Source organism: Anolis sagrei, chromosome 1 (assembly GCF_037176765.1).
Source record: "Anolis sagrei isolate rAnoSag1 chromosome 1, rAnoSag1.mat, whole genome shotgun sequence".
Taxonomy (NCBI): Eukaryota; Metazoa; Chordata; class Lepidosauria; order Squamata; family Dactyloidae; genus Anolis; species Anolis sagrei.
Genome location: NC_090021.1, coordinates 143,352,866 through 143,497,044, shown reverse-complemented (window position 1 = coordinate 143,497,044; position 144,179 = coordinate 143,352,866). Strand labels below are relative to the sequence as shown.

Sequence of the window (144,179 nt, the reverse complement as noted above, 5' to 3'; positions counted from 1 at the left end):
CCGAAACTGGATTATATGGCAGTGTAGATCCAGCCTGCCTGAACTAGAAACCCCAGAATTCCACAGGATGCAGCCATGGCAGTTAAAGTGGAGTCATAGTACTATAATTGTGTAGTTTGAAAGGGCCCCTGATCTGTTCCTGGACATTTTCCACTTTATATAATGAACAGACTGGGCCTAAGACAACTCAAGAAAAACGAAGACATTAAAAAAGGCTAAATGGAGGAAAATTATTGGCTACTGTCCCAGAACTACTGGAACTCTCTTGGGCAGTCAACAAAAGAAAAATCTTAATTATACATTTTTCCAGTTTAAGCAGATTGTCCTATGAAGTTAAGGTAAAGGTAAAGGTAAGGTAAAGGTTTCCCCTTCACATTAACTCTAATCATGTTTGACTCTGTGGGGAGAAGCTTATCTCCATTTCTAAGCTGAAGAACCGGCGTTGTTCGTAGACACCTCCAAGGTCATAACTGCATGGAGCACCATTAAGATAAGTTAAAATTATAAGCATGTGGACAATTTCAACAGAAAGGAGGAAACCATGAAAATGAACAAAATCTGGCTACCAGTATTAAAAAACTCTAAAATTAAAACAGCAAAACAGCAGAGGGAAAACAATCAGGGACATCTAATCACCTCTCAACAAAAGATTGCTCCAGGCACTAACAAGCCACACCAAACAACAGCCAGGCCATCAAATGCTAATTAATGTGGTCAGTTGAAACATTCACACCTAGCTCCAGCAGACAAGAGTCCTTTGTCCCACCCTGGTCATTCCACAGACATATAAACCCTTTTTCCTAGTTCCAACAGACCTCACTACCTCTGAGGATGCTTGCCATAGATGCAGGCAAAATGTCAGGAGAGAATGCCTCTAGAACATGGCCATATAACCCGAAAAAAACCTACAACAACCAAGTGATTCTGGCCATGAAAGCCTTCGACAATACATTACGTTAAAATTATTGTTGTTGTTGTTGTTGTTGTTGTTGTTGTTAGACCACCCTATCTCCCCCTTTGTACACATACAAAGGCAAATATTCAATGCCCGGCATATACCAAAATATTACAGCAATAAACATAATACGGAATAATAACAGCATTGTACTAACCAAATGAAATTAAATATCAAAATAAAATCACTAAACAAATACATTTAAAAGCATGGTCAACAATAAATATCTAACATAGCGTAATTAAACATTGGGCAAGCATTTGGCTGTTAGTTGTTTTTAACTGTACCATACTGGCCACAAAGTACAGATAGGACAGTTCCTTTTCAGTGGCATTACTAAAGTGCTCTAGTCCTCCTCCCCGTATGCGAAAGTGCAAAGGTGCATTTTTAGTTGCTTTTTGAAAGGGAGATTGGTGGGGGCCATTTTTTTTTTCGGAAGGGAGTTCCAGAGGTGGGGAGAGATCACGGAGAAGGCCCCCTCTCTCGTCCCCACCGGCTGCGCTTGTGATGGGGGTAGGACCAAGAGGAATAATACACAGTGATTCTTATGCTGCTGGTTGTTTTTTGAATTCTCACAAGATTCTGCCCCACTACCCTGCACATCTGGGGTGCCGGCTCAGAACACCAATAGAAAACAATGTAATAGCATGGTTTTTAAATCTTTGTGTGTTATTGTCTATATGTGAGTTATATTATTTGTATTCTTTTATTTGCTTATTGCTTTGTTGTTTTTACTGATGTGTTGTTGGGCTTGGCCTCATGTAAGCCGCCCCAAGTCCCTTTGGGAGATGGTGGCGGGGTATAAATAAATATTATTATTATTAAAGTAAGGAACTTATCCTAGACACATTCACCCTCCAAATCACTAGTGTGCTTCATATTTTCTTGCTGCCTTTTTCTCCAGCTTTGTCTCTGTTTTTCAAAAAGGATTCTGGAAAGTTCAATGTGTCAGAAGAATGGCAGAAAAGTTGTGATGCATGATGACATTTGGGAGCAAATTTCCATGACGCTTTGCCAAAATGGCTCATTAATCTTACACAAGTCAGAGGAGATTTTCTCCTTCATTTAGAAGATGCTTTTTATGAGTTCAAGGACATGATTTGTAATGGGCTTTTACTCACGGTGGGAAGCTAGTCTCATGACTGAAACACCTACAAGCTCCATTCCTGATGTAATTCAAAGTGTCCCTCTCTGCACTGCACTGTTGTGCTGAGTTCACTACCTGGGACCTTTTGATTCCTGCCTCACCATAGAACTCCACTTTTCCTTTCTCTCAAATTACAACTTCGATTTCCCTTGTCTCACAAATATTGGTTTCTTTCCATCTGCCTGATGATCTCCCCTCCTTCTCCTTAATTTTGTCATCTATCATCTTCTCGGTCCACACAGCTGTCTCTTAGAGCAATGATAGGCTTGCGTGTTACACTTCCATTGTTCTGCTTCATTACGTCGCAACATCTTTGCCTCCGACTTCTCCGAGTTCTTCTGCCCTTTCCGCATTCTGCATGGTTACCAAATACTTCTACAGTGATGAAAACATGTGCACATCCATACATTAATGCACCTCTTTGTGGTGCTATCTGATAAAAAACCCCTTTTTTTCTTTTCTTTCATTATTTTTTGATCTTACTCTGTTATGAGTGCTCTCTCAACCTCTTTGGTGTTCACAGTTTCACGCATGATTATACACTGCCCATAAAGAGTCTCTATGGGGCAATTAGATCACAATAAATAAATTGTGAAAAGTTGCAGACAGTTTTATTTCGAGTCCATTCTTGCAGAAGCACAAAACTTTTACATCCGTGAAGAAAATCTTGGTCAGAGGAGCAGAAATCAGATTGCTAGAACTGCAGAGCTATACACAGAAGCTGGCCATAACTGTTTCGCTGACAATATTTGCATAAAGGTGTCATTTTACATGGAATATATCAAAGGCAAGGAACCTTTGGTCCTTCACGTGTTCAATTCCAATTCTAATAATCCTCAGTTTTGTGCATACTTTGCTGTTAACTGTCATAAGTCAATCTCGATTTATGGTGAGGTTATGAATGAGTGATCTCAAAGAATCATAGAATCCTAGAGTTGGAAGAGACCTCGTGGGCCACCCAGTCCAACCCTCTGCCAAGAAGCAGGAAAATTGCATTCCAAGCACCCCCAACAGATGGCCATCCAACCTCTGGTTAAAAGCCTCCAAAGAAGGAGCCTCCACCACACTCCAGGGCAGAGAGTTCCACTGCTGAACAGCTCTCACAGTCAGGAGGGATTCCATCTAATGTTTAGATGGAATCTCCTTTCTTGTAGTTTGAAGCCATTGTTCCGCATCCTAGTTTCCAGGGAAGCAGAAAACAAGCTTGCTCCCTTCTCCCTATGTCTTCCTCTCACCTATTTATGCATGGCTATCATGTCTCCTCTCAGCCTTCTCTTTTTCAGGCTAAACATGCCCAGCTCTTTAAGCCACTCCTCATAGGGCTTGTTCTCCAGACCCTTGATCATTTTAGTTGCCCTCCTCTGGACACATTCCAGCTAGTCAATATCTCTCTTCAATTGTGGTGCCCAGAATTGGACACAATATTCCAGGTGTGGTCTAACCAAGGCAGAATAGAGGCATAGCATGACTTCCCTAGATCTAGACACTATATTTATTCTGCTGTCAACAGCTTTGCTCAGGTCTCAGACACCCAGGGCTTTGGCTTCCTTGACTGACACTATCCATCTGAAACAAACTTTTCTACTTTTCCTATTCCATTCCACATTGCCAAGCAATACTGTCTTTTGTAGTGAGTCGTGTCTTCTCATAATATGTCCAAAGTATTGCACATTCAAGGAGCGCTATTCTTCAGTGTCACATTTAGAATGAGTTGATTTTCTTGCTTATTATTATTATTATTATTATTATTATTATTATTATGCATATTTATTTTTCCTTCTCACCCCCAGAGGGGGACTCAGGGCAGCTTCACAACGGGAATTCATTCAATGCCAACAACAGTATTAAATGATAAAAGCTATTAAAACAATTCTTTAATGCTTTAAAATTACTAAAACATTGTTTAAATTACTTAGGGTTGAAATCATTGTCCAGGTCAGTCCATTGTCATTCATACAAACTGGGTCTCATTCTAAATAGCTGCCTCTACTGTTCGAACTCTTGGTTCCATAGCCAGGTTTTGAGTTCCATTCTAAAGGACAAGAGGGAGGGGGGCAATCTAATGTCACTAGGTAAAGAGTTCCTCAGATGAGGGGCCACCACTGAGAAGGCCCTGTCCCTCGTCCCCACCAGTCACATTTGTGAGTATTGTGGGACTGAGAGCAGGGCCTCTCCCGTTAATCTTAGACTTTAATAATAATAATAATAATAATAATAATAATAACTTTAATAAAACTTTATTTATATCCTACCACCATCTCCCATTTTATATATAGCATATGTAAATTTATATATAGTATATGTTTTTAATTTTATTGTATGCAGATTTTATAAAATTTAAAAGCTATCTGTGGCTGGGACAGAACAGTGGTTCATCTACTACATACTTCTGACTGTAGCAGTAACCAATATCAGATGCTATAACATAGTATTGAAGAAAAAAACTCAATAAAAGAAATAGTCTAGTGTTTTGTACATGTAAATGAAAGAATCTGTGGGAATGAAATTGTGTTGCTGATTATCTTGGTTAATAGGTATTGATAGACCTATACCTCTTTTAATGAGGTTATTACCGCATACAGCATCTCAGAGCAATAAGTGTTAAAGGGCATCTGTGCACAGTGGGAAAATGCTTTCTAAATTAGTTGCTATCCTGTGATTTTAACTAGATCCTTCTTGGCTGCTGTGTAAATTAAAGCAATAGTTCTTTATAATTATTTTTTTTCTTTCAGGAATAAACTATTACAGGTAGTCTGTTTTGCATTGCTAAAAATGTTATTGGACATTATTGAAGGTTTTCAAATATTACTGCTCCTTGCTTATTCATTAATAGAGATTCATAGCCTCAAAACAATACTTTTGTTTATAAGGCAAATATACCTCAGTCGGCTTTGAGGTTAACGTCTGCCGATCCTTATCCAGGGTTACTATTCTTTACCATTGTCACTATCAAGATTGTCTCAGGCCCCTTCTACACTGTCATATAATTCAGATTACCAAAGTGGATAATCCACATTATCTGCTTTGAACTGGATTATATGAGTCTACACTGCCATATAATCCAGTTCAAATCAGATAATTTGGATTTTACATAGACCTCTGATCAGGTCCAAGTTGCATGAGGGCCCTTCCAGACCAGCCCAAAATGTTGGGCCTGTCTCGCTTTTTACCTGAAGCACCCAAACAATGCCTCAGGTAAAAGCAAATTAATTCAGAGTCAACTGGGTTTTCCCGGTTTACTTCACATTATTTAAATACCTCTAAATACCCAGACCTTAAGCTAAGGTCCAGGTCTTCAGAGATAAGGGGCTCCATGCGGACTGACTTCCAGGACTGCTTCTGCAGTCCTGGCAGTCAGTCCTCTTGGCTATCCCACTTCCTCGGGCTCCAAAAAGCCCAAAGGAGTTGGATAGCATCCACCCCTCTTCCGAGCCCCCCATTCCCTCCATTGGACAATTTCATCAGAAAGGAGGAAACTATGAAAATGAACAAAATCTGACCACCAGTATTAAAAAAATCTCTAAAATAAGGACAGTAAATAAAGAATAACACTCAGGAAACAGGGGAATTCCAGACAGGAAACAATCAGGGGCAGTTAACATTTCCCAACAAAGGAGTCCCCCAGGCAGGAAGCAGCCAGGTTTTGAAGCTGCAAGGCCATTCAGTGCTAATCAAGGTGACCAATTGCAACATTCTCACTTGCCTCCAACAGACAAGAGTTCTTCTGCCACCCTGGACATTCCACAGATATATAAACCCCACTTGCCTAGTTTCCAACAGACCTCACAATCTCTGAGGGTGCCTGCCGTATATGTAGGAAAAATGTCAGTAGAGAATGTTTCTGGAACATGGCCATACAGCCTGGAAAACTGACAGCAACCCAATGATTCCAGCTATGAAAGCCTTTGACAACAACAACAACAACAACAACAACAACAACAACATAGAGGTGCTTTTAGGAAAGTCTGTCTTGCCTGCTAAATATTGTTCTGGCTTTTGATCCTATGGACCTTGACATGAGTTGTGGGAAGGGAAACCCCTTTTACTTCTCTGGCTCTCACATTAAAATGTTAACCTTGTGTTAAATGTACTGCACAAACACATATGTGAGAATTAGCCTTCTCCAAGTCTTAGAAATAGAAATCTATAGTCTGATGCCCATGCCCAGCTCAAGCAACCCTCGCTGTAGGCAATGTAACATATTCAAGTGCATACATTGCTGATAGGCATTATAACATTTTTGTTTGCCCTATTTACAAAAGCTATTACCCTTAAATTGCTTTTCAAACAGTGTGCCTTTATGACCTTTATTTGCAGGAAATCTTCTCATCTTCTCAGAAGTACTTCTGTTTTGAACAGAAGTATTTCTGTTCACAACAAAGCATTTTATGACAAAATCACTTGCTGTGTTTTCAAAGTTTTGGGAGCTACCTCGTGAATATGTTAAAAAGGCATGCAGACATAGCAGCATACATGACACTGTTTTACAATAGGCCACAAATGGTTGTCACTTTTTTTTAATTCCTTAACAAATTATTTCATAAGTAAACAAATAAAATATGAACCTTGTAAAATGGCTACACGTTCTATAGTTGCCAAAGTTTATAGAATCAGGTGTATTTTGCCAGAACGATTATAATATTATATATCATCCAACTGTCTGTATTTGGCAGGAGCCATCTCACTTAATCCTCTATTGTCATATTTTTATGTCCTTGTTTTTCTCTCCCACTAACCTACCTAGCATATTTTACAATTGCCATGGATCATTTTGACACCTCCTCAAAATATTTAAGTAATCATCACAAAATGAAACAATAATGGCTAGAAAAAAATATGGAGCGTGAAAAATCTCTTCTATTGGTCTTTTTAATCATGTCAGTCAATATTAAATAAGTATAAATATTACAGTAATTAAGAAATAATAATGCATTAATAAGTTTTAATAAAAAATATTGTAGTTTTGAAAAATAGCAAAAAAATTACCCAATGTCTGTTTGCAATATCATCCCTAGTGCCTCTTCCTCTTCTGAATCAAGTCTGCATGTCTGTTGTTGTTTTTTTAACTCCATATATGTGGAAAATTCTGAACATCACTTTGCCTGCATGAAACATTCATCCAACAGTCCAGTGGTAATTGTGATTCTTGGTATCCTGATTCCTGGGGATTCAAATATATCTTGAAATTTTCTTGCCGATCATAGAGCATCCCTACTTTTGGTGTAAATTTCCCTTTGATTTCTTGGATCTTACTAATGAAATCTTCTGTTCTACATTTCTGTCATTTTCTAGTTTTCTGCATTGATTATTATAGCAGTTCTCTGTTGCTGAAAAGTTGAGCTCAGGATTCTGACCCTATTTCTGTCATCTTTTGGAGAGTGACCTTACATCTTCTTTTGCTTGCTCCCCCAAAATGTCTGTCCCCATACTGTACTTCCTTGAAAACTTGTCTCCACTACTCCGTTTTCCAATGAGTTTCTCCCTCACAAATATCTCTGTTTCATTTCTATCTCATCCTGAGTTTTTATCCTTTTATCTTGTTCATGTGGCCCGCTCATTGTGATTGTGATTTATTTATCACTGTATTTTTGCACTGTTTTATTGTATTTTTATGTTTTATTTATTTTATTGCGATGTTTTTTCTGTGTTTTGGTTTTATTCTGTTGTAATGCACTACTGGGCTAGGCCTCATGTAAGCTGCCCCGAGTTCCCTTTGGGGAGATGGTGGTGGGGTATAAGTAAAGATTATTATTATTATTATTATTATTATTATTATTATCTCTTGTGTTCAGAGACTTTCATTAGTTGTTCATTGGGGCCTCTTTTTGGAGAGCCTCCAAAATATTATTTTGTTATTAATGTTATTTTGTTTTCATCTCTAGCTTCAGCCAATAGTTCTTCTGGATCCTGGTCAATTAGATTATACAGTACAAATCTATTTTATATAGTCATTATATTCTATAGTGGTATTCTTTAGATTGCATTTTGGTACAGTATCCAATGGAGACTGCAATTTTCACTGACATTATATATGTCAGCCCTATCTATCAGTAGGTACAATTGAATAAAAGCTTGAAATCAAGGCTGCTGAAATACATCGGGCTTGCTGTTCTGTCCTTTATGCTAGTAGTAGTACTAGCAGTAGCCATATGGCAGCCACAGGTATTTTAAAGGGTTTCCTTGAGCAATGAATGCTTAGCAGTCTTCCACACAGCCCTATATCCCAGAATATCAAGGCAGAAACTCCCACAATATCTGCTTTGAACTGAATTATATGAGTTATATGAGTCCACACAGCCATACATACATTGTGGGATTTTCTACCCTGATATTCTGGGATAGAGGGCTATGTGGAAGGCTCCTTAGAGTGGATTGCACTGCCTTCCTCTGATTAGAGACTACAGTTTTGTTCTGCTACCTCGAGCAAATCAATGAAAATATGAGAGAAGCATTCAATAAATGAGTATGGAAACTCAATTTTCTTGCCATTCAAGCATACCCTTGCCACAGAGCGAAAAGTAAAGATCAGATATATAGATCTCCTAGCTGTGTAGCCCCCTTAGTAGACAGACTTTGACAATTTGCTTTCTAAATATGTTGAACAGTAGTCCCACCACAGTTCTTTTTGCAATCATGCTGAGATGTGGCAATGACAATCAGATGCTTGCTCAATATCTTTCTTGTTCAACAAAGATAGATACTCTAACTTCAGCATAAGGTAACCAATTTCATCTTCTGTCTCTGACTGTGTGTCTCCATAGTGGGGAAGGATTAGAGGTTACATAAATCAACAGCCTTGAAAACCTACGGGCCAAATCTTGGCAGGGTATTGCTGGCGAAAACCCCCTAGACATCCAAAATCCAGCCTTAGTTGGTACCAATGATCTGACAGGAAGGCCAAATATCTCATGGATTGCCAGTAATCCCAGAAGCAACTTGACATCTTGGTAACAACAGACAAGACCATAAGTCCTTGTGATGTTAGGAAGCAGCTTAAGAAATGCCATGTTTTTATTTATTTTTCATGTTTTACTGTTTGTAGGTTATGCTCTCAGTCTATTTCGCAATTTAGCAGAAATGTAGAAGAAAAGAAGGGGAAAGAAGAGTGGATTGAGCACTCTCCTCTTTTTCTTAACTGCAGTGGTGGCGAGATGAGGCATTCCATCATCGTCAGAAAGTTAGTGCTTTCCTTTTAGCCTCAACTCTGAAGGATATTTAATGAGAAAGAGCTCTAAATAAGATTTATTGAACCAACAACTTGCCTTCATTGTAAAGTCAGGTCAACTTTTGCTAGATTGGCTGATTAATAGGTACTGGTTCCTTTCAGAATGAGTACTCTTGAGTACTTATGTCAAGGCTTTACCTTGTATAAATATTTTTAATTAATGGTGCCTTCATCAAACACAGGAAAAATTAAGCATTAATGCTCACTTGAGAGCTTTACAATTAGATTGATTATCTATGATCTAATTTGATTTTCAGTCGCCATTAATTCGTTTTTAATAGATATCTAATTTAGTTTTTTCTTCTCCCTCTCCTCCCCCATTTTTCCATCCACTTTCCCTTTCTCTGTCTTACTCTTTCTCTCTCAAACTCTCTCTTGGCAAAAACATTAACAAGCTGGAATTCCCCCAAAGCAAACGAAGCTCTTTCCACAACCTTCAGACTTTCCATGCTATACATTCACATTTAATTTAGTCAAGCAAGGTCAAGCAAGGAAACAGATTAATCCTCAGAAGTGGCTCTTGTAAGATTGAAGCTAAAATTGCGGTTTGGGAATCACAGAGTTATAAAGGACTGCATGGGTCATTTACACCAATGTCTACTGTACTGGAAGTACGCTATGCATCAACACTGTTCCTGGAAGATACTCTTTCCTAAGAAGATCATACAACCTCTTTGGATAATTAATGCCATTGTACCATTGTTCTGAAACTTTTTGTGCCATCCAGGTTAAGTTCTGCAAGCGATTCAATTTGTTTTTCCTTCTACCTCGACTTTGTGTCAAACTTTTTCACGCTTCTTTACTTTTATGATATCTCTTTGTGACCTTTAAATTAAACCTCATAGAGGGACTATTTGTGAATGAGTGTGTCAAACCAGAACCTGAAAAGGCTGGATGGATAACTTCAAGCCAAAGCTACTCATTATTCCTGAAATCATTCAAGATTTATTTAGAAAATAATGATCCCTGCATACTATACTTAATAACATATGAGTTAATCTTCTGTATGAATTGAGGACAGTTTTGGGGACCCAAATTATGGATTTTGATATGACCTGTGGATATGTTGAGAGTCATTCTGTTGAGAGGGGAAAATATCTCCCCCTGGTCACTACTGTTGCCATTTCCCTACCCAGAGAAGGGGATAGTTCCTTTTTAGAGAAAAGTTAAGGGACAGTAGTAGTAGTAGTAGTAATAGTAGTAATAATAATAATAATAATAATAATAATAATAATAATGCTTAATTTATACCCCGCCACCATCTCCCCAAGGAGACTCGGGGCAGCTTACAAAAGGCCAAACCCAACAGTACAGCAAAGCCAAAATGCAAAATAAATACAAATAGTAAAATGTAATGAAAATAAAAAATAAATACAAAACAATATAAATGAACACACCGAACAATATAAAATCACAGTAGTCACAGAGGGCATTAATACTTATCACAAAAAAGAAGCCATCACCCTCTCTGAGTAAAGTGGCAAAAGGCAAAAGCTTGGTACATCCCAATAAAACTATGAGAGTGGGATTGCATGCTTTTGGTACATCCCAGGAGAACCTATGAGAGGTAGTGCAATCACATGCTCTTGTGAAGCAGGAAACTATGGTGAAAGTAGAACTGCTGTTTAGACCTTCAAGGCTGGATCTACACTGCCCTATATCCAGGATCTGATCCCAGATTATCTACTTTGAACTGGATTATATGAGTCTACACTGCCAGATAATCTGGATAAACAAATAATATGGGATCAGATCCTATAGGGCAGTGTAGATCCAGCCTATGTCAAATGAGCTTTTGTTGAAGAGCAGACTATGGCTGGATCTACACTGCCCTATAACTCAGGATCTGATCCCAGGTTATCTGCTTCGAACTGGAACATATGAGTCCTCACTGCAAGATAATCTGGGATAAAAAGATAATCTGGGATCAGATTCTGGAATATAGGGCAGTGTAGATCGAGCCTATGTTGGAGGAAAATTCTGAGAGGACCTTGGACTGCAGGAAGATCCAACCAGTTCATACTTCAGGAAATAAAGCCCGACTGCTCATTGGAGGGAAGGATATTAGAGGCCAGGATGAAGTACTTTTGCCACATCATGAGAAGACAGGAAAGCTTAGAGAAGACAATAATGCTAGGAAAAATGGAAGGAAAAAGGAAGAGTGGCCGACCAAAGGCAAGATGGATGGATGGCATCCTTGAAGTGACTGGCTTGACCTTGAAGGAACTGGGGGTAGTGACAGCCGACAGGGAGCTCTGGCGTGGACTGGTCCATGAGGTCACGAAGAGTTGGAAGCGACTGAACGAATAAACAACAAATATCCAGCCTAATTGTGCCAAACAGAACAAAGCAGCATCAATTTCAGGGGGGGATCTCTAAGAAGCAACTGCAGGAGCACTTTATTGAATTCTTATTAGTACTGGGCAAATAGGGTCAACATATTGAATGTAATTGTTCAATTATTTGTGCAGGGACTGCTATAATAATCAATGCAGAGAAATAGGAGAATACTTTGTTTTCTAAGATCATAATAGGATCTCATCACATTGATGAGGGGCAGTGGGGCAATGCACCAACCTTTGTGGCGAATCAGTGGAGCAGCAGGGCAATCCTCACACACCACCCCTGTCTTGTCTGCCTTGCCACTCACAACCTTTCACAAGGGGAAGCATTGCCACTTCCACCTGTTGTTTTCTATGCAACACAGGAAGCCTCCCGTGTTGTCAGCACTACCTCCAGTGAGTACCTCTCTTCAAGCACAGAACCCCACTGGAAGGAGATCGACATCATGTGATGGAATCCCACGGGCTCTTGTCTGATGAAGTCCACTAAGTAAACTTTCTCCCACTTATCCATCTTTATATTATGACCAATATTCTGAGTACACTAACCTCTCCATCCTCCATTTCCAACTGTGGTGCAGCTGGCTGGGAGTCAGCTGCATTAAGATCACTATTGACCAAAAGGTCATGAGTTCGAAGCCAGCCCGGGTCAGAGTGAGTGTCCGACCAATTTGTGTAGCTTGCTGTCGACCTTTGCAGCCTGAAAGACAGTTGCATCTGTCAAGTAGGAAATTTAGGTACCGCCTATGGGGGGAGGCTAATTTAACTAATTTACGATGCCATAAAAATATCCAGCAAGCCTGCAAAGAATGAGGAAGTACTTCATCAGTCACAACTGGATGGCAAAGCAACAGCTCCCCTGGTGGCCAGAATACCTTCATTAAAAGTTGAAATGTTAAATTGCCTCTGTGTCTCTCTATATATGTTGTGTGTCTATGGCATTGAATGTTTGCCATGTATATGTACATTGTTATCCGCCCTGAGTCCCCTGTGGGGGGAGAAGGGTGCAATATAAATACTGTAAATAAATAAATAATGTATACATCTTAACAATGAAATGCCCTTCACCAGTGCACAGTTCTACTTCAAATTATGAAACACTGAAATGGGCATTAATAACATCATGGGCCTCAATCATGTTGTGGATGCCCACATGTCCATTAACCCAAGCAGCCACACTGCAACAGCTCCTTCACCAATCACTGCAAGCCTTAATCAACATCTATTCAAATGTTGTCTTAGGCTGTCTTCACAACCCGTCGGTTCCACTTGGGGAGTGGGGAAGACTCCAGTTTAGCTTTTGGTAGAAGATGAAGGAGATCAAGGCTGTATTGATGCATTAAAATATGGCGGTATGGGGATTTGCACACTTGCAGTTACTGCATTACTCCACTGGGAACTATGCTTGGCATGAGGAGGCCTAGGCTGATGCTGATGGAACACAATTCACAAGTGTGCCGCTATGCCTGCTCTACACCTTGTATCCATGAACAAACTTCCAGATGCATGAAATGAGTTCTTGGGATGTGGCTGTCCAGTTGACCTTGATCATACACAGAGAGAGAGGAACAGAGGGAAAGATGTTCTCTGACTTGTGCATGGTGCACTCACCCATAAGTAGCATTTAGCTAAGAGGCAAATTTTCAAGGACAGGGAAAAGGAGAGACTCAGACTAGAAGCATTGTTAACTGCTCTAAGCCCTCTGCTTTGACAAGCCAGCCATATGTGGGATAAAGCTGCCCTTGAAATGTCTATCTTATTGAATCAATGGCAATAGAGAGTATTGTTGCCTGGCAAATAAACTTCTTTTGTCAGCATGTCTTAAGTGCCAGAGAAATTGGCACTTGCATAAAGAGAGAGGCAGAGATAAGCAGCAACCTCTTTTCAGAGGTGACTTCTAGCACTGCAAATCTTTTATATGTCTCAGTTGCTATTACTGAGCATTACTATTAATTATTGATTGTGTTATTATTATCTGGGCTACTGCAGGACAGGAAGACATATTTTTATTCAGGCATCTGTTTTGTGCACTTTAATCACAATCTGTTATTGGGTACTCTCATGCTTATTATTTATGTGCTGTTTGATATATATTGGTATTGTAGTTGCAGAGGATATCTTGCATCCTATGACTGTAGTCAGTAACTGATTCCCTGGTACAAAATATCCACATATAGGTTCATTTATGAAGGGCATTCGAGTATTTAAGTTGCAATCTTTTTCATTCAAAATGACAGTTTGTTGTTGTTGTTCATTCGTTCATTCGTTTCCGACTCTTCATGACTTCATGGACCAGTCCACGCCAGAGCTCCCTGTAGGCTGTCACCACCCCCAGCTCCTTCAAGGTCAATCCAGTTACTTCAAGGATCCCATCCATCCATCTTGCCCTTGGTCCGTCCCTCTTCCTTTTTCCTTCCATTTCCCCCAGCATCATTGTCTGCTCTAAGCTTTCCTTCCTTCTCATAATGTGGCCAAAGTATTCATCTTTGCCTCTACTATTCTTCCCTCCAATGAGCAGTCAGGCTTTATTTTTTGAAGTATGGACTGGTTGGATCTTCTCGCTGTCCAAGGTACTCTCAGAACTTTCCTCCAGCACCACAGTTCCCCCTATGGTCCAGCTCTCACATCCGCAGGTGACTACGGGGAATACCATTGCTTTAACTATCCGGATCTTTGTTGCCAGGGTGATGTCTCTACTCTTCACTATTTTATCAAGATTGGTCATTGCTCTCCTCCCAAGAAGTAAGCATCTCCTGATTTCCTGGTTGCAATCTGCATCTGCAGTAATCTTTGCACTTAGAAATACAGTCTGTCACAGCCAAAAATGACAGTATGAAGGCTTATTAATCATCACTCACATTCATTTTGCATGGGAAAGGAAGACATTTATTTATACATCAATGTATCATATGTAAACAACGGGTGCTATTGGCATGTATTTTATGCTTAGAAATATTTTTCAATGGTCTAGAAACTTACATGGATTCTACTCTCCGATATCAACACACATGTACTACATTCTACACACCTGACCATTCTTTACAAATAATGGAATCCATAGTAATCATAAAGGTAACTATGGTGGCCCCTTGATATCTGCTGAGAATTGGTTTCAGGGTATCCTGTGGATACCAAAATCTGTGACTGTGCAGGTCCTATGGTAAAATTATGTTGGTTATATAAAGTGGTAAAACCAAGGTTTGGTTTTAGGATTTTTTGTGGGGAGGGGGAGGATATTTTCAAGCTGCAGATAATAGTCCATAGATACAGAATCTGTGAATATAGAAGACCGACTGTTCCATCACATTAGCTAGGTCATGGAGGTACCCTTCTATATAGATTTTAATTTCCGCTAAACTCACTCAACCTGATTTCAGAGCAAACATGGGTAGCATTCCACTGTACACCATAAACCAGTAATTTTCCACCATTACCTTCATTTTATCCACAAATTCAGACAGACATAGGACTTTATCCCATATAGCAAAACAGAGAGATGATGTCCCATGAGCAGGAGGGAAGTAAGGGAAAGTGTTTGGAAGAGTGGGGACTCGTCTTACCCTAGCAACGCTGTCTTTGGGGATAGCCAGCCATCCCACGTCCTTTCTCTGTCTTCTTCCCACTTTCCCCTGCTTCCCCGTTTTTTTCTTCAATCAGGTAACACCCAACTTCTCTCTGTTTTCTCATACTGGCAATACAGATGTCCGATTCTGGGGTGTGGTGCTCATCTCCATTTCTAAGCCGAAGAGCCAGCGTTTTCCGAAGATGCCTCCAAGGTCATGTGGCTGGTGTGACTGCGAAGAAGAAGAAGAAGAAGAAGAAGAAGAAGAAGAAGAAGAACTTTATTTTTCTACCCCGCCTCTATCTCCTTGAAGGGAATCGGGCCGGCTTACATGAGGCCATGCCGAGACAACATACAGCTAAAAACAGAACAACAAAATATAAAACAGCATAAAAACAACATCAGTCACGCATCATGGAATAGTCTCTGTGACACTCTGTTTAGCCAGGGTGGAAAAATGAGAGAAAACGGGGGGGAAACTTATGTGGGATAAAGTCCTGAGCTTTCATTTCCAATGTGGTAATAATGGCGAAGATCAAAGTTATGCTGTTGTTGCACAAGACTGTGTACACAAAAAACTCTGAACATTAAAACTGTTGCATACATGCTAATTTTACACCAGACCTGGAAGCAATTAACCTCAGTCCTAGACAAAAAGAGACTACATTTCAAATGCTATCCACTATGTCCAGCATTTATAAGGAAACTGTGTCTGAGGCCAAAGGGCAGGCAATATTTTTCTTTCTTAATGAAATCCATGAGAAATGTGAAATATTCATGCTCCCTTGAGCTTGGCTTTAATTTTCATTTGCAGTGTCTCCTCACAGAGATATAATTGTGATTCAGTATTGATCTATAAATTTGGAATGTTAGACATTATATGAGGGAACATTGGCAGCTTTTCCCCTTGTGAATGTGGCCACCTGATTCCTATAAATGGATTTAATACTATTTTGACTAAATGGTCACTTGATGGAAACAATGGATTTTTCTAAGCAAAGGCTGAATTCCTGTTAATGCATTTTTCCTTCCAGATGTTTCAGCCACTCCCAGTAGGCTCTTTCAGCAAAGTCAAAAAGAGTAGATGGTATGGAAGTTGGAGTCATAAAATCATAGAGTATAAACCATTTGTAGAGTTTCCTCACTCCTGCTGTAATGGCTCCGGTAATTTCCCTGTAGCCATACATTTGCTGGGCAGTAATCAGAAGACGGTCCTAAATAAATACCCTAAAGCAGGGATGGGCAAACTTTGGCCCTCCAGTTGTTTTGGACTTCAGTTCTCAGAAATCCCAGCCACCTTACCAGATGCTAGGAATTGTTAGAAAACACCTGGAGGGCTAAAGTTTTCCCATCCCTGCTCTGAAATTCTCCAGGCTATATTTCAGAGGAATGAAATGGAAAACTACCTTTGAATATTCCTTTTCTAAGAAAAATGTTTGAAATTCATGGGATCACTATAAATCACCAGGTAACTGTTGAAAGAAACAATAGAAGACATGGCTGAAATTAGGAATGCAGGTGGAGAGAAAGGAGACAGAAATCACTCTGCTATTGGGGTGCCTGCTCAGCTCCACTGTGATCTGCAAGTAGATGTTATGGGATCTGAGTATTTTCTCATTCAAAGAAAACAAATTTAATATTTTTCCTCTAAAATCTGCCATCCCTGTGAGAACTGGAGAACATATACCTCTGTAAGGTGAAAAAATTAAAAATGGACTTGACTTACAATGTACATTATCATTATTGTTATACCTGTTGTTGGTGTTGTTGTTGTTGTTGTTGGTTATTCATTCAGTCACCTCCAACTCTTTGTGACCTCCTGAACCAGCCCACACAAGAGCTCCGTCAGCCATGGTCACCCCCAGCTCCTTCAAGGTCAAGACAGTCACTTCAAAGATGCCATCCATCCATCTTGCTCTTATGGGTTGTTGTAGGTTTTTCTGGGCTATATGGCCATGTTCTGGAGGCAATTTTTCTCCTGACGTTTCGCCTGCATCTATGGCAAGCATCCTCAGAGGTAATGAGGTCATTACCTCATTACCTCTGAGGATGCTTGCCATAGATGCAGGCGAAACGTCAGGAGAAAAATTGCCTCCAGAACATGATCATATAGCCCGGAAAAACCTACAACAACCCATGGATTCCGGCCATGAAAGCCTTCGACAATACATCTTGCTCTTAGTCGGCTTCTCTTCCTTTTTCATTCCATTTTCCTCAGTGTCATTTTCTTCTCCAAGCTTTCCTATCTTCTCATGATGTGGCCAAAATACTTCTTCTTTGCCTCTAATATCCTTTCCTCCAGTGAGCAGTTGGACTTTATTTCCTAGAATATGAGCTGGTTGGTTCTTTCTATGGTCCGAGGCACTCTCCAAATTTTCCTCTAGCACCACAGTTCAAAAGAGTCTATCTTCCTTTACTCAGCCCTTCTTATGGTCCAGCTCTCGCATCCATAGGTTACTACAGGGAATATCATTCCTTTAACTATGTGGATCTTTGTTGCCAGTGTGATGTCTCTACTCTTCACTATTTTATCGAGATTGGTCATTGCTCTCCTCCCAAAAAGTAAACATCTTCTAATTTCCTGGCTGCAGTCTGGGTTCTGCAGTAATCTTCGCACCTAGAAATACAAAGTCTCTCACTGCCTCCACGTTTTCTCCCTCTATTTGCCATTTATTATTAGTAGTAGTACTATACACTTTTAAGTGAATGCTAAGCTTCTCCCCCTGCAGTATCTGTAATATGGTGCCACAATATAAAATATTATTTTCTTAATCTGAACCCAGTTTTTAGCATCAGTGATTTCCTTTCCTCACTCATGAACCATCAGCCATTGTCCAGATATGTTTGAAGACAATGGACAGGACAGCGATGTGGCAGTCGGGTACCGTAGTTATTTCTAGAGGTGTTATAATAGCCACTTTCATGGAGAGAGTGTATAGGTGATTCTGAACAAAAGCTGAGTCCTTGAAATAGGATAAAACAATCACACATTACCTAGAGATCTAGAGCTACCACTATTGTATCTGCTGATTACCAGAAAAAAGACTCAGGCATAAACCTGTGAAAGGACTACAGCCTGGATAAAGAGAAAAAGAAAGCAGGGGAGCATTCGTATTTGAGAAATTGATTTAAAGAATTGCAAATATAAGTAAGGAACAGGGGGAAATAGGCTGGCTTAAGCTGAAGGTATGTCAGTGCTTCAGTTCCAAATCATATTATTCTGCAATTCAAACTTTACATATAGATATCATTCACTCTTGGCTACACAATGGAATACTAAGACCTGTCCCATTAGCGGCTTTCTTAAACAATTTCCTATACCTGCTTCAATTGTACAAATGTAAGAAAAATGTACTCCAGGATAAATATATTTTACTTTCACCGGTTTTGCAAGAAAATGTACATATAGCACGGTTTGCAGTATTTTAGCTGAATTAGAGAAAATGACATACAGCCACAGAATAATTTTGGAGCTACTGACTATGATGGTGAAAATTTTCTTCTGTAACATATCCATTACCTCTGAAGTGAAGCTGCTATCCAATTTGTTTGCACCTACTATTAAAGTCCCATTTTCAAGCTTCCTTTGCAACACATAGAAATGGATACTCAAAATTGTTTGGAAGAGTATGCGTGACAAGCACATAATCTTACAAAATGAAGCTGGCTGCATAAAGACACATAAAACTACAGTATGGCTGCCACACCGACTAGGGATATGTTGTTGAATTTACCATGGAGACAGAAAACCCTATTGAAATAATAGTGGATCCTATTGAAATGACCAATTCCCACCAAAATTACTACAGAGAGTCATCGGAGGATGCAAAAATGTCGGTGGGCCCTTCCACACAGCCATGTAACCCAGTATATCAAGGCAGAAAAACCCGCAATATCTGCTTTGAACTGGGATATCTGAGTCCATACTGCCATATATTCCAATTCAAAGCAGATAATGTGGGATTTTATTCAGCTGTGTGGAAGGGGCCCTAGAAATTGCCTTGGTCCTCCAGGATGACTCAGTTGTAACTTTCAGCAGAAGCATATCATAGAATCACCTGGAGGATCTGGAAAATTCATACAGATGGCATATGTATGGCAGGGGGTACTATATTTAAATAATTCAACCATGATGCTTATGGTGGGGCCCAACAAATGTATTAATTCCTTGGCAATGAGTGGCAGCTGTATTTCTTCAATTTTTCCCTGTTGGGTGTGAAAATGTAACAATGCCTCCAAATTTAGCTGTACAAAAGGGAAGGCCTTTAAATATATCATTAAATAATGTATAGTATCAGGAGCTGAAGGCCATCCTTGACTGGGGTGTAGTAGAATGAGGCTCAGTCTAAGGCTCCGAGCATCATTGTGTTATAGATGGCGTCAGGATGATCTTGATCTTAACTTTCAAAACCGTTTGCAATAACAAGGGATAGAGGTAAAGGCAAAGGAAAAGGTTTCCCCTTGACATTAAGTCTAGTCCTGTCCCACTCTGGGGGGTGGTGCTCATCTCTATTTCTAAGCCAAAGAGCTGGAAGAGATCACATGAGCCATCTAGTCCAACCCTCTGCCATGCAAAAAAAAAAAAAAAGCACAATCAAAGTACCCCTAACAGATGGCCATCCAGTCTCAGATTAAAAGTCTTCAAGGAAGTGTTCATGCAAGTGTTAAGTATAGACACATTTTACCACTGAAATCAATAGGTTGTGTAAGTATTTTTCTGTGGCTGGATTTCAGAGATATTATATATATATATATACAGTTCTGAACTATCTTCAGTGGCAACTAAGTCAACAGCAATAACAATAGTAACATACATCAACATACAAAATGAGATGTAGGCCAGCCATTGGTATCCAATGAAAAAGTCACGCTATGGTTAATAATAAAAAGATAATGTCTTAATTTAACAAATGACATTCTGTCACTAACGGCTGTTATGAAAACTCTGTGCTCTGCTTTCATGACTATATTTAGAAATGGACTGCAAATCATAGGAACAGCTGTATCTCAGTGTGGCAAAAACATGACATTTTCATAGAAAGAAATGCAACAGAGCCATCTAATGGAATAGGAGCAATCTGCTAAATGTTCCATATTAATACCAAAGGCTGCCTTTGAGCGGTACTTGAAGTGAAACGTAGCTGTAATACAACTGGCTTTGTACTTGAAAATATGCCAACACCATACCAGTACCGAGCCCTAAGAAGTTGGGTGACTGCCTGTCTCCTCATTGAAGAAACCGGGATAGATCACAGAAACGTAATGGGATGGCAACCCACGACCCGCAATGGTAACGGGGCAAAGCTGGCCACTGCCTCATGATTTCCCATGTTGTTCCCCGCTTTCCCCCAGGCTTCTGAACCTCCATGTGATAAGATCCAAAGAAAGCTAAAGACAACATAAAACTACAACTCCCAAGCGCCCAATAGCATTGATCTAAGGCAGTGGTGACAAATTGCATTAATTCTACAATGTAGATATCCCTTTGAGCAATGCAAAAAACATACTGTAGGATGGTCCTGGAGGCATCAGCCATGGCTCCTATGTGCTTTGGGATAGTACAATTTACTGTTCAACTTCACAAAGCACAATGAGCCAACCTTGCCCATCTGATCCAAGTGATTTTTCGGGTTGGAAGATTCATTAGCTTTATAACCAACTGTTGCTAAAAATAATTACCAGTAATAGAAGATAAGTCATTCTTCCATTTGAGTGATAGAAGTTGCATGTAGGATTTGAGCCACCAAACAGTGTCCATCAGAAACATTTACGCTGCTGCATAAGAGAGATAAGGGGTCTTCTTGTCTTCCTCATAATTCACTGAAAGGAGCAATACAAAGGCAAATTGTCTGGTTGTCTTCTGATCAAGACTGGGGTGGCAGCACTGTGTTGCAAGGTCAATATCGGTGACATGGGAATTGTTCTCCAGCCTCTTTTAGGAATGTCTCCAATACCTTTTGATGTTCAGCTGGCTGGCTGAGCTGATAGCACATTGAGGCTACTGCTGCTGCTGTTTTATTGGGCAAAAGCAGCTCCCTGGCTGAGCCATGCTGGTGATGTTGCTTCTGATGAGGTCACAATAGGGCACCCAGCCATGTGGCAGCAGAAGCTACATCAGCAGCAAGACTCTGTTGGTAAAGCTACTTCTTGCCATCAACACAGCAGTTGATCTCTTGGACATGTGGACACAGAGTGCCCATCCAGACAGCCCCTTAGAAATGCGAACGCCCACTTCTTTATGTAGGGTGTCCAAATGACACCCCACGTAAATACAACTGCATTTGGCACAAAGCAGGAAAATTTAGATTCAAATAAGGTAAAGGTAAAGGTTTCCCCTTGATGTTAAGTCTAGTTGTGTCCAACTCTGGAGGTTGGTGCTAGCTCTATTTCTAAGCTGAAGAGCCAGCGTTATCCGTAGATGCCTCCTAGCTCATGTGGCGAGCATGACTGCATAGAGCGTCATTAACTTCCTGCAGGAGTAATACCTAATGATCTACTCACATTTTCATGTTTTCAAACTGCTATGTTGGCAGAAGCTGAGGCTAACAGCAGGAATTCACCCTGCTCCCTGGATCTGAACCGGTGACCTTTCGGTCAGCAAGTTCAGCAGCTCAGCAGTTTAATCCACTGTGCCACTGGGGGCTCGAAGAGTCCAGTTGAAATCAGATAATCCGGATTATGTGATTTGATAATCTGGATTATATGGTAGGGTATATCCATCCTATGGCCCTATCAACATTGCCATATAATCCAGTTTGAACTGCATTATAATGGTCACTGTAGGCTCATATAATGCAGATTAAACCACATTGAACTGGATTATATGAGTCTACACTGCCATGTAATCCAGTTCATTGCAAATAATCTGGATTTTATTTGGCAGTGTAGGAGGGGCCTTAGGATGTTGAGCTTACAGACTGCATCTAAAAGTTGTATCCCTAATATTGAGGTATTTAATGTTCTTGAATAGAAATGATCTTTCTATTCAAATAAGTAACAAATAAATATGCCGTTATGCTCTGAATTAAAGTACCATAGGTGATGGTTGCTCTATTTACTTTTTTCATTACTTTTGTTTAAGATTTACTTTTTTCATTACTTTTGTTTAAGATTTGTTCCTCTTTAGGGATTTATATGTCAGTACAGGTTGAGCATCCTTTATCTGGAATTCCAGAAACTGAAATACTCCAAAATACAAAATTGCCCCCATGGGTAAGGCTAATTTAGTGATATTTTTGTTTTCAGATGATTCACTGTATGCAAACTTTGGGTCATACCCACGATAATTAAAATATTATATGAAGTTACCTTCCAGCTATGTGCAAAATATGTATACGAAACATATGTGAATTTCATGTTTAGACTTGGGTCCCATCTCCAAGATTATATACATATATACAAATTCGGGTCCTACAAAATAAAAAAATGACACTCTTAGTCCAAAGCATTTTGAATAACAGATACGCAACCTGTAGTTTTTTCATCTACATACTGATCATAAAATCTTGGCTCTTTGCACCCAGTGTTACATCCTTGATATATATTCTATATTATGTGAGTTACTTAATTATAACTACAAAATGTAATAAATATATTTATTGTACTTCCATTTAATTCTGCCACTTATTTCATGGCATCAGAGACAACCTCATTGTTTGCCTATATGACCAAGTCTACTCTGAGTAAATATTTACTCTCTGCTGCAACGAAGCATTAGCTCTTGTGGTTTTTTATGATACAGAGTACAGATTTTAATTGTAAATCTGAAAGAACATTTCACAATAATAGCAGTTGGAGTGTGAAACCATTTGCATAAAGCAGAAGGTCTTTCCATTATGAATGTCCTCTTTCTGAATTGCTGAGAAAGGGCAGTGGGGTAGATGTCTGAACGTATCTCCTTCTACATTCAACCTAGGAGTTTAAGATCTTCTGGAGAGGCCCTATTCTTGGCCCTACCCATGCCACAAACGCACTTGGCGGGGAGGAGGGACAGGGCCTTCTCGGTGGTAGCCCCCTGCCTGTGGAATTCACTCCCCAGGAAAATTAGGTCATCTCCATCCCTCCTCTCCTTTAGAAAGTAGTTAAAATAAAAACATGTATGTGGGACCAGGCCTTTGGGTAATCTATGCAGACTAGGACAATGACAATGAAGACAATTGCTATGGAAATGGACTATGAACAACCCCAGGGGTTTGAGAAGGGCAGGGTACAAATACCCGAAATAAATAAAATAAATAAATATTAGATGGCCTTCCAAACTCTGATCCATCAGCTCTATGATATTCTGCACCCAATAAGTAAAAAAAGAGTGGGATACATTCTGCTCACCACAAGAGGTCAGCATACACTCAGTAATATTGACTCATACTAAAGTCTTTTGGGGTTCTTCTCGGGGCTTGTCTTGGAAGAATCGCCCCATGTTTTGCACTGATGGCAATCTGGAAGGAAACTCATGCACTACTCCTTATTGAAAGGGACCAAGCAGAAAGTCAAAGTCAAGAACTCCTGTCCTCTTTTATTTTTTATTCCATTCCTGGAAGATATTGTGACATTAATCTGCTCACGACAATGTTGTTTTTATTTTATCTGGTATTCCAAATCGAAATCTTGATGTCTTATTTCATTTTTATTTTACAAGTCTTCCAGGAGTTTAGGAAGAAACACATGATTCTCCCCATCCCTCCCACAAATTTCACAACAACTGTTAAATCTAATTTGGAGAAGAAATGGAGACTGCCCTAAGGTGACCAAATGAACTTCATGGCCAAGGCTGCTATTCTCACTTTGATGAGAATCCGGTTTTATACAAGAACATATAAATGAATGTTTTATACATATTTATATAGACATGCAAGTAATTATTATTTTTTTAAGAAACTGCAAGTCGCTTCTGGTGTGAGAGAATTTGCCGTCTGCAAGGACATTGCCCAGGGGATGCCCTGATGTTTTAAGATTCATTGGGAGGCTCCTCTCATGTCACCACATGGGAAGCTGGAGATGACAGATTTGAACCACCGACCTTTTGGTCAGCAGTCCAACTGGCATAAAGGTTTAACCCAGTGGTTCTCAACCTGGGGTCCCCCGATGTTTTTGGCTACAAATCCCAGAAATCCCAGCCAGTTTACCAGCTGTTAGGATTTCTGGAAGTTGAAGGCCAAAAACATCTGGGGACCCCAGGTTGAGAACCATTGGTTTAACCCATTGCGCCACTGCAGCTCCAAGATGATGATGATGATGATGATGATGATGATGTTTATTTATATCCTGCCCCCTCACACCAGGGGACTCGAGGCAGCTTACAACATAATAATACACTAAAGCGCAATACAGAGAATATGTAAAATGGAATAAACAATTAATAACAATTAATCACACAATAATAGTTCCATCTTGGTTTGTTTCATCATCATCAAGATTATGCTTGGAGGAAGGGAAACAAACAATTGAATCACCACATCCTCCAACTCAGGGTTCCGGTTTGTCCAATATTTTGTCTTTTGCATATTCCTTTATGTGCCAGGTGTTGTGAGTGAGATTTGACACATTTGGCAGCACCACTGGTGAGACCTGAGCAGTGAGCTCTGCAAACATAACCCAAGCGCAGTATGCGCCCTCAAGCCATGTTACTCCATGCATTTGCATAAATGCAGCTAAACCCGCAATGCCTGAATAATACGTTTGCACAAACAAGGTTGATTCCATTAAGGCTGAGTCAGAGGGAAAATATAAAGTGCTCCCATTTCAGGCAAGTCCACAATAACTCAATGCAACCATTTTAAGAGTGTCTACCTATTTATGGCAGTGGGTCCATAAGTGACTGTAGAGGCCTATTTGGATCCACAGGATCTTTAGCCATGAGGATATCAGTTTCCAAGTGGAAGATGGTCACAACAAGGGTTTGCTTGATGCACCTTCCTCTTGGCAATTTCTCCCTTCCATCCTCTATTCATGCCTCTTCAAAATCCACAGGAAGAGCTGACCTCCAGTCTGAACACTCCAGGGCCAGGGCTTCCCAGTTCTTGGTGTTTATTCCAAAATTTTGGAGGTTAGCTTTAAACCCATCTTGACATCTCTTTTGCTTTGCACAGACCATCCAGAAGGGCACCTGGACACAAATGGACCCTCTCCCCAGAAAATCCTTACAAAGAAATAATAATTTTCTTGGCTGGCATTTCCCTATTGTGGGCCATCTCCTGGCGCATAGAAATGATGTGCCAGGAGAAGAGGGGTAGGAGCGATTTTCTTCTCCCCGCCCCCTTCCTCCTAGCATGTCATTTCTACGTGCCAGCAGAGGGCCAGCAGCAGGGAGGAAATGCCAAACATGTAAGTTATTTTTTTTCTTTTTGAGGCTTTTTAAAGGGGATAGGGGCTGTATTAGGTTTTTTGAGGCTCCAGGAGCCCAAAAATCCTGAGACAGCTGTGTGGATTGGGACAGAAGTCATACAACGTGATCCCCAGGCCAATCCACACAGCACCCACTCCTCGAAATACACGGGTCTTCTGAAAGACCCAGATCTTTCCAGGTGTCAAATTAATTTGGGACAAAGCAGGGTTAATTTTCCAAGAAGGCACGGAATAAACCCACTATCAAATTAATTCACCACAAACCAGGGTTTTCCTGGTCTGTGGCAGATTAATTTGGGTTTGTCCAGGACGTTATGTGGACAGCCTCCTTTTTATTGTGGGAGTTTCTGCAATAACCAGGCTGTCAGATTGTGTCCAAAGCTGCATTCACTTTTATGAAAACTATAAGCATGCTTCTAGGCACATATAAAACAGTAAAGCCTATATTTCTACTGCTCCCAGTGCAATGTGAAGCTATCTTCCTTGCTGAATCATAGGGTCTACAACTTCTCAAAGGCAGTAAACAGGCTCTTCGGTCATCACCTGTCAGTGCATCTGTCTATCACTGGCAACGGCAATCTTCCAGTATTTTTCAGATAAAAACTAGGACACATATGGTCAAGCAATATTGAAATGTGTTCAAGATGGCAAAGGTTACTAATAAAGAAGAGCACACAAGCTAGGAGGCTTGCTTTTACTTGAACCCCCCAGGAAGGGCAAGGAAAAGCATAATGCCCATCCCCCTGCTGAAATAACTGATACGAACTTGTTTCGTACTTTGTGTTCATCTTCCAGTAATTGAAATAAGTTGTGGGGAAAATGGGGGAAAGAGAAAAAATTACAAGATTTTAAGTAGGATGACAGAAGAATCTGAATCCCTGAAAATATTTTTTTTCCAGGTGCCTCCTCGTATTCCAAATCCCATAATTCCATAGCATTGAGCCATAGCAGTTAAAAGTGGTGTCAAAACACATTAATTCTACAGAACAGATGCACCCTAAGTTTAGTCCCCTAACAAGACTGGAAATGAGAAGTGGTTAATCAATCCTGAAATTCTGTGAATGACAAAAAAAAGGGGGGGGGCAATGGAAACCTTGTGAATTCCTGATTATGGAAAAGCACAGTCCTTAGAACTGTCAACAAATGTGAAACTTGTTTCCAAAAAGTAGTAATCTGTCTGAACAAATTTTACTGGAATGGAAAAAACAAGTTGAGAATATGCATTCTTTTGCTTTAAAGTGCAATTTTCCAAGCCCTGTATCCAAGTGATTAGATACATTTTGATAGTCTTGATCTGCACATGATACTATTTTCTCTTCTAGCCAACAACGTACTGCCAGCTATAACTCATTTTTCATTATTTATTTATTGGATTTGGTACTTTTTGGAAACTTTTTGGAAACAAACTCCACAAATGTACCAGGCGTTTTTCCTAGAAAGCGTTTTATTGGTAGATTCTTAAAAAGCAATTACATTTGTTACAACCTCTACATACATTATTATTTATGCAGAAGTTAACATCCAATAAAGCTTTGGAGCATTTCCTAGCTTGGAGGTATGTAAGGTGAGCTGGCATTACATGCAGTGTGGTAATGGCACAGGCAGATGCCCTCCTCTTGGTAAGAGATCAAGGCCAAACTCAGAGCCGTGTGTGGTAGATTCTGTTTATGATCTACTAACTTTTGAATTACCTTGTGAAGGAAATAATAGAAAGATATAACTATGTTACACTTTTAAGACCTTATCAGACAGGCAGGTGTAAAACAGGGGACTACGGGGGAAATTGTGGGACAGCGGAGGGAACCGTCAGGTTCTGTTCCCTCCCATCAGGGTCTGTGCTCTTTTTTCCCATGACATTTCCCCATCTCTCCCCACTTCTTCATCACGTCCTCTTCCCTTCAGCAATAAGGAGTCAAGTAAATACCTGCCGCAACAGAGCCCCATAGATTCCCACCAGAAGTAGTCCTGTGTCATTTGAAGGGCTCTGTGAGACTCAGTTCCAGCAGCAGGGAGAAGATGGGGTTGCCTTTGAAGACGGCTCAGAAGCTTCAGCTAGTCCAACGCTCGGCAGCTATGATACTAACAGGAGCGGAGCGCAGGGAGCACACAACTCCTCTGCTGCACCAGCTCCACTGGCTGCCGATCTGCTACCGGGCTCAATTCAAAGTGCTGACGTTGGCTTATAAAGCCCTAAACGGTTCTGGCCCAAGTTACCTATCCGAACGTATCTCTGCCTATCAGCCCGCCAGGACCCTAAGATCTTCTGGGGAGGCCCTGCTCTCTATCCCGCCTGCTTCACAGGTGCGGCTGGCGGGGACGAGAGACAGGGCCTTTTCTGTGGTGCCCCCCCCCCCCGGCTGTGGAACGCCCTTCCTATGGAGGTAAGATCAGCCCCCTCGCTAATGGTGTTCCGAAGAAGATTAAAAACTTGGATGTTTGAATGGGCATTCGGTTAAACAGTGCAATGAATGTGATGATTACAGGAATGGAAGTTTGGATGACGGATTGGATCACGATTCCAGTTATGAGATGTATTGTGTTGTTTATGGTTGTTCAATATTGTATATTATGCTTTTATGGTTTTAAATTGTATATCGTTGATTGTTTTTTATCCTTGTTGTAAACCGCGTTGAGTCACCTGTTGGGCTGAGAAACTGCGGTATACAAGTAAAGTAAATAAATAAATAAATAAAATAAGTCCTTTCTGAAATCAACAAGAGAGAAAGTGGGGAAGCCCTTGTTTGCCTCCTCCTATCCTCCTTCGCAAGTCACAAGACATAGGATGAGGATGAAGAAGCTCCCAGTATCAGATACATTGGCCTGTCACTAAGATAGCCAGCACTGACTCAAGGGGTGGGAGGGGACAGCTGAGCCAGGAGGCATGGGTTGGTTGTTGAGGCACCCACAGCTGGTCTCAAAGCATCTGGACAGCCATAACTCAGGGAAGAAGTCAAATCCTAATTTTCCCTGAGTTGTTTTAACACAGGACACAGTTGCATTAAGCAGCTTTCCCTAAGTTAACCATTAAGCCCCAATGAGTTTTGTGGCCACCATGGGGTAATCCATCTCCACACCGACCTAAATTGTCATTGTAGATAGGGCCCATTTAATACAGTTTGAAACCAGTATTAAAGAAAATGGGTTTAAAATGCAGATGATTACAATGGAACCCTGGAACCAATTTAAGGCCCAGATTTAAGACACAAACCACGAGCACTGATGCCCATGTAGGGCTTTCTTTTGCACACTTTTGTGGGAGTTTGTTGTTGAGCCTGTGTGTCATATACTCAAGATTGCATCCTAAGAATATTAGACACGTCTTTGTCCTTAAATAAGCTCATTAGAACAGAGGTCCCTTCCACACTGGCTATATGATATAATTTGAACCTGCCGCAAGGCTGCAGTGGCCACATAACTCACACTGGCAATGTGTGCTGTACCACACATCTAATGCTATATGCCACACTAAAAAAAAAAAAAAGACACAGGAAAGTCTGAGTCAAGCCAAAGAATGTGCTGCAGATATGCCAGTATATCCCACATCCAGGGTGAAATTGGTGTCACAAAATGTAGAGAGCACTGTAAACACCCACTCCTGCTGAAGCGAATGATATCATATAGAACAGGGCCACTTTCCCTTTTTTTTACCCTGTAAGTCTCTGGTGAACTGATGCGCATCTCTCCTGGAAATTGGTTGGGGGAGAAGGAACCCTGCAAAGCAGTTTGAGGCCAGGTAAATGTAATCACTAACCTGGCCTCAAACTGGTTCCAGGCTAAGCAGTCAGATCATTTGCACAGTGATTATAGTGTAGAAGCACCCAGAGTTGCAGTGCCCCAACTCTATTAAAAATACTTGTTCTACAGATAGTAACTGTCACATTCACCACTTATAGCTACCATAGTAATTATCCCATAAATGTTTAGAATGTGCTTACGGGTTGCTTTGGACTAGAAATTCTGTTGTGTTGAATCAAGTGAAGAGAAGCCTATAAACAGGATGATCATATGTTGCCTTTAGAGGTACTGAAAGGTGCTTGCTTAATGTATTTGATTAGCTAGAGATTTATATATTTAACGAGAATTGTATGGATCATTATGACACACCGCAAATATTTTAGAGAGGGCATACCGAAACTTGGAAGGTAGCCAGTAAAGTAAGCAAAAGTTTGCAGCTAATTGGGAAAGGGTGCAAGACAGCTGAATGGGATCCACATTGTCAGGGAGGAAAGAACCAAAGAGGACCAAAAGTTGTTACCAAATACATGTGTGTTTTGAAATTCATTGTAGCATTACCAGGAAATGAGCTAGAGGTGATCTCACCTTCTTGATTTAAATATATTGAGACAGGAATGAAGCAGGAGTGAATGTAAGTATATTTGGAAACTGAACATCAATAAAATACTTGACAGTGAGATAATAATACACGTACACAATGAAAGCTTCGGTTCCTCTTGGATATTCTCACCTGGAACCTCAGCTAACACTATTTCAGTGCCATTTATCTCCAATGGAAAGTATTCCATTTATTTTTGCTTCTCTGGCTGAAATATTTGGGATACAGCGGTAGATTGTGTTCTGTTTCCCTGGCAGAGATAAATGATCTCTTCCTGTCTAGGTGATTTGTAATAAATCACACTACAATTTCATCCGCCATGCAACTAAAACAAAGACAATTTTCCGATTTAAACATAGCCAACAGGGATTATGATTTCCATGTACTTTGTGGTACATTTTATTTTATTTTCTATTCTTCAAATTTTTAATAATAGAATGGAATTCATCAGTAGGGTGCATCTACTAGGCATGTGCAATAAAAAAAATAGTTCAAAAGTAGGGGTGCTGGTGCTTTGTTTCTAAAGTCCTTCCCGAATTTTGGGGGTAAACATTTCAAAACTTTATGTTACTTCCAGATCTTCATAAGTATGTCATTAATGGTGGTCACACCTGCGCATTAAATAAAACATTGCTCTTAGTGGCTAAACTTGAGTTACTTCCCTCTCCCTCATTTTATGAGCTATCCTGATGAAACTCACTAAAGTGGTAGAACATATTTACCACTGTTAGCGCATCAAATTTTTTGACTTATCCATAGATTTTTGGCAAATTTAAAGAGTTTTTATACAAAAACATTTTTAATAAAGAAAATCTGTTCCTGGTTTGAAAGTGTTATTTCCTGTTTCATTGTGTGGTCTTTACTTTGGAAGTAGTTATTCGACTCCAGAAACTTTCTCTTTTTTTGGCAGAAACTGTTAAATTGGTAGAGACTCAACAAAGCAAAATGTGCTGCTTTGTCCCTTGAGCAAAGACAAAGTTTTTCCAGTGTCAGGCCGTGGCCAGGATTTTGATTTTTTTTTTTGGGGGGGGGGGGGCTGAGTCTGAGTGAAAGAGGGTCTACCCTAGCAAACTTTTTTTTATCGTTACCCCAATACGCCCATGCATATGAGACATATTGAGCATGGTGATCAGATCATGATATGAATAAACATAACAGTTTAAATAATGTACCAGTAAGGCCTTTTCGCAGACCACCATGAGAATTTGGGGGGGGGGGCTGAAGCCCCCCAAGCCTCCCACCCCCCACCCCCCCAGCTACATGCCTGTCCAGTGTAATAAACTTTCACCATGTTTCTATGGCAGAACCAATTAGGAAATGGCATTTATAACCCACAAACAGAAATCATAGTACAGAAACCATCAAGGGACATGTAGACCAGGTATGGGCAAACTTCAGCCCTCCAGGTGTTTTGGACTTCCAATTTTTTTCTCAATTCGCTTGGCATCATATTTAGATAGCACCATATATTGTAGAGGTTGTAAATTATGTATCTCTTGTTTTATACTGTACAGTATTGGGTTCCCATCTGTCAGCTCCAGCTTCTCATGAGGGGACATGAAAGAAGCTTCTCACAAAATGGTAAAACATTCAGGCGTCCCCTGGGCAACATCCTTGCAAACAGTCAATCACTAGAAACGACTTGCAGTTTCTCAAGTTGCTCCTGACATGAAAAAAATGTGATGTGTAGGTCATTTGTCTTATAGAGAACAGTCTTGTGAATAATACTTATATTTCTGCTTATAATTCAGTCTTTCCATGGATTCTGCATTTCAACCATTTCTCCTTTTTGACAGTGCTTTGGTCTCTTGCCCATGAAATATGCAGGGAATGTCTTTATTAGAGAGATGCAACAGAAGCTTTCTTGAAGCAGTAGGTGGCAATGTTTTTTTTACTAAGATGAGCTATTGAGACATCTCGCTTTCTCTTTAAATTCTCAGACTTTAAACAGGTCTAAATCTTATCAAGCAAAATTAAGAGCAGAAGAATATGGGAAAAGTGGGGCTGTTTGTGCAACAGTGAATCAGCATGCCCGGTTGTTGTTTGTAATGGATCTCTGATTACAGAATATACAGAACTCATTTCTCATGCATTGTGTGTTATGCTATACTGAATCTGAAGGTACGCATAGAGACCCACGTCCAGGCTATGGAACTCCCTACCAAGAGAAGCTAGACTTGCTTCTTTCTTTCTTGTCCTTCTGCCAAGAGGCAAAGACCTTTGAGATGCAAGGTACATAGCTGTAGAGAAAGCATTCAATCTGGATAAATGCTGTTTTTCCTTCCTCAATGAATTCTTTCTAAGTGCCATTTCAAATTATGCTTTTAAACTGGATTTGTTTTCATTCATTTTACTGTTAGAAGCCTTATTTACTATTAGAAGCCCCAATTCCAATTTTTGTGGGAAAGATGCAGCATTAGAAAAATAAAATACATAAAATTTAGATAAGGGTTTGCAACTGATATCTCTCATGAATTCAATCTATTGACCCATACACTAGAAGTTCTCCCGTTGTTGTTCTCTTGCCTTTGTACTTAAAACTCTTCTGGAAGATTGTTTAAAGGGAGAGGCAGAGATAGAAAAGCCCCAAGTGAAAGTAGAAAATAACTAAAGGAACAAAAGGGCAAGGGCAAAAGCGTGGAATGTAAGGATGAAGGATTTGTCTACTTATTATCATGCTGCAGACTGCTCCTGTATTTACCATGATGGTGACCACATGCACTGGGTCAAACACTCTGCAACAACACATCAGTATCCGGATTGTCCAGATAGGCTGAGATCTCAGTGTTGCTGTTGTTCTTTCTTGTTGGCACAGAGCTCATTGCAAGGGTCTGGCCAGGCCTGTAGCCAGGATTTTGATTTGGGGGGGGGGGGGGGGAGCTGAGTTTGATTTGGGGGGGGTGAGTCTGAGTGAAAGAGTGTCTACCCTAGCAAACCTTTTCTATCGTTACCCCAATACCCCCATGCATAAGGGATATATTGAGCATGGTGATCAGATCATGATATGAATAAACATAACTGTTTAAATAGTGTACCAGTAAGGCCTTCTCGCGGACCACCATGAGAATTTTGGGGGGGGCTCAAGCCCCCCCCCCCCGGCTACATGCCTGGGTCTGGCCATTCAGTTGGAGTCTACTAATGGGGCACAAGGATGGGATAGAGTGATCCTCTCCTTCATTCTGATTGCACTGACATCCTGTTATGACCCCCAGCAGACATGTGGGTCATCTAGAGTGCAGCCAGTGTAGGCCTCCCATGTTGTACAGGAAGCAATGGGGGGGGGGGCATATAGTCAACGCTTCCCCTATGGGATCAGGTTCTTGTTGAGCTGGGTGATGCAGGATGTGGGGTGATGGGTTCCCCACACACCCCGCTGATGGTCACCAGATTCACCATGCCACGTGTGAGAAGGTGGAAACTCTCAAAGTAACCAAAGAAGCAAATATTGGGGGAGAAATCAAATCCATGGCAGGTGCCATGTTCAAGTTAACATTTCAACCACTGTACATGGTAGCCATTCTCCAACTCAAATTGCTAAATGCTAGGTTACAATCTTGTACACTCTCATTCATAAGCAAAACTCAATACAGAGATATTTTCTTCCAATCAAAAACACATTGTATTATGATGCATATATGACTTCAGTCCTGCAGTCCTTCAGTCCTTACCCACAGGTCAGCCAGTTTTTCAATAGGATTTGTTAGTGAACTTGTATAAAGTTTTGTGTTTTAAACCAGTTTTCTTTTGGGGATGTAGGCAATATTGGCCTTGCTAGATTCAAAAGAATGGTCTGGGGATACATGAAAGAACATGAAAACAAAACTTTGTGTTTTTGAAAAAATTGGCCACCTGCAAAGACGTTGCCCAGGGGATGCCCGGATGTTTTTGATGTTTTATCATTCTTGTGGGAGGCTTCTCACATGTCCCAGCTGGAGCTGACATCGGGAGCTCATCTGTGCTTTCCCCAGATTTGAACCTCCAACCTGTCAGCTTAATCCATTGCGCCACCGAGGCTCCTGTACAGAGAATGTAAGCTTGGGGAAATAGATTAATATCTGTGGTGACATTTTTGTCTTTCTTCGTTTATATTGTAATTTAATTTATATTCACTCTTTGTAAAGCTACAAAGTAAAATATTCTCTTTTCTACTTGTTGTGGTGTTTTAAAATTTTAAAAAATCATAGGACTTGGCATTTAAATAGGCTTTTGTTTTAATGCTAATATACTGGGAAAGTGCAGTGAATCTGTATGGAAACTGGAGACTTACATGATGTTCAGCAGGCTAAGAAACAAAACCAAGCAAAACTGCTTTTATTGTGGAATTCATTCATGTTGTATAAAGATCCTTGGTGTTAATAAACTTTTTTCATGAACAGAATAAGACAGCTTTACAGAAAATAACTGTTGTCACGGCTGTGATCTAAATAAACTGGGATGCCCATTCACTTCCCATCCCTGGAGTAAATTAAAATGTTTGACCCAACTAGACTAGATCCATTAAATCATTGGAACTCCCATAAGTGTTGATTTAGCAAGATCTCATGGATTCAATAGGTCCACTGTAGCTAGGACTGGCAACTGAATTTCCCATAATGGTTTTCAAAGAATAATCTAGTTTTCACCCTTAGATAAAGGTTACAGCAGGTTTTGGGCCATGATGAAATAAAGAAAGGGAGTGCATCATTTCCACTGATATGTTAAGTCACCCTTGGAAAGAGTTCACACAAAATTGAACAATCAAATGCAGACAGCAATTGATTAGTTAAAGCAGTGCCACTAAAACTCAGGAAGGAAGTGTAAACATTCAAGCCTGAGCTTGTTTCACATTGTTTCCCAACAAGCTGTCCTCGAGGCATACAATGACAACAAGAACAATAAAAATAATACAGGTAAATTTAGTCATCATGGCATGGCTTTTCCCAGCCTATCTAAGGCTAACATGCTTGTGAAAGGCTACTACCTTTCCTGTGATTGGACAGAAAATGTCTGAACATCTTTTTCTCTGAAGCATCCTTCCCTCCAGCTCGACACTACCATGTTTAGTAAAGCACCATGACACACCTTGCTTGCTGTGACTAAGAACAGGCTCTGAGAGTTTTAGCTCTGTGATAAAATCAGTTTATCTACCTCCTGAGCCCTTGCTGTTGGAATGAGCAGGAAAATCCACCAACCTAGCTGGAATGTCAGGTAATTTATTTGCAGCACGATAGCCTGCTCTACCAGCACTCTCAGAAGACACACATGCGCTTTTTTGTTAGTTTTTCTTCGGGAGGAAAGGGCAGGACTTTTATAGATTCTCTCATAGAAGCAAGTAGGATCAGTCACATTCTAGGATAGGCAAGCGTCTGTGAAGATTGTGTACTAGAGCTCCTGCTTCAACCTGTAGCAATGTGATGCAATGTTATATTAAGGCTGTATCATATTATGTTCCTCCCCAAATCTTTGTGAAGAGAGACCAAAAGCTGTGTACATACCAAGACAAAGCTGATAATGCTGGAGAGAGGATCCCATTGCTCTCTTCCACTGCTCCTCCGGCCAGTTTGCTTTTCCTTTACAACTTCCATTGGTTAACATTCCTTGTCTACTCAACCCTACTTTTTTTACTAGGGAGAAGTGTTCAGAAAGCAAGAATTGTATATTTCTTCCAACCCCAACTAATCTGAAACTTTTTGATTTCTCTGTTCATTTCTAAAGGGAATTCTTTCTTTGCCACTGCGTCATCTTGACATAGCTTCTTATAATCAACTAGCAAATCATTTATCCAGGTAACTAGTTGGATTTCTTTACAACTTTATTGTCTTCCTCTTTCATCCCCATTCTCCTTCCACACCTGAGTTGGTTTTAACATTTGGTAAGCTTGCCAGGCTTCAGGCTTACCTTGAAACAACGGATATATTCCTCTACTGTTCGGTGATGCATTTTTCAAAACTTTTGCCTGAATGCTTGAACAATTTGTTATGAAATGCTAGGAATAAAAGGTGTGCCGAAAACAAGCATGCCTACTATCAGAAAGTTTCGTGAGGTAGAAACATACAGTGCTTCCCCTACAAACTGACTTCAAAAACATCATCTAAAACGGATTATTCTTGTATGAAAATGCCCACACATAGAAACAAGCTCACAGCTGCTGAAAAATTCAGGTCATCATTCCTAAGCCATCAGATATAGCAATTGTCACCTGTAGTAAAATCTTTGTGGCTGTACCAACTCAGCTGGGATTTCTTCACTGAAGAATTAATGTTATATTTTCTTCTTTCAATAGGTGCAAGAAGTTAAATAAGGAAGCTGTTATTTTCACAGGAGTTGAGCAACTGGATGAGCAAGCCTGGTGCTCTAGTGTGAACCCTGCTATTGGTTTCAAATGTAAAATATTAAGCATTCTTTTTTTTAAAAAAAATCACACTACATGTTTAAATGATTTGCTTTGTATGTTTTATGTGAAATGCCAAGAATATATTTGCTAGAAAATTGACCTATATGTTTTTTTTTTAATTTAAAAAACTGGAATAGGCAGTCTGGTGTACACAAATTGTCCTGATCGGTTTTCAAAAACCATTCCTTGTGAACCGCATCACAGAAACTTCCCAAGTATTGTATTTCCTTTAGGGAACACATACAATAGGAGTGTTAGGGCAACAATGAAGCTCAATAAGCCGAGCCAGCATTCTGTCTAATCTGAGAATGCATTGCCTAACCTTCACAACATAATTCTTTTCAAAAGAACATGAATAGCAAGGGGGATTTGTTTTGTGACTTCATCTAGAAAACCCCTATAACAGTTAAATGTCTATAAGCATTGCCACCTCCTGTTGTCCTTCCCATGGAATCATTAAATGCACCTATCCATACAGTATAACAACTGTAGTTGGCTTCATATATGTAGCTCTAGGCCAAAAACAATAAACCAGTAGTCTAAACAATCCTGAATGCGTGAACATTGGCCTTGCGAGCTGAAGCTTCCGGTACTTTCAAGTCCAGACAAGAACTTGGCAATAGGATCCAAGTCTAAACAAGAAATTAATTTATGTTTCATATGTACTTTACACACAAAGCTTAGAGATTTTATACACAATATTTTTAAATAATTTTGTGCATGAAATGAAGTTGGTGCATCATCGGAAAGCACAGGTGTCACTATCTCAGTCACTAATGTTTATATTTCGGGATTTTGTGTTCACATTTGGGCATATTGAGTATTCATGCCAAGTTTAGTCCAGATCTATCATTGTTTGAGTCCACAGTGCTTTCTGGAGATAGGTGAACTACAACTCGCAAACTCAAGGCCAATGCTCACCTAACCCTTTCATTATTTTTTACTGGTCATGGGCGTTCTGTGTGCCAAGTTTGGGTCAATTCCATCTCTGGTGGAGTTCAGAATGTTCTTTGATTGTAGGTGAACTATAAATCCCAGCAACTACAACTCCCAAGGTCCAGAGAATGAAAATCCATCCTGCCTATCAGATATTTACACGAGGATTCATAACAGTAGCAAAATCCCAGTTATGAAGTAGCAACGAAAATAATTTTAGGGTTGGGGGTCACCACAACATGAGGAACTATATAAAGGGGTCGCGGCGTTAGGAAGGTTGAGAACCACTGGTCTAAGGGATATTCAACCTGGACTAACATCAAATGTCATCTTTTCTGTTTGTCTTGAGTGTCACCTTTGTTTGATATATTTCACCTTATGTTCGTTTGTGGTCAGGCATGTTAGAAATATATAATGTTGATCTCTTGGATCATCCTAATGGTTACAATTCCCTGATAATGCACTTAACATTATAGACATGCCAATTTTCCAGAAAAGTCTAGGAATAAGCTCTTGGTGTTAGAAGATGGAGACAAGTAAACTGGGCAATTAATTAAAGGCATATGCTGATGCAGCTTTTTATAAGGACTTGCATAAGAAGAGTCCTATTAATTAGCATCCCAGTTGATCAGGATACTATATCTAGCTAGCATAAGAAATGCAAGCAACAACTAATAAGCAATCAAGTTTTGGGAACAATTAGATGGGAGTGCCTTAGATGTCCAGATGAAATTCTTAGGCATTTAGTCATCGCCGTAGACGTTAAACAACTGTACTACAGGTGATTCTGATTATACAAAGTTAGCTTCTGCTGTCACCTTGAGAATTCCTTATTGCGAATTCCGAAGTACTCCAAAATCCAAACTTGTCCCCATGGATGACTGAGACAGTGACATCTTTGCTTTCTGGTAGTTTAATGTATGCAAATGTATTTCATGCACAAAATTATTTAAAACATTGTGTAAAATCACCTTCGGGCTATCTGTATGAGGTGTATATAAATATAAATGAATTTCATGTTTAGACTTGGGTCCCATCTCCAACATATCTCATTATGTATATATATGGAAGTACAGGTATTCTAAAAGTTAAAACAAAAATTCCTAAATGCAAACTGCTTCCTGCCTCCTAAGCACTCCGGATAAGGGATATTCAACCTGTACCTTGAAATCTGAGGTTCCCTTATTTTCCAAGTGCAATCCTCTTTACTATGATCCTTCATTTTCAACATGATTTTATCTTCACTTTTTCTTTACTCACTACACCTAGTCCTCAGTTAGTAAATCTAAGAAAAAGCACTGGGCATTTCATTTCTGGTGTAAATCCCATTCCTGATCTATGCAAACTTAAAACATTCCTGAAGTGATAACTCTAGGGCTTGTCTACACAGTTTTAATAGTTCAAACTGACTGTGCAGTAACTCCAAGCTTTGGAATATTTCCATGGCTTTGTCACTGTGTGGAGAGCAAGACTAGAACCAATGTGAACTGGTTCACTGCCCACAAAGTCAGCTACCACCAGCCCATTTTCGCTGTGTTCATCAGAGAAAAGAGGATGGATTGTACCTGTGTCATCACAGTAGCCATTCCCAGGCAGCTACAGGGCTCTTTAAGAGCTCCTGTGCCTACATTAGCAGAAGTGCCTGCACAACCAAGGAAAAGGAAAGAAGTGATTGACCTTTCTGGTCATATTGGCGCCTCTGCTGATGTCAGGGCGGACTGCCCACGATGGCTAGGAGCTCTGCAGTCATGTAGCAGTAGTGGAGGCAACAGGGAACATAAGATGATGGTCCAGCTGAACCAAAACTGTCTTAGCCAGCTAGAATTTCTACATTCCACCTCATTGTGGTTTGGAGATAAGAGCGTGTGTGTCTCTCTAGGGCAGTGATGGGCAACCTTTTGAGCTTGGTGTGTCAAAATTTGCCAAAAACCAGAGCATACCTTGGGTGAGGTGTCAACTTTGAGAGAGAAAAAAACCATAATTTTGCAATATTTATAGTTTAAATAAGAAAAATGTATATTCCAGGCTGAGTTATGGAGTGAACAATGCTCAAACGTGCAGATGTAAAATTTGTAGAGCCTTTTACAAATTTAAGGATGGAATTAGATTGGCTCTTATAAGGTGTACTACTCTGTATGCGGCTGCATGTGGCCGCATGTCATCAAAAATAGCCATGCATTTCAGTGCTGACATACGTGTCATAGGTTCACCATCACGGTTCTAGGACCTCTGGAGCTACTCTGAAGTATAGGCAGCCAGTGTAAATGAGCCCCTAGAAACTCCATGCCTAAAAAGTATGATATGCAAATTGCATAGGCTTAGTTTGGTTCCAGAGATCATCCTGGGAAGGAGAATAATTGCTTTGTTTCATTTCATGTATACGTTTTTCTATAATCAAAGTCTCTAGAATGACATAGATATGAATACTTTGCTATAAATTGTATAATAAAGGAAACACCACTTAACATAAACTAAATTAAAATCAGCAGACAGTATTCAAATCAGAAGATAAATATCAATCAAATAAATATCACAATGGTACAACGAAAGAGCTTTTAAAATTAAAGCTTGAATATCTTTGTCTAACACCAAAAAATTAACATGGATGGCACCAGTCAGAATATTTGAACAAATGAAGAGATGCATGATACTAAAAGTGCACAACCCAGTATGTATTTTCTATCAGTGATAGTGCAACTGCAGTGGAATAGCAGATTTGGGCTATAAGATCTGAACATTAGGAGGGATTTCCTGACTGTGAGAGCCGTTCGGCAGTGGAACTCTCTGCCCCGGAGTGTGGTGGAGGCTCCTTCTTTGGAAGCTTTTAAGCAGAGGCTGGATGGCCATCTGTCAGGGGTGATTTGAATGCAATATTCCTGCTTCTTGGCAGGGGGTTGGACTGGATGGCCCATGGGGTCTCTTCCAACTCTTTGATTCTATGATTCTAAGTCAAATTATAGAAAAGCAGAGACGTTGGGTTCGAAAATGTAGCATACTGATTCCATAGCTCTGATAATACAAACAGCCTAGCAATATTTATGATTTATTTATTTACCACATTTATATACTGCCTTTCTCAGCCCGGAGGCAACTCAGGACAGTTCACAATTGGCAACAATTTGATGCCTCAACAATTATAAACAAATAAAACCATAATGAAATACTGTTAAAACATTTAAAACATAATAGATAAAACACTTAATTCAGATAGTAAACAGTTATCCATCTGAGCACCAAATTATATCAAATACTTTGGCCCCAAGGCATAGTTTTACAGTTGAAAACCAATATTTTGAATTAAGTCAAAGACATGTGATGATGATGATACATGACTAACACAATATCGTAAAGACTAGACTCTTGCTGCTATATTCTGTATACTGAAATTTACACACAGCCCTTCCACATTGTTGTATAAGATCCACATTGAACTGAATTATATGCAGACTCAGATAACCCAGTTCAAAGCCAATATTGTGGATTATCTGTCTTGATATTCTGGATTATATGGCTGTGTGGAAGGGCCCTAAATTGTTCCCTCTTACCACTTTAATAAGAGAAGGGTATCATTCCTTTTTTGATAACAGTTAAAGCCCACTACTTAAATGGCCTGTGTAATTTAATCTAGAGTGGTATTTTTAGGGTGGGTTAAGTTAAGTTGTATGTAAGTTTAAACAGGCAATTTTTAAAAGTGTAACTCCAGCCAAATAGATAGCTTGCTTTGGGTAGCATGGGGAATGGTTAACACCCCTACAATGTTTGTTTTACAGTCTGTGCCACTGTTCAGAAGATTCCACCTCACTTTCTGTTCCTGTGACAATTGGATTCTGAAAAAGAAATGGCTTGTTGTGGAAACAAGGATTGGTGAGAAACCTTCAGTGGAGACACCTTTTTGCCATGATAACTCTTTCAGGAGTAAATTTCCTTTCTAGGGATGGATTTCTCTCACTTGCCTATGGGAACACTTTCAGACAGAACTAAAATCCATGAGTTTAAATAACCTTCTTCAGTGCAGGGTTGAGTCCTCACCCCATCCCAAAAAACGCCAGGCATTCCTGGTGTGGGGAGGGGGTGGCTACATGCTATCCCGATTAAAATCTACCCCAAAGCACCCCTATTTCCCCTAAAAGTTAAATAAAAAGTACCTGGCTGCCATAATTTTCCTGCTTGCATCCTCCTGGGGCAAGGAAATGATGCCTGGAGACTAAATTGGTGGCTTGGGGGAAGGGGGTGAACACCTTCCTGCACCTTTGTCCTTCAGGAGCCCAAAAGGTCAGGGTTGCACTGGAGACTCACCCCCAGGTAATCCTGAGACTAGCCAGAAGTGAATTTCCACAGGCCCAATACCCCATTAGAACCGGGCTGTTTGGGAATGCCCTGATATAATAGGGTATCAAATTAATTCTGAACAAACCAAGGAAACCTTGGTTTTCTGGGCTGTAAGGCCATGTTCCAGAAACATTATCTCCTGATGTTTCTGGAACATGGCCATATAATCCGGAAAACTCACAGCAGCCCAGTGATTCCAGCCATGAAAGCCTTTGACAAAACCTTTGTTTCAAATTAATTTGTTTTTACCAGAGGTGTTGTGTGGACACCTCGAATAAAAACTGAGACAGGTCCTAGGTTTTGGGCCTGTCTAGATAGTCCCTGAGTTGTTTGTAAGTCAGATGTCTGTAACCCGAGGACTGCCTGTGTATGTAGTGTGTTTCATATATGTTTTATATGCATAACTGTAGCGGTAAAATTGAGTCACAATCATTCAGTCAGGTTAACCCCAACTCAGCTTGGCTGGATAGTCATCCTTACCATTGTTATTATATGTCGTCCTGACAATGGCCTCAGAGGTCTGGTGAGCTCTTAGCCATTGCCAGGCACCTTTGTTGATGTCAGCAATGGCACTGGCATGACTTGAAGAAAGAAGAGAGAAATGGCGGAAGGCAATCCCCCTCCTCTGTTGATGCTCCTTTGATATCAACCAAGGTGTGTGGTGCCATCCAGAAGCTCTCTGGAGATGTATGGTTGCTGACACAGTGACAGACAACAACAAAGGTGCTATCTCATTTTCTCCACACTGCACAATGGAGGGGAATGGAGATGGTGTTACTGCCATGTGTGAACAGCTGGGCTGGTTTGAATGAGAAGTGTCCCAGCTATTCATACCACCCCTGAAGTTTCAGAAACGCACTGGAACATTCCCAGACTTCTGCTAACATGATGTAAAATTGGTTTAGCCATTTTAAAACCAGGTTAGGGGCTGGAAATCCCTGAATGTCATATAGGGGTCCAAAATCGACTTCTGGCATGATTCAGGATATGTAGCTATTGTAGATATTCAGCAAGATATCTTGGGGATCATCTTGGGGATTATGGGAAGATGAAGGCAATTCTCCTGGCACGGCGATTTGACTGACAAGACTGTTTTATTGTTTTAATGCTTGTTGATGTATTGTTTTAATTGTTATTTATATTTAATTGTGGTTTTACTATTGTAATTGTTTGTATTGGCATTGTATCGGTGCATAACGTAAGGCATTGAATCTTGCATTATGTATGTGTAAACCGCTTTGAGTCCAGCCCGGCCCGTCCCGTTCCCCCCCCCCCCCCGCAAGGGTGAGAAAGGCAGTATATAAATACTGTAAATAATAATAAATAAATAAATCTTATCAGGATGAAAGAGTTGCTATAAATTGGAAAGGACTTGAAGGCAAACAGCAACAATAAACTGGGGGCACGTTTTGCTCGTTTTTAGAAAGCAGAAATGTGAACGCAATTGTGGCCACCTCTCAGGATGTTTCCCCATTCCAGAGGTCAACAAGAGTTTCAACACATTGCTTACCCAAGGCAGCAGAAAGATCCAAAAGTGCTATTCAGTTAAGCAATCCAGATATTTAGCTTCCTGGACAAGCCATCTAAATTACCTGTGTCATTCTTGCAGTGATTCTGAATTATAGTAGTTTAAGCCCCACCAGATAATGATCTTTCCATGACAGCAGTACTACCAGGAATTCCCACATAGCAAGATCAACATCAGCCCTCCCAGCAAAGAAGCAAAGTTCAGGGTTTGCCCCAACTTTAGACAATTTTTTCCTTTACTCTTTTACTTTACAAAAAATTGTTGAATCTGGATTATAGGGTAATGTAGATGGAGCTCACAAGTCTACTGCAGGCATGGGCAAACTTCAACCCTCTATGTGCTTTGGACTTCAACTTCCCAGGAATCCCAGCCAACTAACGGCTGTTAGGAATTGTGGGAGGTGAAGTCCAAAACACCTGGAGGGCCAAAGTTGGCCCATGCCTGATCTACTGGATAACCTTGAATTTAAAGAGCAATGGTACAGGTGTGGGTTCAAAATGGCATGAAGAACATGAGGGAGGGGTTCATAATATCAATGTATTGAGATGCAAGTTCAGGGATTAATCTGAGTTCCTATTTCATGCAATGCCTTGAATCCAGACAAGACAGAGGTACTCCTGGTCAGTCGCAAGGCCGAACAGGGCATAGGGTTACAGCCTGTGTTGGATGGGGCCACACTCCCCCTGAAGATGCAGGTTCGCAGCTTGGGTGTGATCCTGGACTCATCGCTGAGCCTGGAACCACAGGTTTCGGCGGTGACCAGGGGAGCATTTGCACAGCTAAAGCTTGTGCGCCAGCTGCGCCCATACCTTGGGAAGTCTGACTTGGCCACGGTAGTCCACGCTCTGGTTACATCCCGTTTAGACTACTGCAACGCTCTCTACGTGGGGTTGCCTTTGAAGACAGCTCGGAAGCTCCAACTAGTCCAACGCTCGGCAGCCATGATTTTAACAGGAGCGGAGCGCAGGGAGCATACAACCCCCCTGTTGCGCCAACTCCACTGGCTACCGATCTGCTACCGGGCTGAATTCAAAGTGCTGGCGTTGGCCTTTAAAGCCCTAAACGGTTCCGGCCCAAGCTACCTATCTGACTGCATCTCTGCCTATGAACCCACCAGGAGTTTGAGATCTTCCGGGGAGACCCTGCTCTCGATCCCGCCTGCTTCTCAAGCTCGGCTGGCGGGGACGAGAGATAGGGCCTTTTCTGTGGTGGCCCCCCGGCTTTGGAACACCCTCCCCATAGAGGTACGATCAGCCCCTTCGCTGATGGTGTTTCGGAAAAGATTGAAGACATGGATGTTTAAACAAGCATTCGGTTAATCCGTTGTAACGAATTGTGATGACTAAGGATTGGTTATACACGGACGATGAATTTTGGATTACGATTCCAATTATGAGATGCATAGGATTGTTATTGGTGGCCCAATAATTTGTACTGTATATGTGTTTTATGCTTTTAACTGAATATTGTTTTTTAAATGTTGTAAACCGCAATGAGTCGCCGATTTAGGCTGAGATATTAGCGGTATACAAGTGCATTAATAAATAAATATAGGCCGTTCCTAGAACTGGAAGAATGTTAAACGTGGATTGGATTTATGTCCTGATTGTTCCTGATACATCAAGTGATAGGCGAGCAGACATATGTTACCTTTCTCCAACACATTTCCTTCGTTGATTAGGACAAGGAAACACTGCCAGGAATGGAGATGGCCAAGTTTCTCTTTGTTCCAACACTTTCCTCTACTTTGAGATGTATAGCTCCAAAATCAGATGTTTTGTTTGTAGGCCTTACATACATTATCTATAGGTCAAAATACAGTATGTCATGGAAGAATACCTATAAATACAGCTATAGTGAATGTTTCCCCCCAAAAAGTCCACCAAACTTTTATAGTATGTGCCTGTCATCTGAAGAAATCAATTTTGACCAAAGGACATGGCTGTAAGAGAGGCTGAGAAGCCAAATTAGTGACACATGGTCAGAGACGGCCCTAGGTAATTTTCAACAATAAGCAAACAGTATTTTGCCCCCCCCCCCCCCAAACAATCACTGATATATATTTTCCATTCGTCATGGGAGTTCTGTGTGCCATATTTGGTTCAATTCCATCATTGGTGGAGTTCAGAATGCTCTTTGATTGTAGGTGAACTATACATCCCAGTAACTACAACTCGCATATGTCAAGGTCTATTTTCCCCCAAGAGCGCCTCAAGAGCGCCCCTGGGCAAAATCAACTATACTGCAAATGCTTACTTTGTGTAATGGGCTGAGCCGCCCCTGCACATGGTACTGAATTGATGGTGATTAAAACCATCAATTCACTTGACATTACAGACAATATTTCTAAAGATTTATGCCCCTTCTACACTGCCATATAATCCAGTTCAAAGCAGATAAACTCAATTTTATATAGCAGTCTAGAAAGGACCTTAATTTGAGACCATATAGAAGTCTTACATAAGGAAGATTCTCCAGCCCCTTCTACACTGTCATAAAAATCCAGATGATCTGGATTATATGGCAGTGTAGATTCATATAATCCAGTTCAAAGGATATATAATATGGATTATCTGATTTGATAATCTGAATCAGAGTTCCTCAAAGTGTGCTTCTCTGAGTGTTTTGGACTTCTGCTCCCACAGATCCTAACAGCTGTTAAACTAGCTGGGATTTCTAGGAGCCGAAGTCCAAAACGTCTGGAGGAGCCCAGTTTAAGAAACATTGATCTGGATTATAAGGCAATGTACATCCAGCCCTAGAGAGATGTTCTCCTTAGGAATCTGCCTGACCACAGACTCACAGACCCCATCATCTACACTGCCATATAAAATCCAGATTATCTGCTTTGAACTGGATTATATGGCAGTGGAGATCTTGCCACAGTGGATGACCTAGGCTGGATTCACACTGCCCTATATCCAGGATCTGATCCCAGATTATCTATTTTGAACTGAATTATATGTGGTTGAGGCCCCTTCCATACAGCTGAATAAAATCACACATTATCTACTGTGAACTGGAATATATGGCAGTGTGGACTCAGATAACCAATTTCAAAGTAGATATTGTGGAATGTTTTGCCTTGATATTCTGGGTTATATGACTGTGTGGAAGGGCCCTGAATCTAAACTGCCCTATATCCCAGGATTTGATCCCAGATTGAACTGGATTATATGAGTCTACCCTGCAAGATAATCTGGGATAATCAGATAATCTGGGATCAGATCCTGAGAGCTAGAGCAGTGTAGATCCAGCCTCATATAATCAAGTTCAAAGCAGATAATCTGGGATATAGTGCAGTGTATATCCAGTCCTAGAGATTCTTTGGGAAAACAAATCCGCAAATGATATAATCTACACATGTCAACACTACGAATGAGAAGGGGTGACTGTAATGGGTCTTGTGGAGCCATGGATTTCAGTATTCACCTGTGTGTCCTGGGTCCAAACCCCAGCAACTCCTGACAAGGCCTCTGAGGCCTACAGCATGGCTGAGCCCTGCTTCGCTTGGACCAAACCCCAGCAACTCCTGACAAGGCCTCTGAGGCCTACAGGGTGGCCGAGCCCTGCTTCGCTTGAGCCACGTTCTGAGGGCCTCAGAGCTCAGCCTCACCGGCCTATGAACCTCCGCCTTCTGACCAATGGCGTTGCATCAGAATCTACTTCAACCTATTGTTAGCGAGTCCAACAAAGCCCTGAAACTGGACTCATATTCTGAGGCTCCCCCTTCCCCTGTGCAGCATTAAAGTTTGGCCTGAATAAGCCTGGCCTGTTCATTTAACTGCCTTGCTAATAAAAATGATCAAACTGGGTCTTTCCATTCTCAGTTATGGAGAAAATCTCCCATAGGACCCTACCACACAGCTATTAGCACACTGAACTAGATTATATGGTGGTGCGGACTCAGATAATCCAGTTCATAGCAGATATTGTGGATCATCTGCCTTGATATTCTGGATTATATGGCAGTGTAGAAGGGCCCCTAGATTGATGGGATACAAACAGGCTGCAATTTCCTACCTATGAGGGGGAAAAACCCTGTAAAGTTTTTTTTATCACCTGCAAAATGATCCCAGCCCTTTTCTACACTGCATATAAAATCCAGATTATCTGCTTTGAACTGGATTATATGGCAGGGTAAACTCAGGTCCCTTCCACACAGCTGTATAAAATCCACATTGAATTGGATTATATGGCATCTGAGCCCACACTACCATATATTCCAGTTCAAAGCAGATAATGTGGGATTTTATTCAGCTGTGTGGGAAGGGTTACAGTTAGGGTGTGTGTGGACTCAGATAACCCAGTTCAAGACAGATATTGTGGGATTTTCTGCCTTGATATACTGGGATCTAGGGCTGTGTGGAAGGGCCCTTGGTTATCTGGGACTCCTTCCACACAGCTGAGTAAAATCCTCCATGTTCTGCTTTGAACTGGAATATAGGGCAGTGTGGACTCAGATAACCCAGTTCAAAGCAGGTATTGTGGGATTCTCTGCCTTGATCTTTTGGGGGCCCTTCCACACAGCCCTACCATATCCCAGAATATCACTGAGGACCCTTCCACACAGCCCTGTATCCCAGAATATCAAGGCAGGAAATCCCACATTATCTGAGTGTGGACTTTCTGCCTTGATATTCTGGGCTATAGGGCTGTGTGGAAGGGCCTTGAAAGTAGTAGCAAGTGTTTTCATAGGCATTACATAGCAGTATAGATGGGGACATAGACTTTTAGTCGATTTCCTCAGTCTGCATCTGCTTTGAACCGGATTGTATGAGTTTACACTGCCACATAACCCTGTTCATTTAATATGGGAGCCTGAGGCAGCCCCTTTTGAAGCAGTCCTGTGGTAATAATCTCCAGAGAGCAGTAAGTGGCCCTTAAAAGCGGGCTCAACCCGCCCTACTTCTGAGAAGTGTGGCCTTTGACTCTTCCCGCGCTTTTTCCCCCCTTTTACACAGCCCTGTCTCTCATCTTCTGGGCAGGTGCCTGGGGTCCTTTTTCCCTTCTCTGTGTGTGTGAGTGAGTCTCCCGGCTGCTTTGGGTCTGTTCCTTTCCCGCTCCCAGTTGCCAGGAGAGGAGGAGGAGGATTGCACTCCTGTGATGCAATGGTAACCGGTCTTCGCGGTGCGTTTCGCCGCCTCTCGGAGCTGCCCTTGGCCGGGGGCGTCGAGGGCGGCCGGGCCTCTCCTTAGGTCCCCGCCTTGCCTAGCGAGGAGCTTCCCTTCCTTCTCCTCCTCCTCCTCGTCAGGCTCCAGCCCCGCCGCGGCTCCTCCAACGGGGTCCCCAAGAAGCATGGTCTTGCGGGCCCTCCTGGGCTGAAGCCTCCTCTTCCTCCTCCTCCGCTTTTTCCTCTTTTGGGCTCAGATCTGCGCCGCGATAGCCTTCCTCGACGAGCCAGACGGACCAGTTGCATGCTGAAGGGAGGCTGCCTCCATCCATCCATCCCTCGCCGCGCGGTTTCTTCCTGCCTGCCTTCCTGCCTGCCTGTCTTTCCCGGGGAAAGGTGAGGAGGTCCCGGGCCCTCCTCCGCCTCCTCCTCCTCCTCCCGCTGAGGGCCGCCTTCGGAGGAGCCATGGCTGCCAAGACGCCGAATGGCCTCGCCAACGGGCACCACAAAAGAGGGGCCCTCCTCGCCAGGAAGAACGGCTGTGTGGCCAAAGGCCAAAGCAAGGTCAGTCAGACGACGTCCAGCCTGCCTGCCATTCATTCAGGGCATGGCTCTGGAGAATGGGCGCGAGCCTCTCGCCTCTCCCAGGGCCCTGCCACACAGCCCTCTAACCCAGGAGATCAAGGCAGAAAGCCCCACAATATCCGCTTTGAACTGGGTTATATGGCAGTGTGGGCTCAGGTCCCTTCCACACAGCCCTATATCCCAGAATATCAAGGCAGAAAAACCCACAATGTCTGCTTTGAACTGGGTTATATGGCAGTGTGGGCTCAGGGCCCTTCCACACAGACGTCTAATCCAGGAGATCAAAGCGGTGGAACTCTCTGCCCCGGAGTGTGGTGGAGGCTCCTTCTTTGGAAGCTTTTTAACAGGGGCTGGATGGCCATCTGTCAGGGGTGATTTGAATGCAATATTCCTGCTTCTTGGCAGGGGGTTGGACTGGATAGCCCATGAGGTCTATTCCAACTCTAGGATTCTATGATTCTAAGGCAGAAAACGCCACAATGTCTGCCTTGAACTGGGTTATCTGAGTCCACACTCCCATATATTCCAGTTCAGAGCAGAACATGTGGGATTTTATTCAGCTGTGTGGAAGGAGCCCCAAATAACCAAGGGCCCTTCCACATAGCCCTGTATCCCAGAATATCAAGGCAGGAAACCCCACAATATCTGCTTTGAAGTTGGGTTATATGGCAGTGTGGGCTCAGGGCCCTGCCACACAGCCGACTAATCCAGGAGATCAAGGCAGAAATCCCCACAATATCTGCTTTGAACTGGGTTATCTGAGTCCACACTCCCATATATTCCAGTTCAGAGCAGAACATGTGGGATTTTATTCAGCTGTGTGGAAGGGGCCCCAGATAACCAAGGGCCCTTCCACATAGCCCTGTATCTCAGAATATCAAGGCAGGGAATCCCACAATATCTGCTTTGAACTTGTTTATCTGAGTCCACACTGCCCTATATTCCACTTCAAAGCAGAATATGTGGGAATTTTATTCAGCTGCGTGGAAGAGGTCCCAGATAACCAAGGGCCCTTCCACACAGCCCTGTATCCCAGAATATCAAGGCAGAAAATCCCGTACTATCTTCTTTGATCTTGGTTCTCTGAGTCCACACACAGATAATGTGGGATTTCCTGCCTTGATATTCTGGGATACAGGGCTGTGCCGAAGGGCCCTCAGTGATATCCTGAGTTATATGGCTGTGGAAGGGCCCTGAGTCCGCATTGCCATATTGTGGATTTTATACAGCTGTGTGAAAAGGGGCTTTGGTCCCTTCTACGTAGCTGAATACAATCCCACATTACCTGCTTTTAACTGGAGTATATGGCAATGTGGACACGGGGCCTTGCCACACAGACCTATATCCCAGAATATCAAGGCAGAAAATCCCATAGTATCTGCTTTGAACAGGGGCCCCTTCCACACAGCTGGATAAAATCCCACATTTTCAGCTTGGAACCGGAATATATGGCAGTGTGGACTCAGATAACCCAGTTAAAAGCAGATATTGTGGGATTTTCTGCCTTGATATTCTGATTTATATGGCTGTGTGGAAGGGCCCTGGGTTATCTGAGGCCACACTCAGATAATGTGGGAGTATCTGCCTTGATATTCTGGGCTATATGGCTGTGTGGAAGGGTCCTCAGAGTTTTCTTTCATATTAGATGTTATCACCCTCCTTTGCACTATTATTGAGCCTCCTTCTCTTGATCTTCCTCGTTGGCTCTCAAACACTTCCTGACATGCTGTCTGACAGGTGTCATCCAGTAAAACAGGCCTTTGGACAAGCTGGGAGTTGGAGGCCCAAACATCCGGAGGGCCACAAATTTAACACTTCTACTTTAAGCTGATTCAGGTTAAGGGCCTAGGTCACTTTTATATTTACACCTATTGGTCTTCAACTGATGGCATGGGTCACCTCCTTGCCACAAATGAGTCACAACAAACAGTAGTGCAGGTTGAGTATCCCTTATCTCAAATCCCGGAAACACTCCAAAATTGGCCTCGTGGATGGCAGAGAAAGTGATGCCTTTGCATTCTGCTGTTACAATGAACACTTAACTGTTTCATACACAAAATTATTACACATCTTGTGCATAAAATTACCTTCAGGCTATGTGTATATGAAACGTAAGTGAAGTAAATGTTTAAACTTGGCTGCCACCTTCAAGAGGGTCCCATAAATTTTGGATATGAGATACTCAACCTCTACAACTGGATATAAATGGTGGTACAATAATTGAGGAGATCACAGGACCCTTCCACACAGTCATATAACCTAGAATATCAAGGCAGATAATCCACAGTCCCTTCTTTGAACTGGATTATCTGAGTCCACACTGCCATATAATCCAGTTACTGTTCATACAGTTTAGACAAAAGCTCATCCTGACAACAAAGTCTAGGTTCCTCGCCAAACTACAAATTCCAGATCTCCATAGGCTGAAGCCATGATAGTTAAAAGTAGTATTGAGTTGGTACAACTTGTAGAGTGGGATCCAAAACACATAAGAGTGTTACCTTTATTGATCAAATAATCTGCACAAAGTACATCATGCAGGCTTTCACAGCTCCATTGGCTTTTTTTTTTTATCAGACTCTAAATCAGAATTAAAAAGTATTAGAAATGGATCAACCCCAGCATTTTGAACACTACTCTTGACTGAATGAATTAAAAATGTTCATTCATAAATTAGTTCTGCTTTGTCAGATGTTACTTGTGTTTTCTGCTTTCTCAGGGGTTAAGTATTGTGTGGTGCTAAAACAGCTGTTGACTGAGTTGTGCAAACGTGGGAGATGTTTCATAGAAAAATTTCCTATCTTGAGTCTTCCTATCACAACTTGCGCGCATTGCTAAACATTTGTTAAGTAGTTCCATGCAGGACCTGACCCAAGGAGTGTGTGTGGGTGGCACTTGCTTGCATGGTATGAAATGAGAGAATACTTGTGTAACCTACGGAAAGGGGCATGTCTGACTCTCCTTCAAGCTGGGAGGAACACCTCCCAGATTCTGGGGTTTACTTCATCTTCCAAAAGTACTTCCAAGGTGGATGATGGAGGAAAACTTTTGAGAGAAAGACACTGTGTAAAAGGGAGATACCTCATAAAAATAACATTTAATAGATTAGTATTTTTATATGTCTTGTTATAAGTCATTAGAGTGTACTTTTAATAGGAATGCTGTTGTAAATTTTCCTTTACTGAAAACTTGGATACTTTTCAAACAGTGCAATTTTCAAACTAGACTGACTTTCTGGAATGTAAAAGAGATGCTCTCCCATCCCCACTGAAACTGTAAAGCAGGCGTGCATAAGATGGTCTCATTCTCTAGAAATACTTGGTTTGTTTAACTGTATCCAACACATTCTCATAACTTGGCAATTTGCCCCAGATTCAGACAATGGTGCATCATTTCCTTAAACTTACTAAGAGGTAGATATAGATGTAATCACAGTATGGTGACAACGGCAGTGCGATTGGATGAGGTATTCATTAGCTGAAAGAAATAATACTGTCATCATTCTCTGTTTGATAAGAAAGTGATCCTTGTTGAAAGTATGATTGGAATTTCAAGGTGACTTCATTGGCGCTGCCACCCAGCTTCCTGGTCTCCTAACCATATATCTCCATCTGTGGTGGTGAATGAGTTTTGAAAGCATAGCTTAGCTTTGGCTAAGTCCCTTCAAGGAAATGGTGACAGAGTATAAGAATAAAATACACATTTTTGTGTTGTTTTTCTCCCTTCATTTCTCTCCAACCTTATTCATTCAAAAATGGATTTATAGAGTTGTCCAAAGTGATAAATCACCTAAGGTAAATTGTATTGCTTGTAAGATAGATCAATTTAATGCAACAAATCATGGGCATGAAATTTGTCTCATCCGTTTGATTTGTGTTTCTGTTTTGTTCCGTCCATTCAGATGGCACGGAACATAAAGGCCCCTCCTGGAATGAAAATAAACTCAATACGAAAGGCAGGCAAGAGCGGGTACCTGCTCCAACCCAGTTTTTCGGATTGATTGGCGCACACATAGGCCCAAAGCACCAGGGCCTGCAGCCGAGCGCCAAGTGAGGAGCACTCCTTACATGGAACTCGATTGTAGGCACTCTGGTGATTTGGGCCTATAGAAAGAGGCTTTGGGCCTACGCGCCCGGATCAAACAGGGCCTGCAGCCAAGTAAGCGCTCTCTACTAGGAACTCAGCTGCAGGCACCCCGGCGCTTTGGGCCTATGGTTGCGGGCTTTGGCCTTACGCATCTGGGACTGGCAGGGCCTGCAGCCAAGCACTGAGTAAGGAGAGCTCCTTGCTCAGTGCTCGGCTGCAGGCCATGCTTGGCCCAGACACATAGGCCTAAAGCCTACACCTGTAGGCCTGGGCGCTTTGGGCCTAGGGGTGACATCCACCCCGACCCCAAATAATGGCCTGAAAGAAAACAGATCTTTCAATACCAAAAATGTAAAACAAATATCTGCCCTCCTGATTTTGGGAGGCTCAGTCGAAATGGATTGGGACACTGAAAGGCGGGACACAAAATGCATTAAGATTTACCCCCAACGCACATGACTGAGTGCAACTCCCTGTTGGGTCAGTTGGATTAACTGGGGAGAAATTATGAATGGGAAATTTATGAATTTTTTATGTGTTTGGATTTGTTTAGTTCCTATGTATAATGCACCTATGATCCACTTGCTTTTTATGCATTCTGTACATTTTATTTTACAGGCAGTCCCCAACTTACAAACCCCTGACTTAGGCCCCTTCTACACTGCCATACAAAATCCAGATTATCTGCAGATTCATAGTTAAGAAAGGGATTAGACAACAGGAAGTGAGAGAAATCTACCCCTAGGGAGCATAATTCACTGCTGAAAGAGTTATCAGTGGAAAAAGGAGCCTCCACTGAAGCTTTATCATCAAACCTTGTTTCCACAACAAACCAGAGTTTTCAAAATCCAATTATATAGGGTCAGAAAGTGAGGTAAAATCTTCTGCAAAGGGGCGCAGACAGCAAAACAAACACCACAGGGATGTTAACCCTTCCCTATGCTATCCAAACCTTATCTATCTATCTATGGCAAGAGTTACACTGAAAAAATGTACCTCTTCCAACTTGCATACACATTCAACTTAAGAACAAACCTGCAGAACCTTTCTTGTTCATAACTTGGGGATTGCCTGTATATGGAAAATGGAGACTTGTATGGATAAGAACATCCCATGCTATCAGGAGTATCACTGTTGATTATGAAAGTGTCCCCATCTGTGGTTTTGTGTAAAAAATATTTTTCTGCTTTAAAGAGAACCTAAATTTCTGTCTTGGTAGTTCAGTTACAGGGCATTTTTCACACTAAATATAGCTACCAAAATCTTAAGTGATTTGATGTCCCAACATATGAATTAGATTTTTATGAAACCAAGTTATTTAGCTGTCTGTCGAGTACTGTGTATTCCGCTCTGACCGGCACCAATCCTTCAAGGGTCTCACATAGAAAGCTTTCAGGTTAGCAGCTTTCAGGTCCTCTTAACACAGCAAGGAATTCCTTGGGATTCTAGCCTCCCCCAAATATCTCTCTCACAGGATCCAAGATTTATGTTCCAGATTTGCTGGAATGCTAAATAAAGTTTGGGTTATTGGTTATGGGTGATGTCTTGCAACATCTTGTTGAAATCTGTTCTTGTTTTCATTGCATTGAGAATGGCTAGGGCTTAGTTTAGGGGTTTCATCTACATGAAGAATTTCCCAACAAATACAGTGGGTCTGGCATTTCTGCAAGGGTTAGTTTTTACCCCCTACAAATGTGAGAAACACATACTTCACTGTGTCAAATGATGACAATCTGAATGTGTATGCTTCAGCAGGTTCATCTTCACGTCGCTTCCATTTACTGATATCAGACATGACAATCCATGGCTTCTAGAAATTGGAGATCTAGATTCTGCGGGTCTGAATGGCCCAGTGTACAGTAGCCTGCTGTGGATTTTGGAGCTCGCTAAACTGCTTTACTCAATTCTGTTGTGCTAAAAAGCAGAGCAAGTAAGGGCTACTAATGGTTCACTGGTTCCCAACTTTTGGGCCTCCAGGTGTTTTGGACTTCAACTCCCAGAAATCCCAGCCAGCCTACCAGCTGTTAAGAACTGTGGGAGCTGAAGTCAAAAACACCTGGAGGTCCAAAGATTGGAAACCATTGAGAACCACTGGATGCTTGTCTGTAATGCCACAGCCAATGGATTTAAATTGCTCAACTGCTCTTCCTTCATCGTTTTTAAATTTCAGCTGAAAACTTAATTTCCCCAAAATTTTGGAATTTTAGTTTGATGTTCTTTTTAGTCTTGTATATTTTGATCAGTTTGCTTTGTAGTATACTGTAATTTTTTTTGCAAATTATTTGGATTATTTATTTTTGTAATTCTGTTGTACAATTTTCTTGGTGTATGCACATATACACATATGTTTTAGATTATACACTTTTTCCAGAACCTATTGTTTTTTCTGTTAAAATTGCAGCAAAGCCAGATTGAATAATCCAGCATTTCATCTATTTTCACATTGTAATTTATCATCAGAGATGGCAGCATACATGAAACCTGAGAATGAAGCCTCAGCCATGAATTGGTCACAATTTGACCCAAAGTCAACTCTTAGTTCCAGCTGGGTGTTTGTTTTTTGTTTTTTGTTTGTTTGTTTTTTTAGATATTTGATTGCAAAATTTATTCTTTCAAATGAAACGGGCTGTTACCTATCATATGTCAAAAATAAATATTCAAGAAAGCTTCTGGCAGAGATTTTACTGGATAATTCTGACACATCTGGTTCTCTTAGTGTACTTATCCTGGAGGTTGGAGGCCACTGCTTCCTCTCTTTCGTGTTTTTTTTTTTTTTTACCAGCTGCACACAGGGAGCAGCAAGGTAGAGAACTTTGGGAGTATAGGCAGGGTTGTGCCAAGGTAGTCAGTCTGGCTGCTATTTTAAGCTGGGAAAAGCTGTTGTTTAGGGAGGTATCAACTTCTTTATGCTGTGCCTGAGAAAAGAACTAAAGTGTATTTTGAGCCATGGTGGCGCAGTGGGTTAAACCCTTGTGCTGGCTGAACTGCTGACTTGAGGGTTAGCGATTCAAATCCTCAAAATAGGGTGTGCTCCCGTTAGTCAGCTCCAGCTTCCCATGCAGGGACATGAGAATAATTGAAGTAGACTATGTGTAAAGCCACCTTGAGTCTCCTTCGAGGTTGAGAAAAGGCGGGGTATAAATATGATAAATAAATAAATGAGAGAAGCCTCCCACAGGGATAGTAAAACATCCGGGCATCGCCTGGGCAGCGTCCTTGCAGATGGCCAATTCTCTCACACCAGAAGTGACTTGTAGTTTCTCAAATTGCTTCTGACATAAAAAAAATCTGAAAAACTCTGAATAAAGATGCAGTGTAACTGCTTATTTATGCTGTGTAGTCCAGAACTGCAAAAGAATTCCAAGAGAAAATGTGGTCTTCAAATATATTGCAGTGTATATTCATTAAAATTACCAGATTTTTCAGAAAACAATGTTTTTGTTGGTATTACAGACAGTCCTAAAGTTTCAAAAATCCGACTTACATTCAAACAACTCAGAGTTATAAATGGGGGTGAGACAACAAAAAGGGAGAAAAACTTACCCCTCAGAAGGGAAGTTCACTCCTGGAAGAGTTTTCATGGGGAAAGAGTGTCTCCCCTGAAGCTTTATCAGCAATCCTTGTTTCCACAACAAGCCACATTTCAATTCTCACAGGGACAGAATGTGAGGTAAAATCTTCTGAACGGGGGCACAGACATGCTGTGGATATGGGGATATGAAGTAGCTGTATTTTTAAAAGGAATAAGAGAAACAAAATGAAGAAGAGAACTGAAAACAAAATACAGGCAGTCCCCAAGTTATGAACAAGGTAAGTTCAGTAGGTTTGTTCTTAAGCTGAATTTGCTTACAAGCTGGAACAGGTACATTTTTAAAGTGTAACTTCAGCCTCTCTCTCTCTCTCTCTCTCTCTCTCTATATATATATATATATATATATATATAACCAGCTGCACAGTTGTACACAGGGAGCAGCAAGGGGGCACAGACAGCAAAACAAACACCACAGGGATTTTATATATATATATATATATATATATATATATATATATATATATATATATGTGTGTGTGTGTGTGTGTGTGTGTGTGTGTGTATATGTATATGTATATGTATATGTATATGTATATATAAATAAAATGTTTTGGATAGCATAGAGAAGGGTTAACATCCCTGTGGTGTTTGTTTTGCTGTCTGTGCCCCCTTGTTGCCCCCTGTGTACAACTGTGCCGCTGGTAATATATATATATATATATAGAGAGAGAGAGAGAGAGAGAGAGAGAGAGGCTGAAGTTACACTTTAAAAATGTACCTGTTCCAGCTTGTAAGCAAATTCAGCTTAAGAACAAACCTACTGAACTTACCTTGTTCATAACTTGGGGACTGCCTGTATTTTGTTTTCAGTTCTCTTCTTCATTTTGTTTCTCTTATTCCTTTGAAAAATACAGCTACTTCATATCCCCATATCCATTTCTCCTGCTTCATAAATGCATTTGTTGGTTTCTTTTCCCTATTATTTATGAGTAGCATCAACTTCCATTGTGTCCCATTCAAAATGACTGTTCTTGAAAACTTCCTTGAGTCCAATGCTAACTTAATTTATTGCTATGGAATGGTCTTAAATATAAACAACACAGAATAATTCTAAAATTACTCTAGAGGAGGAGTTGCAATGATGCAAGGGGTTAAACCCTTGTACCGGCTGAACTGCTGACCTGAAGGTCAGCGGTTTGAATCTGCGAGATGGGGTTAGCTCCTGCCTGTCAGCTCCAACTTCTCATGCGGGGACATGACAGAAGTCTCCCAAGGATGGTGAAACATCTGGGCGTTCCCTGGGTAACGTCCTTGCAGACGGCCAACTCTCTCATACCAGAAGCAACTTACAGTTTCTCAAGCTGCTTCTGACAAAAAACAAAATTCTAAATATGAAGGTCTGTTATTTTTCCCTTCTTTGACTATCAAAATTAAGTCTAACCCAGCTGTTCACATCATGAAAATATATGCTGGTACTCTCTATGGCAGATTTAATTTATTGGACTGCAGACACCTGAAAAAGTATTCAGTATCTACCAGATATGCATCTTGAGCCAAGCAAAAGGCATTTGCAGAAAGAATGAATAGACAGCTTTTTTCTAACCAGAACACAAAAAGCTGACCTGGTAAACCTGGATTACTCCAGAAAGCCTACTATCTTGGCCAAAAGGAAGTAGTCCTCAGTGTGTGCTATCCAGGAATTGTTATGCAAAAGTCTTCTGTATTCCTTGTTTCTGTTTAACCATCCATCATGCCTGCGATCTGATAATAAACTTATCCATCATAAAGTTGCATAATTCCTCCTTGGTGGGCATTAGTCCTTAGTGAGTTCTGTGATACAATACTAACCTTGAATCTATTGTCAGTCAATTCCTTTGAATTATATTTCTAATCCTTGCACTGGTGTTACAAGGAAAACAAATTATCTCTTCAGTTCTGACGTAATTCTATACATTCTCATAATATATCCATCTTCCTTGGTTATTTTTCCTACTGAAAACACGAGGTGATTCAGCTTAGCATGAGAATTGTGCAGTTTTTCATAAAATTGAACTGCATCCATAGCCTATGTAGCCAATGGTGAAGAATGTTAGAATTTGCAATCCAGCAGCATTTGCCCACCATTGCTACAGCCTCTTGTCATGGGGAGATTCTCCAATCCCTTAATTGGGGAGATTCTCCAATCCCTTAATTGTCTTGATTCTCTCTTTCATTAGAATCATAGAGTTGGAGGAGACCTTGTGGGCCATCCAACCCAACCCCCTGCCAAGAAGCAGGAAAATTACATTCAAAGCACCCCTGACAGATGGCCATCCAGCCTCTGTTTAAAAATCTCCATAGAAGAGCCTCCACCACAAATTGTTTATTTCAGCTCTGTACTTGCATTTTTGAGAAGCTTTATATATTATTCTAAATATGATGACACTGTAGATTTGTACAAGAGGCTGGAGTAAGAAGTCTTCTGCCCTCTAAATGCAGCACTACTGTTCTTATGATACTTCACTATTGGCAAGACTAGCTAGAGCAGTGGTTCCTAACCTGTAGGTCCCCAGATGTTTTGGCCTTCAACTCCCAGAAATCCTAACAGCTGGTAAACTACCTGGGATTTCTGGGAGTTGTAGGCGAAAACACCTGGGGACCCACAGGTTGGGAACCATTGGGCTAGAGGTTGATGAGTATTGGAGTTCAGCAACATCTGAAGGTCCATAAGTTCCCTAGTCCTGATATAAAGCATGAAAACTAGATGTTTAATTTTTGATCCTCACCATGAAACTTGCTTATGCTTCCATACTGAGCTGCTCTTTCACACCTATTATCTTTCTTGCGGATGGTTATGTGTCTTACAACATAGCTTACAGTGGGCATGTTCAAAGCTGGCAAAAATTCTCTTGCGTTATAATTACAGGTGGAGCTTGCTCCCAGGTGATGTAATTTGTGTTTAGGGCTTGGCAAAACTAAAGCAAAGATTAGACATTTATGTAGGTGATGGGACAACTGCAGTAGTTCAGGCAATTCTTCTGATTCTGAAAACTACAGGGGGAAATAATCTTCAGTATCACAATCAGTTTAATCCTCCTCCTCCCTTAAACTACTGTATGTAGAAACTGCTGTACAAACTACAGAAGGATGTTGTCAGCTAGAGACTGACTTCTTGCTTTATATACGAAAAGACAAACCAGTAGTCTTACTTAGTCTTCCAGCTCTCCATATACCAAGCCCTTTCCATATGTCATCTAGGACCTCATCAGATGAACGGGGGGAAAGCGGAGGGAACCGTTTTACTCTGTTCCCCCCCAACTTTGCCAGTCTTCAGAGAGGGCCAATCATCCCACGTGCTTATTATTATTATTTATTATTATTAATTTTATTTGTACCCCGCTAGCATCTCCCGAAGGACTCGATGCGGCTTACAAAGGCCTTGTCCCAGCTTTTCCCCTCATTCTGCTGCTTGGACTCATGATGACAGTCTTTAGACTCTGTTTCCATGTGCTTAGGAAATAGAGCGCTGTGGAGTCCCACTAGAAGTGCCATTAAATCGCCTGATGGCCTCCGTGGGCCTCCCTTGATGCTCTGTTTCCTAAGTGCATGGAAACCGAGCTCAAATACCATCTGATGAGGTCCCCAAATACCCTTAGATCAGTGTTTCACCAAGGCAGATTCAGATGCACACAAATAAATGCATGATAAATAATGATTTGCCTTTCTATCACGACTTGGGAACAGATTTGTCTGGAAACTGAAATGATTTAAGTCCCTTTAGGAAGAGAAGGCAGGGAGATATATATATATATATATATAGAGAGAGAGAGAGAGAGAGAGAGAGAGAGCAAGCTAGATGTAAATACCCTATTCCCTCTCTCCTATCCCATTTGTGCCATTTATGCCCTTCTAATTGTCTTACTTGATTCATTTTTCTTTTATGTGTGTGCGCGCGCACACAAACAAAAACAACCAGCTTTCCAGAAGAGTCAGTGCTCTAGTAACACAGTTGTTGCTAATGACCTTGTTGGCATTGCGCAGGACTACATAAAAATGTCAAACACTATAGCAAGATAACTTTTTCCCTCTGGCAATCATAAGTCATACTACTCATCCACTGAGCTGCGTGTTCCAATCTCTTCTTACCTTGACCCTCCCAGAATTAGTCAGTGCTTAATATGTGCACCATCACCTCTCTACCTATTGCAGCAACGTTTGCTGCTCAGGTGTTTACAGCAGAACCCCTACAGTTCTCCAATGCAATATTCTCAGTTATTTCAGCCAGTGCCTGATTTAGAGCTCACTGGTGGACTGAGATTACAGAGAACGGAAGTTAGGAGAGAAGAGATGTTGCAACCAGAGTTGTCAAAGTATATAAAGGATGCTTGGGGTGTGTCTCATACTCAGATTCAAGTGGGTGGCAGAAGCCTTCATTATGCTGTATGCTTTAGATACAATTAAAAGGATAAACCTCTCTGGAAGATCTCCCCTGTTCAAGTTCATTCTAGGAAGTCTTCAACATACAGGTCATGCAGTATGAATACACACATCAACCTGCAGATCCTGGATGTACCTCTGAAGTACTGTTCAGCATGGGAAAATGTAAGGAAGGAAGAGGAACAAATCAGGTCCATGTGCCCTCTTCAAAGGCTTTTTTGATCGCTGAACTAAGAATGGCACCATCACTGGCTTCACAGAATCTGCTGATAAGGATTAGTGTGATGTGATATGAAGTCTGTTTCCCTATAGGTCATTCATCAGACAACAGTGAACTTTGTTTTAGTTATTAAGACCAACAAAATTTCTGTGTTGAAATCGGAACCTCTTTATCTATCTTCACAGCGATGTAGAAGTGACCAAGATCATATGCACTTTCAAAGTTCTTCTATAATTAATAGCAATTCATGTAAATTGAATAGAGGCCTAGGCCCCTTCCACACAGTCCTGTAACCCAAAATATCAAGGGAGAAAATCCCACAATATCTGCTTTAAAGTGGGTTATCCAAGTCCACACTGCCATATATTCCCGTACAAAGCAGAACATGTGGGATTTTATTCAGCTCTGTGGAAGGGGTCTCAGTCGTGCATCACGGTATGCTGCTACAGAAAATGCCTACAGAGACAAAATTCAATTCAAAATGTAGAAGTGGCTCAACTGCAAGTTTACAAGAGCAGGACACCTTATGGATCTGTGTTAGGGTCCCCTTTAAACAATATTGCATGCTTTCTTGAGCACTTAATTAATGGGCTTGGTGGGCAGTGGTAGTGCATAGGTTTGTCAGTGGCAAATACCATGTGCTGACTGTTACTACAACTATATTGTCTGTTTTTTCATATCTGCCTCTAGTTGATTCTTTATAACTGTTGGACTTAACTTTTTACCCCTTCTTCCCTCTACATTTCCTTTCCCTGAAAGTTATATTTTATTCTTAACAGTTATAAGCATGTGAGCAAAACTGCTGTATTTCTCACCTTATAAGGTAAGAGCTTTTTTTTTTTTTTTTGCTAGATGACAGGTTTAAATACTAAATAGGCAAGATGCCCATTTTCAAAATCAGAAGTGGATTTTCAGCCAATTTGAGATGTTTCGTTGGTTTGTTTTTCCAATTTTTTAGGTGTTTTTGGAAACTAGAGCAGACCCTGTGGCTGAAAATGCCCAGTTTTGAGATTTTCAGGAGATACCCTTCTTTCAGTCCTGTATGTTCACAGGCATGTCTTCAGGCTTAATTGGATATCCTCTCAGGTGCATGAACCTCATGTAGAAGATTGTGTTTTTGAAGACTGGTGAGGAATGCAATTGTTTGGTGTGGAGTGTAATTATTAATTATCTAATCTATACTGCATTGTCATGATTTTACACAAATACACTTAGTTAGTCAAGAGGCTTTTATAGGCTCTCTGCGTTTCTCAAACTGTGCTCCTCCAGGTGTTTTGGACTTCAGCTTCCAGAAATTCCACCCAGCTTACCAGCTGTAAGGAATTGTAGGAGCTGAAGACAAAACATCTGGAGGAACACAGTTTGAGAAACTCTGGGCTAGAGTGATAGGCCTTCTTTTCCTCAGCTTGAGCTTCTTTAAATCCTTAAAGAGACCTCATAGAAAAGTTGTAAAAGGGAGAGATAGCATAACCCCAAAATGTGTGCATCTGGTGTTTGGCCATGGCAGCCTCTTTATTGATAAGATCAATTCTTCTGGGGAACATGAATGCTTTCTCTCTTTCGGACCTAGGGAAGAAACCAGGAGGGGGATTAAAAGAAATCTTCATGGCCTGTAAACCTCATCCTGTCTTCTCTACAGTTTGATAGAGTATAAGTCCCCTACCTTTTAGGAATTCTCTTTATCTTGGTCCAAGGAAAGGGAATGCTGGTGTCTTGTCTAGGAAATCTAGTGACCCCGGGAGCAAATTATGTTCTGTCTATTCAGACCAATTACCAATTAAGCTGTCTTTTCTTTTATTTCTGTTACTGCATCCTTTTCCTATCTATATCCCTTAACTTGTTCTGGGCGGGGCTTGATTAAATAAGGCTCTCTAGAATATTATTATTACTACTACTACAGTAGAGTCTCGCTTATCCAACCTTCGCTCATCCAACGTTCTGTATTATCCAAGGCAGTCTGCCTCCCGCTAGGTTCCACAGCTGTTTCAATATATTGCGATGTTTTGGTGCTAAATTCATAAATACAGTAATTACTACATTATGTTACTGTATATTGAACTGGTTTTTTCTGTCGATTTGTTGTAAAACATGATGTTTTGGTGCTTAATTTGTAAAATGATAACGTAATTTGGCGTTTAATAGGCTTTTCCTTAGTATCGAACATTTTCACTTATCTAACATTCTGCCGGCCCGTTTATGTTGGATAAATGAGACTACAGTATTACTAATACCACCACCACCACCCCTTTATCTCTCTAAAATAAGGCCCAAAGTGACTAACAATAAATGCAATACCATATATCATTTAAATCTAAAAAATATACAAACTTTAAAATTGAATTAAACATAGAAATATTAAAAATGCATAGTTAAAAGCAATAAAACCATTAAACAAATTAAAATCCATAACACTTTATGCATGATTCCTAGATTGAATCCTTCCTTTGCTATCACCCATTGGCATATAGGAATTTATTTTTCCAGCAGGGCTTTGGATATAGGCTTTCAATGGGATATTGAATTGTTTTTATTTCTTGATTTTTCATGAGTGTATTATTCAGTTGGCTTTAGTTCTATTGATATTTGTATTTGAATTGTATTTCTATGATAATATGCTTTTATCTCTACAATGAAACCCTGACTTAGGAACATCTCAACTTAAGAGTGTTTTGAGTTAAGAGCATTACTCAACCTTTGTTTTACTTTGACACACTAGTAATGTTTTGAGTTAAGCGCTAGCACCAGAGAAAGTGCGCGAGTGAGAATAAAGGGCTTCAGTGCTTCAAGGGAGCCGCCTGTGTGCCTCAGCCTCTTGTCCGCTTTGGGAGATTGCTGTCCGCTTCGCTCTTGTCCGCTTTGAGGAATTTGGGGTTAGTTGATTTTGTGTGGTTTTAATTTCTGGTGTGTTTGGCTTCATGAAGAGAGAGAGGAAGAGACAGCAAGAAAAGAAGGGAAGTCAAACAGAATACAGTGTGAAGAAAACAATGCTTCTGCTGCTTCACTTCGTGCTTCCTTGTCATAACTGTGTTTCTACCATTGTGCCACAGCTTTGTGCTTCTATCATTTTAAAGTTAATCTTTCTTTTTTCTTTTTCCACATGAATGTGAATTTATATATTATTTGTTATTTATAAATTTTTCTTATTTAAGACACATAACAAAAACTTGGGTTTGAGGGGCTGGAACGGATAAATAGCATTTCAATGCATTTAAGTTGGAAAATTCACTTTGAGATCAGAATGATTTGAGCTACGAGCTAGGTCACAAAACACATGAAATCTTAACTCAAGATATCCCTGTATCTGTTTGAACAATTGTAAGCCACCTAGAGTCGCAATGCTGGTAAAGCTGAGATAGAAATAAACTAAACATGTAAATATATACTGCCTCCTAGCTCTTCCAAGTTGCATATCCATAGCCTAAGGACTACAGTGGTTCAACAAGACAATAACAGTGATGAGCAATGAGGACTCTAGGGAACTGGACGCAGACTGTGGGCAGCGTTTTGCCTACGCCTAGTCTGGATGAAAGGCACAGTAATCAGATTGGGGACAGGGGATGTTGTAAGTGATATTAGGTTTTCCTCTTGCTAATATGTTGTGAGCCAAGAAATTCAAGTAATAGGTGTTGAGGCCTGTGAAGGATGAGGAGGGGGACTTTTGGGTAGAGTCTGAAGTATTTACTTCTGAGCCTGTTACTTCTGTGGGGGAAAATGAAAGTGGTCCTCCTGATGATGGGAATGTTTCGGTTAGATCTGTTGTTAGGGAAACAGAAAGTGGTTCTCCTGAGAATCTGCCAGGGATTGACTGAAAGGAATGTGAGGAGACAGGAACGCTGCCTATAACTCAACTATTACAGTTGCGAAGAGATAGTGTGAAGCAGAGACAAATTTGTTGTTCCCAGAGGCTAAAATGTAAGCAAAGGGAACCCAGGTGTGAGAAAGAGTGATGCCATGGGTAAGCATTAGAATTCTTGAGATAATGTTCATTGTGAGATCAACGTTGGATTTAATGGGTCAAGTTGCCTGTCTTGGGAGCTCTGAGTTAGGAGTTCTGGTCTTTGGTAATGTATCTTGCTTTTCTGTTTAAGATCGAGGCCTCTTGGTTGGATTACAATTCTTGGTTCAAATTTCCAAGCCTTTGGATTATAGTTATGTACAAGTCTTCAGGCCTTTGGATCTAGTTTTGCTTTAAATGTTGAAACCCCTGGATTACAGTTTCTTGTTTTTACCTTCTGGGATTTTGGATTCATATTCAGAGTTGGTCACTGCTATTGGTTATGCTCAAGACTATCAAGCCTTTGAAAATGCTTTTACTATCTGGTTTTTGATTGTACCTTTGTGATTGCTTAGCCTGCTGATTTTGGAATGACTTTTGGATTATTGTCTACACATTTTTGAAACTGCCTTTTCTATTATATATCCTTTTCTTAACAAACTTATTACTTATTGTTGAACTTTGTGGTGTTTGGGTGAAAAGGAATCATACAGGTGGTTCGCCTGCAACAACAGGCCTAGCTCACACCAAGCCTCCATTGACAAAACCAACCAGAATAAACAAAATTCACTTGGAATGAATACAGGTAGATGCTTTCTAGGGAGACAGAATACTAATTCTAGCCCAGCGGTGTTGACATTAACTGGCAGATGCAACTCCCCAGGGCTATAAATTTGGGGTTTATCCCAGCTTCACCTGGAAGTATTTCTGAAGATTATACCTGAACAAAGCCAGGTGACATGTTCCTGACCTGAAGGATGTCTTCCTCGCAGATGTGAAGAGATGGAGAGAACAGAGATGTTTAACTCTACGAGACTTGTACATTTCTCTTATTCATATAACCTTACATTTATTCTTGCATGAAGAACAAGTCAACATCTCTTTTCTAGAAAACCTCAGAATGTAGAGACTTTACTCAGATTGACTAGGAGTGTGGGCAGACTTAAGGAGGCAGGCTGTTTGTAGAGAGAAGAACCAGAATGTCAAAGTCGATCCAGGAAGACTGGAAACAAATAAATGAATGGTGGAGGACACAGAGGCACACGTACCAAGTACACCCACTTTCAGAATAAGATCAAATACACACACACACACACACACACACATATATATATATATATATATATATATATCTTAATTTGATTGATGGGGAGAGTGACTTTGTTTCTTTTGCTGTTGCTGTTCCACTTGTTACATAAACTAGCTGTTAGAAATCTACCCTGAAATACCACAGCTTCGTTAGGCTCATCCCAGGAAACCACCCTGATTTCCCTTCCACCCACTTGCTGCAGGTGATCAGCACCTGTGCAAAGAGAGGCTACAGGAAGATTGGTGTTGGGTCTGGGAGGAGTGTTGTAAAAGAGCGCTAACCTCTTACCAAGACTGTTGAGGATAAGAGGCAAAGACAGCTTGAGGAAGAATGAAATAGACAAGAGGAAGTTCCTCCTGGCTGATGACAACAAAGGGAAGGATGTGTCCAACTGAGTGTGTGTTTTGGGCAGGCTCACACCTTTTTCAATCCATTGGAAAGTTGCTACACCATCACTTCTCCCAGCACACTCACCACTCTTCTCAGATGTCCAGTTGTTGAAAGATGCTTTTCCATGAGAAGAGCCATAAGGTCTGCTTGCTGGTTTGGCATTCTAGATTTGAAGTTATTCTATCCTTTTGTTGAAGATGATAGGGACCCAACTAGTACCTAGCTCCCTACAAAATGTAATAGTTTCTCATTCCTTCTCCCCCCAGTGACCTGCGGTAACAACACATTTGCTATTTAATTAGATGACTTGTTAGTAATTGTCAGGTGCTAACTAAACAGCCAGAAGCTGCTTATACCAGAAATTTTAGGTGCTATACCTTTATGAACTTGAACCTAACATGCTTCAATTTAAGTTGTGGGTAATGTTCCCGTGAATACCTTTAGATATTAATAAGCTGATGGATAGATATCTTAAGTTATTTAATAGCGTTGAATCCCAAGGGAAATGTTTTTGAGGGATTATGGAGATCCCTCTTGAAATGGGGGCTTATATCCACATGTGTATATGCATTTGGAATAGACATTGTTGACAAAATAGATGATTTCCTATTTCCTACCTGTACCTCCCAGATTTGTTCTGGAAGATTGATCTTCCATGATAGATCTGGAATAGGAAGAGAGGTCTTATTGCATTAAGTTCTTTTTTTAGATGTTGAATATAATCAAAATAGTTTTTAAATATGTGTTGCTGATTTTGTAGCTTTTCTTACAAATGAGTGACACTCCTAAATGATGCTGGTGCCTTCCTACAAAATACCTATTTAAATTATATCAAGAAAATCCTGCTATGTATAGTTCATACCACTGTAGAATATGCAAAAGGAATGATTCACTTGTGTCCTAAAATTCTCAAGGACAAATATTTGGAGAGTGTGCTTGAGAATACTCTCTAATCAAAGAACTTTTGAGAATTGCTCTTTAATGCTTGTTAAATACATTTTAAAGAATTCCACACTTCAGTAATGTGTTTCTTCATTCCTGTTAAATAAAATGAATCAATTATTAAAATGAAAATTAGGAAAAGATAACAAAAGAAACGTCAATTAATATGCAACGGAATGGAATTCTGCTGTGACTGGCAATCAAAAATTGATAGTATAACTGACACTTTTGTTTAAAAAAGTATTTATCCAGAAGTTGGTACTGGAGCAGTCATATATATTATGCCTTGCCATCTTGCCTGTCACTTTTTCAACTCAGAGTAGCTAAAATTCTCAAATGCTTTTAGGTGATTGTTTTGATATATACCACATTATCTAATTTTGTGGTGAATTAACAGAAGGCAAGAGAATTATGTCAGTAATTGGTACTTGTGCTCATTTACAACTTCAGGCGTTGGATTTTCAGTTAATTCGTTTCTTTAGACTGAGGTGGAAGTTGTGTAGCCTGCTAGATGCTATTGAACTGCAACTCCCAGCAACCCAAGACAGCATGGTTAGTGGTGAGAACTGGAAGTTGCAGTTCAACTACTTCTGGAGACACATACATTCCCCACTGTTGCTTTAGAATTTGAAGAATTATTATGATGTTACGGTACTAGTACTAGGTTACATATCTAAGCATAATTTCAAAATTGCATTTATTATTTTAATAACAAGTTGAGTCCATGCATGGATGATCTCAGTATTCTAGATATTTTGGCACCATACAGTTATATAGTAGTCTTAAAATATTTGTTCATCTTGCAACATATTACTACATACTATATTACAACAGTACTACCAAGAGTGTCTTTCCAGCGTTGCTTGATATTATAATAGAGGTGACTAGTCCATGTGCTGTAGTAATTTCAAGGCTGAGCTACTTCAGTGCACACTCTCAGAGTAGTATTATGAAACTGAACAGTCTGGAACACAGGGCGAAGACTGTTGATGTGTACCATTTCAAAAGCAACATGCTTAGTAACCAGTAGACAACCAGTATATTGTACCTCTGGCCAACTGTAAAGTTTGTTCTCACTACAAAACTGCCTGGGACTTGTTAAGAGTACCCACTGATTGGAGCCTTACCAATGGAAGAAAGGATGCCAGGTGGATCTGAAGATAAAGCACACATGAACACATTGATGGAAAATGAACATGCCTTAACTCTTTTAGGCATAGCTGAAGAGTTTTGGTATGGAGTATGTCAATAGATCCAGGCAAACCCACTTGCTGACCAATGTGTCCCATAGCACTTGTGCTAAGGAAACCATGGAATGGCAGAATGTGGAGTTGCACATGGAAGCAGTTGTGTGGTTTCCCTTCTATCTCGGAGAAAGGCAAGTCTCTGGTATCCTTTACCCAAGTAACACATGATGATGTTCTCCCCAAGAACAAACATGTCAGCACCTTCTGGATTATTCATAGTGCTAGGCAGGAAGAGGAAAGTGTGGGGAAGAATTCCAGAAACCATTATGAAAGTTTTTTTTAAACAAAAACAAAAACCTGATTTTTTTTCCATTCCTCAGAATAGTGTTATCTCTAAATAATGTTGCTTAGCATATGTAGTTTACATATCACCACATATTTATTTATTTACAGTATTTATATTCTGCCCTTTTCACATCAGGGGACTCAGGGTGGATCGCAGAACACTTATATGGCAAACATTCAATGCCGTTATACACTGACAAGACAGACAACTGTACATAGATAGAGGTATATATAGGCGTTCCCATTTTCAGTATCTTGGAGGCATGTGCTCGGTTCCAGCCACGGGCGGGGAGGGGGGCATTGCCACTCTATTTTCCCTACCGAAGAGCTTTGTTCATAAACTTCCTCCTTGATCGAATTGCTAGCATTTTTCTGGCATTTCCTTATGGGTGTCTTAAATACTATTTATCTACTCACATTTGCTTTCAAAGTGCTAGGTCGGCAGAAGTTGGGCTAAAGGCCAAGAGCTCACCCCAACCCGGGTTTGAACTTTCAACCTTTCGATTGGCAAGATTTACTGCTGCTGGTGGTTAACCTTCTGTTCTAAAGTCCAGCATATCTAAACACTTTTGAAATTTAATGTGGAAATTATGTTTGAGCATTTGTAATAATAAAGGAATAAAGGAAACAGCACATAGTTCCCTTATGACAAAAATGGCCTCGTCTGAAAGAGCAGTTCTTTTTAAAGGTATTTTTAAAGATTTTAAGGGAGGGAACTCAACTTACTCTCATAGTATCCTTGCCCTAATTTAAAAGTATTCTTGTGCTAGTACAGATTGAGTATTCCATACTCAAAATGTTTGGGACCAGATTCTGGAATACCTTCATTTACATATGTATGCATGATAAGATGTCTTGGAAATGGAACTCAGGTCTAAAATACAAATTTCGTTTATGTTTCATATACACCTCTTAGACATAGTCTGATGGTAATAGTGGTTACAAATTAGTTTCTCAGGCTCAAGTCAAATTACATTTTTATTTCTTTAAAACAAAATAAATAAGAAATATTGGAAGTAAAGTTTAAAATAATCTATGACTACTTATATTTACTGGTATTATTTGAACAAATTATCTATAAAGAGTTAAAATCTCTGTGGTCAAGACTGAGGTGTAGGAAGGTAATTTCCTGCTAATCTGGTTGTCAAAGGAAAGAAGAAAGAATTATAGCAATGGGAAAAGACTGAGTCAGAAAGACTTATCCGAAAGACTCTAAGACTTTTTAGATAACCATTTACAATTTGGAACTTTTTAAAAATAGTTTTTATTAAAGGTTTTTTTTTTTTTAGTAACATAAAAAGAAACGGAAGGGGCACTGGGCAAGAATCAGGCACTAAGGGATTCCAGGGAATGGAAAGGGAAGTAGTCAGGGTGGGGGAGAGATAGTAATATAGATAATAATAATAATAATAATAATAATATATTGACATCTAATTCTCTTCATTGTGTTTGGTTGACTATAATCTCCTTTATTTCTTCGTTCTTCCACTCCTCAAACTTTTTAGTCCTCAGGGTATGTTGGTTCATAATTCCTTCTGTTTTATATTATCATCAATTTTTCTTGTTTCATATATTCCATCAGTAAGGTCCAGTTTGTCAGCTTTGGAACTTTTTGATCAGAAAACATTTTCCGCACGGAATGCTATTCCGAGCAGCAATGTGTTGGTGACTTGTTTCACGCAAACTTCACGCATGAATTTCTTACGTGCAAAAGCCAGAATGTTTGGCACTGAAAATTATATTTCTTTGCAGAAAAATGTTTGTGCATTTTTACACAGAATATATCTTCAAAATCTTATTAGTTCAGGATTCTTCTTGGGTTTTCCACTCTCTAGAAACATATTTTCTAAATATTCTTTCCACACCTTGTGAAAGTGTATACTGAAACATGCTGAGCATATCCTGTTTTTTAACAGAAGTTAACCCCATCTTCGTCTTGTTTTTGAGAATTCACTAGATTTTTAATTGTTTGGTTACCATTCTAGAGCAGAATAGCACAACCTGCAGTCCTCAAGGTGTTTTGGACTTTAGCTCCCAAAATTCCTGGCCATTGGAACAGCTGGCTAGAGAGCTTCTGAGAATTGGGAGCCCAAACACCCAGAGAGCTACAGATTGTGCAGGCCTGCTCTAGATAATAGGAGGTGTCCTCCTTTACCAATCTCAGAATACTTGCTCAAAACCAACTAATGAAAGATCTTTTTTATTTTTCAGTGGATTCTTACAAGCTTATTGTCCTATGTCTGTAAATGCCATTTATATTACTGTAAATTGCCATGCACATTCGCTTTTTTCATGTCAGAAGCAACTTGAGAAACTACAAGTCGCTTCTGGTGTGAGAGAATTGGCCGACTGCAAGGAAGTTGCACAGGGAACACCTGCATGTATTACCATCCTGTGGGAAGCTTCTCTCATGTCCCCACATGGTAAGCTGGAGCTCACAGACAGAAGCTTACCCCAGGAGCCCAAGAAACCTGAGAAAGCTGTGTGGTGGGCACTGGAAGTCACGCAGTGCGATCCCCAGGTCCAATCCCACACCACCCGCAGCTGGAAAGACCTGGGTCTTTCCAGCTGTCAAGTTACTTTGGCACAAAGCAGGGTTTTCCTGCTTTGTACCAAACAAATTCATTTTTATGTGGGCCATCGTTTGGATGCCCCATGTGAAAATGTGGGAGAGCGTGCATTTTGGGTGTTGTCTGGATGCACCCCCAGTTCAAAGCTGATATTGTCGGTTTTTCTGCCTCGATATTCTGGAATATATGACTGTGTGGAAGGGCCCTTATTCAGCTTGTCTACGAAGACTCTTAGATCCCTTTCACATGTACTGTTATCAAACCATGTGTGTTACCCATCCTATATCTGTGCATTTCATTTTTTTAGTTGGTTCCTGTGAAATATAGCCTCCAGAACCTAATATTCATTAGTGATCTCCCACCTGAGTACTAACTGCTTAGCTTCCAAGATCAGATGGGATCTAGTATCAATTAAAACAAGTACAGTTTTCCTTCCACTTTAAATTATCCTTTAATTTCTTAATCTAACTTGGTTTTTATTAATTATCCATAATTATTTATGGATGTTATGAGGCCTGGAAAAGCATGCTGAGATAATTCCTTTTTAACAAGTACTGTATTTGAGAAGTTACCAGTGAATGTGTTACAGTGATTGAGTTACTCTCTCTAGCAAAGCCTATAGCTGACACACCAGTCGAAGCTGGCCTCAAAGACACCAAGCCACAGATTCCACCTGAGTCCCCAATGACAAAGATGAATCTATGTGTACTCCTAATGTATGCGCCTGGTTTTTTGGAGGGAATGAAACTGCATCCAGGACATCATCAATACCCATACTCAAGAGCCTCAGAGTCCATGTCTCATCAGAATTCAGTTTTAGTATATTGACTCATTCAGCACACTACAGGATCCAAGTATTAGCCTAATGTCTGCATAGCTTCACCCAACTGCAACAACAAAGAAAAATAGAGCTGGGTGTCATTGGTATATTGATGTTACTGCATTCCAAACATACATGTGACACAGTGCCCAATCTCATGGCATCTGTCCAATAGGATACCATAATCACTCATATCAAAAGCTGCTGAAAGATACAGGAAGATCAATGGAGTCACACTTCCTCCATTTTTCACCTGGAGAAAAATGGTAGTCAGGGTCACTAAGATTATTTCAATGCAGTGCTATGCTCTGAAACCAGACTAGAATGGGTACAGATTATATGATTCCTCCAAAAACATCTGAAATTGTCACCACGTGCTCAAATGCCTTCACCAAAATGAGAATATTAGCAACAAAGTAGTAGTCTTCACATCTTAAGGACTTAATGATTCTGCACATAGTGTATTGTAACAAAATTGGGTGTGTTTGTTTTCCTTAATGGGAATACACTGTAGTTTCTTTCTATTAATCCTATTTTATTTGTTTGTATTTTTAAATGATGATTAAAGAATATTTGGGGCTTGTTTACATGAACCAAAAACCTGGACCTACTGTGAATACACCACCGACAGTTTTCATGATACACAGAGACCTCTAGTGAATTGCCTGGAGTTTTTTTTTATCAGTTTTAATCCTGACTTTGCCCTGCTTAAGACAAAGTTTGGAGATACTCTGGAGTTTGCTTGGCACTCTGAAGTATAGTGGGGCTTCAGGGCAATCTGGACAACTGAGTCAGACCCAATTCTGACTGAATCCCTTTTCAGACAGATGCTATCGCGCAAGGAAAGGAAAAGACTTGTCTCTGTGCCACTGCCTCTCCCCACTGGCCAATGAGCTCCACACAAATACCTGGGCATTGCCTGTCATAGAGGTTGTGAAGGCTCCTGGTTCTGACACCACAGACACAACAGGCAACAACCAGGCATTTGCACAGACCTCTGTGACCAGCTAGTAGATGCAGTGGGACAGAGGACAAGGTAGCAGCTCAGTGGGATCTATGCTTTCCAACCCTCTTGGACAACAGCCCCAGATTTAGCACATATGTAATTGACTCCAAACTAACCTGCCTGGTGTAAATAAGCCTCCAGTGGTCACAAGAAACAGTCCTCAAACTACTGCCTTGGAGGTGTGTGTTAGCATAATAGACAAAAAAACAAACAATCTAAACACAGCTCTAGAATAGGTAAATAATGGAGACCTGTGGAAAGGGGAAGATTAAAAGGCTCAAGTAAAGAAGTTAGAACATGAAGGTGACAAGTATAATAGATAGTGTAAAACAAGTGGAAAATTAGCCAGCTTGAATTTGAAGGTCTTCAGAAATAGATTACTTCTTCTCTGCAACTCTGTTAAGAGTTTAAGTCCAATGTGGTGCTAATGGAAAAAAAGTTTCAGAATGGTAGAAGGGGATGTAGGAGGAAATGGGATAGCATCCTTCCACTTGCACTTACAGAAACTTGTTCATTTAGCACATTGACAATACTAGACACTGTCCAGGGTATGTTTGCCTGCTTATATGTCATATGATATGGACTTTAACACCATTAGGAGAATAGCATGGTATTAATGTATGACAAAGATCTGATAAGCATGTTATATAATGTTTAATTTGTGATCTCAACCAAGTACAGGTTGATGATTTAAAGAGAATAGCACAAAAAAGGGAAAGGGAGAGAGGAGTCTAGCAGTACCTTTACAATTTCATTATTTCATCATGACCTTTTGTGGATCTCAATCTACCGCTTCAGATGCACTGATGAGATGCAGTATCAAAGTCATAAATATTTAAATGCATAGTTGTGAAAGTGGGATCAGAAGAATGTAACAGGATATAATTGGGTACATAAAGATATAGATTGTTAAATTAGCCATTCGTCTTCGAAAGGGTGTGAAAGATAATACAGGTTTTTCAAGTCATTGATTTGTTTGTACTGTTGTTTATAAGCAAGAAATCTACTTATCAAACGCTAGTTTCCTTGGCATGCCAATCTTGGAATTTGGCAGTATATCCAAAAGGTCAACTGTTTCTCCTTCCAATTTTCACTTGATTTTTTAATTTCAGAATTGCTGCCTATAAGCCAGGGATTGTATCTCCAGGAAGGTTGAAATGTTCTGCAGTTTGTAGATGTTGCTATTTCAGACACTGGAATTGTATCAGTTTAACCTCTCATACAGATGTCTGTCTAGTGTTAGTTGTACAACATTGCATGAATCTTAATGTAGTAATGGGAAAATGCATAAACCTCTTGTTGTCATTGTTGTCTTTGTACCTGTGATGTTACTGTTTTAGACATTTACACTAATCTGTTGTGCAGTGTTTATAGTGGACTGCAAAATAAGCTTCAGATGTACTTCATAAAAAGGAAAGTCATCCTGTTTAGCAAGCCTTGCAAATGCTGATTTGCTCTCGGTAAATGCTTGATATTATACCTATTTTATATACCTATATACCTGGAGTCATGTAAAAATTTATCATGCCAAAAGAGGCCCCAAGTGGAAAACTTTTAATAATCCCTGATTTAAAGCATTGCTACACAAACTACTTCTCCATGAATAGGTTTCAGCCCATCAGCAGTTGGCTGCCTGTCTCTGGTTAGTTTTCAGAAAAGAAAGAAACAGCTGTATCCTACAGGCACAACTATGGTACAGGTTAAGTAATTCTTGTGTGAAATACTTGGATTTTACATTCCTCCCCCCCCCCTTCCCGGTTTTGGAATATTTACACATATATAATGGAGATGAGACCTAAGTCTAAATATGAGATTCAGTTATGGTTCATATACACATAGCCTGAAAGCAAATTTTTAAACAACAATTTCAATATTTTTTTTACACGAAGCCAGACTTGTGTTCACTAAACCATCAAAAAACAAAGGTTTCGCCATTTTTGCTACCTATGTGCATAAATTTGGATTTTTGGAGAATTTCAGCTTTTGGAATTTTGTATAAGGAAGGCTCAACCTGTACCACTCCTTTGCGCATTGGAAAAAATCAATTACAGGTTCACTACATCAGAGAGCTTGAGCTGCTATGAAGAGTCTCTTTGTAACAGCAGCAGTACCAGTACTTGCTGCTATGAATAAATTAACTAATGGAAAATATTTTCTGGCAGATAATTTAGTAGTATCATAATAGGTATCCTGATAACTTGTTGCACAGTAACAATGCACTTCTAATAAACTTAGGCCCCTTCCACACAGCTGAATAAAATTCCACATTGTCTGCTTTGAACTGGGTATATATGTCAGGGTGGACTCAGATATTCCAGTTCAAAGCAGATATTCTGGGTTATATGTCAGTGTGGGCCTTTAGACAACAGCAACAACTCCAAATAACACAGAGCAGATTGGCATCAATCTTCAGACACCCGGAACTCATTTTAGGTAATATTGCCATGCCCTTCTTTCTGTGTTTGCTTTTTTGTTTTATTGTTTACATAGAGACTATCCCATTTATCCTATACAGAATACAATAAGGTGTTACATCATATTTTCAAAAGAGCAGCTTCATAAGCGAATTTGGGTCATCTGTCATAGGCCTCCAAGGCAACTATTTTGTAATGTTTGCATAACTATTAATTATATGGATTAATGATAAGTGATAACATAAAGGAACAATTAATCAAAGGGACTGATGTGTGGTATAATTTTATGACAACAGGGGAGGACAGTGCTGCTCCCTTAAAGATAGAGTTTGACTTCAAGCATAGCATTGTGAATAACTAAGTAGTAATACGTGGTTTTGTGAGATGTAGTATTATTGCATTGACTTGATAAAAGGGTGCTAACTCCTCTATTTTTTACTAGATCAGGCCTATACAATTTATTGGGGGGAGGGGGGAAGGGTAGGATAAGGATTGGATAGGGGAAGAGAAAAAGAATAGAAAAAGGGGAAGGGGGGAGGAAAGGAGAAGGACAATTGTTACTTCCATTCTTATTTTTTGCATTCTATTATTCTTCTTCTACTGTCTCCTCTATCTTACTTTTCTTATCCCCTCTCCCTCTTACAGATTCTAGGACAATTTCTTTTTAAGCTAATTATCTAATGATTTTATTTTTTATTAATTTATTAAAATAGACATGCATTTGTAAGTGTTTGTTGTGTACAGTGCAGTATTTTCCAGCTATTAGTGTTCCATAATCATTTCTCACATAATATTTTTTCTTTAAGAGGTCACAGTCTTCTATTTGAATAGTAGATATAAAGGTATCATACACTCTAAATTAGTATCTGTTTCCTACCTGTCTGCAGTCTTACAGGATCCCCTATGTATCCCCATTCTTCTAAGGGAGGTACCTCTGTGGTTTTCCAATATCTAGCATATACTATTCGGGCTGTCACTGTCATATAAGAGATTTTTTGCCCAAATTTCCTTTCTAGTTCTTCATCTGGAATGTTCAGAAGGTGTGGTTGAAGTGTCATTTTGAATTTTGTGTTTAATACCTATTCGAGATATACATGAATCTGTTTCCAGTAGTTGTTTACTTTGTTGCATGTCCACCACATATGGTTATTTATTTATCGTGTCATTAGCAACCATACCATTGTATTACATTTCTAACAGAACAAAACAAACAACCACATATGGTAAAATCTGCCTTTTTCTTTCCCACATTTCCAACATTTGTCAGTTCTGCTAATCAAGGTGATCAGCTGAAACATTCACAGCTAGCCCCGGCAGACAAAAGTCCTTTGTCTCACCCTGGTCATTCCACAGATATATAAACCCATTTTTCCTACTTCCAACAGACCTCACTACCTCTGAGGATACTTGCCATAGATGCAGGCGAAACGTCAGGAGAAAAATTGCCTCCAGAACATGGCCCTATAGCCCGGAAAAACCTACAACAACCCATTTGTCAGTTCTATTGTATATCTTCACTAGTCTTTTTGGGGGAGATACCAATGTAGATGCATTTTGGGTTCTGGCATGTCGTGTATTTTATTCTTCTCTTCCATGTCTTTTCTCATTGAGCCATTTTTATCTCTTCTCCTATGTTTTGAGGTCATCTAACCATTGAGTCTTTTACTACTTTTGCTGGCGGATCTAAGAGGATTTTAAACAATTGTTTTTAAAGTGGAGATAATTGATTTTAGTGTTTATGTATATTTGTAGGGTTTTTTAATGTTGCGGCATTGAATGTTTGTTGTATATATGCTTTGCTCTGTCCTGAGTCCCTATCGGGTTGAGAAGGGCAGAATATAAATGCTTTAAATAAATAATAAATAATAATCCTTCCTCTTCTGTGTGCCAAGTCTGTAGATTTTTGAATATATATGATATAAGTCCTTTTGGTTTCTGGAACATCACCACGTCAAACCATGTTTTCACAGTCTGAAAGCCCAAGGTTTTTTCTTTGAATATCTCACGCAGCTGTCTATGTTGAAGCCATTTGCATTTAAGGCCCATTTGATTCAATTCTTCTAGGGGTTTCATTTCTGAGTTTTCTAAGTCGATCTGGATCAGCTCCCTGTAGGTTAACCATTTCCCTTGTAGGATGTTCTCCCTTTTGTAGTATGCCTCATGTGGGAATAGCCACTCTGGTATCTTTGTATAAATTCTTTTTTATATCTATTCCAGGTATTTAGAATTGGTCTCTGTATATGATGGCAATTAAATATGCCTTTTGTTTTGGCCTTTTGTATATGTCGAAATATGAATGCCATCCAAATGGGTGATTTATGCCTTCTAGTATTTAAATGTAATGATTTTTGTCTGGTTCGTACATGTGTCTAGTTTTAATTCTTTCCGCTTGTTTTAATTTGTTAGATAGTTTACCATCTAGTTTTTAAGATTATAAAATAGCTTTACTGACTCACATTTCAATTTTTTTTACTTTAGTAATTGTATTTTGCTCTCAAATATATTGACATAGAGAATATACAAATATTTTAATAAAATAAAAAACTTTTAGTTTGTTCATGTGGAAATGGTCTGATGGAAATGGCAAAATGTGCCTGAACTTCAAGTTTTGTTATAGTGTATGGTCACAATTCTCAGGCAATTTAAGATGATATCAGGGAAAAGGAGAGAATGAGATACTCAACCTAATAAGAAACATACCGTAATATAATAACTCAGGTTAGCTGGAAACTTACCATATATACCCATTTATAAGTTGAACTCATGAACAAATCAAGTGTAGTTTTTTGGTCAAAAATTATGGATTCTGACATGACTCGTAGAGAAGTTGAGGATCATTCTTCAGAGAAGGGAAACCTCCAAACCTGCCTTGGGACGAGATACTCCTGGCCACCATCACTCCTTATTCTTTACCCAAGGGGTTAGTTCATTTTTTATAAGATTTCAGGTGCAGGACTTACATTGACCCATAAATATGTCATCTTAGGATTTTGGGTTAGTTTTTTGACTAAGATTTCTAGACTTATACATGAGTATATAGGGTATATGACCAAGGCCATGCACACTATCAGGGGAACCATCCAAACTATGGACAGTAGAAATAAGCATTATCCCAGCTTGTATTGAAAACTCTCATGAGAGAATAAAAACATCCCACACATGTGTCATTTAAAGGCGGGAACAGAATTCAAATGGATCCAGATAAACTAGGAAATAGGGTAGAAAATAATAATAAATAATAATAATTTAATTTTTATACCCCTTCTCAATCTCCCCAAAGGGACTGGGAGTAACTTACAATGGGGATGAGCCCGGACAACATAGATGGAATCACAGTACAATAAAATCAAATCAAAAATAAAATAAACACATCACAATAATGTAACACAACATCATAAAAATTCCTAGCCTGAACAGTAATAAGTACTGAACCCAGAGAGCTAAGAGCTTGTGCAATAGTTTCAGGACAGAGGTTAGTGGAGAAGTGCAAATGCACAGATATCAGATGGGAGTGATTCATGGCTCAGCATTAAAACATAAATGTTATTTTAGCCTGCATTAATAGAAGCATAATTTCCAAGTCAAGAGAAGCAATAATCCCACTATATTCTGACTTGTAAGGCCTTGTCTAGAGTACTGTGTTCAGTTCTGGGTCCATCAGCTACCCATGTTGACACTTTGGGAGTATTTCACCTTGTGTCTTGCTAGTTCTGAGCTGTGGCTTTCTTGACGGAATCAATTCACCTCTAGTGTCATCCGTTTTTCGTACTCCATTTTTTGTCAGCTTTCCTCACTGTCCAATATTCACACAACCATACTTCGAAAACAGATGCAGTAGAACCTCTACTTAAGAGCACCCCAACTTAAGAGTGTTTTGAATTAAGAGCTGTCACTCACCTGTTATTCACTTCGAAATAAGAACAATATTTTGAGTTAAGAACTAGCACCAGAGAGAGGTGCTAGTTCTTAAGTTACAGGGCTTTGGGGCTTTAAGGTGCAGCCGCCGTGCCTCGTGCTCTTGTCCACTTTGGGAGATTGCTGTCTGCTTTGTTATTGTCCGCTTTGAGGAACTTTGGTATTAGTTGATTTGTGTGCTTTTTATTCCTAGTGTGTTTGGCTTCATGAAGAGAGGAAAGGAGAGAGAGTAAGAGAGGAAGGAAGACTGGAATGAATTATGCCGCTTTGTGCTTCCTTGCCATAACTTTGCTTCTAGCATTTTAAAGTTGATTTTTTTTTATTCCTTGTGAATGTGCATTTATACGTCATTCATTATTTATAAAGTACATTGTCTTATATAAAACATGAACAAATGGATTAATAGCATTTAAGTGCATTTCAAGGGCAAAATTCGCTTTGAGATAGTGTATTTTGAGTTAAGAGCTCAGTCATGGAATGAATTAAACACTTAAGTCAAGGTATCATTGTACTTACCTTGGAATTTAGTGATATCTTTATCTAGTTCCTTCAGATCTGGCCTTTCAAGTCTTAAGGTGAATCTGCACTGGCCAGTAAATACCTTATTGGTTCTGCTGGATTGTTACCTCACCTTCTGTGTTGTCACAACTGCCAGCTGGCCACAAAATTCCATGTGAGCTGCTGGCCTTTGTGGGCATCTTGTTCTAACATAAGCATAGGTTTCTGTGCAACCAGAAAGGTGGAGGAGTCTAATCTCTCGTTCTTCCTGGTTACATGCGGAGGGAGACCACTGCAACACAGCTGGCCGGGAGACAGTTAGGTGGCCATCCACCAACACCCCTGGGCAATGGGGATTCCCTCCTACCCGCACAGCAGCTGGGAAATCCCATGTGTGGACCATACCTGGGGCTGATCCAGCATTGGGCACACCAGATCAGCCACAGATTATGAGTCAGTGTAAATCCACCCTTGGTCGGATAGGCAGAGTGGATAAGTGTGAATGGGCAGGAGATACATGCACACTTGAAAAACCGATATAATCAGAGACATGTGTTCCTCTTTATGAAATTACTGTTGTTATATAATTGTCCTTGTTTCTATTTTCAGGAAAACGGTGTAGCAAACGGAGCTGTTTACAAAAGGCCATTTAATGAATCATTTGAACAAGCACCTATGTACGTTGCTGTCTTTACATTTGTGGGTTTTGGCGTAGGAACGTTATTTGGTTATCTGCGAGACTTCTTAAGAGCCTGTGGATTACAAAAATGTGTCGGCACTATAGAACGGGAAGAACAAAAGGTATGTAGGACTGAAACCCACTGAAATGGCCCAATCCCTTCCCAAGAGGCTAGGAAAGAAGGGAACAAACTAGTAAAACAAGGGTTTCCCCCCACCTCGTCATTCTTTCTCACAATGTCTTTCTTAAGTACTGATGGCTGGATTGTACATGCATGTGGAATTGGAACTGATGAGGGATCACCTCCTGATAATGAAAAACTCCTGTAGGAGAAATGTTCCTCTTTCATGTCAGCAAGCTTACTTGATCTGAAGTGTTGATGTAGTCACTATAAGGAGAAATGCTCATGGTAGTCTAGTCCTAAACCCTAGTTTAGCTACAAGATACGTTTGAGTAGGAATAAGCCTCAGTGTGCCATGGACTCGCGTGTCTGTCCTCTCTCTTCTCCATTGTGATGTTACAAAAGGAATAATAATGCGGCAGAAGCAGGAAGCACCTGAAGGAAAAGACCTTTCTTGCCTCATAGTCTGGAGAAGCGCTGCCATTCAAAGTCCTGAGCTAGATAGAGAAATACTTTGATCTAGTTATAAGGTAATGTTGTTCCACATGTCTCTAGTATTTATTTTGCAGGTGGAAATCATCTGCATCTATTAAGATCTATTAAACTGCTAGGCTAAATATTGTAAAACCCTTAGGCGTTTTTCTGATTTGTTTGACTGGTGTCTTATTTTCTTAGATTATAGCTATTAGAATTTAACTCACATTTCATTAAGTTCACAGATCACCTCTTCCATAGAGAATAATAGATAATAAATATATAGATGTGAACTAGTTCTAGTGCACACCTGGTCAAGGTAGGATGATACCTTGCTATGCATATGAACTTGTGCCACAGCCACATCCATCAATGCAAGCACCACCTATAAATCTACCTCATATATAATTGGAGAGTAGGTTTTTAAGCCAAAATTATGATTATTATTGTTACTATTACATTTATTATTTTACTATATTAATATTACATTCATTATTTTACTCTGTTTTACTATTACATTTATTTTACTCTATTTTTGTTATTACTACATTTACATTATCATTATTATTATTACATTTATTATTTTACTCTATTATTATTACAGTTATTATTTTACTCTGATATTATTGGAAGGATACGGAAGCACATTTACATTGAAGAAGGCTAGAATAATGGTTTAATCAGAATTGGACAGTCTTATCTTAAACTACAGTTTTATGTAAATATTCAAAAACATTTAACCTTATGATGCCTCAATTAATACATTTTTAAAAAATGATTTTCATTAGTAAGAATACAGAATACTATTATTTACAATATAAAAAGTAGGGCATGTGGGGAATACTATCGCAGGGAGGGAAAATTAACGTAATTTTATTTGTATCTATTTTTATTTTGAAATTTACCACCCTTGACCTATTCTCAAGTCAATACAGTTTTCCAGTTTTTTGTGGTAAAATTAGGTACTTTGTCTTATATTCAGGTCGGCTTGTACTAGAGTATATACAGTACATAGGAAAAGCTAAAGAGAAAGACAAAAAATACCAAGACATGGTTACAAGTCCTGGCTCTAATAGATAGAAAACTACCTATAATTGACCCAGGACTTGTCTTGTTTTTATATTTGCACTTTGTTAAGAAATATTTACAAATGTCACTCCCTTACAAATGACACAATTTAAGTTAAGGTTTGCAGCCTGCCCAGCCCTTGAAGACTAGGTATCAAATCAAAACCTTAATAAAACAAAAGTTTTATCACTGAATCATTCTAATTCTTACTCCCAAAAAAGGCTATGCCAAATATGAATATTTTAATTTCAAAGAGTGATTGAGGTTCGTCCCTTTTAATCTGTTGCAGCAAAAATAACAGAGTTGTGGCATTTTAAAGTAATTTATGCAGTCCAAATATTTGGATTACAAAACAGGGTTTGGTAGCAGTTAGTCATTCAGGATCCTTCTACACTGCCATATAATCCAGATTATCAAAGCAGATAATCCAGATAATTTGGTTTGAACTTGATTATAAGAGTATACAGTGCCATCTAATCCAGTTCAAATCAGATAATCTGGATTTTATATGGCAGTGTAGAAGGGGCCCCAATAGCATTCACATGCCCTATATACTCATATATAAATCCAGAAATTTTAGTAAAAAAAAAAACAACATCCACAGGCGAATGTGCATACTATACCTTAACTCTTATAATAATAATAATAAAAAGAACCATAGTCTTATCTGAGTCGAATGGCAAAAGACAAGAGTGCAATCTGTCCCAAGAGTACCTAAAAGAAGCACCAATCCCTATACCACTCTGACGCTTCTGGCCTTTTTGAATTGCTGGGTGGAGAAATGGCAATGACAGCCAGGGGCAGCTATCCACAGGTAATATCAAAATCCATAATTTGGGTCCCAAAACCTGTCCTCAACTTAACAAGAGGTTGTCTTATACATGAATTTATATGATTGTTACAGAGATTTGAATTGTTTACTGTTTGTATCTCTTGTCATTCAATAGATAGTATTTTGCTTCTTATATTTGCATGTATTGTTTGCATGTATTTTCAGTTGTCTTGTTCTTGCCATTGTTGGCTTTTGGCTTCCCATTCCAGGATGTTCTGTGGTGGGGTTTTTTGGGGGGCAAGGGGCTTGTCCAGACCCCTCTTTCCGTGGTGTGCTTTACTATAAGTCTATTAGTGAGTAAATGTGGTTCTCAACCTGTGGGTCCCCAGGTGTTTTAGCCTACAACTCCCAGAAATCCCAGCCAGTTTACAAGCTGATAGGATTTCTGGGAGTTGAAAGTCAAAACATCTGGGGACCCATAGGTTGAGGACCACTGCTTTAGGCCCTTTTCTTTAAAGAAATAACTTCAGTTTTCTTAAAGGAAATAACCTTGGTGTGGCCAGTTAATCCTTAAGACAGAGTTTCTAAAAGTGTGCTCCTCCAGGTTTCTTAGACTTCAGCTCCCACAATTCCTAACAGCTGGTAAGATGGCTGGGATTTCTGGGAATGAAGTCCAAAACACCTGGAGGAGCATAGTTTGAGAAACACTACCTTAAGGAAGTCACGTCTGGAGCTAAACTTGCCTAGAATGGATAAAATAATGGCAAAGTTGCCCCTTGCCATTTAAAAAGTAGGGAGAAAGATGAGTAATCAAAACTATTCAAAGAGCTAGTTCATCCCCTAAACCACTGGTTCCCAACCTTTTTATAACCAGGGACCACTTGAACAGGGACCATTCTCCAACATTAGTACCAAAAGGTACTAAAATTGACCAAATTCGGTTTGGTTAGTTGGAGTACTAATTTAGAAAATTGCAGTCAGTCTCGTTGCCACATGGTTTTGAGGTAACGGTGTAGTAATGGTGAGGCCACAGATCATGTTTTCATTCTTGACCATTGGTGGTCCATGGGCCACAGGTTGAGAACCACTGCCCTAAACCCTAGTCAATTGTCTCTGGCATATATTTTAGCTATCACCAAGAGAACCAAAGGTATCAGTAATCATTTATCATAGTTGTTGTTGTTATTATTAATTATTTCTTACCCTCCTTGTACTCTTAAATATCTGATGTCCTGGATATATTAACTAGAGAGACTTTTTTTAAACCTAGGATTTTGTACCACTCTATCAAGATTTTGAAAACTTTTATACAAGAAATCTGTATATGAGAATAAGAGACAATTGGAATCGTCCTATCTGCAGTGTTCCTGGCCCAAAATTTGATCTGATGGAACGTGTTTCAGACGACTACAACTGGACATTTAGGTGGGTCATGGCTGATAAGTATAGATAGTGATCAATGAGGATAAATAGTATATTCCCATCTGTTCTACTCCTCCCTTTCTCTTAATATCAAACAGTGTTATTGCTCATTGTCATTTTGTTTTGTTGTCAAAACCAGAGGAATCTAACCACACAGTGTTAGTTACTGTCCATTTTGAGAAATGTTCTTCCTCTGTACTGTAAACCTGAAATTGAAAATGGTTTCAACAAGTCGCTGCCACCTTCCTTGCCTTACTAAATGCCTGGCTATTATTTCAGGCAACAAAAGGTATTTGCTTACACCAGTTGAAGGTTCAGCTCCTGTTGAAAATATATATCCAGGCTCATGTTACAAGGTTTTTGACATAGATTAATATAAAATATATATAAACAGAAAGTTCAGAAATAATGTCCAGGGCTGGTCTTCAAACCAGAGCTTCCCAGAAGTATGTAGATTTCCAAGGCCTCAGGAAATGGAAAGGCTCATTTTGAAGGCCTCCTACCTGTAATGACAGACTCATCATCGCACCATCACTGTGTCAGTTCCAGTGGGATCACAGAGATGTCGATGCAGAGACCATTTTGGATCTCCCAGATCCAGAGCACCCTCCCAGTCCATGGTATGGGGGTGAGGGGATTCCTTTACTAGCTCTATTCCTCCTCCCATTGAAATTAATGGGAAAGAAATTAAGGAAAAGAAAAGATTGGTGACCGGAAGAAAAATTGGACAAGAATGAGCAGTTTTCCAAGCTTGGGAACTCCACCAGTCCCTCAAGGACTTTGAATATGCGCACACATAGCCAGATTTTGTTCATTTTCATGGTCTCTTCCTTTCTGTTGAAATTGTCCACATGCTTGTGGATTTCAATGATGAACCAGCCTGGACACAGCATATTATTTGAGAACACAGAAATGCCAGACCACACCAACAACCACCATGTCAGACTACACAGAGAAGCCATTGAAGTCCACAAGCATGTGGGCAATTTCAACAGAAAGGAAGAGACCATGAAAATTAACAAAATCTGGCTACCAGTATTAAAAAACTCTAAAATTACAACAGCAAAACAACAGAGAGGAAATAACCAGGCACAGATTAACACCTCCCAGCAAGAGATTTTTCCAGGCTCAGGCAGGCCTTCAAATGCTAATGAAGGTGATCAGTTGAAACATTCACACCTAGCTCCAGCAGGGAAGAGCTCCTTGCCCCACCCCAGCCATTCCACAGATATATAAACCCATTGTCCTAATTCCAACAGACCTCACTACCTCTGAGGATGCTTGCCATAGATGCAGGCGAAACGTCAGGAGAAATGCCTCTAGAACATGGCTCTATAGCCCGAAAAAACCCACAAGAACCTAGTGATTCCAGCCATGAAAGCCTTCGACAATACATTGCCAGTACATCTTTGCAGCTGCATGCATTATAATTGCCAAAGATTGGAAAGGTGAAGAAAAAAAGTTAAGCATCAAAAATTGGAGGAATAAACTGTGGGATTATGCACAAATGGCCAAGATTTCTAGTAATTTGAAACATGAAAGTCATTAAGTTTTTGGAAGAAATTGGAAGCTGGCTTTAGCATATCTGATGGGAGGATTTAAGAGATAAAAACAAGAAATTTATTGACCTAGAAATATAGAGGGGTAAATGAAATGTGCATAAACTCTGCAAGGATTAGTAACGGAAGCCAAGGTGGTGGGTTGCACTGGGGGCAGAATGAAGGGTAATTGTATTGTGGGTGGCGGGATGTCTATGTATGTGTACATGTTTGTAATGTGTATTGTGGGTATATTATAATGTTAAATAATTTAAAAAAGAAAGAAAGAAAGAAATATAGCAGAAAAATCATGCTTTGAGTCCCAAAAGCCCAGCTCTGCTTATGAAGTGGTAGCTTATATTATTGATACATTTATTTCATAGAAGAATTGTGGGGGCAGAGAGAACTATTTCTACCCAATTAATATCCTTGTGTGCAACCCCCTCCTCTCATCCTTAGAATTCTTTCCCAAGGAAATAAGGCATCCAGTTGTCCACAAGAGAATTTGAGAATCTTGAAGCTACTAGCTTATTTCATCTAAGCAAAATCTGATTCTAAGAATATGACATTTTCAATTATATTTACTCACAGACTGTATGAAATACTATATGTTTTACAGTGTAATATTTCAATTCAAATGTTTTTCCTTTTTGGTAGGTTTACTGGAAGGACAATCAAGAATGTTATCAACATGGGTTCATATAACTACCTCGGCTTTGCAGAAATTGAGCCCAGTGCTATAAAAAATGTGAAGAAAGAGTTAGATAAATATGGCACAGGAACGTGCAGCACCAGACAAGAAATGGGTAAATAAAAAAAATCATTCTTTTTTTGATCACTACCTTTATGACACAATGCACTATAAAGTTGGTACAATCTATTTGGGCTGCTTCCTTTATTTATTCCTTTCTTTATTTTCAACCGACTCACCCATCCCCAAACATAAGCCTTTTTAAGTGAAATGGCTTATAAACATGCCTACCAGAATAATCGTCTTGGGAGCTTTTTGTGTGTGTGTGTGTGTCAGGAGCAACTTGATAAACTGTAAGTCGCTTCTGGTGTGAGAGAATTGGCCATCTGCAAGGACTTTGCCCAGGGGACACCCAGATGTTTTACCATCCTGTGGGAGGCTTTTCTCATGTCCCCGCATGGGAAGCTGGAGCTGACATATTTATGCCCCGCCCTTCTGAGTCAAAAGTTAAACACAATAAACATAGAACGTGAATTAAAAGTTATAGTTAAAACTGACTGGGAAGGCCTGCCAGAGGAGATAGGTCTTCAGTTGGGGTTTAAATTCTGGCACCTGATTTAGCTGTCAGAGCTATTCTGGCAGGTCATCCCACAGTCTTGGGGCGGTCGATGAAAAGGTCCTCTGGGTGACAGTCGCCAATCAGGTTCTGGCTGGTTGGAATAAACGCCCTGAGGACCTCAGTGTCTGGAGCTGATTGAACGGGAGAAGGCGATCCTGTAGGCAAACTGAACCCCATACATCAGGGGGAAGGGTGAAAAGATTACACACTGCAGGAATAATGACACCAGCTCATCCCTCTTATTAATCTGACTAGCTGGATTTCTAAATGTGCCCTGTGGCAGCATCTGCGCAAAAAAAGAAAAAGCACTGTCAGGCCACGCCTGCATGGAACAAACTAGGATCTCCAGGTAGACAGGGACACAAGAAAGAGAAGATTTTGTGTGTGTGTGTGCCCTGGGTTTTATTATTACGCTATGATCTGATATGCCTGTATAGGATAATTTTCATGTGAGAATCAACCCTACAGGTTAATCTTATCTCAATGAGATGATGCTAAATTGCATTCTTTGAAATCTTCCGAAGTGTTACATCAAATTCCATCAATGAATTTAATTTTTTATCAGTTCAAGATGTTTTTCCAAAGTTTTCATTTTTAAAAAAATAATGTGTTAGTGAACATGAAATAATGTTTGACTAGAATCTCTGGATTTGTGTACCTGCTTGTAATATTCCTTAGTGTCACAGCTTATGGTACAATGGAAGATTGGTGCAGTAACACATTTCACACCAATCTAAAAGCAGTTATCCCATTTTAAGTGATTTTGAAAAAAACATAATTAGTGGGAGAATTTTTGGTGTGATCAAATTTGCTGTAGCTTAAAGCACTTTTTGTACACTACACGCTCTTCTCCCAACCATCACAAACAGAGAAATAAGTGTGTTTTGAGGTGTGAACAGCTTATTTTGAGCCTCGTGGTATAATGTTGAAAGAAATCTTTACGACGATCATGTTTCAATAGATAATCAAGAAGGGCTTCAGGAAGCTTTTGTGTGTGTGTGTGTGTCAGGAACAACTTAAGAAACTGCAAGTCACTTCTAGTGTGAGAGAATTGGCCACCTGCAAGGACCTAATATATCATTTTGATGGTTATATAGGCTTCATGGCAGATTACAAAATCATGCTGGCATATTCAAATTTCTAAATGAGTCACATCTGTCTCAAATTGACTGTATAACAACTCCATTCATGGGATACACTGTACAAATTGTACAGTAAGCTTTGAAAAATTATGTGCTAATGTTAGAAATTAGGGATTAACTTGTTATTACCCACATAAATATTTGAATTGATTTTATTATAGTTATCATCAATCATTAATTTCATGTATACCCCACCTCAAACACACCCCAGAAAAAATGGGACTCCAAGCAGTTTACATATGAAAACAAATAGAATATATCTCAAAATATAGAAGTGATCAACATTAAAATATAATTCAGGTAATTTAATATTAGCAATATTAAAACGATTTTATATATTACGACATTTTTCAAAAGATACACCATATAGAGCAGTGGTTCCCAGCCTGTGGTCGATGGACCACCAGTGGTCCACAAGAACTAAAATATGGTCTACAGCCTCACTTTTACTACACAGTTGCAACGAGCGTGACTGGTCTCACAAAACCTTATAGTGCTGAGGCTTACTCAAGTATGGTTTTCTGTGGGCGAGCAGATGGTATCTGCGGCATTTGTTCTGTATCAGAAATTAGAGCTGATGTGGTATATCCAATGCAGTTTTCTGAATCAGTACACCAAATAACCAAACCAAATCTAAAGTTGAGCAAAAACTGATTCGTATCCCTGTTGGTACTAATGTTGGAGAGTGGTCCCTGGTCAAGTGGTCCTTGGGCAAAAAAAGATTGGGAACCACTGATATAGAGCATACCACAGTAATACAAACAGGATATAACTGAAGCATGTGTCATTGTGGCTATATCAGGTATCTCCAAGACTTGATGCAATCGTTTTAATTAGACAAAAGCATTCCTAGAGACCACAGAAATCTGGGCTACCAAGTTGGAGACTGAATCTAGGATTATCTTCAATCTGCAAATGTAGCCCCGTGCATTCCAAGCTAAATCACTAATACCTGATTTGTTTTCTGATTGGGATCATACTGTACCATTAAATTTCACCCCAAGGACTACCTGTTGCCCCTGGGGGCATTTTATGGCCTTGAGGTCCCGCAGGGGGATCATAATACCAAAAACAAAAGTCTGAGGGAATAGAGGACATTTGGAGGCCTGTTGGGCTCCCAGAGTTTTAAAAAAGGCCCTATCCCAAGTTTTCTTCATAATGCATAGTCTCACAACCTAACAACAGATAGTGGCACACCTGAGAAGGTATGACACTGCCACTGCTCTAGGTCACTTAGTGGGTATCACTGGATTTAAACCGTCTCCGAAAGTCCTAGTCCAGTAATCCAAACACTGTGACATATTGATTCATGTAGAAGTCTGAATACCCCTTTAAACTGTAAACCTCATATCCATGGATCTTTTGTTGTTAACTAGTAATTAAGGTTCAGCTCTCCCATTAAGAACAAGATTAGGGGAAGTAACGTGAGGTCAACAATGCATCATTTTAGAGCTCACCTCCACCACCCCCTGCCCTTTTTCTGGCAAGAGATCTTTTCCGGAAACATTCAAAACGTTCCTTTTAAGTCCATTCTAGCCCCTCCTTCATCATTTAATGTCAAAATATACCCATTTTAAAAAAAAGATTTTTAGCCACTTTTCCTCTCTTGACTTTTGCCATTTTGGGCAGTCTGTGATGCCCTCGAAGAGTGCCAAGGACCTACTCATATTGTTTGTCCTAATGTAATATCTTTTGTACTTATCACTTTTGAACATGTAGGTTCCTGCTTCGTGACTGTGGGAAAATCATGCATAGTTGTAAACCATAGGTGCATTTTACTCCTAATTGTGTTGCACTGAAAATGGACACAGATATTTGTTGAAACTAAACTGAGTTTTTTGTCCCCACCCAGTGTGCCTTGTCCCAACCCTCCCAGTGATAAGATCTGGTTGGTACCTCACAGGTTTACTTAACACCTCACCTACCACCTACAGAGGTTCCATTCTAATTGTGTGCAGAGCAAAAGGGCTGTTCTTGTCAATCAGGTTTGACTTTTGCAAAACTGATTCAAGAATTGGTTCCCATTGTTGTTTAAGAGACAGTTATTGCTGCATATTTGTTGGGGAATGCTCAGTTTGTTTGTGCTTTCACAACCATATGTTTTCATAACATCATGAAGGTAATATTGCTAACTTCAGGATATAGTTAGCAATATCACCTTCATGATGCCATTTTCCTTGAACTTGAAGTGTCTCAAAACAATGCAGCAGGGTTTGTCATAATTTACACTTTAATGAGCCCTCTCAAAACTAAAATAATAATAATAACTTTATTTATATACTACCCTATCTCCCCAAGAGGACGCAGGGTGGTTTCCAACTGTCAGGAAAAAAAACCCATACAATAAAATTAAACATCATAAAGCATAAACATAAAATCCTACTAAACAATTAACCAAAAATTTAAAATCCAGTTTCAATTTTACTCCAGATGGGTTCAAAATATCAGTGGCCAAAATTGCAGTGGCCAACTATGAAAGGGCTGCACAAGGACTTACTCTAGACTTACTAGAGATTCTTCTAGGGAAGATTTGACCATAGGATACCGTCTCCCCTACCACCCAGGTGACATTATTTTCTGCAGTACAGTTTTAATATGAGAACAGGCTGTATAAGTATAGTTTTGATATGACAACTGTCTTTTGACAGTTGCGTTTTCACATGTAATCATACATTGAAGTGGGCCAAATAATTTTCATTTTGTAATTGTCCCTTAGAGTACTGAATTCATAAACCAGAATAATGTAGGTGGCAGCATATTGGAAAACATTGTGGAAGGAGGGATCCTATACTTCCTTGTTCAATGCTTTTTTGTGCACTGGTGAGTTATATTTGTAATCTCCCAGGTAGTAGCTCTTCCTTCCAGCTCATTGTGGGTCATAGTTATAGAAGGGGACTTAGGAGCTACCCAACTGTCTATATACATTTAGGAACACAAAAAAAAAACATTTCTGCCCTTCTCATAGAATGATGGATGATTTTTCTCACCCTGTGGGCATGCAAGAAGAGCTGAACATCTCTTGTAGCTACCCTCCAACATTACTCAGATGAAGACTCTTGCGGCCGAGTAATATCTAAGGATGGTCAAGATGGCAGAAGCTATTGATGAGGAGGAACACAGAAGATAGGAGAGGCTGAAAAATTTCGTCTTTGCCTGAGATCACAGAGGACACCCCCCCCCCCCCCCCCATCCTCTCTACCCACTGAGTAAATTGAGAACAAAACAATTGCATTTTGAACTGAGTTTGCAGCGACTGGGGTAAACCAAGAATGAAGGGAAGAATTGGGTACAGAAGAAAGAAACTTGAACACTTGGAAAGGTGATATGGTAGAAGATTAGGATTGTCCCTGTCAAACCAGAACAATTAGATGATATGCACTAGTTCTGAACAGAGTTAAGCCTGATAACCTGCTGCAATCCTGTGCTAGAGCCTTGTCATTTTATGGCTTTTTCAGCATTCTTCAAATTCTGTGTCTCCCATTGGGAAAAGATTTCTGAGAAAAATGACTAGTTAAAATGTCTCTTTTGTCTAAAAGAGAGGGCCATAATGCCAGACTCCTTGTGCATGTCATAATCAAGCTTCAAATCATAAAATCCTCCTTTGAGAGGAGGCCCTTAAATCTTCCAACATTGCTATAGTTACTCAAAATCAGCTCTCATTGATCTTACTCAGAGCAAGCAGCTTTGGGTATCTTGGAAATGCTCCCTCATGGAGACTTTCTTGAATCCCAGTAAGCAAAATGTACTGAAAGATCTACTATGAGCCTGCAGCTTGGTCCCATGTGTCACCTACAGTTTCTGTCACAAGCCACCATAATCAATAGTCTTTTTCACCTCAGGGAAGTTTTTTGAAACTGCTTTGTAAGTTGCTTCAGATCATCAACATGAGCCCTAAAGCACCATAAGAAGAATAGGGCAATAACCGAAGGTCTTTCTTTAGATATCCCTTCACTTCCAACTGAACAATGTTTCCTGTAGTATATGCCTTCCCTCCCTTTCTTCTTATCATGAGGGTGATTGCCAAGATATACCAGGACGGAGTCTGGGGCATTCTTATCACGCCACGAAGGCCCAGAAAACCATGGTCTGCATGTCTCCTTCATCTTTCCAAACAGAGGCAACAGAAGTTTCACTCAGCCCAGATCTTCCTACCTTTCATGAAGGGCAAGTGAGACTTCCAGGTTTACAAACACTACTGATGACCTGGTATTTTTATTCATAGCATAATAATCTGTTTCAGTCAGGCACATTATTGAGGCGTCCCACAAACCATATATACATCCATCTTACACCTACAAATTGGTGGAGTTTTCTGTCTTTTTGAACTCTTAAGCATGGCACTGGCAGTTTCACAGGCGTTCCCAAGAGATTTCTGGTCTCAGCCTTCAACGTTAATCTCTCATTACAGATCGGACACTTAAGTCTTTAAAAAACTGCTTTTGGAAAAGCAGTGCTTTTTTTTCCTGTGTGGAATGACACTTGTCAACACTCCTTCTTCGTGTGGTTAGTAGCTTGATAGTCTCCCATTTGTGTGAGTCACAGCAACCAAGAAGAAGGACAGTTTGCATACTTGTAACAGTGGTTCTTCGACTGGTCATCTGGAAAGTCACACAACCTCAACCATTATCCTTTCATCGTTTTCCACATCTCCTTAAGCCCTTGACTGCTGCTTCAGTGACAAGAGAACCATGTATTTTGTTGCGAACCGTGGTAATATGCTGTGTAAAGTAGCCAGGGTTACTACCAAAGTGCTTATTTAAGAGCTCTGGAGCAGTGGTTTTCAACCTGTGGGTCCCCAGGTGTTTTGGCCTACAACTTCCAGAAATCTTAGCCAGTTTACCAGCAGTTAGGATTTCTGGGCGTTGAAGGCCAAAACATCTGGGGACCCACAGGTTGAGAACCACTGCTCTAGATGGTTCGGAATGATGCACTGTGCAAGTGAGTTTTGTGAGTTTACAGATGACCCCTCGAGGAACTACTGTTACAGGTGTGCAACCTCTCCTTCTGAAGCAATACTTTGAATATGTTTTTATTTACACATTATGGGATTTACTAATAAGACATTTAAAAGCATTGTAATTGTTTTAAACAGGTAACCTTGATAAACATGTGGAGTTGGAAAAAATGGTGGCACAGTTTCTTGGTGTTGAAGCATCACTAACATTTGGCATGGGATTTGCTACAAATGCTATGAATATTCCAGCATTAGTTGGAAAGGTGAGTGGCATCGTTAAGAATAATACTGTCTTTATTGTCTCCCAGGAAGCTTTAGAACCATTTTCTGTTACTGTTTATACCTTTGGGTTGATGGAATAATTCCTTAGAAAATATGACCCAGTTCAAGGTGTTGTACATTCATCTTTTCCAGTATTGAGTCCCAGTGCTGTTCAGTTTATTCTTTAAATCATACAAAATGCAAGGGTAGCTAGCTTTCATATTGTGATAGACATTAGACATACATTGGGCCAACAAAACGGGCTGCATAACCTACAAGACTGTTTTCTCTTTGTCAGGTAAAGATGGTTTAAAAAGCTGGTATGGCAGAAATGGTGGGATGAGGAAAAAAATCTTAAGAGTCATTTAGTCTGTACATTATATTGAAGAATGCTGTGGAGAAAGATTCAGCAGACAGATCACCTAAGTTTATCCAGTACACTCTAATAGTCCCTAAAGCAGCTGGGTATAGAAAGGGAAACATAAACAGAAATCCTTTATTCTCTATTTTAAAAATACTCTCCCTCCAACCTGGAAAATTCAATCCTTCCACTATCTCAGTAGTTCCCAACCTATGGTCCATGGACCACCAGTGGCCCCCAAGAACTAAAATATGGTCCGCGGCCTCACTATTACTACGCCATTGCAATAAGAGTGACTGTTCTTGCAAAGCCCTCTTATAGTGCCAAGGCTTATTAAATATGGTTTTCTGTGGGCGAGCAGATGGCGACTGCTGGATGGCACATGTTCTGTATGAGAAACTAGAGCTGATGTGGTCTGTACAATGCCATTTTCTAAATCGGCACCCTAAATAACCAAACCAAATCTAAAGTTGACCAAAACTGATTCGTAACACTTTTGGTAATAATGTTGGAAAGTGATCCCTGGTCAACTGGTCCCTGGTCAAAAGAAGGTTGGGAACCAGTGCTCTATCTGGTACAAGCTCTCAGTTCTAGAAAGCAGCCCATTTTAGGCAGCTGGTTACATTGGACGGTTCTTGATATGAGCATTGAGCTCAGTATATTCCTATTTGCTTGATTCATGGCTTGTGTGTCTTTTTAACACACAAGTAAACTGGCTGCAGAATTGCAAACAAAGACTACTTCCATTTTAGACTCTAACCTAGTTTGATTATAATTTTATGTTTATGTTTTACTATTGGTATACTTTTTGTTTTTGTTTTGTTTTAAACGTTGGCATCTTAGGTTGAAGGATGGGTTAAAATACTCGTAAAATACTCGTATGGGTTAGGTGAATAATGTAAAAGGTAGTTTGCGCGGGGAGGGAGGTTACAAATAATATTTTACTACTAGACTGTGGATTCATGTGTTTATTCTAATCCTTGTTATTCATCATATATTTCTACAGGGATGTCTTATTTTAAGTGACGAACTTAACCATTCTTCACTTATTCTTGGGGCAAGGCTCTCAGGTGCTACAATCAGAGTTTTTAAACACAACAGTAAGTATTAATGCAGAGTATTTGAGTAACAAGTATTTTGGTCAAATTAAAGTAACTTATACTCATTCAAGGGTGTTGTTTGTAAGGCGGTGTGTTAATTTCTGTCACATAATTTAGATGAAAACACATGGTTAGCTTTATTTTAAATCTTACTATGCAGCACTTTTCTTTGTAATGTAACAAAACTGTTGTTCTTATTGCTGTTGCTGTTATTGTGTATCTTCAAGTCATTTTTGACTTAGGTCCACCTTAAGGTTGCCATATCACAGCCATTTCTCAGCATAATTTGTTTAGACAGAGTTTACCATTGCCTTCCTCTGAGCTTGAGAGGTTATGATTTCCCTGAATTTGCCCACAGAGTTTTCATGGTAGAGGGGGAATTCAAACTGTGGTTTCCCATGTCCTAATCTTGGAGCATTTTCAACACAACTGAAAACACGGGATGCCAAAAGATGAATAGGGACTGTCCCTGCCAAATCAGATAGTTGGAGGATATGTTAGCTAACTCTAGCTTTGCAACTGATCCAAAATTTACCTGCTATTGATCCAAAGATGATTAACTACAGCTTGTTGAGAATATTCAACATAGTTCGTAATCATGTTATTGAGTTCATATTGCTCCATATACTTGTACGGAAATGTCATTGAATGGTTTATAGAAAAATAATATATTGTTCTTTTTTTTGTTACCTGGATTTCATATGGCTCTTGGAAATTATTCAACAAGTGCAGTTATTTACAAGCTTATCTTCTGACCACTGGTTTTTCTTCTGTTTTGTTTTGTTTTGGTGTCAGAAGCGACTTGAGAAGCTGCAAGTCACTTCTGGTGCTGTAATGGTGCAATGAGTTAAACCCTTGTGTCGGCTGAACTGCTGACTTGAAGGTCAGTGCTTCGAATCTGCAAGATGGGGTGAGCACTTGTTTGTCAGCTCCAGCTTCCCATGCTGGGACATGAGAGAAGCCTCCCATAGGATGTTAACACATCCAGGCATCCCCTGGGCAACGTCCCTGCAAACAGCCAGTTCTCTCACACAGAAGCCAGCACTGGATTGAAATGTATACATATATATATGGCTGTTTAGTCGGCAAGATGGAATGTGATTATGTAGCCTAGATTTAAATTTAAAAGCCAGCCTTTGGAGGCACTTCTCAAACCTGGTCCGAATAGGAAAGTCTTTTCAGGTTTTTCGGTGAGAATCCCCATACCTAAAGGAAAGAACCCATGTTAGGAATCAGACACTGGGATTTAGAAACAGGATTTAGGTAAGAAGTGGCAGTTAAGAAAGGTTGCAAGAAAGGTGAATAGTTCACAGAGGGGGGAAATGAAAGCAGCTTTGCATCTACCTCCTACGTACAGAGATACAAGTAGTCTCTGTATATAGTGCACACGAAAGGAGCATCTGGTATGTGGATTGTATTCACAAAGGATACATGCTGTCAGTAAGACTGTTGTGCTCTAGCTCACAACAAAGAGTTCTGTGGCATTTTTAAGGCTAGCCAGGTGTATTGTAGCCTGAGGTTTGGAGACTTCCATTCACTTTGTTAATAATATGAGAATAATGGGAGGAGTATCCAAGTGTGTATGTCACATGGCTGAGCATGGGATGCTGACAGTGAGATCATAGCGAATTCAAATGCAGAAAATAGTAGCAATAACAATTAACATTGGCCTCTCACTGCAAACAATGCTGTCTGTTGCTTTATAACATGAAAAAATATCAAAGGTAGATCAGAGGACGAAACTTCCGAGCAGTCATTAATATCTCATAAAAGATATTTATCACACTGCATGTGTTAATGAGTTCTACCTATTACTGGGATGTTTATGTTACCATCAGTGGTTTTGTTAATTATTCATGTTAATAAGGTAATTATTACTGCTAGTACTTTTTTCATCCCTTTTTCCTCTGATCTCACTACCAACATTTCACTTCCAAACATGCACTGTTTATATATTTGAATCCCAAGATTGTACTATATGAGGATGTTACTCCATTTTGTTTGCATTTTATATAATTTTCTTCATTGTTTCTGTGAAATCAAACATTGAAAGAAACATTGATACAAGTAGTTTACCTGTAACTGTGTTTCTTTAAGTGGTCACACAAATGGGTTGTTCTGTACCTGCATAGAGCACATTCAGAATCTTCTAGAGCTCTAGAGATATTTTTTTGACAGTAACACTCTCTCAAATGGTAAAAATAGACAGAAGATGCCAAAACCCCAGTGCCTTTTCTAATAGGAACCTTGCCATTGCTTCAGTATTCTCTTAGAAGTTTTCAGTTCTGACTCAGTTTGTTTTCAACCACTTTCCTGTCTCTTTTCTTCACTGTCATCTACTGTCATGATATTTGATCTCAGCCTTTTCTCGATGCCCACTCCTCTGGCTCCTGACCTCTATATAGTTTAGGCATCTTCTAGCTGCTCTGCTCTATCTGCCTCAAATTACACACTCTCTCTCTCTCTCTTTGATGACTGCATACAGATTGACACTTGAAATGTCTTGGGGAAGGGCATGTTGTTCATCCTGCTTGCACTGCCAGGTCTTTGCGTCCCAAGCCAGGAAAAACCATGAGTCTCGCCTTAAGGCTCTAGTGCACAGCATGCACCAATGGCTACCAACTCTACTGTACCTAAGATAGCCAAGAAGGTGCCTCCTTCTGTTTTAAACCTGAAGACTGGTTCTTCAGATGTTGACATCTCCACTGCCGCTCATTTAGTACAATCATTAATCTCAAGGGGTTCCCCATAGATCTCTAAAGATATGTCAAGTGAGGTACCAAGACCCTTAATGCTGGTGCCACCATCAATGTGGTCGGCTCTGCCTTCCTCCTCCTATTCTTTTCACCCTCCCATGAAATGTTCTTCCAAGCACACTGTAACGTAAGCTTGGAATTGGAATGATCACCCACCCCAGTAGTGCCTCAGACACGGAATCACTGGATCATGATGGTCATAGTAGGATCTACCTGTCTCAACAGCATCACTGAGATGATCATTGTCTTCATCCCCATTACAAGACCTACGACTATGAGATTTATCTTCAACACTGGCAGGCTTGAGCATATCAACCCACCAGTTTCCCACTTCAATTCCAGGCAGTCAGCATCATAAATCACTCTCTATTTGGCAACCCCAGCCTTATGTTAGTGCCACAGAGAAGTTACTCATGGCCTCCTCTATGAGAGCTTCATCCTCTCATACAAAAGGCTCTATGAACCCTCTGCATGACCTTTCTGAGAATTCTGATTCATCTTTGTCAGTTTCTCACTCTTATATATATCTAAAACTTCTTGCCATGAACCAATCTCCAACAGATGACTTTAGGTTGTTTGCTGGCCTTATGCTGAGACTCGTTTAAGCCCTTGAATTACCTTCACCTACCAGAGGAGGAGAATGTCATTGCTGACACTGTCAGCAGACCCTCAAGATCATGCCACAAGTGGCACCTCCACCCCAACAAATTGGTCCCTTTATTTGCTGTCTGGAGTCAGTCTGAATTAGACTGAACTTTTCGTGCTAACACTTTTGCTCAAGGACTCAATGTCAACACATCCCAAGCTGTGTGGGCAACAGGTTTCTTTTCAACTGGACAAGACATCTCCTTTCCACATTCCCACCTGTTCCCCTCATTTCCAGAGTTCTAGCTGACAGATACAACTATATTCTCATCACTCTGAGGTGGCCATAGCAACCCTGGTTCTAGATTGTGACACTGTTCCAGACTACAAAAGGCAAGTTGCAATTGCTGCATCAGTGATCCGATTCCCTCAAGGTCCATCAGAGTCCTCGGATCCTTATCTTTGCTTCCATAAGGACAAGGTGGTTCTTCTTCCTGACATTACATTCTTTCCAAATGTTGTTTCCACATTCTATCTTAGGGCTTTGTTTTACTTGCCTGCTTACAGGACCCCTACATCAAATCTTGAAAGAGGCTACACCGCCTGGGTATTAAAAGAACCCCTGGCCTTTTCTATCCACAGGACTGTTCCTCACAGGAAATCCCCCACATTGTTCCTGAAACACTCCTCCAATGCCTTGGCCTTACTTGTAACATCCCAAAGACTTTGTCATACGTGCTTCCAGCAACTGCAATTCATGGGCACTACCTGTGCTCTATATGCGTCTTCAGCAATGTTTTTCAACTTTCCTAATGCCTAGTTACATTTATTTGTAATTAGAAATAAATATTTCATAATACATAATTACATACTGTTTTTGTGATTAATCACTATATTTTAATTATGTTCAATTTGTAACAATGAAAATACCATCCTGCATATCAGATGCTTACATTACAATTCATACCAGTAGCAAAATTACAATTGTGAAGTAGCAACAAAAATAATTTTATGGTTGGGGTCACCACAACATGAGGAACTATGTTAAGGGGTCTCGGCATTAGGAAGGTTGAGAACCCCTGCTCCAGAAGGTTTTATTTATTTATTTATTTCTCGCATTTCTATCCCATCCTTCTCAACCCCCGAAGGGTTTTGAATGTGCTCTGCAGGCACAAAACAACTCATTTGTATGATTTCACACAGGACCACTCAGAAACGGTTACAGATAAGTAATCTGTTCATAGGCACAGTGGAAGCAGGTGAGCTCTGCTTGAGGAGAGCCTTGACTGTTAGAGTATGTTGGAGGGCTAAATGTATGTTTGTTTCTTGTTTGTCTGTAAGACTGGGTGTTTGTTTGTAAGGTGGTGTGTTTATTTTTAAGGCCATGTGGTTGTTGTGTTTTCTAATGTGCTTGTTCCTTTGCTTGAAGCAGTGTGTTTCAGGTTGTGTGCTTGAGGGGGCAGAATAGTCATAGTCATAGTAAAAGCATAAAGACTTTCCCATAACTCCAAATGAGAGAAATTGAGCTGTTTTTTCTTCATAAACTTGCAGTTGTTTCTCATTCCATTGGGTTAGTCTCTTAGTAATGTTGGCATTGGAAACTATTAGGAAAACTATGTTGTAAGAAGTCATTATTGCAATTATCTCGATGATCTGATTTGGCTAACAAATCATTCACATGTAATGACATTCATTATTATAATATTATTGATACCTAGGGTGCAACTTTGCTCCCAGTAAGTCCAAAGTATGACAGTTCTAGATCTTCCTCACCTGTAATGCACATGCTCTTATGAACTAAGTTTTTTCCTCAGTAAAGGAACAACATGGAGCCTAGTTTTTGGCTTCATTGGGATAGAACTTGTTCCCTGTTGGAAAACAATCAAATCTCCAAACCAAAAAACAGTATGTGCAAGATGTTGAATAGTTCAGACCCACAACAGAATTACCATGGTGGCCTTGGCCCAAGATCACATACATTTTTAGCATAAACCCTCACAGGACCCAAGATGGTGAAGTAGTTTGAGTATTGAACTAGGACATTGAGGGAAAGGGGTCAATTCCCTTCTCCAATATGGAAACCCACCAGATGATCTTGGGCAAGTCACATTCTCTGAACCTCAGAGGAAGGCAAAGACAAGGGCAAGGCTGCCCATGAATTATCGGCTAAACAAGAATATGAACCCAGATTTCTCCAGTCCAAATGTTTATTGGTTTTATCGGTTATAGATGTAATGTATAATTGTTGATTGCTAATTTATGCTATTTTGTTTTATTACTGTTGTATGTTACGGGCATCGAATTGTGCCTTGGATATGTAAGCCGCCCTGAGTCCCCCTCGGGGTGAAAAGGGCGGGGTAAAAGTAAACCAAATAAATAAATAAATAAATAATCTTGTTAATACTACTGAATTAATATTTAATGGATAGATTTTCCCTTAGGTGGTAAGAGAGACCTCTAGAACAGTACTTCTTAAACTCTCTTGATGTGAGAGATAGGAAGCCAGTCAGGGGATTCTGTCTTTTTACCTCTGAATATGTTTTAATCTGTAAGGATTTTAACTGTTTACTTTTTAAACCGTATTTTTAATGTTTGTAGATTTTAGGTTTCAAATTGTATTTCGTTTGGTTTTAGTGTAAGCTACTTTGAGTCTCTTTTGCAGAGAGAGAAAGTGGGATATAAATAAACATCATGATTATACTATAATATGGCAGTTGTTGATTGTTTCTGCTAGAGAACAGTATCATATTTGTGCCAGTTGATTATGATGGTTTCTTTCTTTTATGGAAATAATCCAGGAACAGGTAACAGATAGCTCAGGGACTGGCAATGGTCCACTGGCCACCACTATGAGTAGTATTGTTCGAGATCAGTGGTTCTCAACCCTATGGGTTCCCAGATGTTTTGGTCTTCAACTCCCAGAAATCCAAACAGCTGGTAAACTGGCTGGGATTTCTGGGAGTTGTAGGCTAAAACACCTGGGGACCCACTGGTCGGGAACCACTGTTCTAGATTATATTGTTACTATATTAATAATATACGAAACGACCAAGTAGTAGCCAACCTTTGGTGTCGAATTTAGATGTGGTTGCTTATGACATACTTTTTAATACAACAAATAATAATAATAATAATAATAACAACAACAACAACAACAACAACTTTATTTATATCCTGCCCTATCTCCCCGTAGGGACTCAGAGCAGTTTACAACAAATATCGGCAAACATTTAATGCCATAAGATACTAGATAAAAACAAAATAACCAAAACCACCCTAATCCCACAAAGCAAATTGATATCTTCATCAAGAATAATAAAGACATCACAAAGTTGGACAATGAAAACAAAATTACTATTTCACACCTAACTTTAAAAAACAAACAAAGAAGAAAACATCAAGATGAATGGTATAAAATTAATTAAAATATATGAGTTTAAAAACCGGCAGGAAAATGCCAAGTGACAGGCTGCCTTGGCTGTTTTAGAAAATGATAGGTTTTGAGATAAAAGCTACTATTGACAGGTTTTAATCAAATATTTCATGTACAGTTTTTCTTGTATTTTTATAACTAGATATACAAAGCTTAGAAAAGCTATTGAAGGATGCGGTAATACATGGACAGCCTCGAAGCCGGAGAGCATGGAAAAAAATTCTCATTCTGGTAGAAGGCATTTACAGGTATGGCTAAAAACAAATATGGAAGCTATCCATAGGCATATTCCAATGACTTGTTAAATACATTAATCTCACCTAAAATGTGCATAATTTGGTGAAATTAAATAAGCATACTCCCTCTTTTAGTTGCATGTAAGTCATTGAACATGTCCAGTAGACCTTTTGTTTTTGAAGTGCAAGGTCCCACCCTCTGCTTTATTGCAAACTGGAAATCAAGATGACTCCCACCCATGATTAAAAGTTAATGTTGAAAATGAAAATGTCCCAGCAGAACATTTAAGAGCATCATTATACAAAAGTTTTCTTTTTATTATTTGGGGAGTATCTTTATTAAGATATAATGGTCACACCATATTTGTGCAGAACTCCTTGGAAACCTCTAGAGTTGCGTTTCCTGCCACTCCTCAATACAAGTACCTATCCTTTGTTTCTTTCTGTTGCTCACTGTGGTAACATCAGTAGGAAGCTGACTGCATTTTGGTGAACTATTGCATTGTATTCTGTCTGTTTCTTATTCTACCATGGCATGTTTCCTTCTTTCCATTTCCGGAATTATTTCAACAGATTAGAGGTAGAATTCTGCAAAATATTGACTGATTAACATAATGCTAATTTTATGGAAACTTTTCTTATAAGTTTCCTCAGCCTCCAGTTTAACACTGATTTAGCTGCACAAACCAAACTGTTTTTGACACTCTCTTGTAAAAAATGGAACAGAAATCAGCTTATACTTTACTCTTTTTTGTGAATACTGATAAACCTAGAGTTTTGATGTTTGTCCTGAGCGCTAACTTCTTTTGTTTGTTTGTTTTTAGCATGGAAGGATCCATTGTACGCTTGCCAGAAATTGTTGCCTTGAAGAGAAAATACAAAGCCTACCTCTACTTAGATGAAGCCCACAGTATAGGTGCTATTGGCCCAACTGGCAAGGGAGTTGTTGAGTACTTTGGAATGGACCCCAATGATGTTGATGTATTGATGGGAACGTTCACAAAAAGCTTTGGAGCTGTTGGAGGATACATAGCTGGCAAAAAGGTAACAGCAATGTTTAATACTCCTTGTATGTGTGAAATAATTTAGTTGCTTAGCCATCACTGGCATTTTAAAAAATCAAAAAGAGCCTTGGGTTTCCGAGGAAGTCAGGTCTCTTCTAACCTGGTTTGTAGGATTGCTACACAGGGATATTGCTTTGCATTAAGTCTGATTTGCCAGCTTCTGATACATTACCTGGAAAAACTGATAGTGAAACATCTTGTCAGTTTTTCAGTTCTATCTACGCTATGTTTGCAATGAATTTCTGATGAGGCCGTTCCTGTCAAATGCAAATTTCCTTTCCAGTAGAAGAAAGAGTGATTTGATGTCCACATTGAAATCTTATTTTCTTTGGTTGAAGGAACTTGTGGACTACTTACGGGTTCACTCACACAGTGCTGTGTATGGTGCATCTATGAGTCCACCTGTAGCAGAACAAATAATAAGAGTAATGAAAAGCCTGATGGGTCTAGATGGAACCACACAAGGTAAGATATCTCATTTAAACTTAAATTTTTAGTATAGCTTTATGTTTGGAAAGGAAGCAGATGTGACAAAGAATTGTGCAAATGATATAGGAATCATAATAGTAGCATATCATGTTGAGAAACTTGCTTTCATGAATGCATAGTGCTGCTCCTAATTATGAACAAATTATACATCATTTCCTGACTTACACTCATCTTCAGGCTAAACTTGCTTCAAGGATGTCATTGCACTATTTCAGCTGCAGTAATTCTTAGTTAATTAGTGGTTTATGAAGTCAGGAACACGTTCTGAGCTGTTCCTTGTTCCCTCTCTTCCCCAAATCTTCATTAGTGGCATGATATTAAAGCCCCTTCTACACTCCCATATAATCCAGTTCAAAGCAGATCATCTGGATTTTTATGACAGTTTATGAGCCCTAAATTCACAAAGGATGCGAGGATGATATGGCCGTGACTGTAACAAGAACTATAGCACTACAGCTGATACATGCAGATGGGGATAAGAAACATGGTCCAACCACAATTTCCGGTTTCATAAACCACAGTTTACAAATAAAAGAAGCTTTGTTTCTTCTTCTTTGTAGCTTCTAAACTCTCTCATACAAGCCATTTGGTACCTGCACAGAGCTGGTTTTAAACTTCTAAAGGAAAGCACTGTCAGCATTTTTTCATGTTAGGAGTGACTTGAGAAACTGCAAGTCGTTTCTGCTTTTAGAGAATTGGCCATCTGTAAGCACATTGCCCAGGGAACGCCCAGATGTTTTGCTATTTTATGGGAGGCTTCTCTCATGTACCCGCATGGGAAGCTGGAGCTGACAGAGAGAAGTTCACCCCCGCTCCCTGGATTCAAACTGCCAACCTTTCCGTCATCAGTCCTGCCAGCACAAGGGTTTAACCCATTGCACTACCACTCTCTTCCAGCTTCTGACAAACTGTCAGTTGCTATGTCATAAATCTGTTTGGGGATAGCTGATATCAGTAGCTAATGCACCTACACTCCTCTGATGCTCAGCTAGCTAGTTCAGTATTGCATTTTGGTCATTTGCATGCAGTTTGCTTACATTATTCCCATTTTAATTAATATCCTTGAGTACAAATGCCCAGTAATAAAGAAAGGTCAACAGTTGGATGAGGAAACTCTGCAATCATTTGATCTTCAGGAATACTGCCTTTTTAAAATAATTGCATAACATCATATTCCAGATATTAAATTATGGAATTAATCTAGAGAAGATTATTACCCTGACAACAACTCATAGTTTGCTTTCTAAATCTCCTTAACGTGTAATTGGTTTTATATTTTCATATTTAGTGTGTTTTATCATGGTTTTTGTATTTTATGATGTTTTACATTTTTGCTATTTTGCTTATTATGTTACAGGTAGGTTGTTCTGTATTGTCTAATGTGCCTTGTCCTGCCGTAAACTGTTCATATGGTTTTCTTTTGGCATTGAATGTTTGCCATATTTGTTGGAAACCTTCCTGAATCCATTCAGAGAGATAAGGCAGTCTGTAAATAAAGTATTATTATTATTATTATTATTATTATTATTATTATTAACGTGATATCTCTGGATTGTGTATGAATGTTATATGTTATATCTCACAAATATAACGTTTGTGAGAATAAATAAGAACTTATAACAAACATAAATTAGATTTATGGAACATTAAATAAGACATCTGTATCAGTAGACAAATATATGGATAGATTCTTGCCAGTGGAGGGCAATATTGTACTGTGTTTTCATGTTCATAATATATTTGTCACTGTTTTCAATGGTAGACCCACACATAATATATTACATTAAGTCAGTGTGGATTTTGTTACAATGTGAGGTAGCATGCTAGGGCTGTCCTTATGTAAGAAAGGCAGCATCTGATAAAAGATGCACCAAGCTGCATTCATCACATTGACCTCTAGTAGAATGCTGGATCAAGGAGCACACTTAAAAATGTACAATGTTCCTTCAGGAGAGTGCACTTCCATCCAGAGCAGGTTGAATGTCAACTTCCCAAACCCAGTAACCATCTTCATATCATGATAACTCCTTGTCAAGATATACTGTCCATGTATTGGACCTTATCCATACCATTATTGAGTAGATGAGGCAGATAAATATTGTTGGTTGTTATCAACATATTGATTAAGCCTCGTTCAGTTTCTCAGATAATCTCACTCAGCAGCTTAATATAAATATTAAAGAACATGGAGAAGTCCTCCCAGTGCTACCTTCTGAATGTCCTTTCACATATGAACAGAACCACCTCTTCATCATAGCTTTTAGACCAGTGGTTCCCAACCTGTAGTCCATGGACCACCAGTGGTCCACAAAAACAAAAATATGGTCCGTGTCCTCACCATTACTACACAGTTGTCTCGAAACCATGTGGCAACGAGAGTGCCTGGTCTCGCGAAACCCTCTTATGGTGCCAAGGCAACGGGGATGACGGGGGGAGAGATTGACTACCTATGGAAGATTATTTCTACCACATCAACTCTAGATTATTAAATATGGGCGAGCAGATGGTGACTACTGGATGGCATATGTTCTGTATCAGAAACTAGAGCTGATGTGGCCTATCTAATGCAATTTTTTGAATCGGCACCCCAAATAACCAAACTGAATCTAAAGTTGGCCATAGACTAAAGTTTATTCATAGCCCTTTTGGTACTAATGTTGGAGAAAGTGGTCCTTGGTCTCAAGAAAAGGTTGGGAACCATTGTTTTAGACTAATGAAATAATATGGCTTATAGCATTTGGCATTGCTAAAAAGTGGGGAGCATTTACAAGATTTCATTCCTTCACCCTCTTTACAATAGATGTCATCCATCAATAGAATATTCTTTTTCTTTTGAATTATATAAGTAAATTATAACATTGCCATCATCTTTTTTGTGTATTCTCTTAACATTCTGATTCCTGTTTTCCTATCCTTTACATTTCTATACTTATCTACTACTTATACATATCCAATTTTCCCCTTCCCTCTTCCTCTCTCCCCCTCTCTCCGGAAACAGTTGTGCCTCTGTTCTTTGTATTAAATTATTTGTTCGATCAAGAAGATTGTCTGATTCAATTCCTTAGATTTTCATTTCCTTTTTTCTCTGGCTTTCAGCCTTTCCCATTTCGAATCCCAGTTCTTCTTAGGATGTCCATTCGTATATTGAATTCTCCTTTCAATGATATAATCTTGAAGAATATTATCTGATATTTGTACCATTTTTAAGCTCCCATTTCCTTTGCTCTTTCTGTCCTAAGGCTATTGTCACTTGGATTACTGCTATCATATACTTTACAGTTTTGTCCCATTCTTTATATCCCGCTTTCTCTTCGATTTTCTGAGTTTAAAGAGGCCTGTCCATTTCATCCAAAAGTAATGGAACTAGATTACTACTATCTTTTAAAGTACAAGAAAGGAAATACTTAAAATCAGGCAAGAGCTGTGGCAATCCTCTGGGTTGAGTGAAACTTTCTTTAGAATGACTCATAATGACCTGCTTCGAGTCAGCAGGATTTCATTATTCCTCCTGAAACCCCCAGTGTTGCAGGACTGCTGACTGAAAGGGGAGCGGGGCGAGCTCCCATCTGTCATCTCCAGCTTCTCATGCGGGGACATGAGAGTAGCCTGCTACAGGGTGGTAACACATCTGGGCAATGTCCTTGCAGACGGCCAATTCTCTCACACCAGAAGCGACATGCAATTTATCTCACTCTTGGTACGGAAAAAAACCCTTCCTCCCCTCACATGACAATAAATTTCTTCTCAGTTCTTGTGGGTTTTTTCGGGCTATATGGCCATGTTCTAGAGGTATTTCTCCTGACGTTTCGCCTGTATCTATGGCAAGCATCCTCAGAGTTGAGGTCTGCTGGAACTGGGAAAAAACTTTTCCCAGTTCCAGCAGACCTCACCTCTGAGGATGCTTGCCATAGATGCAGGCGAAACGTCAGGAGAAATGCCTCTAGAACATGGCCATATAGCCCGAAAAAAACCCACAAGAACTGAGTGATTCCAGCCATGAAAGCTTTCGGAAATACAATAAATTTCTTATTAATTTCCTTGGCAAGGGAAAGAATACAGGTAGATGGGGAAACCCCTCCAGATACTTTCTGCAAATCCTTAAACTGAAGAACTAAAATGTATCTCACAAAACTAGACCAGATGGTACTTTGCACACAATCGCTGGAAGTGCATTAATGAAAGTATCCAAAATGAGACAACATACGAGTGATTTCCTAGCAAACATGTCAAAGAGTTCCAGAAGATCCTCTGGAGGTTCAATTGCCTCAGAGCTATTCCACTGATTTTCCTCCAGCTTATATAGAAGGAGGCTTTTAGAAAGGGAGTTGAATGATGACCCATCTTTTCTTCCTTGGCATTACTATGTGTGAAGTTGCACAAACCACCTGCTGTACTCTTTGTTCACATACATATGGTGGCTGAGCTAGAGCCAAGTTTGTTCACATCATTCTCACATCCATAGAGACTGTTACAGAGCTCAAGCAGAAATAATGATTTGTGAAGTTTTAAAGTGGACTGTGTGTGTTTCACTTCTTACAGAAAAGCTGAAGATATGTTTAGTTTTCCTTTCATAGTCAGGCCCAGCTCAATAAAATGTCAGAGTTCATTTTCTCTTAGAGGGAAAACCTATGGATAAATACAGGTTATTTTGAATTGGCCCCAGTCTTTTTATCTTTTGACTTCTGTGATATAACAATAGTTTTCAATGTGGAGATAAATTTATCTCGTGGCTATCCCACTTTGAATTGCAGGGAGCCCCACATGATGGGAATATCTCCTAGTAGATGAAGTCATAGTTGTATTATAATGACCACAAGTATCAGGGAGCATTGTATTTCCCAGCATCTTACCATAGAGGTAACAGGATATACACACAAAAGCACACACAGTGCATCCCAACTTAAGAGTGTTTTGAGTTAAAAGCCACCATTCAGCCCATGTTTTGCTTTGATCTAAGAGCAGCATTTTGAGATAAGAGCTAGCTCCCAAGGGAGCGCTAGCACTAGAGTACAGGGCTTTAGGGCTTCAAGGGAGCAGCCTCAGTGCTTTGTGCCTCTGTGCCTCTTGGTCTTGTCCGCTTTTGGAGATTGCTGTCTTTGCTCTTGTCTACTTTGAGGAATTTTGGGATAGTTGATTTTGTGTGGTTTTTATTCTTGGCATGTTTGGCTTCATGAATTGAGAGAGGAAGAGAGGCTGGAATGAGTACAGTATGAAGAAAATGATGCTAATTCCTCTTTGTGGTTTGTGCTTCTTGTCACAACTTTGTGCTTCTGCTATTTCTTTTTTATTGTTCCATGCAAATGGGCATTTATACATTATTTGTTATTTATAAAGTACATTTTCTTATTTAAAAACACGTAACCAATAAAAATGGGGGGAAAGGTTTCCGAGAGCCAGAATGAATTAATAGCATTTCAATGGGAAAATTCACTTTGAGATAAGAGTGATTTGAGTTAAGAGCTCAGTCACAGAACGAATTCTCACTGTACATACACAGCTGTATGGAGGAGCTTTCTTTCATGTAAACCTTCCTCCCACCCCCTATTTACAATTTCAAGTGACAAATATCTTAAGAAGATTTCTCACTCCTTAATATTTCTACTTGTTTGTTCAGCCTCCTCTCTATTCTTCTTTTCAAAAGCAAGTTATAGAATGCACTCTTGTTACCTATCAAGTGAGTATATAATAACTTAGGTATGTCTCCTATATATGACACTCCTTTCTCTGTTGACCTTAGTACAGATTCTTTCGAACAGTGCGACTTCAGCAATCAGACATCAGGGATATTCTTCACAGTGTTTAAAAAACAATCATTGTAACTGTCCATATTGACCAGAACTATTACTTTCTGATATCCAATGCTTTAGGAAAAAGGCACCAGTCCATGGACTTACATTTGGAGAAGCATTGTTTTGGGAAAGCTAAGATATGAAAAGCATTTCTTTTTTTTCATATATGGTTTCAACAAGTAAAAAGTCCCGCCTTAAAAAGCAGTTTAGACAAAATAGTCTATTTTTTGCTCCTGCATCATTGCAGTTACCTTGATTTAGTATTGAGAGCTGTGAGCCTGTAATTGTGTTCAACTACTGAGGTTTTTCCAAAGTACCGATCACTATAATATCTGTTTTTGTGTGTTAAAATAGCTCAGCAAAACATGCATAAGAGGAGTGGGGGAGTCAGTCAAGTGTGTGGTCTTTGACCACAAAACATATAATGAGACATTGAGAGGAAAGACATGAAGCTCAGCAAGGAATGCACCCTTTCCATCATCCACTTGAAAACAGTTCCTCTTTGCTTCTCTCTTCATTGCTTGCCCACCTCACATACACAATATCCAGGTCATCTTTATGTGTTCACACCCATTCATAATAGTATTCATGTTGATAAAGACCCTTTTTAAAAAGTGGGGCCTTCTGTCTGAGATCTTTAAAAACACCCACATGACATTCCTTTGTTAACAGGATCTCTAACAAGGAGCCATTTTTATTCTGTTTGTGGAATTGGAAAATGCCGAGCTGATTTGATTTATAGGCTTCTCCCAAAACCTTTTGACTCATTGATTTCTGATTACTTGTTCTTTCAGTGCTTTCAAATTGCAGACAAGATCCTTTAATTTGATAAGGGGTCGAGTGTCCCATCAGTTCTTCTTGCCTACAAGGTTCGTTTGGGGCTGCTTGCACAAGGGTCCACTCTTCCTTGTTTCACTTTTGAATCCACACAGAAGCTCTTTTAGCTATACCATGCCTTTCTAAGTGATATATGATGTGTTATTTATGTTTTCTATGGTCAAATATGGCTTTGCAAGCTAAAATACCTAAGGTTCCACTTTTCAACCAAGTCCACTTTCTGACAGCACTTTGGTCCCTACCTGTCAGATAAATACTGTCTTTCTGTTTGCCCCATTTCAGGCTATTTCCCTTGTGACCTCCTGGCCTATCAGCATGTGAAAATATTTGTTCACTTTACAGTTACCAGTAGGCAAAATAGCCTCTACGAATTTTGCCTCTGGATAAGAATCACAGTTTTGATTCCCAAGGATCTTCAGTATTTCTTAATAACGTGCAGTGTTTTCTGAATGGAATGAAGTCCAAATCAAATGCTTTTAGAGACTCCATCTAAGAGGGAAGAAACAAGTTTCAAGTGTTTAATTTGAAAATGGATGGTGAAACAGTGAGGTGAAGGCTAAGGCATCTTTTGAGCAGGGAATCTGATGTTGAGTAGTGAAACTTCTGCCTTGCAGGATTGCTAATTTTCATTCCTCATAGCTTTGTACATTGGTAAACAAAGCAACAACTACAGAGAACAGAATCCAAATTTAGTCATACTCAGAGCAGACCAATTAAACTCAAGGACTACTAGTCCCAACTAAAGTAGATCATTGAATCAAGAGGAATTTTGTAAGTCAACATATTTATAAATTCCATGGATTTAGTGGCTCTGCTTTAGTTAGATTAGCCATTTGATTTAATCCATTGGAACATAAGCCCCCATGACTTTATAATTCATACATCCTAAGGATTTTATGGATGTGATCCTGGTTTGACATCACAATTTAACCGTACATTTTCTCCCACAAAGTAGTGTTGCCTGCAGAATTTTTCAACATTTGGAAGTCTGAAAAAACGCATTTTAAAATATGCCAATAAATGCTGTACTGTGTTTTGAGAACACCTTTCTTGTTTGGGGTGGGGGGGACTCATAGTAATCACAACCTCTAGGTGGTGCACTTGAAGAATAATCATAACCTCTCCTTCCCTAAATGTCACTCTTGACTCATGCCTCCAGAGCAAATCTACCTCCCTCAAGTGTCTACATTTTAGTTCTGGAGAGAAGATGCATGTTCTAAAGAAAAAGCATTTTCCATGAAATTACAGTCTACATTTTCCTTAATACTTCTTTAGAGCATATGGGACAGAAAAGAAAAGGAATTATCCTGGTCTGCTTTGTGAATACGTGGATTCAGAATGTCTTGCAAAGCTATAAATGTTGTTGTTGGTCTCTTTCTGCATGACTTAGATTCAGTAGGACACTTTTGTATACTATATCACAATAAAGATAAAACACAGCTGTAAAACAATGCAGTGTTCGGGCGTAGAAAAATAAAACAACCTATGGGAGAGAATGTTGGGTCCTGGAAATGTTAGGGCAATTTGTCATAGCAGCCAACAACATTGACATATACATGCGGAATACAAGCTTCATTTGTATCTTTGCATACATATCTGGCACCGACATCTATTTTTGAATGTCATTAACCATTATTTTCTTCTGTGGAGCTTTACTTAGCAGAAAATAGAATTTTAAATAATTAATTTTATACTGTTTAAGGAAATGCCTATTTCTATTTCTAATCTGTGGTAAATTTGGTAGTCTCCAACTTATAATATTTAAAAATAATGGAAAAAGCTCTATGTCTCTTAAGTTTCCTGTCAGCCATTCAACGATTCACTGTCTCCCACTCTTTCTTTCTAGTTCTTTTGAAATCTGGTATACCAAAAATATTTTTGGAAATACCCCCAGACTGTTGTTTTTATTAGCAACTGGAAAGCTTTGTAGTAAGAGGCATTTGTTTTGCTTTGTTTTTTGTTACTCTCCCACAGCTGGTTTTGTTTTAGCACAACTGGAGAGACACTTAAGTTATTTGTGGCCCCTTCAACTCACTTACTTTGTCAAATGGAAACTGAACAGCAAGCCCAAAGGATAATAGGCTGCCTGTGTGACCAGGCCTTTGTGGAAAAAATACTTAGAGATGTCCTCTTTCCTTTCATTAAGCCATGCCACAAAATAATTTATAATTATCCATTTCTATTTTTCAAAATACTTGCAAGTGAAAAAAACAGATGATGCAACTGTTCCTTTCTACAAGGAAAATACCAGATTCTGGTTGTTTATGGCCTCCAGATTTTGCTAAACTGCAACTTCTCATAATATATGGTCAAAAATGCCCTTATTTTGTCATATTTTAGCTTGTAAGAGTACTCTACACTACAATTAATGCAGTTTAACACCAGTTTGTCTGCTATAGCTCGATGCTATGGAATCTTGGGTTTCATAGTTTGGTGAGGCACTAGCATTGTTTGGCAGAGAAGGCCACAAACCTTGTAAAACTACAACTACCATCATTCCATAGCATTGAGCTGTGACAGTTAAAGTGTTAGTAAACTACATTCATGCTATAGAGCATATGCACTCTTAGGGATGTCTCGATAATATTCATTCTTTATTGATTAAATAATATGCTGTCAAATTTCTGCCTTATACAAACCTACTATGTGGTTTTCTCAACAAGATTGTTCAAAAGAATTTGCTATTGCCTTTTCCAAAATGAGAGGATGTAATTTCACTTGCCCAAGGGCATCCCTTGGATTTCTGTGACCAAGCAGGGATTTAAACCCTGGTCTCCCAAAGTCCTAATCCAAAACTTAAATCACTTAATCATATTGACTCACTACTTACATGTTGCTTAATTTGTTGTTGTTGTGTACCATCAAGTTGTTTCCAAACTGTGGAGATGCTAAGATGATCTATCATGGAATATTGGTGAACAGTGAAAGAGATTTAAAGATGGGTTTAAAGCTAACCTTTAAAATGTGGTATAAATACCAAGAGAAGCAACTCGAGTGTTGTAACTGGAGCTCAGTTATTACCAACAGTGCCATGGATTTTGAAGAAGCATGAATACAGGACGAAAGGAAGAATCTTGTTGTAACTGTCTTCTATCTGGAAATCTATGTGAAAGACTATGTGGTTCCAGGATAGGTCTTAACAGTAATTTACAGATACACAGCCAAGACTCTACCTCTGGAAGACAATCACACCCAGCCCTGAGTGATCACCCATGATGATGATGATGAGAGGGGAGGTACAGTCAACCTCTTTTGAAAATACTTTACAAAGAAGGACCATATGGTGAGATAACACAAAAATGAAACAAGCAATAGTGCCAGGTGAAAACTCCTGGGTCAGATGGCTCTCAACAGCTACTGGGAAGGAACAGAGGACAATTACAAATAGATCTGTGCTAGTGACACAATTGAATTCAAGCCAAAAGGATGTTCAGGTGTTAATGTGCTTAAAGGCGAAAGAAAGTCTGAATCTGTACCGCACATGTTATAGGAACATGAAATGTGAGAAATATTAATTGGAAAGATAAACGTAGTAAGACAAAAAAATGGAAGGTATAAACATTGCAGTACCTGAGCTGAGGAAACTAAAGTAGACTGATATTTATGCAGGATTTTACTCTGAAATTTAAACAGAAAATTAAAATATAAGAAGAAATGTGGTGGCATTAATAGTCGGGAGTGAGGTAGCAAAAACAGCCAAAACATAATTTCAAAGTTAAACCAAATAATATCAATAAGATTTCACGGAAAACACATCAATATAACATTAAACCACATTTATGCTCCAACTACAGAGGCAGAAGGGGAAGAAATTCAAAAACTCTATGCAGGAATCCAAAGGAAATTGATCATACATCAGAACAGGACTACTTGTTAATTAATCCTAGACAATTAAAGTGCAAATAAAATGCAAAATCAAAGAATTTGGCCTAAGAAACGAAGCAGGAGAGCCACTGATTGAATTTTGTGAGTCAGTCTGTTCATCACAAAAAATGTGCTTCAAGCAAGAAATGAACATGAGCATCACCTATTAAAACCAATATAGAAATAAAATAGACTGCGTATTGGATGCAGGCAGTGGAGAAATTCCATTGTCTCTGCAAGTACAAGACCAGGAGCAAATTCTGATACAGACCATGACGTACTTGTATTAAAATTTGGATAAAGCTAAAGAAGGACGCTATTGTGCCAAAATGCAACGTGAAGATTATTCAAGTAATGTAAAATTAGAACTGAGGACCTAGTCAGGGAGGGATGCAAAAGCCCTAACTGTAGCCAAAAAGAAAGAGAAGTTTTAATTGATCACAGATCAAACTCTTCAAACAGTTAAGGAGAGAGAGGAATCAAAGGTAAAAAGGTGATATAAGTCAGATAGGAACCCTGAATACAACATTTCAGCAACTTGTGTTCTACTGTAGTAATCAATGCAGAGAAATAGAAGATGACAACAGAAGACAAGAAACCCCTTTCACAAGATAGGAGAAATCAAAAGTAGATTTAAACCAAGAATGGAGATGCTTTAACACCAGCTGGGGAACACATTACAAATAGGGAAGATCCTGAAGTTTTAAGATATATAATTAACTATTGGAGTTAGAATTATCCAGGTAATCATGTTTCCAGTTTCTATATATGATAGTGAACAGTGAAGGAAGCTGAAAATCCACTCATTTGAAACATGGTGCTGGAGAAGAGTTCAATAGATACCGTGGGTTCTAGAGCAAATCAAGCCTCAACGCTCCCTAAAAGCCAAGGTGACTTAACGGAGACCATCGTACTTTGGGCATACCATGAGAAGACATGACTGAGTTCAAATTACAATAATGCTGCATAAGGTGGAAGGCAGTAAGAAAAAAGGAAAACCTCATTACAGACAAATACACTAAATCAAGGAAACCATGACTCTGTAAAACCCAAACAGTACTGTTCATTGCAGTAGGGTGATTTGGAGGTGTCTTCTTCATAGATTCGCCATGCATTGACATTGATTTAACAGCAGTTAACAGCAACAAGCCAATCTGTTAAAAGTCATTTCTCAACAGTCACTAAGTTGCTGAAAGACTGGTTCAATGAAAAGGGTTTTTTCTGCCAGTGGAGAGAGAACAGAGGAAGCGGCCAGGTTTTCTTTGGATGCGAGTTCCATCGCCAAGGAACAGTCAGTGTAAAGGACCTGCAGTAGTCCAATACTGCGAATTCTAGAGTTGTGATCCTTCTGGCTTTATGTAGCTAAATGCTACATCTCTGTAATGACTAATTGGTGCTTCTCATCTCTCTAGGTCACATGTGAAACACCATAGCCGCATTCCTATATGAATCCTGCACTCCTAGGATACAGAATCTTTGGTAGCCATGTGCAGGATTGGTCTTAAAAACATGAAATGCACGAGTCAGGAAAATGAATCCTTCAAGAAGATAGCCTCAGATCCCAATCCAGCAAGGACAATCATGTGCAGTAGCAGATTCTGGAGCATCAGTTTTAACTCTTAGTCCTTATGCCCAAAAGTGAGAGACAGTGTTGCATTGTGGTTTCAGTGCTGAACTAGGACATTGTTCCTTAGGGAATGACCAGACCATGAAATAGCATTGTTTTTGGAAAGCTAAGATATGCAAACCATTTTTTTTTCATGTATGGCTGTAATTGGTCTGCAATTGTGTTCAAGTACTGAGGTTTTTCCAAAATACTGATCAGTATAGTATTTTTGTGTGTGTTTGTTAATATTAGGGTTTAAATCCCTGCTCAACCATGGGCACCTCTCAAATGAAAGTAACACACACTCAACGTCAGAGAAAGGCAAGGTCACTCCCTCTACTCCAAACAAATTCTTTGAAGGAAACCCTGTGATAGGGTCGCTGTAAGTCAGAGATGGCTTGAAGGGACACAGTGACAACAATGCCCAACAGTTACTTGCACAGATATCCTCATTAACATCTCTATGTGCATCTGTAGTTGAGGGATGTTGTCATTAAAAAGAATAGAAAAAAGCACTAAGACTTACATCTCTTTACAGCCCATAAATTACAATTCTGTGCTAACATAGAGTCATTTGGAAATAAGAAGAGCAGAAATGCCTCATTTCTCAAACAGCCCTTGCTGTCCCAGCTCCACTGGCTGCCGATTTGCTACCGGGCCCAATTTAAGGTGCTGGTGTTATCCTACAAAGCCCTAAACGGTTCCGGCCCAAAATACCTTGAGAACCGCATCTCGGCCTACGAGCCCACGAGGATCTTGAGATCATCTGGGGAGGCCCTTCTCTCGGTCCCGCCTGCCTCACACGCACGCCTGGCGGGGACGAGAGAGCGGGCCTTCTCGGTGGTGGCCCCCCGGCTATGGAACTCCCTCCTTGCTGAAATCAGACAGGCGCCTTCCCTCATGGCCTTCCGCAAGGGCCTGAAAACCTGGCTCTTCGAAAAGGCCTTCAATTAAGTGCTATGTTTTTGGAATGACCACCGGAATGGACTATGACTATGAGATTGATTATGACCCCAAACAAGACGAAGCGGATTTTTAGTTTAATTAGTTGTGTATTCGTAAGATGTTGTGTTATGGTTTTGATCTATTGTAAACTGTTGTCTTTTCTATGTTCTATGTTTTGTACACCGCCACGAGTCGCCCTCGGGCTGAGAGTGGCGGTTAACAAGTGCAAATAATAAATAAATAAATAAATAAATGTGATGAAGAGAAGAACCTCAGGGTTATGATAATTACTGTATTTTTTAATATAAGGAAATTTGAAATAGTATGGCTTCAAGTGATGCCTAAGAAGAGTGCCAATTAAAAATTACTCCAAAGACACTGTAAAGTAATATTTCTCAGTGGGATGAAGCAGGATGTGCCATGAATAGCTTTTCTGGAAAGAGTAAAATGTCAAGTGTGACAGTGGCCTCCACAAAAGGAAACATGGTGATGCAATCAGGCTGTTAAAAAGATCAGAGATGCCACAAGATCAACTACGTCATGGTGTACAAAGGGAGACTGCAAGTTTTTGCGAACATGTGCTTTGTGTCTTGTTGCTAACCAACCAACATCAGAAGTAATCTAGATAAAACTTCCTTGGCTATTGGAAGATTAAAGAGATAGCAAAGTTATCACATTGTTGACAAAGACAAAAAATGACACTCTTGAGTCAGTAACAGGAAAGGATTAACTGTAGACCTCTTCACATGTACCTGGCCCCTGTTCTGTTTCGCCAACAGTTGCACATGGTGCCTTGTGCACCCCACTTCTCTCCTTCCTTCCTTCCTTTCTTCCCTCCTTCCCCCCCCCCCCCCCATCAGACAGGGACAGTGGGACAAGACGTGTTGGTGCCTTGTCCCCATCAGATGGGGGAAAGGTCCCAAAAATATGCATAGCTCCATTGGAGCTACCCAAAACCCACTTGCTTCTCCATTGTTGCCGAGGAAGCATCTTGCAACACTTCTTCGACACATTGAGGGTAAATGGGGCAGGGCCTGCTGAGCGTCATGTGAGAAGCCATGACTATTGAAAGGAAAAGAGGAAAGTGCACTGTGTGACAAAGTGACTGCTCACCTGTCCATCTTACTGAGATAGAAAGTGAAGGGAGTAAAATTATAAGGAGGAAAGGGACAGTAACCCTCACTGCTCCACACATACTTTCTCTTCCTTGCTATCATTGTTCCAACACTTTGCTTTCTTCCCAACTCCAAAGCAGTAAAAAATTGAGAAAATCATAAAATTGAATAGTGGGAAAATATCCCAAGAATCATTTCATCTGAACCTCTGCCAAAGTGCTTGACTGGTGAGAGATAAGGCTAGAAAGTAGGGAGACTTTAATATGTTCCTTTCACTGAACTAAGAAAGCACCCTTCACTTTATTGGTGAACGTGGTTGACTTACTTTCATTCAGCCATTTGAGTCAGTAGTCACAGTTGTTTTGCCTTCATTATATATTACATGTCTGAAATAATTACATGGAGCTGTGTAGAATGTTTACATAATGTATTAAAAGTTGCATTACATTATGAAGTAGTCAATCAATATTTTACTCAGCCTTCAGCACAAAGAACTAGATCTTGGTTTTTGTCCTGACAGGAGGATCATAATTTTCTCCCATCAATATTTCCATGCTTCTTTGTTTCAGGACTTCAGAGAGTCCGCCAACTATCAGAAAATACGAGGTATTTCAGACGAAGGTTGCATGAACTAGGCTTCATTATTTATGGCAACGAGGATTCCCCTGTTGTGCCTTTGCTGCTTTACATACCTGGTAAAATTGGGTAAGTGACTCCGGTTACTCTGTGAAGCTAATGCTCAGAATTTCACTCATCAGAAGTTTCATTTCACAAAGTTCTTTAAAAATACGTAGGAAAATCTCAAACAGCTCTGACCATTTCTCTGGTTTCTCTGACTGTGTCTTTCTTATCTACAATTTTCTATCCTGACTGACTGCATCTTCTCAGAGTCTTAGCCAAAGCTCTTACTGACCACCAGTGCTGGAATATATCTCTTGAAACAGTTTCTTCTGATAGTAATTACAGTGATTAAAGAGTAAATAGTTTGTTTGCTTTTTGTCGTGTCAGGAGCAAGTCGCTTCTGGTGTGAGAGAATTGGCCATCTGCAAGGACGTTGCCCAGGGGACGCCTGGATGATTTGATGTTTTTATCATCCTTGTAGGAGGCTTCTCTCATGTCCCCGCATGAGGAGCTGGAACTGATAGAGGGAGCTCATCCGCCTCTCCCCGGATTCAAACCTGCGATCTGTTGGTCTTCAGTCCTGCCGGCACAGGGGTTTAACCCACTGCGCCACCGGGGGCTTCCAGTAAATAGTTGCTACTGCTCATTACAGTGGTGAATATAAGTACCCGTATATACTCGAGTATAAATCGGCCTGAAAATAAGCCGAGGCACCTAATTTTGCCACAAAAAACTGAGAAAACGTATTGACTCGAGTAGAAGCCGAGGGTAGGAAATACAGCAGCTACTAGTATATTTCAAAATAAAAATAGATACCAATAAAATTGCATTAATTGAGATATCTGTAGGTTAAAAGTTTTTGAATATTTACATACAACTGTAATTTAAGATAAGACTGTCCAACTCTGATTAAACCATTATTCGAACCTTCTTCAATGTAAATGTGCTTACATATCCTTCCAATAATAATAAAGTAAAATAATAAATGTAATAAAAATAATAATAGAGTAAAATAATGTAAATGTAATAATAATAGTAAATAGAATAAAATAATAAATGTAATAAAATAATAATAGAGTAAAATAATGTAAATGTAATAATAATAATAGTAAATAGAATAAAATAATAAATGTAATAAAAATAATAACCCAGTAAATTAATAAATAACTTTGACTCGAGTATAAACCGATGGAGGCTTTTTCAGACAAAAGAAGGGACTGAAAAAATTGGCTTATATTCGAGTATATATGGTAACATGATCCATTGTACTTTATGACATATCACAGCCCTAAAATAAAAAGAATAAAGGCATCATAGCCCTAAAATGGTCCAAATGACAAAAATTATATCCCAGTGTCCCTTGCAGGCATTTGGAAGCAAAATTTCTCATTTTGTTCAGGTTGTGGCAGCTCTTCAGAATGCTCTTCAGAGCACCGGGATTGTGGCGCAGCTGGCTGAGTGTCAGCTGCATTAAGATCACTCTGACCAAAGGTCATGAGTTCGAAGCCAGCCTGGGTTGGAGTGGGTTTCCAACCATTGTGTAGCCTGTTGTCAACCTTTGCAACCCAAAAGACAGTTGCATCTGTCAAGTAGGAAAATAAGGTACCACCTTAAAGTGTGTGGAGGCTAAATTAACTAATTTATGAGGCCATAAAAAAGACTCCAGCAAGCACTCCAAAAAAAAGCATGCAGGGAATGCGGAAGTACTTCATCAGCGTCGCAGATGGACAATGAAAGCGACAGCTCCCCTGGCGACCAAAAAAAGTTAAATAGCTTCTGTCTATGTCTGTATATGTTGCACGTCAAAATTGGCATTGAATGTTTGCCATATATGTGTACACTGTAATCCGCCCTGAGTCCCCTGCGGGGTGAGAAGGGCAGAATATAAAAGCTGTAACTAACTAAATAAATAAATTTTTCAGGCTGGATGAGTTTGCTGTGTTAAGCCCCGGCAGTTGCCTATCTATCCTTTTAATCTTAATACCTGTATGTACTTGTATGTAGTGTGCCATTATTTGTAATGTACATCCCAATGTTGAAGTGTGCATTATCAAAACAAAATTGCCTGTGAATGTGATATGCAGGTGAAGGGGCTTGGCGTCCACTCGCTGGCTGGCCCTTTCCCTGCCTGCCTAACAGAGGCAAACAGCAGAAGGACAGACAGGCAAGGGGAAGCCAAACCCCTTTGCCCCTTCCTCAGCCTTGCACAAGTATGAGGCAGGCGAAGGAGTTTGTCTTATGCTTGTGTCTTGGCCTTTTCCCTGCCTGCTTCAGAAAGGGGAAGGGTCAAAGATGAGGGAAGATCAGGCCCCTGAGCCCCTTTGCCAGCCTTGCGTAGCTTGGTTCCCCCTTTCTCTCAGCCTTTCCCCTGCTTGCCTCACTCTGGCAGGCAGGGAAATGGCCGACAAGCAAGGGAAAGCCAAGCCCCTTCACTAGCCTTGTGCCCTTCCCAAGTGTTGAGAATGGGAGGAGGCTGGGAGGAGGCTTCAGTCAGCTATTCCACTTACCTGCTAGGGCAAGCCATTTTGCCATCCTCGCCCCATTCCCAACACTGAGGCTGAGGAAGGGGCAAAAGGGCTTGGCTTCCCCTAACTTCTTGGCCCTTCACGTGCTTACCTCGGGCAGGCAAAGAGCCAACGAGGAGGGTAAGCCAATCCCTGAGAGTGGAAAGAATAGCGCAGTAGTTCGTTTTTTTATACTGATTCTGCTTTTGGTATGAAAAATTATTTTGATCAAAAATTTTACTGTCATAATGTTCCCAGTTACAAAAACATTCTTTTAAAATATATGACAATGGGGAAATGTTTCTTTTTGTCTTGCATGCAAGAATGAAATAAATGAAGATATGGATATGTTCTCACTGGGTATACTTTTTTAAAGGTTCGTTGTGAATATGACAAACAGATGCTTGACAATGTGCATACGAGCATGCTAGCATTGGCCACAAAGTGCATTTTTACAAAGCTAACACTTTTTTTCCAAATGGAGCTCTTATCCAGGAGCTGTTTACATCATCTTAATCATTCTATTGGAGCCCCCGGTGGCGCAGTGGGTTAAACCCCTGTGCCGGCAGGACTGAAGACCGACAGGTCACAGGTTCGAATCCGGGGAGAGGCGGATGAGCTCCCTCTATCAGCTCCAGCTCCTCATGCGGGGACATGAGAGAAGCCTCCCACAAGGATGATAAAACATCAAAACATCCGGGTGTCCCCTGGGCAACGTCCTTGCAGACGGCCAATTCTCTCACAACAGGAGCGACTTGCAGTTTCTCAGGTCGTTCCTGACATGACAAAAAAAATCTTTCTATCAGGGTATATGTCCTAATCATTAATTGTGTTAACAGTATAATTATGTTTATTTGATTATTTGTATTCTGTTTTTCATTTTGATGTTAATTTCTCTTTTTTAATAGGTTTATGGTTATTAATTTGTATTATTTTATATTACTTTTTAAGATGTTTGTATTAGTGTAGGGCATTGAATGTTTGCCTTTTTTGTGTGTATATGGCCCTGAGTCTCCACAGGGAGAAAGGGTGGCCTATAACTAAAGTTTTTATTATTATTATTTTATTATTATATTATCTGGAGCCCCTGGTGGTGCAGTGGGTTAAACCCTTGTGCCAGCAGAACTGCTGACTGAAAGGTTGGCGGTTCGAATCCAGGGAGCATGGTGAGTTCCTGTTTGTCAGCTTTAACTTGTTATGCAGAGACATGAGGGAAGCCTCTCACAGGATGGTAAAACATCCAGGCGTCCCCTGGGCAAGGTCCTTGCAGACAGCCAATTCTCTCACAACTGGTGCGACTTGCAATGTCTCAAGTCTCTCTTGATACGAACAAAATTATATTTTAAGAGTGCTTTAGTTGTGTATTTCTGCATGGCAGGAGGTTGGACTAGATGGCCCTTCTTATTGATGGTTTGTACTCAATGCGTGATAAAGGAAATAACATTTTTCATATTTCTTTGCCCAGGGCTTTTGCAAGACGTTTGTTAGCCAAAAATATTGGAGTGGTAGTAGTTGGCTTTCCAGCTACCCCAATCACAGAATCCAGGGCTCGGTTTTGTGTGTCGGCTGCTCATACACGAGAGATATTAGACACGGTAAGCACAGCAAATGGCTTTGCAAAATGGATGGTGCATGTTGGAGGGGTCTGGGGAAGACTTGCCATGCCTCCCAGACTCTGTGCCGCCTTTATTGCGTGCCTTTGCTTAGTCTTTGTCATTGATTATTGTAGAAAGTTTGGCTTTTTTACAGCTTGTATCTATTTGTTTGAAATAGGATATCTCATTGCTGTTAGGGAGAAATATAAAATAGAAATAGGGTTTTCTGCTGAAGCTGATTGCATCCACTTAAAACAGGGTGGGCAACCACAGTGGGTCCAGGGGACAATTTTCTGGGACTCTTTGGAGTAGAGACTGCCAAAAATAGGGGGAATAGAAGGGTGGGAAGACACAAAACCACAGCAACAGCATAGTCACTTCTGCTTTTGAATAACTAGTGTTTTTAAAATGTTAAACAGTACCAGGGGGCCATAAAAATAACTTAGAGTTGCATGTAGGGCTGCCATGTGTCCACCCTTGATTTAAAAGTAAATGTGCATTTTAGTTTTATAGAATTCTTCTATGGGTTAAATGGAAAGGGAACGAATTTCCAATTGTCTAGATACATGTACAGTTCTATTTTCTATATAGATATACCCACATACATGCATAAAGTCATATAAATATAGATTATTTTCATAAGTGTCGAAGTGGACAACAACTCTATTCCTGGGTACTGCATGCCCTCTTCCTTGAACATTCAAAACTGGCACCTCCCAATCCCTAAACATTTTTGTTCTATCTTGTTAATTTCTCAGGATGGCCTCCTATAGTCTAAAGTGTTTGGACATTGGGGAAGAATAAATATCAATTTCAGATTTTCTGCATTATTGCTTGGGCAGTTTATAAGATATGTTTCTTTGGCCTAGTGTCTCAGATATCTTCCTAGTCAAAATCAAGGAATGAGGCAGTAAAAAAATCAATTGAAATAATTTGTGAAAGAGCAGTAGAACTTAGAACTATTATGAGCAGTACATTACCAAGTTAAAAACAGAACATAAAATCTCTGTGTCTAAAAATAATGATAATGCTGGCATGTAGCACTAAATAAGTGCTAAAATAGTGCTCACTGATGATGTTGTACCAAACATCTTGACAGGCTCCACTGAGCAGTACTAACTTTTAAAACTTTGCTTTTTTAAATCACAGGAGCACTAAAGGCATCTCAAAATGTAGAGAGTATGGGCTTATCTATACAGCAATACTCCAGACTGGCCCCAGAGGTGACTACACTGGCCACATTTACCCCACAGCAGCCGAAGCGGGGCAGACTGAAACTGGTTCGGCTCTGCCAGACTGTCACCTTACCTTTCCTTTCTCTATCACCATTGTCTGTGCTGATATCTGCCATTGCCAGGTGCCTTTGGTGACATCAGCAAAAACACCTGCATGACCTGCTGATGTCAACAAAGGTGCCTGGCAACAGTCAAGAACTCTCCTGGATGTTAGCAAAGGGACCCTGATCTGATCTGTCGTGTACAGGGAAAAGATGATGCTGGTGCTGGGACACTGGACAACAGACCAGTTCAGATTAGAGCTGATCCAGCTGTCAACAATAACCTCAAAATGCAGACCTACTCCAGAGTTTCACCAAAGTTCCAGAGCATTGCCAGAATTTGCTTAATATGGGCAAAAACTATATACTATTTATTTTTGTTGTTGTTATTGTTATTATTATTTGCATCCCATTTTATCTCTATAAAAAGAGACTCGAACGACTCACAATAAAACCAATGCAGTATAATTTAAAACCTAAAAATATACAAACATTAATGGTATTAGAAATAAACAGTTAAAACCAATTAACAACCTATCCATATAGATAAAACCACAGCACCCCCTGGCTTAAGCTTTAAAAGCTTTAAAAGACTGCCTGAATAAAAAGGTTTCAGCCTGCCACCAGAAGGACAGCAGGGAGGGGACCATTCTGGCTTCCCTGGGAAAAAAAGGAGTTCCGGGGTCGAGGGGCAGCCAACAAGAAGGAAGGCCCACTTTCTCATTCCCACCAACAGAGCTTGAGATGGAGGTGGGGCTGAGAGAAGGACATCTGAAGATCTCAGGGTCCAGGTAGGTTTATATAAGGCAGTGGTGCTCAACCTGGGGTCCTCAGATGTTTTTGGCCTTCAGCTCCCAGAAATCCTAACAGCTAGTAAACCAGCTGGGATTTCTGGAAGTTGTAGGCCAAAAACATCTGGGGGCCCCAGGTTGAGCACCACTGCTGTAAGGGGGATGCGGTCAGCCATACATCCTGTATCTGAACCATCTAGGCCAGTGGTTCTCAACCTGTGGGTCCCCAGATGTTTTGGCCTAAAAACTCCCAGAAATCCCAGCCAGTTTACCAGTTATTAGGATTTCTGGGAGTTGAAGGCCAAAACATCTGGGGACCCACAGGTTAAGAACCACTGATCTAGGCGTTTAAATGTCATAACCAGCGCTTTAAATTGTGCTCGGAAACAGACCGACAGCCAGTGGAGCTGCTACAACAGCGGGGTTGTCCACTCCCTGTAGCCAGCCCAAGTGAGTAATCTGGCTCCAGCTCTTTGGACCAGCTGAATTTTCTGAGCACTCTTCATAGACAGCCCCACATAGAGTGCATTACAATAATCCATACGGGATATAACTAATGCATATACCACTGTCGCCAGATCTGGCTTCTCAAGGAACGGGCACTATTGGCACTCAAGTTTTGAATGTGCAGACAAACTCCTAGCCACTGCATGTACCTGGGCTTCCAGGTTCAATGCCTAATCCAGGAGGACCACCAAACAGTGGACTTGTGTCTTCAGGGGGAGTGTAACCCCTTCCAGCAAAGGCTGAATCCCTATTCCTTGGTCTGCCTTCCGAAAAACATTTGTTTTGTCTGGCTAAAGTTTCAATTTGTTTGCCCTCATCCAGTCCATTACTGATGACAAGCAATGATTTAGGGTCAGGACTTCCTTGGCTTTTGGAAAGGAGTAATAGAGTTAACCCATGTTAAGGACAGGTGGTCCCTGGACATTGTTTGGACATCCATGAATGACTTCTGGTCCACTTTAGGCTGTAGGCTAGAATAGACAAGCCCTACATTGGACTTCCTTGGGTAAGAGCAATGACAGAAACAGTTGTAGCTATTCTAAGCAACACTAGAGAGGACCCACCCCCTTCCCAGCCATTCATTAAACACAATTGAACATGCCATGGCGCTTCAGCAATAAATGCCCCATCTGGATGCAGCTGTACAGTTGTGTAAATTATTCGTGGTGATGCTGAGTGGAAGCGAGAAGCATTTATGTTTTTCTAATATAGTGTAATTGTATTACAGGTCCTGAACGCTCTAGATGAAATGGGAGATTTTTTACAGCTGAAATATTCCCGGCACTCCAGGTCATCTCGTCCTGAACTATATGACGAAACGAGCTTTGAGCTTGAAGATTAAGTTTCCCTCCCATGGAGAAACCGTTATGAGGAAGAGGGGGACCTAAACAATCGGAATGCATTTCTTCTTTTCTGAGGACAGTTTTTGCTTCACAGTTAACCGAACCAAGAGAAGTACTGTACGTGTTTGTACCAGATCTGATTCTGTGTGCAAGAGACTGAAACATTGCTACAGATTCCCCTTCCCACCTTCCAGAAATACGCGTTTTAGTATTATTATTATTATTTTATGCAAAAGACTTTATTCTATTAAGTTAATTGCAACTGTGCCGAGTTTGTTATGGGCCTTTTTACGACAGGCTCTGGATAGTTCTGAATTATGATTATCATAAACGTTTTCAAAGACTGGCTTGAAATGTAGTATGTTGGGTGAAGGAAAAAGGAATTATTCTTATCTCCATTGGTGCTTCTATACTGTTTTTTGGCAGACAAACTGGGAAGTAGACATCTCTTGGCCAGTTATTAACTTAACAGAAGTCTGAATCAGGGAGACTGGTCACTCAGGATCCTCCTTAGCATTAACTGTTGCTGACAAAAGGATGGGGTTTTTCTAAAATGAAATTGTTAAGAGGGTTTTTTAAAATTAAATTTGGCAAAAAAAAGAGGCTAAAACCACAAAAAATATAAATTTCAATTCTTACACAGTTGATGCATTGAATTATTTTATAATTGAATGTAGAAGTTTGCTTCTGTATGCCTTTAAAAAAATACTAGATCTTAAAGCAATGCTACAGGTTTTCAAGCACATTCTACGTAATGGTTTCAGTTTCCTGTTTGCAACATTCGTAGCTTTATGGTATACAAAATACAGCTGATATTTCCAAGCCCATGAGTTCTTTGACTGTTTTGCAGGCTTTGTATAGTAATATATTTGTGAGTAAAGAGCACTTTGACTGTGAGTTGCACAGAATATGATGCTCAAAGAGTTTACTGTTTGTAGCTCTTGCTTCCTTTTAAATTGAAGGATCTCTGGTTGTTGATGTTTCTCTGTGGCGGAATTAACAGATTCGGAGATACTTGGTCTGTGTTCTTATTTTCTATGCAATTTATGTATCTGTTTCCTAAATGTTTAAAACATTAACTGTTTTAGGGCCGTGACCAATTATCCAAAAAGGGAATGATAGGGACAGGTAAACATATTCCCCCCACTTCCTTTGCATCAGATGAATTAGACCAGGACAAATCTGGTCTTTAGAGTGAATGAAAATGGTTCCCAAACAGCAACATCTTAAGACCCTTGTAGTCTGTGTAGATTTTAAGAATAGTTGAAAGTCACTAGTTGAAAGTCACTTTTGTAGTTTTGGCGGGAGCTGCAAGCCATTCTGGAATATCTGATGGCACTGTAAACACATCCGATCAAGAGATGGTTAGCTTTCTGTTGCACAGATGTACTTTGCTTTCATGTTCTTAAAAGCTGCGGTCTCCACTTAACCCACAGCTGCAAAATTAGATTTAAGAACAGAACAATTAAATTGTGGAATAGCAATTACAGTATATGACTCCCCTGCTTGTTAAAGAGCTTTGAGGATAAAGCAAGCCTGATTAGTTATGAGGTCCCTTTTTGTTGTTCAAGTTAATAAAATTCAATGCTGCTATAATGTTAAGAATGGACCGCAACACATTCCAGAATATCAAATGTCTGTTTCAGAAGTGAATTTTTGGGGGGTGGGTAGGGAATTATACAGTGTTGTGTGATTGTTCACTTTGGCAGATGAACTTGAGAAACACTAAAGGAGCCCATGTTTGTGCATTATGCTAAAACTACTGTATAAAGATTAAAGGATATTTTTGTGTTTTTTATTTTTGACTTTGGCTCATTTCTTCCTTATGTACCTACACATTTGCATGGAATACCTTTCTATTCTAGAAATACCCACAGTTGTGATCCACAATCTACAGGATCCCTAGAGCACGCTGATTTCAGTGGCCGTTTGTGGGTGATTTGGTTTACCTCTTTTGTGTGTGTGACTATCTCTCCCTCTCTTTTTCCTTCTTATTAGGCTGTTCAAGTTGAGAGCAAAAAATAAAGTTTCCCTATAGTTTGCTCCTCCCTTCCCAATCTCATAGCTCTCCAAGATTATTTTAATATTGTTTGTATTGACAAATGTATGCACTTTGATTTTGATTTCTATAACAAGTGAGTGCTTTTCTGGTAAACTTTTAATATTGAACATATTTGGAAATTCTAAAAATTAAACTGCTGTTTCAGCATTTATCTTCACTACATAGACAGCCTCTAGACTAGCATTTCTCAACCTGGAGGTCAGGACCTCGGGTGGGGGGAGGGGGTCGCAATGAGGTGTCAGGTAAAGGTAAAGGTTGTCCCCTGGCATTAAGTCCAGTCATGTCTGACTGGGGTGTGGTGCTCATCTCCATTTCTAAGCCGAAGAGCCAGCATTGTCCGTAGACACCTCCAAGGTCATGTGGCCGGCATGACTGCATGGAGGTGTCATAGGAGTCGCCAAAGACCCATCAGAAAACGGAGCATTTTCTGTTGGTCTTAGGGCTTCTGTGTAGGAAATTTGGCCCAGTTATATCGGTGGGGTTTAGAATGCTCTTTGACTGTAGATGAACTATAAATCCCAGGAACTACAACTCCCAAATGTCAAGGTCTATTTTCCCCAAACTTCTCTAGTGTTCACATTTCGGCATGTTGAGTATTTGTACCAAGTTTGGTCCAGATCCATCATTGTATGAGTCCACAGTGCTCTCTGGATGTAGGTGAACTACAACGCCAAAACTCAAGGTCAGTGCCCACCAAACCCAGTATTTTCTGTGGGTCATTTGAATTCTATGTGCCAAGTTTGGGTCGAGTTCGGAATGCCCTTTGATTGTAGGTTAATTATAAATCCCAGAAACTACAACTCCCAAATGACAAAACCAACCCCACCAGTATTCAAATTTGGGCGTATCGGGTATTTTTGCCAAATTTGGTCCAGTGAATGAAAATACATCCTGCATATCAGATATTTACATTATGATTCATGACAGTAGCAAAATTACGAGTTATGAAGTAGCAACAAGAATAATTTTTGGTTGGGGGTCACCACAACATGAGGAACTGTTTTAAGGAGTCATGGCATTAGGAAGGTTGAGAAACACTGATCTAGACTGGGTTGTTGTAGGTTTTTTCGGGCTATATGGCCATATTCTAGAGGCATTCCTGACATTTCGCCTGCATCTATCCTGAGGATGCTTGCCATAGATGCAGGCGAAATGTCAGGAGAGAATGCCTCTAGAACATGGCTATATAGGCCGAAAAAACGCAACAACCCAGTGATTCCAGCCATGAAAGCCTTCGACAATACACTGATCTCAATTCTTCATCATTCACCATCCAAACTACTGAAAGGACATCCTTTTCAGCCCAGTCCTCTGTCTCTTGTGCTTTCTTCAGTAATCTTGTTTTTTGTCTAATTTCTTCTATTTCTCTTCCCAGGAATAAGGTAGTTAGAGTAGATATTAAGCAAAATTTAAAAGTATAGGACTCGTGCAGCAGTAGCATCTTGAGTTGCTAGGGACAGGAGAAATATGGCTTGTGTTCTGTATGTGCCTTTGAGTTATTTGTCCCCTGCTTCCTTACACAAATGTGGACAAACCTGCAACAATAATAACTGGAAATATTTGTAAAAGAAAGCAATAGCTATAGTCTGCCTTTGCTGCTTTCCGCTTCCTTCTTGCTTTTTGCTCTGTTTCTCACATCTATACGACATGTACCACTGACTACATTTTTTAAAAAACCTCTTGTAAGTGGATATGCAAAGAAATAGTCATTTGATTTACAGCCAAATGGGTTTGTAAGTAGAATACGACTGTAGGAACTATCTTATCATGAATTTCATTTCAATGCCAAGAAAATAAAAGATAATCCACACTGGGCTTTGGGAGCATTGAGGAGCAGCACTCTATTACTTCACTCTTTTTGACCCTACGCTTCAACTCAAAAGTTTCATAAAGTAAAATTTGTAAATAAAGTAAAACCACAATGTATAGCTATAGTAAAACAAGGGTCTCAAATGGCTAGCAAATCAAAAGGTCATCTGGAAGTGTAAAGCCTCTTTTTCCAGGAGTGTACATGGCAAGAGTCTGCCATAAACCTCCAGTCCCATCCCGTCTCAGGTGGCTTCTGGGAACTGGATTTAGCTTCCTCAAAGAACCAATTTCCTCTCCCATTGTACTATTCACTGCCACCCACCAAATATTATTTGCAAGATATTTGGGAGTTCCTTCATTTTTTAAAAAAACTCCCATACTTATGTTTTTTCCTTTACCAAGAGTCCTAGTTGCACAGTTGAGCACTAAGCGGATGTGGATTCCCGTAAGATTTGGCATTTCAGTTTTAGTGTGTGAACACATGTGCCTCTCTCCTCGAATGAACAATCATTTCAGCCTTTTATTAGCAGGGAGGAAATTTTATTGCAGGATATTCCCAGCAGCCACAAAGTACAAATACAGAATGAATGTCTTCCTGGGGAGTCATTTTAGGATTAGAAAAAAATGACAGTGCACCTGCTTGCTTCCTGTAATCTTTCAAAAATGGACGATAAAGGAATAAAGTAATCATGTCTAAATCAGGATCAATAAAGAGATTAAGGAAGATCTGGAATTTGACCCTCCTAGAACTCTTCCCTATAGTGGTTGCAGCCCACATCTGGGGCAGGGATTTCACAAATCTGCACTTTCAGCCATGTTCATAAATGAGCAAAAAGCAATGCTCACAAAATGATATGGATCAACTCTGTAAGGAAAGTGTTGAGCTATATAGACTATAGCATATCTAGTTTGTTGTCTCTGAATTTAGTCTATCAATTCCTTTGAAGATTCCATCTAAATCGATCGAGTAGCAACCTGAGGAAGGGGAATTTTCCCAAAACAAAGTTAACCCTTGTAGTTGCTATCCAAAGGATTTTTGCAAGTGCTATCATCACATACCTGACAAGAAGTCCTACAACCACTTGAATCTACATGGTAACGAACTTCAATTAGAAAACATTTATTTGAATCCACATGGGAATTAACTTTAATTGGATAACATTCCATAGAAAAAAACAGAGTTTGAACTTTAATATTCCTAAGAAGAAATCACGAGGATTTTTATAGAATTTACAACATTTTGTGATTGTCAACTTATTATTCAAGGTTGATTATGTATTATTATTATTATTATTATTAAGAGAATTTCTATCCCGTCCTTCTCACCTCTGAAGAGGAACATAGGACGGCTAAAAACAATACGCAGCATAAAATACATTTAACCTACATTAAAAACAGTTATAAATACATTAAAACAATTCGCCATTTCATGTCATCCTCCAAATCAATCCATTGCCATCAGTTCAAATAGTCTGTTAAAACCATATTCGGTCCATTGCAATCAACTAAAAACAGTCCATTAAAACCATCTATTCTGCAAATGCTTGATCCCATAACCAGGGCGTTCAACAACTGAGGGGCCACCACCCAGAAGGCCCTGTCTCGTTCCCACCAAACGGGATTGTGATGGCAGCGGGACTAAGAGCAGGGTCTCTCCGACGATCTTAAGGTCCTTGAGAGTATGTATGTTTTCATAACTGATTAATTTGTGTTTATATGTGCCCATGATATTGAAACAAATAATAATTGAATTGTATATATCACATGCACTGTGCTAACCTATGTTTTAATTGATATAGTCATAGAACAACATTATACATATACGACTCTACAGAGTTGAGCCATATGCTGTCCCAGCTAGATTATTAATTACGATCTAAGCATAGCTACACTACATTTGCCAAAAAGGAATGATTATGGAGGCAGTCTATCCTTGCTTCAGGGCTTGTCTGCATAAATTTAAAAAACCTGGATTAGTGTTGGCAGTCTACATGATGCACAGTGCCTTCCTAAAAATATACTGAGTTTTCTCCCTTTAGCTCGACTTTGCTACACTTTAAGCAAAGTCAAGCAATACTCCAGAGTTTTAACTAAAAATGCTATCTTTAAATTTATGGGAGTTGCAAAGAAGTAGTAATCGATGCATGTGAGAGCTGGACCATAAGGAAAGCTGAACGAAGGAAAATACACACTTTTGAACTGTGGTGTTGGAGGAAAATTCTGAGAGTGCCTCAGACCATGAGAAGATCAAATCAGTCCATACTCCAGGAAATAAAGCCAGACTGCTCATTGGAGGGAAGGATATTAGAGGCAAAGATGAAGTTCTTTGGCCACATAAAGAGAAGCTGAGAAAGCTAGGAAAAGATAATGATGCTGGGGGGAAATGGAAGGAAAAAGGAAGAGGGGCAGACCAAGGGCAAGATGGATGGATGTTATCCTTGAAGTGACTGGCTTGACTCTGAAGGAGCTGGGGGTGGCAACGGCCAACAGGGATCTCTGGCATGGGCTGGTCCATGAGGTCACAAAGAGCCGGAAGCGACTGAACGAATAAACAACAAAGAAGTAGTAGGCAATGAGTACGTTAAACATTTCAGTATTGTTCTATTATCTGAGCGGAGGCCATCAGGGGGCAATAGAAAGAGAAGGACAGTCCATTTTATGGAGGTGGAGGGTGGGTTAAAGGCAGAGAACCATTTCACACACACCCCTTTTTCCCCCTGTTATTCCCCCCACCCATGTCCCTCCCTATTTCCCTTGTTTATGATATGGGAAATAGGGAGGGAAAATAACCAGCGAAAACAGGGGGAAATGTTTTTCCTCCTACTACCCACACTCCATAAAGTGGACTGTCTTTCTCTCCCTAGCAGCCCCTAGAGGCCTCTGCCCAGATAATGGAACAGTATCAACTTTTCAAATCCACATTTTCATATTTTAAGCCGTATCATTTGGCATCTTTTAAAGTCTGATGTGCAATAGGACCGGGCTGTAGCACAGTTGGCTAGGAGTCAGCTGCATTAAATCACCACTGACTTAAAGGTCATGAGTTCGAAGTCAGCCTGTGTCGGAGTAAGCTCCTGACCATTTGTCTAGCTTGTTGACCTTTGCATCCCGAAAGACAGTTGCATCTGTCAAGTAGAAAATTTAGGTACCGCTTATGTGGGGAGGTTAATTTAACAAATTTACAATGCCATAAAAATCTCCAGCAGTGGGTGAAAGAATGAGGAAGTACTCCATTAAGGACTCGGTGTCACAAGTGGTCTGGAAAGCGACAGCTCCCCCAGAATTCGAGCATACCCTCATGAAGCTTAAATTGCCTCTGTGTTTGTCTATATATGTTATGTGTCTATGGCATTGAATGTTTGCTATATATATGTGCTCTGTAATCCGCCCTGAGTCCCCTGCAGAGTGAGAAGGGCAGACTATAAATACTGTCAATAAATTAATAATTAATAAATACATAAATTGATCATTTGTGTTTGGCCGAGGGGTGTAGCTATGAGAGAGGAGGTAAATTCCCTCCTCATAATTGTTCTGATCTCACAAAGGAAATTGTCCGTCAATCCCCATATTTCTAGCTTTGCATGGAGTCACTTGCTGGTTTATTTCAGAACATTTTTATTTGTATTTTGTTCCTCTCCTCATGCCAATGGCTTCACAATAAGCCAGGAATGGATGGTGCTGGTGGTGGTTTTAATATCGTTTAGCCAAGAGCATCTGGACATTTTGTCCGGCAAGGTGCAATTGTGATGTGGTTGGATAAATGGGCCTCCCTACGAAAGTCTTCCAGTTGGCTTCTTTGAGACCAGGAGCATTCAAAACCCCTGAACGGTGAACCAGTGCTAGGAATCTATTCCCAAAACCATTCAATCCCCCCACTTCGTTATTCCTCACATTTGGTAAATCACATCTATCCTCCAACTTAACAAGGACCTGTTCCTTTACAGTTTCCAGAAGCGGTCTATTATTAAACAGACATAGATTTTGGACAGCACAACGGTGGCAGTCAGACTTCAACCATAAATACTGTGTAAAAAAACACACTGATGGCAGCAGGGAGAAGCTTTCTTTTATATTAAAATTTAAGTGTTATAAATGGCTTGTTACCTAATGCCAGCTGGACTGTGGAGTGTGTTTTTCTCCTTTTCTTTTCTACACATTGATCCTTCTTTTTGTCAAGGATTTTTTTTCTCTTAAAAGCTGTAATGCCAACCTTCTTCCATTTATTCAAGTACGGTCTTAAATAAATAGCCACAATTTAGGTAAAGAATCAAAAAGCACCAGCAATAAAAAAATTCTATTTAAAATAGAGATGTTTGTCCTAAAACTGGAGTAGGAGATGAACTTGTTTCAAATGGCACTGACCAGCAATAAGAAAAAAGTTGGGCTGCTTCTCAGCTTCTAAATGGCCTGGTTCAGCGGCATCTGCAAATCTGAAAGACCCTCTGGAACCAGTATTCACTTTAGACGTGGCAAAGAAGTGGAGTTATAAAATTTAGTTTGCAATTCTCTATTAACATAGGTTTGACATTAAGTCAAATCGAGTCTGACTCTGGGGAGTGGTGCTCATCTCCATTTCCAAGCCAAAGAGCCAGCATTGTCCGTAGACGCCTCCAAGGTCGTCTGGCCAGCATGACTGCATGAAGCGCTGTTACCTTCTTGCCAAAGCGGTACCTATTGATCTACTTATATTTGCTTGGTTTTGAACAGCTAGGTTGGCAGAAGCTGGGTCTATCAATGGGAGCTCACTCTGACGTGCGGATTCAAATCGCCGACCTTCTGGTCAGCAAGTTCAGCAGCTCAGCACTTTAACACGCTGCGCCACCACGGCCCCCATTCTATTAGCACAGATATCCTCCAGCTGTTTGGGCCTCCAACTCCCAGAAGCCCTAACAAGCTTGTTCAATTGTCAGGAATTCTGGGAGTTGAAAGTCCAAACAGGTTGAACTTCCGAATTGTCAGTCTTCAGTCCTGCCGGCACAAGGGTTTAACCCATTGCGCCACCAAGAGCTCCAGCAGTCATGGTGGCACAGTGGGTTAAACTGCTAAGCTGTAGAACTAGCTGATCAGAAGGTCAGTGATTCGAATCCAGGGAGCAGGGTGAGCTTCTGTAGTTAGCCCCAGCTTCTGCCAACCTAGGCATTTGAAAACATGCAAATGTGAGTAGATCAGTAGTACCATTTCTGTGGGAAGGTAATGGCGCTCCATGCAGTCATGCTGACCACATGACCTTGGAGGCGTCTATGGACAACGCCGGCTCTTCAGCTTAGGAATGGAGATGAGCACCACTCCCCAGATTCAGACTCCATTTGACTTAATGTCAAGGGGAAACCTATGTTAATAGGGATTGCCATTTGAAACAAGTTCATCTCCTAGTCCAGTTTTACCTGGAAATAAATCTCATCAAACTCAATAGAATTTACTTAGAGTTTGGAATTTACTTAGAGTTTGGAAAAACGGTTTTTGGAATATAACTCCAAGACATACCTTGTCAAAATGGGATATAGGCTTCTTTAGCATGAGACAATATGGAAAAGACAATGATGCTGGGTCAAGTGGAAGGCAGCAGAAAAAGAGGAAAAGATGGGTTGACTCAGTCAATGAAGCCACGGCCTGAATTTGAAAGATCTGAGCAGAGTTGCTATTGACTGAGACTCATGAAGGTCTCTCATTCATCAAATCACCACAAATTGAAGCTGACTTGCCAACTATAAACAAATAAGAGGACATGACAACAACAACAAACAAGGCACAACGAAGTAACTTAGCAGGCACTGGACTTATTTCAGAGGAAACATACATTCATTTGTATTTTGAGTGGACTAAAACGACACCCAAGTGGGAATCAGGTAATTATGTTAAAAGTTAATTTTGATGTACAGATTTTCTTTATCCAGAATTCCAAAATCTGAAAGGTTCCAAAATTGTCCACATGGGCGGCTGAAATAGCAACATCTTTGCTTTCTGATGATTTGGTTTCCTGCACAAAATCATTACAAAATGTGTATATGATATTTCCATCAGGTTGTGAGTATGTGAAACATAAATGAATTTTGTGCTTAGAATTGGGTCCCATCTCCAAGACATCTCATTATGTACATATATGCAAATATAGGTATGCTGGAGTTTGGGGGGGAAATCCAAAATCTAAAACACTTTCAAATAAGAGATACTTGACCAGGATCAATATGCTATTGCACTTTTTTGTGGCCCTTTTTTGTGCTACCTCTTCATTCTGCCTTGGTCAGACCACACCTGGAATATTATGTCCAATTCTGGGCACCACAATTCAAGAGAGATATTGACAAGCTGGAATGTGTCTAGAGGAGGGCGACTAAAATGATCAAGGGTCTGGAGAACAAGCCCTATGAGGAGCGGCTTAAGGAGCTGGGCATGTTTAGCCTGAAAAAGAGAAGACGGAGAGGAGATATGATAGCCATGTATAAATACCTGAGAGGAAGTCACTGGGAGGAGGGAGCAAGTTTGTTTTCTGCTTCCCTGGAGACTAGGACGCGGAACAATGGCTTCAAACTACAAGAAAGGAGGTTCCATCTGAACATGAGGAAGAACTTCCCGACTGTGAGATCATTCAGAAGTGGAACTCTCTGCCCCAGAGTGTGGTGGAGGCTCCTTCTTTGGAAGCTTTTAAACAAAGGCTGGATGGCCATCTGTCAGGGGTGCAATATTCCTGCTTCTTGGCAGGGGGTTGGACTGGATGGCCCATGAAGTCTCTTCCAACTCTATGATTCTATGATTGCATTCATTAACACAGATGTGTGTTGTAATTAAATGAGCCATAAATGCCCCCCAAAAGGTGGTCGTCCTTCTTCATCTGCCGTCCCAGCTCACCAACCCATTTTTCTTCTCTAATGGCAAAACAGGTATTTCAAAAGCAGGAGTTTGTAGTGGGATGCAAACTTTGGGAAGTGGAAACTTGTTTTTCAAAATACGCTCCAATGACCTGGCTCGGCTTTCACATTCTAAGTCCAGTTGTTTTATGAAAGTTTTATGACAGAGTGTTACATGGGTATCAAATAACAGTTATTCTTTAAGCTTCCGTCAGGAATAGTTGGACAGAACTGGCCAGATCTTCCTCTAGTAAGAGATGCCAAGTATCTTTTGACTTCTCTCCAGCTGCACCAATTCATACCAGCTGAGAATGGGGCTATCTGACTGTATTCAGCTGCTGCAAAACTGTTTGAAGACAATCAACTGCACATTATTCTCTAGCAACAGCTTAGCAAAGTGAGAGCTGGGGAGTCATTTATATCCAACATGGTTTTATTGCAGATCTAGAAAGAACATGTGGGCCTCCGGAAGGTGTTGCACTGCCAGCAAACCCCAGGTTGGGGGATCCATGGAGATGCGAGGCTCACAATATCTGAAGGATAACAAATTGCCCATACCAATATGAAATGGACTGACATTTTTTCTGCCATGTCTTTTATAGGAGGCCAGCTAGAGCTGCACAAGAGCCGAGTTGTGGACACTTTTTAGAGCTGGAGCTTCATATCTAGCATTGGGAAGCTCTGAATGGTTCATGTTGTGATTGAAGGAAGAAACTAGTTTAAACCATTACACAGCCCAACAAAAATAATCCTGGTATCTTCATTTTAGGTCTATTCCTGGGGTTATTTGGGGTGCAGATTCAGAAAATTGAATGAGATAGATTGCATCAGCTCTAGTTTCTTAGATATGGTTATCATTATTTTAATCTTGTTTATGGGAAGCTTCCCACTGGAGTGAAAATCATCTATCAGACGGCAAACTATTTAACCTCAGCGGACTGAAAGGCAAAACCAAGGTTACAACTTCTGTTATAGAACTCCAATATACTGATGACAACATTGTCTGTGCACATTCAGAAGAAAATCTACAAGCGACTCTAAACACCTTCACAGAAGCATACGAGAAGCTTGGCCTGTCATTGAACATTGAGAAAACCAAAGTGCTCTTCCAGCAGGCACTAGCCAACCCACCTGCAATGCCAGAAATACAGATAATGGTGTAACATTAGAAAATGTTGACCATTTCCACTAACGTGGCAGCCACCTCTCCACAAAAGTCAACATTGACACTGAAATACAACACTGCCTGAGCTTTGCGAATGTAGCATTTTTCCGAATGAAGCACAGAGCGTTTGAAGACCAGGACATCCGTAAGGATATAAAGTTTCTTGTTTACAAAGCTATTGTTCTCCCAACCCTGCTGTACACCTGCAAAACGTGGGCTGTTTACAGACGTTACACTCAACTCCTGGAATGATTCCATCAGCATTGCCTCTAAAAAATCCTGCAAATCTATTGGGAAGACAGGCAGACAAACGAAGAAGCAAAGACCACCAACATTGAAGCAATGCTCCTCTGCCATCAACTCCGCCACATTGTCCGAATGCCTGATCACTGTCTCCCAAAACAGCTACTCTACTCCAAACTCAAGAATGGGAAATGGAATGGTGGACAGGAAAAGAGATTTAAAGATGAGGTTAAAGCCAACCTTAAAAACTGTGGCATAGACACCAAGAACCGAGAAGCCCTGGCCCTTGAGTGCTCTAGCTGGAGATCAGCTGTGACCAACAGTGCTGAAGAATTTGAAGAGGCACAAATGGAGGGCAAAAGAGAAAAATGTGCCAAGAGGAAGGTGTGTCAAGCCTACCTCGACCGGGACCGCCTTCCATCTGGAAACCAATGCTCTCACTGCGGAAGAACATGCAGGTCAAGAATAGGGCTCCATAGCCACCTACATATCCACCGCTAAGACACATCACTTGGAGGACCATCATCCTCGGACTACGAGGGATCGCCTAGATGGCAACTGGTAGATGGCATATGTTCCATATCTCAAAAACTAGAGCTGATAGGGAGGAAATTGTGCCATTTTTTTTTTTGAATCAGCAGGTAAAATATGCCCAGAAAAAGACCTAACATTTGAGACACCAAAATGTGTGTTGGCCAGTGATCAATTGCATCTCCATATAAAGTTAAGAAAAAAGTCTTATCAACATGACTGATCATGGTAAGTGGGGCAATGTGAGCTGGAAGCATCTGGAAGACCCACTAAGTTTAAGCTCTGCATTAATTAATTTATTATTTATTTATTTACAGTATTTATACACCGCTTTTCTCACCCCTAGGGGGACTCATTAATTTAATTAATGTAATTAATTTAATATCGGTCGGAAACCATCCCCTCCCCGGTGAGCTATCTACAGGAGTGCATATACAAAGAACTTTCTGAAGGTATGGAAGTTCATATGTCCACTGCGGGTGCATTTACACTGTAAAATGAATGTAGTTTTACACCACTTTAACTGCCATGGCTCAATGCTATGAAATCATGGCAGTTGCAGTTTCACAACGCATTTAGTCTTCTCTACCAAAGAGTGCCAAAGAGTGTGTCAAAACTGCATTCATTGTGCAGTGTAGACGCACCCCTAGACCACTACTGTGCAATTGCACACCTAGCTAGAACTGACATAGGAATAATCGAACACCTCATGTTTGTGTGTGTGTGTATGTATGCCTTCAAGTTTCTTGTTGATTATGGTAACCTCATAAGTTTCATAGGACTTTCTTAGGAAAGGAATCTTCAGTGGTAGTTTGCCAACTTTTTACTCATTAGCAAAGCTATCTTTTTCAGCTTGTTTCATTTGATACACTTACTTCTTTCTCAGTATACATACAGAGACTTCTTTTTTCAAAGATTAGGGTGAAGTTGTCGAAAACATTTCACATCTGTTGAAGCAGAAGTCAAAGTTGTTCTTTATTTTTATTTGTCTAAATGAAATCCGCATGCTGCCTCATCACACATTTTCTGTGCAATTTACACCATGCAAACATAGACAAAATTTAAGTACAATAGTAAAGAACCCAGTATTCACAGCATCCTAAAATTAAACCCATAGATTGTAAAATTGGGTGTTTCAGAATACAGAAGTTAAATAAAAGTTGGGTGAAGATGATTTCATCACAGAGATAGTGAAGAAAAAAAATCACAAACAAAACAGACTAGGAATATTGTTCCAGTAGTGAGATGCTGGCCACTTGGAGTGTCTTTGTTGTTGCTATAAGAAGGTCCTCCATTGTGCATATGGCAGGGCTCAAGTTGCATTGTAGTAGGTGGTCTGTGGTTTGCTCTTCTCCACACTCGCATGTCGTGAACTCCACTTTGTAGCCCGATTTCTTAAGGTTGGTTCTGCATCTCGTGGTGCCAGAGCACAGTCTGTTCAGCGCCTTCCAAGTTGCTCAGTTTATTGTGTGCCCAGGAGGGAGTCTCTCATTTGGTATCAGCCATTGATTGAAGTTCTGGGTTTTAGCTTGCCACTTTTGGACTCTGACTTGCTGAGGTGTTCCAGCGAGGACTCTTACTCAGGAAAGGTATAACCAGACAACTGAGTACAAACGGAAGAAGCTCTATTACCTGACTGGACTGCTTCCTTAGCAATATTGATCATGCCAGAAGGGGTTCTCTTCAGTTCTAAAGTTCTTGAGCTGCTTTTCTCTCTTCCTCCATGACGCCAATATTTACACCAATGTGAAAGATCTAGAGTTCATGATGGAGGATTAGGAACTGGTGATTTCTTTCATCCCATTGCTATGATAAATATACTTGAGGAGCAGGAATGGTCACCTTTCAGAAAGAATATTGGTATTGGTCTATGAAAGTTTTGCACAGCACCCTAATCATATGTGAAGGCTTCCCAGTTCTCGGTGTCTATGCAACAGTTTTTAAGATTAGCTTTAAGTCCATCTTTAAATCTCTTTTCGTCCACCAACATCGTGTTTTCCATTTTTGAGTTGAAAGTATAGTAACTGCTTTGGGAGACGGAGATCGAGCATGCGGACAACGTGGCCAGTTCAGTGAAGTTGATGGCGGAGGATCATCACTTCAGTGCTGGTGGTCTTTGCTTCCTCTAGCATGCTGACATTTGCCTGCCTGTCTTCCCAAGAGATTTGCAGGATTTTTTGGAGGCAATACTGATGGAGTCGTTGTGGAAATTGAGTATAATATCTATAGACAGTCCACGTTTTGCATGTGTATAACAAGGCTGGGAGGATAATAGCTTTATAAACAAGAGGCACGAAAGGAGGGCAAAAGGGAGAAATGTGTCAAGAGGAAGGCACGTCAAGCTAACTCTTGTCAGGACCACCTTCAATCTGGAAATCGATGTCCTCACAGCGAAAGAACATGCAGATCCAGAATAGGTCTCCAAGGTCACCTACAGACCCACCGCCAAGATGGTACACTTGGAAGGCAATCTTACTTGACCATGAGTGATAGATTATGATTATATGTGAAGGATGAAATAATTTTTGTAACCATCTCCTGAATGCATTTCTATCAACATCATGTTATTTAAAAAAAATAAAAAATAGGATAGTTGTGAACCTCCCTTATTCATGGGTGATTAACACCAAATATACATTTTCTTTTAAAAAGCATATATATGTATGTGTATGTGCATACGTGTGTGTATATAGTGCAAAAATCATGAAGGCAGTCATAAGTTATAACATAGTAAGGGAAAGCGAAAAAGGCAGCAACTATATGTAAGATAATGGTAGAAACTACTAGGCCTGGGTAACAACAGAAAAATTTGTTTCTAAAATCGATTTGTATTTGGGGGTTTTTTTTGTTTCGATATTTAAAATAATTACAAAATTTTCCTTTTAAAAAGTTCGATATTTACGAAATTTCGTAAATGGTAAAAAATTAACGAATCGATTTCCGAAACAATAACAAATTGATTCGTTAATGGCGGACGCGACCGCGAAATATGCTAAAAAACCTCCAAAACCTTCTGAAGCTTCCCTCTCCCTCTGTTGTTGACTGTTGGTATGATATTATAATTTTTTTTTCACTAATTAAACCATAAAACTGGCCCAGACATGCGGAAATAATAACAAAACGACCTCAAAACAATAACGAAACGAATACAATATTGAAATACGAAGCATTTACAAAACGTTTTTGAAAATTCGTTTTTTTAAATAATTGCTCCAGAATGGTTCGTTATCGTTTTGTAATTGAAAAAATTAACGAATTATTAACGAATTACGAATTAACGAAACGAAACCGCCCAGCCCTAGAAACTACATATGAAAATGGTCTCTCTTCCAGAATAGTTTGGCAGTCGGATCGTGGACTAGACCTGATCCCCATCCAGTTGTCAAGATCTGCCAAAACTGCCTTATTATTGTGCTGGAGATGACAAAACCTATTGGCATTTATCTCCACATGTGGTTGGATTGATCCTAAACTCAAAACCTTCTGGATGGCAGTTATAAATCAATTTTCACTCATCATCAAATAAACAGTTCACTGTTGTCCTGCTTGCCTGTTACTTTGCCTTTATACTAAAGAAAATGGCAATTTAAAACACAGAAACATAATGGCTTTTCTTTTCACTGCTGTTAAGGGCCAAAAGAGCCATCTCCTGGAAGACAGGAAACTTCACTATTGAAAAGTGGTGGTCTGGACTGATAGGCTGTCCTACAAAATGTTTACATGGTGGAAGCAAGAACCCAGGCTCTTCCACACAGCCATATAACTCTGAATATCAGCAGATAATCCAAAATATCTGCTTTGAACTGGGTTATCTGAGTCCACATTGCCATATAATCCAGTTCAATGTGGACTTTTTACAGCTGTGTGGTAGGGGACCCGGATTCCTTCTATAAGAACTATCCAACCTTCATTGACTAAGCAATATCTGGATTGAACCCAATGTAATTTTCATCAAGACATCCTGAATTATTGATACATTTGGTGAACTATGTGCTCTTCTTGAACAATAACACCCAACACAATCTAGATAATTATTCTAATGGAGCAAGCTGTGAAATGTCACCTGTGTACATCCTGATCCTATTTGGGTATTGTCTCCTTATTTTTTCCCCTCTGGAAAAAAATCCATCCATACTCATCACATAATGAGTAGAAGACCCTTCCCGTTTTATCTCTTTGATCATCTGGAGAGGCCCTGCTCACGCTCCCAGCTCCATCACAAGCGCGATTGGTGGGGACGAGGGAGAGGGCCTTCTCGGTGGTGGCCCCTCGACTCTGGAACTCACTCCCCATGGACATCAGGCATGCTCAATGCTGGCAGTCTTTAGGAGGAGCCTGAAAATGTGGTTGTTTCTGTGTGCCTTCCCAGAATAAGGAAACTCCCAGCAATATGTCCCTAAATGCACTTTATTAATGATCTAGGATTGTCTGCACATTTCATCCCTCTCCAAAATGTCTATCCTAGTTATATGTCACCTAGTCATGCCCAGCATTATTTTTTAAAATGTTAATTACTACATTTGGCGCAGCCATAGGTTTTTCAACGTCGTAGTGTTATTGTTAATGTTTATTGCTTATTTTCTGCTTATGAGTTTATTTATTGTTTTGTATTACTGTTGCTATTGTTTTTAATGTTGTATTGTAGGCTCGGCCTCATGTAAACCACACCCTTGGGGAGATGGTAGCGGGGTACAAATAAAGTATTATTATTATTATTATTATTATTATACCTTCCAGATATTTTGGACTTCAGTTCCTATCACCCCTAAGTTATATGGCCCATGGTTCCCAGTACTGTACAAAATAGTCCAAAATATTCAGAGGGCATGAGCCTGGGGAAGGCTAAAGCAAAACATGGCTTGCGACAAACCTGAATTCAAAACAGTTGTGTTTCTACATGGTTCTTGTTGGTGTACGAGCATATGGTGACAAAGAGCACTCCTTTTCCACCCATGTTGACAAGTACATCCTCAAGACATGGTTGCCCCTTGAAAGAGACAGATGCCAGCAGTGTTTGGCCTCTTAATTAGTTTTGTACACATAGCAATGGCGCAGCCTGCTGAGCCCTCCCGTGTATGAAGTCCTTTATGGGATTGTCTCCCGAACAGCTTCCCCCGGCTGCGGTTCTTGTGTTTCCGAGGCAGGAAGGACCCTGCCTTTCCTTTCTTTGCAGGATCCACATCAGTTAACATCCAGTCAGGAGGTCTGCTCAAGATGAAAAGAATATTGGATTGTGCAAGTTTCATTTCTTTCAAGAGAGGGAAATGTCT

At 40.0% G+C, this 144,179-nt stretch overlaps 1 protein-coding gene across 1 annotated transcript; it reads left to right on the top strand.

Moving 5' to 3' along the window:
• The first annotated feature begins 48,307 nt into the window (after positions 1-48,307).
• On the top strand, positions 48,308-126,791 carry SPTLC3 (serine palmitoyltransferase long chain base subunit 3). Its single transcript, XM_060785977.2, is given in 13 exon segments — positions 48,308-48,563; positions 48,566-48,751; positions 80,807-80,998; positions 84,582-84,736; positions 86,929-87,077; positions 93,816-93,940; positions 95,306-95,399; positions 102,316-102,421; positions 103,234-103,453; positions 103,812-103,938; positions 118,688-118,823; positions 122,709-122,838; positions 126,140-126,791. Coding segments are annotated over 13 exon segments (1,806 nt in total). The 5' UTR covers positions 48,308-48,491; the 3' UTR covers positions 126,254-126,791.
• Positions 126,792-144,179: the final 17,388 nt, after the last annotated feature.